The sequence below is a fragment of the Dermochelys coriacea genome, chromosome 6 (genome assembly GCF_009764565.3).
Source record: "Dermochelys coriacea isolate rDerCor1 chromosome 6, rDerCor1.pri.v4, whole genome shotgun sequence".
NCBI lineage: Eukaryota > Metazoa > Chordata > Testudines > Dermochelyidae > Dermochelys > Dermochelys coriacea.
In genome coordinates, this window is record NC_050073.1 from 111,092,900 (window position 1) to 111,237,078 (window position 144,179).

The window sequence follows — 144,179 nt, forward strand, 5'->3', positions numbered from 1 at the left end:
TTCTTTTTGTAGTGTTGGCAGGAAGGTCTCTGTGGGTTAATATGTTGGTCAGAGGTGTGTTGGAAATATTCCTTGAGTCTGAGACATCGAAAATAGGATTCTAGGTCACCACAGAACTGTATCATGTTCGTGGGGGTGGAGGGGCAAAAGGAGAGATGCAAATCCTCTTCCCCCCCCCCGCTTCCCTCTACAGAAGGCTGAATTGAATAGGGAACTATTAACTGAAATTCACAGGCCTAAATTCTCTCCAGCAAGGAGACAAGGAGCATGAGGGGTCGGGTGGATGGGGCAGAGTAGCTGGAAATGGAATTTGGTGGGGGTGAGAGAGGAAAACTGCGATTGAGAGCTAGGGGAACACTGGAGCTGTCTGGGCAAGGGGGCTGAAAACCAGTGGGCTGGGGGGCAGAGGTGGTGAGGAGCCAGGTTATCTGATGAGGAGCCAGTCTTTAATTATATGATCCCATACCATTTTTGCTACAGAGCCCCTGCCTCATTCAGTGCACAGGATGGTCCTGCTCTGGGGATGAATCAGGTTTGTGTACTAAAGGGAGGTCTTATCTGTAGCTCCCTCCCTTGTTTGCAGCATTAGGTGGAAGGTGTGTAGTCACCGAAGGAACTATAGGAAGAGACGGATTGTCTCTTTCAATGAACACTGCCCTGCAGAACTGGATTCTGTCCCTGCCTCTGGCACAGAGTTCCATCCTATGTGATGCTGGGCAACTCACTTTCTCTTAAACCAGACTTTTCAGAAGTGGTCCCCAGTTGTGTGTTTCTCATTTTCTGGGTGCCCAACTTGAGACTGTGGAATCTGCTGTACAGAAGTGCTGAACACTCATTGCTGCAACTGAAATCAGCGGGAGCTCTGCTAGGAACATAGAAAGTGCAATATAATGTTAAATACTCTAAAAAATCAAGACCTAGGTATCATAAACTGGACATCCAAAATTAGTGGATACTTTTGTCCTTAATCTCTCTGTGCCCTGGTTCGCCATTTATCAAACAGGAAAAAATATCACCCCCTTCACCTCACATGGTTGTTATGAAAATAAACTCATTAGTGTTTGTGAAGCACTCAGATACTATAATGATGAGCTTCATAGAAAAGCCCATGAGGAAATCAATAATTCTGTCTTCAGAGTAGGGTCTGAATAGTATGCAGTGAGTAAGGTCTGTAACCACACACTGAACAATGAAGAGAAAACATAAAATTGAATGGCTGATCACTTAATACACACTAAATGAGGCAGGAGTCCTGTGGTAAAAATGGTATGGGATAATGTAATTAAAGCCTTTCTCATAATGTGTACCCACACAAGGGAGGCCCATACAATCTTACTAATTTTCTTTTGAAATTATTTTGTGTGTGTTTATCACACACATACATATTATTAGGTAATAATAGCATTGTATTAACATGCTTCAACTTGGTTTTCTCTTTATATAAATACATACACTGTGGGCTCAACCAAACTGGTCTCACTTTATTACTTCAGTGGGACTTTTGTGTGAGTAAAGACTGCAGGACACATAAGGTCATATAAACTTGTGACACGAGAGAATATTTTCAGTTATGTCCTAGTAATTGCTTCAGAGCCATATAAAGAGAGTTTTTGTTTATTTGTTTTAAATAAACTATGAAAATAAATGCAATCATTGATAAGTCTAAATGGTAGGGAAAGAAATTCTGGTGTAAGTTTAATTTTTAATGGAATTCCTTCCCTCCTCACCCCACGCTATTTACTTTTTTTCTATTTTCTACATGACAGTTTAGTCCTTAAAGAGGCAGGAAAGCGTAAGAAACTACTAAAATTTGTAACATAAATACAGATTGAAAGCTCTGGCACATCAAATCAGTTCTGTTGTTAATAAAAAATGGAAATAGAATGTGACAGGGAAGAATCCTACCTCCTACATAAAGGACCATTTTAATGCAGTCACTTGCAAAACAGAAAGTCCCAAATACTGTAGTCACACTCACAAATTGCCAGGTTTCAGAGTAGCAGCCGTGTTAGTCTGTATTCGCAAAAAGAAAAGGAGTACTTGTGGCACCTTAGAGACTAACAAATGTATTAGAGCATAAGCTTTCGTGAGCTACAGCTCACTTCATCGGCTGCATTACAAATTGCTCCATCATCAGGTGATAATATGATACAATTAATATAGATTCATAGATTCATAGATACTAAGGTCAGAAGGGACCATTCTGATCATCTAGTCCGACCTCCTGCACAGCGCAGGCCACAGAATGTCACCCACCAACTCCTATGAAAAACCACACCCATGTCTGAGCTATTGAAGTCCTTAAATCATGGTTCAAAACTTCAAGGAGCAGAGAAGCCTCCCTCCAGTCAACCATGCCCTATGCTACAGAGGAAGGCAAAAAAAAACCTCCAGGGCCTCTCCAATCTGCCCTGGAGGAAAATTCCTTCCCGACCCCAAATATGGCAATCAGCTAAACCCTGAGCACATGGGCAAGATTCACCAGCCAGATACCCAGGAAAGAATTTTCTATAGTAAATCAGATCCCATCCATCTAATATCCCATCTCAGGGGATTTGGCCTATTTACCCTGAATATTTAAAGATCAATTACTTACCAAAATCCCATTATCCCATTATCCCATCATACCATCTCCTCCATAAACTTATCGAGTAGAATCTTAAAACCAGATAGATCTTTTGCCCCCACTGCTTCCCTTGGAAGGTTATTCCAAAACTTCACTCCTCTGATGGTTAAAAACCTTCATCTGATTTCAAGTCTAAACTTCCTGGTGAAGTCTATACTTCAGCTTGGTTACAGAAGACATTTTTTACCAAGGCATGGACCTCTCACAATATTTTAAGATGGGAATTTACTAAACTCTTGTCAACGCTGTGTAGCTTTATTTGCCGACAGTCAAAACAAGTTCACTGCATGATCATTATTAACTCTGTGTTACAATATGTTCCCCCTAGTATTAGGATATACATTCATATCTTGGCTACAGTTAACAGCATTACAACCACATTCATTATCACTATGTCTGAGTCCCAAGACTGGTGTTGTAGTGCCTGACCCAAAGCCCACTGGGAAGGTTCATCTTGATGTCAATGGGTGTTGCATAAGGTCCATAATGAGGATGGAGGAGACTGAAGAGCACAGTCCTCTTTAGAACTGAGATTCAGCTTCTGAAAGGTATTTAGGCACCTAACTCTTATTGATTTCAATGGAAGAATAATTTATTAATGAATATGGGGCCACAGCATGGTCAAGCAGCCACATTCCACAAACATTTTTAGGCAAAAACTCAATTTTCTGTCAAAAACTAGTTCGGACAGAAAAATTTTGACCAGCCCTAGTTAATAAATACTGTTTTTAAGAAAACTCTTCCAGTCTACTCTAGAGTCCTAGGAAGAAAAACCGGTTGATTTTGTTAAAATACTTCTAATTTGTCAGCTCAGTTCCTTTTATACAAGATATGAAAATATCATCATTTTAAGCTCAGAAACCTGTGTCACTGAGGGTTTCTTTCAACGGGAAGATGTCAGCATCTGTACTAGCTCTGTGTCCTAGGTTTAAAAGTTTATGGAGAAGGAACCATAGGCCACATAGTTAGAAAAGGTTTCAGAGTAGCAGCCGTGTTAGTCTGTATTCGCAAAAAGAAAAGGAGTACTTGTGGCACCTTAGAGACTAACAAATTTATTAGAGCATAAGCTTTCGTGAGCTACAGCTCACTTCATCGGATGCATTTGGTGGAAAAAACAGAGGAGAGATTTATATACACACACACAGAGAACATGAAACAATGGGTTTATCATACACACTGTAAGGAGAGTGATCACTTAAGATAAGCCATCACCAACAGCAGGGGAGGGAAGGAGGAAAACCTTTCATGGTGACAAGCAGGTAGGCTAATTCCAGCAGTTAAGAAGAATATCAGAGGAACAGTGGGGGGTGGGGTGGGAGGGAGAAATACCATGGGGAAATAGTTTTACTTTGTGTAATGACTCATCCATTCCCAGTCTCTATTCAAGCCTAAGTTAATTGTATCCAGTTTGCAAATTAATTCCAATTCAGCAGTCTCTCGTTGGAGTCTGTTTTTGAAGCTTTTTTGTTGAAGTATAGCCACTCTTAGGTCTGTGATCGAGTGACCAGAGAGATTGAAGTGTTCTCCAACTGGTTTTTGAATGTTATAATTCTTGACGTCTGATTTGTGTCCATTCATTCTTTTACGTAGAGACTGTCCAGTTTGGCCAATGTACATGGCAGAGGGGCATTGCTGGCACATGATGGCATATATCACATTGGTAGATGCGCAGGTGAACGAGCCTCTGATAGTGTGGCTGATGTGATTAGGCCCTATGATGGTATCCCCTGAATAGATATGTGGACAGAGTTGGCAACGGGCTTTGTTGCAAGGATAGGTTCCTGGGTTAGTGGTTCTGTTGTGTGGTGTGTGGTTGCTGGTGAGTATTTGCTTCAGATTGGGGGGCTGTCTGTAAGCAAGGACTGGTCTGTCTCCCAAGATCTGAGAGAGCGATGGCTCGTCCTTCAGGATAGGTTGTAGATCCTTGATGATGCGTTGGAGGGGTTTTAGTTGGGGGCTGAAGGTGATGGCTAGTGGCGTTCTGTTGTTTTCTTTGTTGGGCCTGTCCTGTAGTAGGTGACTTCTGGGTACTCTTCTGGCTCTGTCAATCTGTTTCTTCACTTCAGCAGGTGGGTACTGTAGTTGTAGGAATGCATGATAGAGATCTTGTAGGTGTTTGTCTCTGTCTGAGGGGTTGGAGCAAATGCGGTTATATCGTAGCGCTTGGCTGTAGACAATGGATCGAGTGGTATGATCTGGATGAAAGCTAGAGGCATGTAGGTAGGAATAGCGGTCAGTAGGTTTCCGATATAGGGTGGTGTTTATGTGACCATCGCTTATTAGCACCGTAGTGTCCAGGAAGTGGATCTCTTGTGTGGACTGGTCCAGGCTGAGGTTGATGGTGGGATGGACTGTGTCTCCAGAGCCAGCCTGGAGGTTTGTGGCCATTCTGAAGCTCTAGATGGAGATATATCCTGGTTCAGAGGGAAGGTGTTATAAGATAATGCTTTTGGAGAATGTGGGAATGACTGCCTGAGGAAGAAACCAGAAACTTCTCCGCCATGCACAAAATGGCATCGGGTGATATCGGGTGATAATGGGTATTTTGCAGTATGACACTATGCTTGTGGCTTTCAGGCATAAAATACCAGGTTCACTTTCTTGTTACGCACTCTTAATATAATAGCAAAACCATGCGATTTCCACTGAAAGTGTGCTCTCTGGGTCTGATCCAGCACCAACAGAAGTGAATGGAAGTCCTTCCATAAACCAGAGTGGACATTGGATCATATTGTAAGGACCCAACCCTGCATGGCGCTGAGTGCCTTCAACTCTTGTTCACGTCAGTAGGTGCTGAGGAAACTCAATACCTCCCAGGACATAAGCCAAGCATGCAGTTACTTGCTGGCTCTTTCGCATCTTCATGAGCCCAGATAGCACAGACATTATTTTTATTTATAGCTAGAGCTAGAAATACATTTCAGTTTGATTTGCTGATTTAGGGTGTTTATTTTGCAGAGTGGAGAGACATTTTCATTTGTGTAACTATCATAAAGTGGGTGTGTGAGAGAGAAATGAAAATGCCGTTGTTTCTATCCTGCTGATTTTTCAGTATGAATGTTTCTTTGACTGGTAAATGGCCCTCTACTGTGAATTGCGATGCATGTGTTTATCCTTCCCTTTTACTTATACATCAGATAACTAAATACCCTTTCAGGGATTAAATCAGTGTCAGATCATACCATTTCTCAGTACAAGTATGCAAACAGGTGGTTATTTCTCAGGGAAAGTGATGTATGTTCTCAGGATATTAGGGAAATACCAACAGCAAAAGCTATAATGGTATAAGAAATATAGGCAGTGGGTTTACAAGCCAATGTTCAATCACCGTAGCCTTGAACAGCAGGTTAAAGTAAAACATGGCAGTAAATCTCTAGCCATGGCTCTTTAACCACTAGAGCCAGAAGCATGGATCTAATGCCAAGAAATAATTTATTGGCAAAGACGTTAGTTTCCAAAGATTATTAACAGATAAATGGTGGGGTTAGGGGGTGACATGCACAGCTTTCAAAGTTTATTCACAGATCTAGATAGATAGAACTGTGAATGAGCTTTGGAACCTCTGTACATCCATTATCTCAACAACGCAGAAAGGTGCTGAGCACTCTGGCCCTGATCCAGCATAGCACTTAAGCATGTGCTTAACTTTACATGCCTTTATTCCCTGCCTGAACGTCCCATACTACTGCAGGGAAAGCAACTTTGGGGGGACATTAGATCCTCACAACATGCATATGGTCTGGAGCGTGCGGGAACGGGCAAAGTCTTTGCTCCTCTCCAAATGCATAAGCTAGAACAGCTAGCAGTATGGGGGATGTACAATGTGCCAAGAATAGACCCGGTGTAGAAGAGTTCCCTTCAGAGTAACCATCCAAAGGTGTTTTTTTAGGGTAGCACAACGCCATCTGCCCCTTGTTTGGGGCAAAGCCATGAGTTAGTTCGTACTTGGCACATCTTTAAGGGGCAGGAGACTTTCACTGAAAGAACAATGCCACTGAGCTTTATGGAAAATCTATTTCTAAGGCTGTGTGTACTCTAGAGACCTTACAGCTGTACCGATGCAGCTGCACCACTGTCAGATCTCTTGTGTAGTTGTTCTATGCGAGGGGAGAGAGCTGTCCTGTTGACATAATTAAACCACCTCCAACAAGAAGCTCTCCCATCGACATAGCACTGTGCACACGACCACTTATGCCAGTGAAACTTATGTAGCTCAGGGGGGTGTTTTGCCAACATTAGCGGTAGTGTAGACATGGCCTTAGTCACCTTCATTTTAGGTTATGCAGAAGTAGATGTCAGGTTAAAATTGTGGTATCAAGAAAATGGTGTGTTAGAAAGAAACAGATTGACATTGTCAAATGCAGCACAGTTAACAGTAAATTATGCCAAGGCAAGATACCCACTTAGAGGTGCTTTGTTGCTGTTGTTGTTATTTATTGCACCTTAACTGCCCCAACTAAGATTCGAGCCCCACTGTGGTAGGCACTATACAAACACACACTTAAAATCCATGCTCCCAAGAGTTTACGATCCAAATAGACAAGACTGACAAGGGAAGGATTATTATTCCTGTTTTAACAATGGAGGCACAGACAGATTAAGTGATATGTCCAAGATCACAAAGGAAATCAGTGGCAGAGCTGGGAATTGAACCCAGGTTTCCTGAGTCCTAATTCAGAGACATAACTACAAGATCAACCTTCCTCTCCATATACAAGATATAATCTACATGATATAGTACATTGTTTTCCTTGTGCCCAAATAGGAAACAGAAAAATAGTTCAACACAAAGCGAAAGGTGTGTTGTGCCCATTAGCACCAGGAAATAATTGCAATAAGGAGCCAAAGTGTTTAGTAAATAACAGGGCCAGATCCCCAGCAGATGTAAATGAGTGTGGTTCTGTGGAAGCCAATGGTGTGATGCCCATTTACACCAGCTGAAGATCTGGTGCATAATCTTTATGATGATAGAGAAGAGTTGCAGTGATTGCCTTTTATCAGCTAGTTTAGTACAGGAACCAGACTGCACTCAAATACTGGATGAAAATGTAGTTGTAACAATTATCCAATTCATTACCAAGATTTACAGGAACTGTAGTGAGATGTTCACAAGTCCCATGGGCCATCAATCCTCTCCAGCCTATCTGCTCTCTACCTATTAGGTTCACTTCTTTGCATATGTTCTGCTGCTAAGGTAGATAGGTCTTTGATCCCTTCCTCTCAATGTTATGCTGTGGTTTCTCTGCCTTCACATATTTTATTCCTTGCATCGGTGGTGAACAGCAAGATAGTCTCCTGGATTCTTCAGGCCTTGTTTTCTGTATCGGGCGCTAAAATGTTTAAAATAAGATCTTTCAAATGAAGCATCTTTTTTCATGTTTGTGTTAACTTAGCCCCTGATTCAGGGAATAGGGGGATATTCAGGGAATATTCAGGATAGCACTTACGCACATGCTCAAAGTTATGTGCTTGCTAACGCACTGCCCTGAATAGAGACAGACCTCCTGAGGTCCCTTCCAACCCTGATATTCTATGATTCTGTGAAACATATGCTTTCCTAAATTTGATCTTAATTATAGGGTAGGGTAATGGACTGATAAACTTGGAGGCTGAAGTCCTATGTTAATTTCCAGAGCAAGTACAGGAAAGGCACCAATATTGCAAGATTTCCCAAATTATGTCACTAATGTAGATCGCTCTTGTCCTGGGGACAAGCCTGCACAAATGTAGTCTGTGGGAGCAGATTTAGGCCATTAGAAAGACACCAAATACATATTACACTTAATTAACGTCATAATTTCATTTCTTCTCTGACATTAATTTAGCATCAGGCTTACATGTTGTTTTCTTTAAAGGGAACGTGCCTTCCTGGTAGATATTTTCCTAAACCCCCGTAGCATAATTTATTATTCACTAAATTATCCATCAAATTAATGATAGCTAAAAGGCAAGTGATAGTCTAATAGAGTTATTGCTGAGTCTAACCTACACATTTTGGGCCTGATTATCTGCTTTAATGTGGCCATTTTGCTCCCAGCACTGGTGGATTCTGGGTAAAAAGCTGTTTTAGCCAGCCACAGGAGCATTCCCCAATGTAGGGAACTCCTCAATGGAGTAAGTGTGAGCTAGGGGGAAAGGGGCATGGCCAGGGCTTCCTTGTGCTTTGGCTATTCCCAGCTGTGATATCAGCCTCACACAGGCTGGCAGCTGGAGCAAGTTAAAGTGACCTTCAGGTTGCTCTAAAGGTTCTGGGGACCAGCCTGATACCCCATCAGCCTCAGATCAAGGGGGACACAAAAGCATGCTTTGTACCTACACTTCTGAGCTATGCCTTAGATAAAGTTTGGGGCCTTCATGTATAATTACATTAGCAATTTATTAGGGTTGGCAAGTGATTAAAAAAATTAATCGTGATTAATCACACTGTTAAACAATAATAGAATACCATTTATTTAACTATTTTGGATGTTTTCTACATTTTCAAATTTATTGATTTCTATTACAATACAGAATACAAAATGTACAGTGTTCACTTTATATTTATTTTTATTACAAATATTTGCACTGTAAAAAACAAAAGAATTAGTATTTTTCAATTCACCTAATACAACTCCTGTAGTGCAATCTCTTTATCATGAAAGTTGAACTTACAAATGTAGAATTATGTACAAAAAATAACTGCATTCAAAAATAAAACAATATAAAATTTTAAAGCCTACAAGTCCACTCTGGCCTACCTCAGCCAATCGCTCAGACAAAAAAATTCGGTTACAATTTGCAAGAGATAATATTTCCTGCTTCTTGTTTACAATGTCATCTGAAAGTGAGAACAGGCATTCACATGGCACTGTTGTAGCTGGCATTGCAAGATATTTACATGCCAGATGCAATAAAGATTCATATGTCCCTTCATGCTTCAACCACCATGCCAGAGGACATGCGTCAATGCTGATGACAGGTTCTGCTCAATAGCGAACCAAAGCAGAGCAGACTGACGCATGTTCATTTTCATCACCTGATGTTGCTGCTAGCAGGCTGGCTTACAGGACAACTGAAACAGTTGCTGGTAAAAAGCACTTTATTTCCCTTCCCACAGAAATATATATACAGCACTTGTTTATTCCTTTTCTGTTGTTTATCACCCAATGTTCTCATCATTCTTATCTTTGGGTTCAATTATCTTGTGGTAGTAAAGACTCTCAGGTGCTGCTTATATCATTAGTCCTTAGTTCAGCCAAAGTTTAGTCCTCAGTCCAGCCAAAATCTTCTGGCCTTGTCCTTTATCTCTTGTTACCCACAGCCCCGCCTCTTGTACTGTTCTTTTCCATTACTTGGCACACATTTCTAAAATATCTGATACTCAGCATTTCCCACAACCTGAGTCAGATGCTACCAGCAGAAGGTTGATTTTCTTTTTTGGTGGTTCGGGTTCTATAGTTTTCGCCTTGGAGTGTTGCTCTTTCAAGACTTCTGAAAGCATGCTCCACACCTCGTCCCACTTCAGATTCTTAAAACTTGGGTTGAGTGCTGTAGCTATTTTTAGAAATCTCACATGGGTACTTTCTTTGCATTTTGTCAAATCTGCTGTGAAAGTGTTCTTAAAACAAACATGTGCTGGGTCATCATCTGAGACTGTTATACCGTGAAATATATGGCAGAATGTAGGTAAAACAGAACAGGAGACATACAATTCTCCCCCAAGCAGTTCAGTCACAAATTTAATTAAAGCATTATTTTTTTAACTAGCATCATCAGCATGGAAGCATGTCCTCTGGAATGGTGGCTGAAGCATGAAGGTGCATATGAATGTTTAGCATATCTGGCACGTAAATACTTTGGACCACCAGCTACAAAAGTGCCATGTGAACGCCTTTTCTCACTTTCTGGTGACATTGTAAATAAGAAGCAGGCAGCAGTATCTCCCATAAATGTAAATAAACTTATTTGTCTTAGCAACTAGCTGAACAAGAAATAGGACTGAGTGGGCTTGTAGGCTGTAAAGTTTTACATTGTTTTGTTTTTGAATGCAGTTATGTAACAAAAAAAATCTACATGTGTAAGTTACACTTTCACAACAAAGAGATTGCACTACAGTACTTGTATATTTTTACAGTGCAAAATTTGTAATCAAAAATAATAATATAAAGTGAGCACTATACAATTTGTATTCTGTGTTGTAATAGAAATCAATATATTTGAAAATGTAGAAAAACATCCAAAAATATTTAATACATTTCAATTGGTAGTCTATTGTTTAACAGTGCAATTAATCACGATTAATTTTTTTGAGTTAATTGCGTGAGTTAACTGAGATTAATCAATAGCCCAAAAATGTATTGATTATGCTATAGCAAGGTTAATTTTTCATTTCATTTTTTCTGCTAGTTTTTATTAAACTTCCTTAAATAACAGTTCTTTTTTGCATGCGGCTACTGTTTTCTGCATTGGAAGCAATGCAGATACTTCTTTCATTGTGGAAGGGCTAGCTTTGAATAGAGATCAGAAATGCATCATTATGTTTAGCTAAACCTCATTCACCACAAGAAGCACAAGAAGTAGCTTTATTTTTAGTTTTATACATGTGCACACAAAAGAGTCCAGTATTTTTTCCAGGAATATCCTGCTGAAAATAATGTAGACCTGTAACTCAGCTACAGCCCCAAATCCTGACCATGGAAATAACAGGTTTCAGAGTAGCAGCCGTGTTAGTCTGTATTCGCAAAAAGAAAAGGAGTACTTGTGGCACCTTAGAGACTAACAAATTTATTAGAGCATAAGCTTTCGTGAGCTACAGCTCACTTCATCGGATGCATTTGGTGGAAAAACAGAGGAGAGATTTATATACACACACACAGAGAACATGAAACAATGGGTTTATCATACACACTGTAAGGAGAGTGATCACTTAAGATAAGCCATCACCAGCAGCAGGGGGCGGAAAGGAGGAAAACCTTTCATGGTGACAAGCAAGGTAGGCTAATTCCAGCAGTTAACAAGAATATCAGAGGAACAGTGGGGGGTGGGGTGGGAGGGAGAAATACCATGGGGAAATAGTTTTACTTTGTGTAATGACTCATCCATTCCCAGTCTCTATTCAAGCCTAAGTTAATTGTATCCAGTTTGCAAATTAATTCCAATTCAGCAGTCTCTCGTTGGAGTCTGTTTTTGAAGCTTTTTTGTTGAAGTATAGCCACTCTTAGGTCTGTGATCGAGTGACCAGAGAGATTGAAGTGTTCTCCAACTGGTTTTTGAATGTTATAATTCTTGACGTCTGATTTGTGTCCATTCATTCTTTTACGTAGAGACTGTCCAGTTTACAGTAGCAGCCAATCACCAGGGAGGGGAGTTGAGGCCATTCTGACTTACTTTCTTGCAGGTGTCCAACCACTTTCTGACAAGGTCAGGTTTTTCTGTTTGCTTGTCTGGTTTCCTTTAAAAGAACAAAAACCTGGTACAAACACAAAGTCACCCTCTTGCACACACATTCAAGTAGCATCTTAATCATAGCTACTGAGCAGTGGGAAAAGTTTCTCTTCCATGGTCACGGTTCTTTTTTCTGAGCACAGCAAATGTACTAAGTGAAGAGTTCTCACACACTTTCCATAGCATGCATGACTTTTTAATAGAGACACTGTGTCATGGCCGTTTCCTTTCCCATCGTTGAGTAACATCCCTGTGGCAGCTACAACAACTTCCTCCAGGGGAAAGCAACATTAGGAAAGCATTTGATGTACTTTTAGCTTTTAATTCAAGTTGGCAGCTGGAAACTAGGAGGAACCAGCACCAAGTGACCAGGAAGTGCTCCATGAATTACTAGTGACTCTAAGACTACAGCTAGATGAACACAAAAATGTAAACTTAAACCTAGATCCTCCCACTTGTAACAGTGATATATGTGATCCCAAAGCCTTACAAGTCTGAACATAGAATATACATGGAACGTAGAAGCTGAAGTCAGACAGATTCAAATTGGAAATAACACAAACATTTTTAATAATGAGGGTAATTAACCAGTGAAACAACCAACCAAGGGAAGTGGTAGTCTCCATCTCTCTCAGTCTTCAAATGAAGACTGGTTGCCTTTCTGGGAGATATGCTTTAGTCAAACACAAATTATTGGGCTCAGTATAGTGGGTGAAATTTAAGGGTCTGTGTTATACAGGGAGTTGGACTAGAATCTAATGGCCTGTTCTGGCCTTAAACTCTATGAACCTATGAATGTCTTAAAAAAAAACCCTTGCAACAAGTCAGCGGTTTCTACTGTGCTGGTAAGTACTACAGATTTTATACATCCATGAGAGAGCTTAAGCCCCAGCACATTGGGTCAGAGGCCCATGTCACCTGCAGATAATAGCAAATCCTCTCTTTAGTGCTGAAGGAAATTGATAAAAAGAGCATAGATTAACATTTCTAATGGGCAGCTATTGCTTATGCACTAAGACTGGTCATAACTCATATTCTTTGCACTGTATAATCCAGACATCATTGTGCTAGAAGTAACAACCCAGCTTTTGATGTGCTCTCTCTCTAAGATACGTATATGGCTTCCATTTCCATAGCATCCTCATGAGCACCACAATGTATTTACTCTCACAACACCCCTGTGAGGCAGGGAAATGCTCGTATCCCCATTTCACGGATGGGACTGAGGCAGACAGAGGCTAAGTGAGTTGCCCCAGGTCACACAGAAAGTTATGTGTCAGACTTGGCAATTGACCTCCCCATGTCATGTAGCACCATATCTATATATCTGTGCACTTGTATAGCCTTCATCACTGTAATATCAGAACAGCTCACAATCTTTAATGGATGTATTCTCACAACACCCCTGTGAAGTAGGGAAATGCTACTATTTCCCCAGAGAACAGAGAGGCTAAGTAACTGGCCCAAGGTCACACATGAAGTCTGTGTCAGAGTTGGCAATTGACCGCTCCCCGCCCCCCATCCCCATTTTCAGGCCATTGCCTTAACCACTAAACCATCCTCCCTACATTAAGTAGAAATCAAGGTAGCAGAATCTGGCCCTCTGTGATTCCAATTACAATGTCTCTTAACCCCCAGCAACTGTTCCAAGCTGAAATGGACAAGTCTTCTGGGAACATAATACCCATGGGGATTATTACCAATTTTCACCATTATTTTACCAGGCCTGTTCTTGCTTTTTGTAGAATCGTTCTCTCCAGTGTCAAGCTCTACTTGGGAATATGTGAACCTGAGGAAATATAAACGTACTCAGATGAGGCCCTTTTTAAATGGCAGGCACAAAGGTTGAGCTAGTGAGAGGTCAGAAGAAAAGTGAGATGATACTGTGTAAACAAGAGTGATAGTGATGTGTGGTAGGGGCCTCCTGGGTGTCCCTGGCTATAATTCTGCCATGATCAGAGTGATTTCCCTGCCCCTGGTAGAGTTCACCACCCTCTCTGGATGCTGCTACATCATCCCCGTGAAAGATGATTATCTTTGGAGCTCATAAAGGGTCCAATCCGATGAGGCACTCGGCTCCCACAGCCCCTCACAGGCTCAAGCCCAAGAACATCATCAGAAGTGCAAATTCTTTTGTCTTAGCAATGGACCAGATTGCACCAACACAGCTAGTGTTTTCAAACAATTTCCCAGAGAGGGTCCTCCGGGAATTCCCTTCAAAGTCCTCACCCCACCTCCCTACCTCATACTGTACTAGGTGAACTCTGTGCTAGATCAGTGCCCTACAATATACTATCAAAATGCACAGTGTGATATAAAGGAACCTCATGTATAAACATGCCTACTGTAAGTGCATTTAATATGAGTTTGTTCCTCAAGTAGTGTTGCCTCATTCCTATGTGACACTTATGAGAACATTTGGCTTCAGAGGTAAAACAATTGATCCAGAGCAAATAACAAATATCTTCTGCAAAATGGAACTGATGGTAAGTCTGGGTGGCCAGATCCTCAGACCTGCAAAGTAAAACAGCCATAATTGCTGCCTAGAGGAATCCTGGAATGATGCAGAGCTCATAGCCCCTTTTTTAGCCACTGAACTCAAGGGGCGTCACTACCTCTATCTTTAGGTACTTATGTGAACTCTATTACAGTAGTATCTGAGCACCTCATAATCATTAATGTGTTTAGCCTCATAAGACCTCTGTGAGGTAGGACTATACTCTTATGCCCATTTGACAGATGGGTACTGGGGCACAGACAGACAAGTGACATGCCCAATGTCATACAGAAAGTCTCTGGCACAGCAGGGAACTGACTCTGACTCTTCCAACACCAGACTAGCACCATAATCATGGGAAAATCCTTCCTTTCTTTATTCTAGCAATCTTCAGATGCAGAATAGTTTCTTGCAGTCATGAGCACCCAGGATAAATTATGCCAAGGATTTTCCCAAGGCCTGGTCCAACCCCGGGGGCAGGACATGCCTCCACCTTTTTCTCTGACTCTTCTTTGAAGACTTTTGCTGAGTGCAGCTCAGCAGGAGCAGAGAAACTAGCCCGTAATGTACATTCCTGATGGAAAGTCTAAAATCTGATAAAATGCATGAATTAATGGTAGGTGCTTTATTTTATCTTGATATTCGGGGCCAGATTCTCAGCTGGGGAAAATTCACACCAGTTGAGAGTCTGTCCCAAGCATTTTATTTTAATATAGTCTTGAATATCATAATAAGATTTGGGTTCCTTGATTGATCTATATTGTTTAAGATGAGGAAATGTGCAGAACAGATATAATTAATGGGCCGATTTGTTATATGAATATTCTTCCCTTAAGTAGTGGGATGACATTTTCCTCTTAATGCTTGAGTGACTTCGTTAGACTAGATAATATGACTTATGGCTTTTGTCTTTGCATTAATTTATTATACTAGCTTGAAAAATATGATTTGAAAAAATTGAATCAATTCCCAAATCAATTCCCAAGTACTCTCTGCATGCACATGCACCCATACTGTGAAGGGTTTATAACAAGAAAATATTTTGTGGGAGGCCCTTGTGAAAATACAAGCAGCACCTCACTGACAAGAGAGCTTTAAAGAGGCATATCAAACATAAAGCTTTTCCACAGCATGAGTATACAGACAGCAAAGTTCTGGCTAAATATTCTGGGCCTCTAGATGATCAGTATTTGCATAAGACATCAGAAACTCCACCAGTTGTTGAATTTATGGCCACCAACTCCAATTAACTATGTGTATGAATTTTTGGATTATTACAAAACCCTGTGCTGTTAATTCAATAAATCTTCATTAATGTTGCAGGTAGCAGCGACCACTGGTAGAATCATTACTAATTGACCCTCTTTTCAAATCCTCATAATCCTGCACTGGAGAGATATACATAATTAGGCTCATTAAAAGTGAACATTGATTGAAAGGCCCATCGGGATCCATAAAAGGCCTGCACAGAACAGAAGATTCACTGCGTTCCTGCTCTCTAGAACATCTGCCAGGTGTTTGCTGTTGCAACTGTGGCCCTCAGAAGGGATCACATACTGGATACAGCAGGCTCCTGGCACTGCAGGTTGGGGGGAATTGTCAGAGAATCATAGAATCATAGAATATCAGGGTTGGAAGGGACCACTGAGAACAGTCTAGATCCATCCTCTTTGGAACCCCCTTTCAGGTAGTTGAAAGCAGCTATCAAATCCCCCCTCATTCTTCTTTTCCGCAGACTAAACAATCTCATTTCCCTCAGCCTCTCCTCATAAGTCATGTGTTCCAGTCCCCTAATCATTTTTGTTGCCCTTATGAAGATATTGAACAAAACCAGCCCGAGGACCGACCCTTGGGGCACTCCATTTGATACCAGCTGCCAACTAGACATGGGGCCATTGATCACTACCAATTGAGCCCGACAATTTGCCAACTTTCTATCCACCTTATATATCCACCATACTTCTTTAACTTGCTGGCAAGAATACTGTGTGAGACCGTGTCAAAAGCTTTGCTAAAGTCAAGGAACAACACATCCACTGCTTTCCCCTCATCCACAGAGCCAGGGAACAGCCAGCAGTAAACTATGGACAAAGCAGCAATACTGTTGGGTCTAGTTATTCCTCAGTGAAAACTAAGTGATGGGTAACTATGTTCTATTTCTGGGTATTCATTCTACTTTATGGCTAAAGTTGCAAATGACATGAGTCTGGTGGTCTCCTGAGAGACACCGTTTGTCCAGCTCAGAAAAAACACCTCACAACACCTCCACAAATTCCCCAGTCTCTGCTCAAGGAAGGTCAAGGACTGAAAGAGCCAGGTGCAGCTGGTCAAAAATGAGGTGAACTGGCAGTGCATTGTGGGTAACAGCTAACACAGTAACAGCTATCACTGAGCCCGGCACTAGTAACAGCATACAGTTAGCTGTATGGAGTATATTGGGAGCTTACTTTGTAAATGAACATTATGCTGGAGGTGAGATAAATGGCTTGAGAATAAATGGGCTGTGGGACTGTGATTGACCCTTGTGGACTTTGGGCCTTTTTCTCCACTGTGTTACGTTTTGTGTAGTCAGTAGCACCTGTGCAAAGCTTGACCAAGCCAGTTGTGCATTACACGGGGGTCAATGACTGCAAGGCAGCCACGAATCAGACTCTCAGACTTTTCAATTATCCTCTGTTGTGAATGAGGTTCAGATGTCTTTCTGGAAACTATGTTTTAATCAAACACAGTAACTCAGTGCAAGGGTAACTGGGTGAAATTCTATGGCCTGTGTTACCCAAGAGTTCAGACTGGCTGATATAATGATCCTGTCTGGCCTTAAAATCGATGAATCCATAAAACTATGAATGTTTCCCACCCCCAAAAGCAAATCATTTGTATTGGTTTAGTCCACAATTTGATTGTCTTTTAGTTAGTTCCTTGACCTAATCTGAGTTGCCAGAAACACAGAGACACTTTTCTGTATAAATAAGCTCATGCAACTATATATCCGATGAAGTGGGCTGTAGCTCACGAAAGCTTATGCTCACATAAATTTGTTAGTCTCTAAGGTGCCACAAGTACTCCTTTTCTTTTTGTGGATACAGACTAACATGGCTGCTACTCTGAAACTTTTCACTATATAGTTTCCCTTCCTTCCAGATCAGTAATCATGTTAGTATCTTTGCAATTGTCTTGCGTAGATCATGTATCCTTAGCTTATCCTTCTTCAATCCAAAACTACATGAAGAACTGTATTGGTCTTGTCTAATGCCTGTTTTTACTTATCTTGCAGCAAAACTTCTCAGGTGAGAGAGTGAACTACAATGATCCTCCCCACTGCATGCTGCACACCAATCTGTGCCTGGTTATCATTATGCCTGGCTGCACTAGGTAAAGGAACAGAGGTGGTCCCCATTCAAGTTTATATCCCTTTCTGTTCCAGTTTATAAAATGATCATTTCCAAATCAGTACAACAGAGCTCTAGAAGCTCCCTTCAAGTTTCATTGCCGTTTGAATTCCCGGAGGAAAGCGAAGTGTCAGGAAGAATTAGTGTGTGGAGCTATTGAACTGTCTGCAGAACAGCATTAGAGGACCAAGTTTGTCAAAATCAAGCTAACAAGTAAGTATTTCTCAAAGCACTTCTGATGCTCAGCTTGGGCAACAGTACAGCTCAGCATTAACATGTTACAAAGAGAATGTTTGCTCACATTGCCACCTCACTAGCCTCGGCTTGCATGGTTTGGAACGTGCCGCTGGTGGGCAGCATTGTGAAAGGTCCGTGAAATCATAGGCAGCCTGTCACAGATCTAAAAGCTGCATACGTACTCCTGGTCAAGGGCTGGGCACCACATCTACGGATGGCTGGGAATTTTTCAAAGAAACCGTTTTTGGTTGGAAAATGTCGAATTGTCAAGACTTTTTTTCGGGAAAAAGTCTGTTTCCACAAACCTTCCTCAGGTCAAGGATGGAATTTCTGGTCAAAACTAGAGAGAGTGAATTGTCAGGGCACTCACCTCAAATGTGGGAGAGCTATATTCCAGTTCCTGCTCTATCTGATTTGGAACAGAGACTTTTACCCACATTTCCCATGTCAGTGTCCTAACCACTGGGCTATTGGCGGTTCTGAGGCATGTGGGCTCTTGCTCTCTGTTTTTTGCAAAAAAAAGCTTTGAAAGGTCTCACAATAGTCCCAAAGTGGAACTGGAAATGTAACCCATACACCTTCTGGGTGTCATGGTCTGTCCCATCTAGTGGCACCGAGACCACTTAGAGAGAGAGATAAAATGAATCCGTTCTACAGCCTTAGCTAGCAGCCAGTTGACTTTTAGCTCATATACTAAGCTCCAGAGGTCCCCGGTTCAATCCTGCCCACCGTCAACCAGGGTCTATCAGTGTTACAAGTGGGGGCTTGTCCGCGATTTCAACTGGGAAGTCTCTGAAGCTCAGGACGAACTTCTTCAGCTAGGGGAAGTATGTATCCCACACACCTTCTGGGTGTGGTGTTCTGTCTCATCTAGTGGCACCGAGACCACCTAGAGAGAGAGAGATTAATGAGTTTGCACTACAGCCTTAGCTAACAGCCAGTTGGCTTTTAGCTCATGTGGGAGAGGCTCATGCACTGAGGCCCCAGGTTCAATCCCACCTGCCGATGACCGTGGGTCTGTTGGCGTTACAAAAACATTTCCAAAATCTAAAAAAGTGTTGTCGGAGGGGAAAACCATTTCCCACTTTGCACATGAGTGAGGGGGTTCACATAACTAGTGACACAGACCCCAGCCACCCCCCATCTAGAGTGCTATTTGCATTGGTTATGCCACACTGTGATCTAAGAGCTCACTATGCCAGCATTATACCTTCTGGGAGTTTTCCCAATGCTGAAGAAATACCCAGAAAGGAAGATATGTAAAAGGATAAGACCATAAGAACAGCCATCCTGGGTTAGACCAAAGATCCATCTAGCCCAGTATCCTGTCTTCCAACAGTGGCCAATGTCAGGTGCTTCAGAGGGGATGAACAGAACAGGTAATCAACAAGTGATCCATCCCCTATCTATCCTCCATTAACTTATCTAGTTCTTTTTTGAACCCTGTTATAGTCTTGGGCTTCACAACATCCTCTGGCAAGGAATTCCATAGGTTGACTGTGTGTTGTGTGAAAAAATACTTCCTTTTGTTTGTTTTAAACCTGCTGCCTATTAATTTCATTTGGTGACCCCTAGTTTTTGTGTTATGAGAAGGAGTAAGTAACACTTCCTTATTTACTTTCTCCACACTAGTCATGATTTTATACACCTCTATCATATCTCCCCTTAGTCATCTCTTTTCCAAGCTGAAAAGTCCCAGTTTATTAATCTCTCCTCGAATGGAAGCTGTTCCATACTCCTAATCATTTTTGTTGCCCTTTTCTGTACCTTTTCTAATTACAAGATGTGGGCGTACCGTGGATTTATATAGAGGCAATGTGATATTTTCTGTCTTATTATCTACCCCTTTCCTAATGATTTACTACCACTGCACATTGAGTAGATCAGATTATTGGACCAGGATCTGGCTCTTGGGATTTTAGGCAATTTCCTAAATTTGACATTTGTGCCTCAGTTTTCATTGCACATCTATAATGATACATGGTTTAAACCTCTATCCTGTTTATTGTCAGGGCCCGTACGGGGACAGCCTGACCTAATGGTCAAAGCCCAGATTAGAGTTAGGGTTGGGAGTCACACCCAGGGTCACAGCTTGATTCAGAGGTACCCATGCCAAAGGTCAAAATGGAGTAATAGTTAGAAGCCAAGGCAGGGGTTAAGCCATAGTGGTGCCAGAAGTCATACCACAAATCAAAGCTGGAGTCAATAACTAGGGTCAGGATGAGGGAGTAGAAACAAGGAGTGTTAAGGAGGCAGGAACTTGGTCTTATGGGTGTAGTCAGCAGCCCCTAGCAACTAGCTGCTCACACAAGGGGTGTGGCAGGAACAGGAGGCTTTATGCTAGGAGGTGACCAATCAACAGTTGGCTGCTAGTCACCTGATCCTGCTGAGTCAGTTAATGTAACCCTTGTTTGCAGGGTATCAGCTACCCTGACCCCATAGTGTGGTGGTGCAAAGAGTAAGCCTCCTACTCAACAGTCCCCCAGGCCTAGGTTTGAGACCTGTAGTGCCTGATGCTCATGTACCACCCAACCTTTCTACCAGATGGGTTCCAGATTGCTCTTCAAGAATTCTGTTGTGATGGGTTTGGTGTAATTCACACAGCATGCAAAAGCATTTCATGGGAATTTTGAAATAAAAGGCATGAAAATCAACCACAAATCAGGGACATTTCTTTCGTAGCATAGCCATTTGCATTTAGGTATGATTTATTTGTGTGTAGGTTTACAGACATAAGTATAGTGACAGCTACCATGTTATATGTGCAGTATCACTAGTCATGTTGTGCTGATTGCCTGCTGTTTCACATTTATTAATTGAGAAAACCTTGGGCTAATTGCCAGCAGAGCTGCAACATGCTGACAAAGCCAGCAGCTGCCACTGTACCAATGGCACTCAAAGAAACTGAAATATAGTTTACTCCTTGACTGACAAAGGTTGATTATGTTTCCTAATTAAACTTTTAAACATTTGTTTACAGAGTAAAACAGAATGGAGGGATCTTTAGTTGCAGTTGCCTGATGTGTAATAAAAGGGTTGATGAGAGAATTTCTGGGTCACAGAGAAATTTTATGCCAAGCCCCCCAAACAGCCAATCACAACTCACATAAATAATTGACAGAGTGAACATATCCTGAGCCTTGTTGTGTTTTTATGTATTCAGAGGTCAAATGCAAAACACCATATCAAACAAGCAATAAACTCAACTTGTATCTGAGCCTCTGGAAAGGACAAAGTATCGATGATCATCAGCATGAGACATCCCATGAGCGTTGTCTGTGGCATCAAGCTATCTATGCCACAGGAAATTATGAAACGTCAGAAATTCCAAGTTTCGACCAGCTCTAACCCTGAAAGCTAGGAAAGAAAGGAATTCTGAACCTGTGACAACCAACATCCAGTCCCCAAATGCATGTTAACCAATGTACATTTTAACCAGGCATTATTTGGATTAATCGAGACAGACTGGTCAATACTGCCAAGATCTCTCAGGCTGGAGATGCATTCAGGGGGAGAACATAAATACATTACCCAGGATCTCTTCCAGCTCATAGTAAGGTTCAATGACCAAATGGAGTTCAACATTTCAGAATGATTTCTAAAACGTGCAGGATTTATAGATCAATAGTGACCCACTCTTGATATCTCTGACTGAGGCTCATCTGAGGCTGTCTGTCTAGAGCATGCATGGAATAAACCAGCTACAGAATATGCTCTCTGATGATTCCCACAAGGCCAGCAATTTGTGAATAAATATGTCTGTTGAGTGTGGGAATAAAATAAAACAATGGGCTGGCAATGGATGGCAATTTTAAATACAACAGGCTGTTGGTTACAATTATAACACCAGAGGCTCATCACTCAAACAGCACGATCAACCCAAGCCAGGGGTTTAGGATTACTGAACCAGCCTTTACCTTGCTTTCTGGGAAACTCATTCACTGTATCGGTTTTCATTATTTAAATAAACTTGATAACTTCAGGTGTGTCTGGTTTCCTCTAATCAATGTGTTTTCCATCCTCATGAAAAAAATATGCAGGCTACACTTCATCTTATGTACTTCGCAATTGGGGCAGGTACATTATAAGGTAGGGATGTCCAACCGCTCAATTCCCTTGGATGGAGTGTAGTTTATTTCATTATTTTGCCCTTTTGTTTTCAGTTGTGGTGTTTGCTGAGTCTTTTCACCATTGAGTTTGGAATTAAAATATGTTTATTCTCTATAAATAGGGCTCTACCAAATTCACGGCGATGAAAAACGCATCACGGACCATGAAATCTGGTCTCCCACACTGTGAAATATGGTCTTTTTTATGCTTTTACCCTCTACTATACAGATGTCATGGGGGAGACTAGCGTTTCGCAGTTTGGGGGTCCTGACCCAAAAGAGAGTTGCAGAGGGGGTCGCAAGGTTACTTCTGTGCTGCCTTCAGAGCGGGGGGGCTGGAGACCGGCGACTGTTGGCCAGGCACCCAGCTCTGAAGGCAGCGCCCTGCCACAGCAACGCAGAAGTAAGGGTGGCAATACCAGACCATGCCTTCCTTACTTCCGTGCTGCTGCCTTCAGAGCTGGGCAGCCGGACAGTGGTGGCTGCTGACTGAGAGCCCAGCTCTGCAGGCAGCAGTTCTGCCTTCCGAGTTGGGGTTCCAACCAGCAGCCGCTGCTCTCCAGCTGCCCAGCTCCAAAGGCAGTGCCGCTTCCAGCAGCAGCACAAGTAAGGGTAGCAGTACTGCACCCCTCCTACAATAACCTTGCGCCCCCCCCTCTCCAGTTCCTTTTTGGGTCAGGACCCCTACAATTACAACACTGTGAAATTTCAGATTTAAGTAGCTGAAATAATGAAATGTATGATTTTTAAAATCCTATGACTGTGAAATTGACCAAAATGGACCCTGAATTTGGTAGGACCCTACCTATAAATGTATCATGTTTCCTATTTGTTTGATGACTTGCCCCTCCCCCCCCTTAATTTTGTAAATGCCATTTGGTCTGTATGAAGGATCCTGCAATGAGTGTTTTGTGTGTGTGTGTCAGTCTTTTTTCCACAAAAGGTAACAGGCGAAAATGGAGAGAGGTAATCGTTCTGATGGAAGAATGGAGGATTCTATTTCATCCCTATTTTGAAACAAAAGATTTATTGTAGTGCTGATGCAGAACATATACAGTAGGCTGAAAACTTCAATTGTCCTTCTTTGTACAGTAATGGCACGTATGACATTGTTATTTATTGCTGTCATTGTTATCATCATGCCTAGAAGCTCCAGTCATGGACCAGGACCCCATTGTGTAGGGTACTGTACAAGTACAGAACACAGGGATAGTCACCTCAAAGAGCTTGCAGTCTAAATATAAAACAAGACAAGAGATGGATTCAGACAGACTGATGGGGAGTACAAGGAAACAATATTGGTCAGTGTGGTAGGCAGTGGTGTCAGCACACCGGCAACTAACAGTTGTCAAGTTTTTTGCAGGTCTCACAGAAAAGAAGAGATCTGAAGGGGGACAAGGTGCTAGCTTTGAAGATGATGATGGGGAGCTCCTCCCAAGCATGAGGGGCGGCATGGGAGAAAGTGCTTGTTTGAATATTTAACAAATGGATGATGGAAGCTAAGTTCAGAAATGGGAGTCAGCCTTTTTGATACTGAATGAGAGATGATAGGTCAGGTGGGGGGTGGGTCATGAAGGTGCTTCAAATTGAAGATAAGTATCTTATGTTTGCTATGATAGAGAAGGGGGAGCCAGTGGAGCGATGCAAAGAGAGGGGTGATATGGTCAGAGTGACTGGCTAGGAAAATGGTCTTTGTAGCAGCCTTGTGAATGGATATGAGTGGGACAAGATTGCATTAATCAAGGCTGGAGAAAAGAATGGTGCAGTAATCAATATGTAAGTCCATTGTCCTTTAAGTTTGTATGTGAGATAGCATAGTCTGGAAGGTTGGAATTTTGAGAGGCAATGATAACATTCAGTAAAAAGGGCCAAATTCTCAGCAGGTGTAAATTAATGTCACCAGTGAAGCTATGCTGATGTATAGCATCTTAACATCAAGCCCAGAACACTAATGTAGTAGAAGTGTCATGCAGCAAACAGTAATCACACAATTTAACCAGTAAATGCTGGTGAAAAGCTGATTCTCATTCTCCATAGCCACATACTACATCATGTATTATAGGACATAACCTATTCATAAGGCGTTGGTACTATATACAGGCCTTTTAATGGCAGCCCAGATTCCAAGCCTGTATATGAATAACTGAGGTCTCAGAAAGAGTCATAGGAAGGCTCTTATCTGCCATTTGCATATGCAAGTGTAACCCACACTAGAAGAATATGGGTTCCCTTCCAGGGGCTGTTAGTTCCCCCTAATGTCTGTTCCCCATAAGAGGATAACAGTCTTCTACAGCTACCAGATAAGGGAGATACTCCTGTATCTCAAGTGGCAGAGGCTCATAGCCACAAACCCTACTGTCAACCCAAGTGGGCTTGGTTACACAAAAGTATGTGAATTTGCAAGGTGGGCTGTGGATCACCTTTACTTTAAAAATGATTCAGGATTTTTCCATTACATTTAGCAATCCCTGCAATCCAGCATCAGGGAAGCACAAATGGGCACTTTCTCAGTTGACATCAACCTCCATAACTCTGATGACATCCATGGAGCTCTGCTGATTTATCCCAGTTGAGGATCTGGTACAAAAACCTTATTTTAACAGTTACTGCAGTCTTCAATGCTATGATGCTATCATCCTTACTTCCAGCTGCTAGAGCAAAACGTGAGTATACAGGCTGGAGGAGAGCATTCAGGCATAGAAGAGGAATGTCTGGCCATAAGTTCTCACCTACCTTCATCACCCACCTCAAACCCAACCTTATCATTGCCATAACAGACACAGCTCCCTTCCCTCCCATCCCCAGAATCACTCACACGTAGCTTGATTCTTGAACCCCTTCCCAACTCAACCATCCCCCCATTATCTAATCTAATCCTTTCCCCCTTCTTAGCTTCAGTATCTCATTACCTAGTCGTGCTCCTCAAAGTCACCCCACAATGACCTCCAGCAAAGTATGGTCAGATTTTCCTCCCACCGTCATTATCCTGCTGTTTGTCCTTCACCTCATGCACCAGCAGATGTGGAAGGGTCAGGTCTCTGCATGGGGAGGGATACTGTCAGGGTACACACACAGCCACCTTCTTCTTACAAACACTTCTGCACAAGGCAGAAATTATGACAGGGCCAGGGAGAAGAATGTGATCAGATGCCTTACCTCATGCAGATTGCTGCTGCCAGAATGAGCCTGAGAAGGAGCCAGAATTTACCAATGTACATTGCCAAAGAGCCACAGCAATACGTCAGCAGCCCCTCATCAGCTCCACTCCCCCTCCCCCCACTCCTAGCACCTCCCGATCAGCTGCTTCGTGGCATGCAGGAGGCTCGGGGCGGGGGGGGGGGGGCAAGGGAGGAAAGGGAGGAGCGAGGGCATTGCAGGAGAGGGTGAGGGGTCAGGAAGGGGTAGAGTGGGGGCAGGGCCTGTGGCAGAGCCAGGGGTTGAGCAGTGAACAGCCCCTGGCCCATTGGAAAGTTGGCATCTGTAGCTCCGGTCCCGGAGTCGATGCCTATACAAGGAACCACATATTAACTTCTGAAGAGCTGCATGTGGCTCCAGAGCCACAGGTTGGCCACCCCTGTCATTGGGAGAACACCCTCCAATGAGACCTCAATGGGAATAACTCATAGTCTGTGACAGAACGGGGACCCCAGTTGACAAGTAGGGACAAAGATTTAACTCAAAATCTCTCTCTCTGTTGCATGCTGAGTTTGGAACATGAGCTGAAAGCATTTCGAGATGAAGACTTTAGCATTCAGGGAATTTCTGAACTGAGTTATTACCTCAAGTGCCTGGAGCAAAAGCACCCCTTGGAATGTTTGACAGGACATAATAGCTGACTTGATGATGGAAACAAAAGAAGTCCTCTCCATGGCAGATTTAGTCTCTTGAATTTACCGATAATGCACTCTCCCCGCATAAATCAGAAATCCGCTTTACCCACTTGGCAACCTATTCTTAACCAGGGCTAAATACAAGACACTGCTGGAAAATGTGAAAGCTTTGACACACATAGAAGAAAACCTATAGTAGATTTTGGTAAATAAAGAGAAAACCTGGAAAGGGGTGAAACAGATTCTTTTATATTCAAAACAAACTCTTTGAGATAACAGCAAAAAATATAAAGATGTGAGTCTATGTCCAGCCCTGAAAGAGCAGGCTCAACTCACTTTGAAGTTACTGAGGCTGGGTCTGATCTCATTTACACTGGTGTAAATCCAGAATAATTCCAGTGGCTTCAATGGATTTATGTAAATGCATATCTGAGTTCAAAAATCTGGCATCATCCCCATCGTCGTCATTACTACTACATCAGATGTCTCCATCGAGGCTGAGGACTGTATAGACAAAGACGAGCATCTGTGCCCCAGAAAACTTACCTTCTAGATGTCAGACAGACTGTGACAGGTGGACAAAGGGGAGAGGAGTAGATTAGGAGGACAAGCTCCAAGTAACACAGAGCTGAGCAGCAAAACAGCATGCTGACCTCTCTGCATGCCTAACTATTGGGGGTTCCTTGTGCTTGTTTCACCAGCAATGAGTTTTACCCACAGATCCTTCCATCTTAAGAGAATACTATAAAATCACACCTTTTGCAAGTACTCTTCTAAAAACACTCTTCACTTTTCCTGCTTGCCCCAAATGGTTTGATTGATCTGACCTTTCTTGAAGAAATAATAACAAAACTAATCTTACAAAATTTCTGTGGAATGAACTGTATTATTAATAGTAACAATCAGTCTCACACAGGGCAAAATCGCTGCATATTTTACTTACTTTCATCAAGCTGCTTTTTATTTATTTTTTTAAGTAGTATTTTAGGTGTATTCATTTCAGCTGGCAGTGGATCCATTGCTAATCTGATTTTTGCCAATTAATGGAAATTAACATCATTTGATTTTCCAGCCTTCCAACTAGCTAATCCCTTTACAAAGAACAAAACCTGGCTTAAGCAACAACCAGTAAAATCTGTTTGTTCAGGTGATTTTCTAACAATGGTGGGGATCATTTCTTCCCTCTAGGCCTCAGTCTACTCTTGCCTACAACCAGTGTAAGTCAGGAGTTATGCCATTGAAGCCAAGGCTGGTTTTGGATTTGTCCATAAGAAATAAATGATGGATCTAGCAACAACAACAACAAAATCCAAAACAAATACAATTTCATGAATATTTTGGTGAAAATCTTGTTTTGGTTTATATTTGTTGAAATTTCACAGTTCAAAATTTGTCAGCCAGCTATATGATATAACCGTTGGGCCAGGTTTTGAGTGAAATCTATGGTTTGGCTGAAACTGTGTGAAAAATGCTTTGGTGAAAGCTTGGTGTTTTGGCTGAGATTTACTTTGTGGTTTTGATTTCTCTAAATTAAACTCATGGAGTCCCATTCTCCACTACATTTGGGACAGCTTTGAACTATTCCACCAGCTCAAAGTTGCCTAAAAAGTAGTTTAGCCAGCCACTCCAGGAATCCCCCAGCATGTGGGAATCTTTGGTTGGTAGACAAGCACTGTAGCAGCTCTTATGGCTCTATGCTGACAGCATAGAGTCTGGGTTGGGGTACAGAGGGGTGGGGACAATGGGATGTGGCCAGGGCTTTCTTATGCACAGTGATTCCTGGCTGCTGAAATGGCCCCTTGGGTCCATAGACAATCAGCATAAATTAGAGCAACCTTCCTGGCTGCTCTAATTGATGCTGAGGTCTTGACTCTTCCCTGATAACCAAGCTGTGCCATAGTTCATGATCTGGCTAGAAATTCATCTTAATCAAAACTGAATAAAACATTGACACAAGAGACAAGTTTCACACATCCCCCCCACCCCAACCCACCCCACATGCTATACAGTTCATATTGTATAGCTATTCTCCCAGTCGAGCATGGAACCATGTCAAGGCTGAGCCTTGCTAGTTCCAGGATGATGGAATGTCAGAATAAATGAAAGTGCTCTTTTCCCCCTCCACCTCTTTGGCAGCTGAATTCAAACACTGCCAGCACCGTACAGAAGAAGGCAAGATGTGTGGTAACCAAAAGGGCTACAGAAGAGCGGTGTATACATCAGACACTACCTATAGACCAGGGGTGCACAGTCAGCATGCAAAATGTCAGCTTCAGTCTCTCCCCACTGCGTGGTTGTTTTGTTTCTGTGAAGAGCTGGTGTGCATGACAGATTAGGAGAGTTGCAAAGCAGGCAGGTCAGTACTGTGGTGAAGGTCATTGCTATTTCTATTACTGCGAGATGCTATAATTATAGCATTGGAAATGTTGGATGCTGCCAAATTCAATTCAGGAATAAATAAATCCCCCTGTGGCACAGGGGCTGTTGAACTAGAGAATGAAGATATTTTTATCAGCTGAAGCCTGAAGCCTGGGAGGAAGGAAAAAAGCAACTTTAAGGTTTTAGCAGTGTGGCCATTTTGAATGTATATAATTAGACACCTGAAAAAGTCAAGAGAGCCCTGTGTTTATTGCATTGGCTCTGCCTTTTTTAGTTTTCTGGCACTGCAGTTTTCCACTTGATCTTCAGGCAAGTGACAGGACTGTTAAACATCCTTCACCAGTATAAACAGATGAGAAAGCTCGGCGGCTCATTTGCGTGTGGTGCCTCTGACGGGTGTTGCTGTGCAGGAGGGCTCAGGCAAGTACATGACTTTATATATGTTCAGATTCACCCCTCTGTTATCGCCTCTGCACTTTGCTATCCTTGACCGCAAAGGGGTCCACATACCATCTCTGTGTGCTTGAGGATTTATGGCAACATGGTCCTCAGTTTTAAGCTTAGATCAGACATAATATTCTCTCCCCAGATATCATTGAGCTACACAGTATGTAAAACTATCATTTGCCTTGTGCTCATATTAGGAGTGGTAGATATAACCAACATCTGCAGCGAGAGCTGGGTGTATTTGTAAGAGGTGAGGACAAGTAGTCAGGAATCATGGGTTCCTTTCCCTGCTCAGCCGCTGATTTGCTATGTGGCCTTGGGAAGTCACTTAACCAGCCCAATGCCTCTGTCTTTCTTCTGTAAAATAGAAGGAAAAGCTTGTATGCAGCGTGGTAAAGCACACAAGAGCTTCAGATGAAGGCGGCCAGATAAGTGGAAATTATTAATTGTTATTGTTAACGCTACTGGCAATCTTCTCATGAGTCATCCTCTGCGAGCATTCTTTTGCCTCCTGTTACCTCATAATACCTGCCAGCACCCACAGTCCCCTGGTCATTCTTCACTGGAATCTCTCTAATTGCTTCAGGCATTCCATAGCCACCCTGGGACACATGGCTCCACTTGTGTATCTGCCTTGGCAGCCTCTCCTCATGCCTATCCTCTTTAGAAATTCATGTTGGATATTTTACCTTATCATTCCTTTTTTCCCAAGCCCTCTGCACCTCCCAGTGTTTCAATACTTGCAGTTGTGTTATTCTTAGGCAGGCTGCAGCACCACTGCCTAATGCCCAGCGGAGAAGCCTAGCGCCTTCAGAATCGTTTCCCTCAAAGTCATTACGGTGTAATCAGCATCTGTCCTTTTAGAATGTCCATTTTCCGATGGCTGGGGAGCTGTGTGGTTTGCCCTACCTAGCTGTAAACTCAGCTACACAAGACACAAGCCTGAAAGTTAGGGCATTATGTGGCAATGAAACTAGACAAGGATTTTGCCAGCTGTGCCTGTGTTGTACTTCATTTTTCTATCACAAACCAAGGATCTGAGACCCAAAATTGGATGGTTTGTTTTTAAAACTCTACAGAGCAGAAATAGGTTGAAATCAAACACTGCTGTATCTCCATCTATAACAATGGAATTGCAACAAGAATGCATTTTGGCCCATGCTCTAAACCACCATTACTCAACTGAGATTCATTCCTGTCACCAAAACTCAGATACTTTGGGCAAGATTCTCAGTTGATATAAATTGGCACTGGTCCTTTAATTTTATCCAAGAATGGCTTTATTCACACCAGATCACTTTCATCCCAGGTGTAGTTCCTGACTCCTAGGAAGTTGATAAACATTACCCCAGGGAGAAACTTGGCCCATTTTCTCTTTATTTATACCAAATGGTTTACTCAAACTGCAAAAGTGCTAGCACAGGGCCTATACACAAATGTAGCACTAAAATCATAATTTCACTTCCCAGTGGCAAATAAGCAAATTATATTGCTTTATTTCCAATCTATTCTACAAATTATTAAACACATTGACTTCAGTTTCAGGCTTTTAGACTGAGAAGAAAAATAATCAATTTTATTACCTTATTACCCTTTTATTTAATCAAGTAATAAAACTACTCAACTGTATGGTGAAATCTAGATTACAATTTGCCTTTACTTCCTGAAATCACACAGATAAATGCTCCAGTAGTTAACTACGTTGGATTTGCAGTAAGAGTTTTGGTCTGCTATCAGATTCTGCCAGGTGGCACATAGATTCCTGCCTTGCACCTAGCATCATTTCAGGAGGTATTTTGAAAGATTTCGGGCTCTTCCAATTATGGCTTCACTTTTCTCTCACAGCAATTAAAGTCCCTTCCTTTAATTTCAGCGGAAACTGTAGTGTTTTAGACCTGGCCCATGCAGCTGAATGCTCATCTCTGGATCTTATTTCCAGTCCTCATAAGGCCTGGGTTTGATGACCTAGTCTGATTACAGGATCTCTGACAGCTTTAAAGGAATTTACACAAAGGAAGGAGACAGCTGCTGTTCTGATGAAGGATTTTTCTGAGCAGGCCTCCCAAGATAAACGTGCCACTATGAGATGTTGCCTACACTTTACATCATGAGCAACAGGTATGTCTAAACAGATTTTGTGTTCTTGCCTGCATAGGTCATTGCAATGATTACCTTGCTCTTAAAGCTGCTTCACCTGCATCTGTAAAATGCTGTAGCTTCTTAGTTTATTATTCAGTATTATTCCATCTTCTATTAACACTGAAGGCCACATCCTCAGCTGGTGTCAATCAGCATAGCTCCTTTAGTTTATAGATTCTCCAGGGAAGGAACTGTCTTTATCTGTGTTTATACGGCACCCAGTGCTATTGGGTCTCAGTCTTTATCAGGGCTTATGGACACTAACATATTATTGTTTTCCTTGTCAAAAACTGTTTTGAGGGTTTATTAATCTGTCTGAAATAATGTGTAAAATCCATCCTTTAAATCACAGTTTGCAAAGGGTTGCTGTTAGCAATAGGGTTAATAATATTTCAGACCCACAGTGTCACATTTTGTACAGAAAAAAAGTCTGAGCAGTTTAGCAACATGTGTTGTTGGAAAGTTGCCTGTCATGATCCCGGTGCCATTTCCAGATAAAATAAGTATCCTCCATTTGCCTGTAATCAGAGTGCCCCACCGTCCAATTGCTATTCTTACGCAAATACTAATATTTTGGAATAAAAGGGTTTGTGAGGGCTCATAAATACAGGAATATTATTTAAAAGTGTATCTCAGATGATTTATTTGCTATATTTTTGGCGTAACTAAAGCAAAGATTTCAATGGTGGGGGGTTTGTTTACATGTGGGTTTTTCTCTAGTTTGTCTTCTAATACGTTGTTACTTATTACCAAAACACTCGGGCAGTAGGATATCCTCCTAGGGCCATAAGCTTAACTAGAGAAATCTTGTGCTGGGTGCAGCTGACTAGTGGAAGGCAGCTTGGTCCTCAAATACCTTTACACTCCACTGATCCTGGGGCCACCAGAGGTCAACATGAACTCTTGCATAACTAAGAGTAACCAAAGGGCTGCTTTATAGTATCCCAGTTGGAGCAGTTCCTTTTGGTGGCTGAGGACTGGCCAAAATGCCATGCACTCTGGCTCCACCCCTTTCTGGTCTTGCCATGCCCTCTCCTCCTTCTGCTACAATGCTTTCCTACCCCAACTCCTGGCAAACAGAAGCATGTGGGATAAAGCCAGATGTGCCCCTTATACTGGGAGAACCCTCATCAGTCTTTTTGGTCTCATTTAAGGTCCCTTTGCACCACTCCATGATGCAAAGGAATATCAGAGCCAACGAGTTGGCCCCTAGTGCTCTCTTGAGAGCATGGGCTTAGCCAACAGGGTGTGGTCATCCGTTTGGAGGGCAGTCTGTGCATAGGATCCAGTCAGAAACAAGTGTTGTGAGAAATGAATGCTGCTCCTTTTTGATGCAACAGTAAGGAGCACTGGGGCCCCACAGTCCTTTGAGCATCTTGCCTTTCACTGGCCTGGCAATTGCTAAGTTCTCCAGTCAACCATTGCTGCTGCCCCATACTAGTCACTGCCTTCCCAGTGTCTGAAGAGCTGATACAGTATTGGATCTGGGAGTCCTGTTCCTCCTACTCACTAGTTTCACTGCCCCACCAGCCTGCTGAGAGCTCTTCCCCCAACCCAGCTAATGGAGACATCTAGCAGTCAAGGGAGACTTGCCCACCTCAAGAACCAAAAGCGGGGTCATTCCCCAATTGACCACCTAGCCCACAGCCAGCGCAGACCCACGCCCCACATAACCCAACATGCCACAGCCAGAGACAGCCGGACAACTTGCCTGCCTTTACCACTGCCAGCAGAGTCTGCAGACAAGTCATCTGCCACCATTATTGCTGCTGTGAGAAACAGCTGTCGAGCTGTCTAGAAGAGACTCAGTCATGCTGGGGACGGGGAAATAGGATGAGTGAAGAGGTACTGGGCTTGAACGTGGGGGTATATGTCCAGCTAGAGGGACAGGTAGAGTTGGGAGGGAAAGAGTGTAGAATTCATAGATTTAGAAAGGAAAGAGGAGAGTGTGGAACTGATGGATATTTTGAGTGTTGGGGGGAAGGGGTATCTCATCCAGGGAATGTTACGTTGTATTGCTAAAATAAAAAGCTTTTGAGATAGCCCATTCTTAAAATGCTGGCAGTTCATCGGTGATAATAACCATGTGAGAGCAGAGGCTCAAGGACAACTACTTTTGGGAAGCTCCATAGTATAGCAAATGAAACAGTAGAGACGTCCTTAAGCCACTTGGCATAAGAGTGCACCCCAAGCAGGGTTTCAGCATTGCAATCAGTCAGTTTCCATCATATTGCAGAAGATTTTAAAGCAAAGAAAATGAGGGATCGTGCCCCTTGTCTGGAAAGTAACTTTCCACCTCACTTTTGGAATTGATCATAGTTTGTCCATGAAAATGTGTTGCATGAACCTTCAGGAGTTCACTTCAATGTAGAGAGTCAAATTCTGCTCTCACGCCCTCACAAATTTCCATTGACTGCGGGAGAATTGCCTGAGTGTAACTAAGAACAGCATTTGGCCCAACTCATGTGTGCAAATCGGTTTATTGCCAAATTAAGCAGATTGAATCAATTATATCAACTAACCTATCAGGCACCTGATCCTGCCAGTGTTACACATACACACAATTCCTTGCTTGTGGAGCACTCACAGAATCGGACCCTCAGTGCATACCGTTAATTTGATGTCTTGAAAACATAGCCCAAAAGGGTTTCTTGGTCGAAATTATCTCAGTCAAACATGAGGTAACTCTCCTGGAAATCATTCACGCAGGATCCGCAGGAACTGCTCTTTGCTTTGGAACAGCAGGTGTCCATCAGGAAAGCTAACATGACTTCTTATCACTGAAAAGCTATGTCTTATTTCCCAGCATTAACATTAGCCATATGGCAGATGATAAAGTAGCAGAAGAAAAAAAAATACACTTTTCACTTTCCAATGCTAATGACTGTCTAGGTGGGAACAGAACAACACAGATGTTAGAGAGGCCCAGATTCACAGTTCTGGCAAAGCTGTGCTTGGCACATGAGCAGGGTTTGGTGGGAAAAGTGGTTTACACCACCTCTCCAGCTCCCTGATTTGGGAAGCTCTCTTGGGTTTCTTTGGTCCTCAGCGTAAGTTAGAGAGACACAAACAGTACTCCGTTTTTTTCCTGGCTGCCCACTGCCCCAAGGGACCATTCTAACAGCTCACTGTGCGTAGATGGAACACAACAGTGCTCCAGCCTCACCTCATTTCTCTCAGAAATGCCCCCTGCATGATGGGGTGTAACTGAGGGTGATAGACTGCAACGACACCACCTATAGATTTCCCCTTGCCAAGGAATTCTGAGTTAGCCAGAATGGTGCAATGGGGTCAGAGAACGTCTAAGATTCTGTTCCCTGCCCACTCAGTCATATTAGCTCATACTCTCGATCACACACCCAATGCAGTGTATTGCTGATGTTTAGTCCAGTCTAGTTTTAAAGGCCCATTAGCAGCCTGGCTTCCACCATTCCCTAGAGGAGACTGCTCAAGAGTTTTATATATCTCACTGCAGAAAGTGTTCCCTAATGTGGCTCCTAACATTTCCCTTTCTTAATTTATTCTCTTTGGGTAAAATGAAAAGTGAATGGGACCCATGCTCCTAAACCACATGGGCAATTTTGAAAATGTTACTCATTACTCCTAGTTATACCCCTCTGTGCCACTCTGGTCATCTCTCTCCATCATGGGGGGTAAAATTCTGATCTCAGTTACCACAGTGTAAATGCAGAAAATGACTTTAATGGACTCACAGTAGTGTAAATCGTCCGTGAGTGAGGACAGAACTTGGCTCATGGTCTGTACAGCATTCAGATACCTTTAGGTTGTTAACATGCACCTCAATCTTATGCAGGTTACATGTATTTCACTCATTTCATCTTTTCTCAGACATCAATCCCTCCATTGCCCTAATCATTGTCTTACTCTTCTCTAATCTCTCTTCCATGAGGTGCTCAAACCTGAATGCCACATTTCAGCATCAGTGCCACATAGAGAGTTATAGCATCAACTCAGTCCATGCTGTGATGTCTTTGAGTGTACAGCTGAAAACACCATTGGCCTTTTTTATTTCCATATCACTTTGCAAATCTCATGTCCAATTGGTTGTTCTCTATCATCTGTAGAATCAATTTGGGCATTAATGGTTTCCAGGTTTCTCAAATCCATTAGGGCCTGATCCAAAGCCCTTGGAAGTCAATAGGAGTCCTTTGATTTCCACAGGATTTAGCTCAAGACCTTAATCCCTTTGTTTCAGATTATTTCCTGCAGATATATTAGTGTGCATTTTAATTAAACTGAATTTTATGTGAGGAAATTAGTTTTATAAAACAAAGAATAAAAAGCAATTGCCACTCAACTTGAACTCCTTTAAAATAATAGGTTTCAGAGTAGCAGCCGTGTTAGTCTGTATTCGCAAAAAGAAAAGGAGTACTTGTGGCACCTTAGAGACTAACAAATTTATTAGAGCATAAGCTTTCGTGAGCTACAGCTCACTTCATCGGATGCATTTGGTGGAAAAAACAGAGGAGAGATTTATATACACACACACAGAGAACATGAAACAATGGGTTTATCATACACACTGTAAGGAGAGTGATCACTTAAGATAAGCCATCACCAGCAGCGGGGGGGGGAAGGAGGAAAACCTTTCATGGTGACAAGCAGGTAGGCTAATTCCAGCAGTTAACAAGAATATCAGAGGAACAGCGGGGGGTGGGGTGGGAGGGAGAAATACCATGGGGAAATAGTTTTACTTTGTGTAATGACTCATCCATTCCCAGTCTCTATTCAAGCCTAAGTTAATTAAATTTGCAAACTGGATACAATTAACTTAGGCTTGAATAGAGACTGGGAATGGATGAGTCATTACACAAAGTAAAACTATTTCCCCATGGTATTTCTCCCTCCCACCCCACCCCCCGCTGTTCCTCTGATATTCTTGTTAACTGCTGGAATTAGCCTACCTGCTTGTCACCATGAAAGGTTTTCCTCCTTCCCCCCCCCCCCCCCCCCCCCCGCTGTTGGTGATGGCTTATCTTAAGTGATCACTCTCCTTACAGTGTGTATGATAAACCCATTGTTTCATGTTCTCTGTGTGTGTGTATATAAATCTCTCCTCTGTTTTTTCCACCAAATGCATCCGATGAAGTGAGCTGTAGCTCACGAAAGCTTATGCTCTAATAAATTTGTTAGTCTCTAAGGTGCCACAAGTACTCCTTTTCTTTTTTTAAAATAATACACTCCATCCATTCTAGTTTGTATTTACAGGAGTGTTATATTTAAGGCACAGGAGGTAATTGTCCCACTCGGTGCTGGTGAGACCTCAGCTAGAGAGCTGTGTCCAGTTGTGGGTGCCAAACTTTAGGAGAGATGTGGACAAATTGGCGAGAGTCCAGAGGAGAGCAACAAAACCAGACCTTTGTGGAAAGGTTAAAAAACGGGTCATGTTTAGTCTTGAGAAAAAAAGACTAAGGGGGGGACCTGATAATAATCTTCATATATGGTAAGGGCTGTTTATAAAGAGGACAGTGAAGGTAGGACAAGAAGTAATGGGCTTAATCTGCAGCAAGGGAGATTTAGATTAGATATTACAGAAAAAATAAGGGTAGTTAAACTGTGGAATAGGCTTCCAAGGGAGGTTGTGGAATCCCCATCATTGGAGGTTTTTAAGAACAGATTAGACAGTTACCTGTCAGGGATGGTCTAGGTTTACTTGGTCCTGCCTCAGGGCAGGAGATTGGATTCAGTAACCTTTCAAGTCCCTTCCAGCCCTACATTTCTATGACAAGTATATTTGCTATTTCCAAGGTTTTTCTTTTCATGCTCTTTGTCTCCTCTTATTTTATCTCAAGTCAGCCAATCCACCTGCTGGCCGCTAGATCATTCTGTTTAATAGGATTGCTGATTGTACTGCTGCATTTAACAAAATTCCAGGATTCTTTAAAGAGAGATTACTTTAGCACTAAAATAACCCCTAATGTATGCCAGTTGAAAGATGAAAGGTCACTCTGAATGCCCTCTCCAGCCAGGTTTAAGCTCTGTTCAGCTGCAACATTCAGACCGATGTGGAAGCAATGAGCAGAGAGCAAATATTAGCATTTGGTTACTTGGTAACTCTTATTTAATCAATACATACTTTACATTTTAGATCCCAGTGGCAGGATAAACAGAATGGAGGGGGAAATATCAAGTGAAATAAATCTAATGGTTTATGGGACATTTTTATCTCAAAATGCACTGTGAGTCACAAATGAGAGCTTGATTGTGATTCCAAGAGTTTAATTATCAAATAGATGTGCAAAACATTTGGTGGCTAAGCAAGTTTGTTTCAGTGTCACAGATATTCTAATATATATGGACTATCTATCATCCTGAATACTAAGTTTTACTATCTACCCAGAAAGAAGCATGAGAAGGGGTAGTGTGAAGAAATGGAGTCAGATCAGACCCCCTTTATATGTCAATTGAGTTACACCATGGATGAATTTGGCCTAGGCTCTTCTAAAAAAAGTAAAATTATTTTCTACCAGACCCTAAAGAGACATGTCAGGGCTTGACTGTGCTCCAGGTGGCAGTACCACCTAATGATGGTAATCCAAGGTGTGATGCCTAATGGCAAGAGTCCAAGGGTCGATTGCTCTGACCATTACAGCTCAAGGAAGCACTGCCTATTGCGAGAATCCAGAGGCTGCTCCACCTAACGGCTACAGTTCAGGTGTAGCGTCATCTATGTGTGAGAGTAGGGGTGGACAGGGGAACCTGAACCTACGTACTCCACCAGGTTCTGACCCAGGGCCCTTCGAAACAATAGCCATCATCCAGGACTTAGGGCCTGATACTGCAAAGCACTCTCCCTGAGTCACTGCCTACCCTTGCTCCAGTGCCTCGGGCGTCATCATGGAACAGACATCGGATCCTCGTATACTCCCCTCTGATTTGTCCCCGACATCTCTCCTGCTGGCCCTGGGGAGTCATCACCCTTGACTCTCAGGGTTGGCCAGCTCCCAGTGGCTTCGCTATGAGATTTGGTCCTGGTGGCATGGAGCCTTGGCGGCTTCCTGGCAGGAGGCTGCTGCACCCAACTGCGGTCAGCCCAGACTGATCTGAGTCACACTCTTTTTTAAATGCTCCCTTCACTGGGACCGTACCCAGCAGAGGCGAGGGGCATGGCCCCTTGGGCCCAGAACAGCTGTTTAACCCTTGCCTCCCCAATGTGGAGTTGGTAATACCCTGTTATGGGGCAAATTCTCCATTCTGATCTGCAGTGTAGGTGGCCTACCCACAATGCATGATCCTGTTGCATATTCTTCCCAGAATTTGCTCATAGGAGAATTCCATTCAGAACGTGCTGTACATGATTGTAAATTAGCACTGTGGATCAAGGCAGTGAATTTTGCTTTAGAACTGTCCGGTGTATAGAGAGCCAGAGTCAGTGTTCTGTCTTCATCAAGCAACTTCTATTGTATTGTATCAGATCTATAACTATGTTTGATATTATGAAGTTTACTCTAACATTTGCAAAAAGCAGTTGATATACGCCCTCAGTGCATAGGTGAATTCCTACTGACATTGAAGGGAGTTGCAGATACGATCAAAGAACAGTACATAGCTCTGTGTCATTAATGAAAACTTTCACAGCAGATTAGTAATATGGAGCGTGAAAAGTGCATGGCTCCCAAGCATGAGTAGGAGTGACCCTCATGGATAGCAATAGGAATATTGTAGGTTCCTGCATGTTTCTTTGCATTCTATTTTCCTTTACTATGGACGATTGGCCTCATGATACAATGTGTCTGGAGATATCAACAGAATTAAGAACTACATGCTCTGAAATAAATGAAAGCTGAGCTCTTTCTGTGTTGTTTGATTCATACTAACACAGTTTTAAATATTATCAGACCATTGGTAATTGCATGGCTTCCGTTACATTTTTTTTTTAAAACACTCCATGAAAATGCCTACACACTGAAGCAACTATCAAAAGGAAAACTAAACTTCATCCTTCTTTTTAGAGGAGACACACAAAAATTCCCCTTATGAATGATTTTCACAAGAACATGATTTTTGCAGGACTTCCCTTTTGATAGATATTACAAGTAAGAGCTAGGCTGTATTCCATTCTGTGGGTGTCCTGCTGTGTGGATATCTTTCAGGGGTGAATTTGTTTCTCCAGAGGCAAAAAAGTGCTAGTACACCTTTTAGTGTTAATTATGTGGTGAGGGCAATTAATATTTTTTCTGATGTATTCCGTGACGGTGGAAAAATCACACTTTACCATCACGAAAACTCATCTTGCTGCCTACAGGTGCATGGCTAAATTATTAATGGAGAGTACACAGAACCACTAACGGTGGAATACTGAATGAAGGATCAGTTGACACTCAGGAAGTTAGAGGAGATATGGAAGACTCCCTTCTAATTAATCACCTTTCTGTTTTGTCATACTGATCTGCAGCTTCCAGTTACAACTGCCCCCCTTGCTGTATGCTATTACGTGATTTTGTTTTCAGATTTCAGAGTAGCAGCCGTGTTAGTCTGTATTCGCAAAAAGAAAAGGAGTACTTGTGGCACCTTAGAGACTAACAAATTTATTAGAGCATAAGCTTTCGAGAGCTACAGCTCACTTCATCGGATGCATTTGGTGGAAAAAACAGAGGAGAGATTTATATACACACACACAGAGAACATGAAACAATGGGTTTATCATACACACTGTAAGGAGAGTGATCACTTAAGATAAGCCATCAAATAAGTAATAAATAAGATAAGCCATGTTGTTTTCTTTGTTGATAGGCCCAACAAAGAAAACAACAGAACGCCACTAGCCATCACCTTCAGCCCCCAACTAAAACCTCTCCAACGCATCATCAAGGATCTACAACCTATCCTGAAGGACAACCCATCACTCTCACAGATCTTGGGAGACAGACCAGTCCTTGCTTACAGACAGCCCCCCAATCTGAAGCAAATACTCACCAGCAACCACACACCACACAACAGAACCACTAACCCAGGAACCTATCCTTGCAACAAAGCCCATTGCCAACTCTGTCCACATATCTATTCAGGGGACACCATCATAGGGTCTAATCACATCAGCCACACTATCAGAGGCTCGTTCACCCGTGCATCTACCAATGTGATATATGCCATCATGTGCCAGCAATGCCCCTCTGCCATGTACATTGGCCAAACTGGACAGTCTCTACGTAAAAGAATGAATGGACACAAATCAGACGTCAAGAATTATAACATTCAAAAACCAGTTGGAGAACACTTCAATCTCTCTGGTCACTCGATCACAGACCTAAAAGTGGCTATCCTTCAACAAAAAAGCTTCAAAAACAGACTCCAACGAGAGACTGCTGAATTGGAATTAATTTGCAAACTGGATACAATTAACTTAGGCTTGAATAGAGACTGGGAATGGATGAGTCATTACACAAAGTAAAACTATTTCCCCATGAAGAAAAGGAGTACTTGTGGCACCTTAGAGACTAACAAATTTATTAGAGCATAAGCTTTCGTGAGCTACAGCTCACTTCATCGGATGCATTTGGTGGAAAAAACAGAGGAGAGATTTATATACACACACACAGAGAACATGAAACAATGGGTTTATCATACACACTGTAAGGAGAGTGATCACTTAAGATAAGCCATCACCAACAGCAGGGGGGGGAAGGAGGAAAACCTTTCATGGTGACAAGCAGGTAGGCTAATTCCAGCAGTTAACAAGAATATCAGAGGAACAGTGGGGGGTGGGGTGGGAGGGAGAAATACCATGGGGAAATAGTTTTACTTTGTGTAATGACTCATGCATCCGATGAAGTGAGCTGTAGCTCACGAAAGCTTATGCTCTAATAAATTTGTTAGTCTCTAAGGTGCCACAAGTACTCCTTTTCTTTTTGCGAATACAGACTAACACGGCTGCTACTCTGAAACCTGTATTTCCCCATGGTATTTCTCCCTCCCCCCCCACCCCCCACTGTTCCTCTGATATTCTTGTTAACTGCTGGAATTAGCCTACCTTGCTTGTCACCATGAAAGGTTTTCCTCCTTCCCCCCCATGCTGCTGGTGATGGCTTATCTTAAGTGATCACTCTCCTTACAGTGTGTATGATAAACCCATTGTTTCATGTTCTCTGTGTGTGTGTATATAAATCTCTCCTCTGTTTTTTCCACCAAATGCATCCGATGAAGTGAGCTGTAGCTCACGAAAGCTTATGCTCTAATAAATTTGTTAGTCTCTAAGGTGCCACAAGTACTCCTTTTCTTTTTGTTTTCAGATTGTTCAAGATAAAGTTACTTCATTATTAATATATATGCACTGTGCATGAACATAAATATTGTATATGTACTTGTGTGTAAACCTATTGGAAGTGTTAATAGTTAAGATAAACTAAGTCCATTATCGCAATGTGTGACTATTTCTATGACCCTATTTGCAATAAAACCAGATTCAATGATATGAGAAAATTGCTAGGTTTCGAAATAATTGAACAGGCCAGAGGAATCCCTGCAAAGGCATCATTTACAAAGTGCTTTGCTTGTCTAAAATATTTATTCCTGCTGGAGGAAATGGAAAAAGAGTTCATACAGTTACACTGCTACCTCTGAGCATAAAATTGTTTTATCGTGTTATGTTTATTTCCTAGGCATCTTCCATTGGAGTATTGCAGGAAAGTACTGTATGTGCAGTCAGTCCTTTTGTATAGGCTGTTCATGTTTATGCACTGGGAAGTCAATCATGTGGGCTTGGGGGGTTTGTTTGTTTTTTCATTTTTTTCTGCTGAGCAGACACTTAAACTCCTTTTTCTTGTAAAGACATATATTTGCATACACAATGCAAGCCATTGAAATCTGCATTTGCCAACACAGTGCGCTCTGTGATGCCATAGTTTCCCCCTCTGTTTAAGATAGGAAATAGCCACGGTAAGTTGTGGAGGATGTGTTGGCTTTAATGATTAAAACTTCACTATAGAAATTAGCCTAAGTCCTCAACCACTGGCTAACAATATTTTTGTTTGTTTTAAAAACATGGTTAGTTGTTGACTCTTGAATACTTACTAACAAACAGCTTGCAGCAATTTACAGACCTAGAATTTAGTCCCAGAAATTATCCACTGTTTACATCAGAATAATGAGTATGTTTACAAAAATCACACTCTGTTCATGGACAATTAGCAAAGCAAAAAAGAAGTGAAATTCATCAGACAAACTCTTAGTTCGGAATTAGTTGTCCAGCTGTACTTCTGACATACCTTGAGTGAAATGAAATCAACGCTTTGATAGGAAATAACTTAAAATAGGATGATGAGGTTTGGAGAGGACACTCCAGACCTTTGCAAAGTAACCTATCCCGATATAGTAACACTGACTTTTTCTCTCAGCATCACCTTAAAAAGCTCACTGCAGTTATTTGCATGAAATCCTTCGTATCATACATTAAACTCTGTTTGATTCTTAATGTATATGCAATTTTAGGTGACTAATCTGCAATCAAAAACATTTAGCAGGAATGGATCAGTCGCTGTTCTGAAGTTTGAGCTTATAGCATTTTTTCATGCTGGAATGTGAGGGCTCAGGTAACCACTGCTTATTCAAACATTTACCATGATTGCTGTCAATGTTCTAAGCATCAAAAGGTGAATAGTTAGAGTGGCAATTTTAAATGATTCTTTCTTAGAGCTGATTGGCAATTTTGCAACCATGCTATTTTTTTGATTGACAACAGCTTTTCAAGTGAACTGTTGTTTTATTGTTGTCAAAATGTATTTTTGTTAAAATTGGAGGGGGAGGGTGTCAAACTGGTAAGTAGAAAAGGAGTACCTGTGGCACCTTAGAGACTAGCAAATTTATTTGAGCATCCAATGAAGTATGTACCTCATGAAAGCTTATGCTCAATTACATTTGTTAGTCTCTAAGGTGCCACAAGTACTCCTTTTCTTTTTGCTAATACAGACTAAGACAGCTGCTACTCTGAAACTGGTAAGTGTTTTTTCATTTTTTGAGAACAGTAAAACCTTTTTTTTCCAACCTAAAACTGTCAGTTTTCGTTTACTGAAAACCAAAAAATGTTTAGTTTTAACTTTTTTGAAGAACCCTCCCCCCCTCAAAAAAACCTCAAAAACAAACTTTGTAAATAATGAAAAGAGTTTTGTTTTCACTGAATTTTTTGGGGGGGAAAGAAATCATTACCCAAAGTTCTAATGTCTAGGGCTAGATTGCAGCTTGACCTATGCATCTGTGCACGAGAATAAGCTGGAATAAAAGATATCCCCCCATACACTTCTACATGGGCTACATTAGTATAGGGGTATAGAGGTAAGAGAGGATATTCCCCTGCTTGTTACCATCCTGGGGTAGGTGGATAGGGAATGGGTGGATATTTGGCTCCATCCCCGTACTTGCTGGCCAGAGTAGCTTAGTCAGCATATGCATGCTGGTATAGACCAGCAGCAAAATTATGACCCCTTTGGGGCAAGGAGGAACCGAGGGAGGAATTGTGACTTAATACTTCTGGGACAATGCAGCTTATACACCCTTCCTTGCTCAGGGCTGTGCCTCAAGTCAGAGCCTAGCCATATGGCTTCATACTGATTTAGGCATCTGTTAAAATGTCATGTAAAAATCCTACAAACTAGAACCTCAGATGTGCTGAGGGCCTCTGGGGAACTCCTGGGTAACTTCATCTCTCAAGGAAGTCCCTGGTAATTGAGGCCCCTTGAACCAGGAAGCCCTCAGCAACCTGCCTGCATAGGGTCTTATATGAACAGTTTTAAGAAAGACATTTCCCCCCTAAAGAATGTGTTGACACAGCGCAATTCAGGACTTCCAGACACAGTGAAATCCTTGCAAGAGGCATCAGAGAGTGGATTGCCAGAGTTTTAGAAGCCCGGCAGCTGTTAGCTGCAGCATGAGGAAGAGTCTTCGGTCTCTCCAATGTACAGGAAAGAGAAGGTAAGGCGAATATCTGAGTTACTTCAAACAGCTCTATTTACAAGCAGCTTTCAGTGGAGAATCCCAGCTCATCAAAAACTAGCTGCCATCCTAATCTGAATGCTGCTTTCCTGTCTGCAAGTGAAAAGCACACTTCATTATACTGTCATGCTTTTAGCCCATGGTTTATATTTATATAAATGGTGCAGACATTTGGCAGGTCCTTAGCTGGTGTATGTCAACAGAGCTTTATCTTCAGTGGAAAACGTGAACACCAGCCCCATCCCCAGCACAGATTTCTTCCCCTGGTGTGTCAGCCCACTCATGCTGGCCAGTGCACTGGATGGAGAGGGCCAAGGCTCTGTCCATTTCCCACCCTTGCCTGCTATAATGTGCAGGAAGGAAAGTAGCAGCTCCACAGAGGCTGCTCTTCCTCTCCCAGTTGGTGAGGTGGGTAACAAAAGGACAACACACACCCCATTCTCCCCTGCTGAGATTCATTATCACACCAGTGTAACTGAGTGCAGAACTAAGCCCACTCATCCCACTCAGTAATAAATTTGCCCCATGTCTAAGGAGCATTTACCAGGCACTGCTTTGTGGGGATTTCACCAAGCCCTGTGGAAGAGCCGAATAGCAGAGTAGGTAGGCATGCCATCATGGATAAATAGCCCCGGGAAAACAAAACACTAAGCTCTGCTTGTGCTATTTATGCAGTAAAACAATAAAATATCATATTTCAGTGATCAGCACTGGGGTTTTTGATGGAAAAATGTATATTTAATGATGACTGGCCTTCACTGTTTGACAAGGGGCTGTTAAAGCCCCTTTGAGAGTGAATCACATCTCTCTTCCCAACTAAAATTCTATCAATGATTTTATTATAATATCTGTAGAAAATTCTAATGTTAAAATCCCACTTTATTACTATAATAATGAATCTAATTTGTGAAATGTGTAAAGTGAGGCCATAACTGTATTGGCGAGAGAGATATGTGATCCCACTACAGCTAAATCATTTCCTGATGACTTGCGCCCACATGTTATCAACAGAAGCAAGATTAAGAGCTGAGCTATTTGTAAGAGTTTGAGATTGGGAATGGTTTCTAAAAAGAAAGCCCAAAATGATCATAGAAATGCAACAATCATTGTGAAAAACACAGCCTCATTTACATGCATGGATGTAGAGACATTTGTCTGTGATCTACTCCATCTAACTCCTTTTCCTTAGCAGAAAAGCCTCATTTTTCAGTTGCCTATCCAATAATATCAAAATGGAATTGTTGGATATGTCCATATATATCTTAAATTCACTTATTACCTATTCCAGCTACTTTTCCTGCATGTCTATTCACTTGCTGGTGGTTCTTTTGGAGAACATGCAATGAAACAGAAAGGCAACAAGTTTAAAACTGATAAAAGGAAATATTTTTTTCATATGCATATCTAGGCAGTGGAACTTATTGCTGTGATATATCTCTGAGGACATTTGTTCAGCAAGATTCCAGAGAAAGGACTGGACATTTATATGGTCAACAAGAACATGCACAGTTATAATAGAAAAGATTGTAGGGGAAAAAACCTCAAGAATTTTGAAAAATACATATGAATCTTCATGCTTCAGGTCTTAAGCTAGTCTGACAAATGAAGGGTGGGAAGAAAGCTATTGGAACAACTTACCTAGAGATTATGTGGATTCTCAATCATTTGAAGTCTTTAAAATCGGGTCTTGATACTTTTCTGAAAGAAAGGTTGTAGCTCAAACAGAAGTTAAGGGCTTTATACAGGAATTGCTCAGTGAGGCTCTATGGCCTGTGTTATGCAGGAGGGAGACCATTATGATCATCCAGTCTGACATCATGCTTGTTCCTTCTGGACTTAACATTTATGAATCTGTGAGATTTTCCCCTATGTGAAAATTATTCCTATTGCTGGATTTCTTGCATCTTCCTCAGAAGCATCCAGTAGTGGCCACAGTCAGGCTATTGAACTAGATAGACCACTCGTCTGATCTGATATGGTGATTCCTATGAGCCTATGAGAAGAATCTTCTCTAGGTAACAATTCTACATAGCCCTTTCAGATCATGACCCCTCGTTTTATTATTTCCTCCCCATAATGTAAAGAGGACTTTTCCTTAGATCCTGGTATGATCCAAGGATAGATTCATGTCCAGAATTATAAATGAGCACCCTGGTGTCCAATCCTGAGATCCTATCATAGACCTTACTCAAGTATTAATCCCCTAGACTGAAGCCCTTCTGCACAAGTCCTCCTGCCATTATAGGGAATTAAACATGCATTTAAGTGCTTTGCTGAATCAAGACCTGAGTTTGGCCTGATTAAAGACTTCAAGATTTAGTGGCAAATTTATAACCCTTCTTTGCATCCTTTCTAACCCCAAAATCATTCCACATGAACATCGTTCCCCTGCACTTGTGCAGTTTGGACAGGGATGCTGAACTCTACCCATATGTGTTCACACATACAGCGTTTGTCTTTTTTCCATTTATTGATTCAGGATTTTGATTGAAGTGAAAGCCAATGATGCATGGTGTGATACGTGGGGCAACTCATATGTCCTCTCTACTTTGGGAGAGGGAGTTAGCTGGGAGGGCAGTTGACACAGCTCTGCCCATGATGTAGTATGTCTTAATCCAGTGTCTCCAACCTGATATGTGGGGGGAGAGTTGGGGGGGGTGAGAGACATTTGACCTATGTGAATGGGTGGAAGGAACAGGCAGTGAGGGGTAGAAAGATTAAACTAGGTAAAGAAGAGGGCATAGAACAAAGTTGGGTGATGGGGATGAAAGGAACATAAGATGGAGGGGCCAAAGAGATGAAAAAGGAAAGGGAAGCTACAGCAGTGGAAACAGCATCAACCAATATTATTTTTATTTTATTTGTGTTACCATAGACCCTAAGAGCTCTAGTCATAGAGCAGAACCCTATTGTGCTAGACGCTACCTTCACAGTGCCCAGCAGGTTGTCAGGGGAGGTAGGATGGACACCTGTGAGCAAATATATTTATCCCCATCACTGGATTTTGATCACAAAGTAATAATGTAGCAGGGAAAACACCTATCACCACAGTTAGGCCTTGTCAAAATATAGAATGGTACGTCTGCTTTGCCCACTTTCTCTGGGTGCGTGTGTGCAATGTACGGTTCTTAACTCAGCTGCCTGGGACCCACTTATCGACTTTGACCACATCATGATAAAGTGCATTTTTTCAGAGGAAACTGGGATCTTTATTTTATTTTGTTTGTCATTTGCTCACAGGATCCACAGTAATGTGATTCTGTGATCTAAGACTGAATGTTGTTTTCAAGCAAAAGTGAGAAAGACAATACAAGTATATCTAAGTTTTAAGAAGCATATGAGTTACCATAACATACACATCAGGATGATACACAAACATGAGACTAGTGTGTCATATCAGTCGCTACAATGATATATGCTCATCCACTATAGAGCTGCTTAACTTGGAAGAATAGTTTGAAAGACACACCTATAATAAAATGCATATATTTGATATCCTGTTTGTGTTTTTCTATCCTATTAGGACTATGTGGCTTTTTTAAACACCTTGTACTTTCAGATTAAGAAAAATCCCTTTTTGAATTAAATCAGTTTGTTCCAAAAAGAGTAATTCTTGCCTTTCTATGTTTTAACCGAGTTCTGTTCTGTCATTCCTTCTGGTGATGACAAGTTATAGTGAACCCTAGCTCTATGACTCTGAAAGGAAGCGCAGCATTACTTCGCCGTAAATACTGCAGCGATCTGAATGTAAACAATGTCGCAACAAGTGTTTCGGATTATGTCTTTTTAAGGACACCATACAAATACTGTATAGCCATAGAAAGTTCAAAACTTCATTCAAAAGGCATTATTTCAGTTTGAACCATGGCATTTTGTGCTTTGATCAATTATCTAGACGAGTTGTAGTAAATGTCCGCCTTCGATACTGAGAAAAAGGCCACCCGTGAACCAAGCTGTGAGTGAAAAGCGAAAAGCAGAGAGAAGGGTTCGATTTCGTGAGCCAGAAATCACTGGATATGGTATGTTTAAGATATTAAAACTATTTATACTCTCCCAAGAGTGGCATTCTTTCCAGTGTTTCCACACCTTTCCAAATCCCTCTCCTCACCAGTGTCCGTTATCATTACTCATTGTATCTGTGTAAATCAGGCCAGTTTCTTGAGGCACAGTCCTTCAGCACAGGTGGTTGTGATCCACCTTTCTGCCTTCCCTAGGGGCAAAATAGGCCCTGGCACAAGTTAGAACAGCCACGGAGCTATTTTCACTGACCTCCTGGAACAGTCCCCTAAAGGAGCATTCTAACAGCTCACAATTGACAGAGCAGTAGGTTCTGGTCACATCCCTTTTTACCCCATCTCATCTCATCCCATCCCATCCCAGAACATTTCCTCGGTGGCCCAGGGATGGAGGTGGTGCCCCTTTAGGACAGATTTATGTGCTGTTTATGTCACTCTGAAGCAAAAGGGATTAGCCTGGGACTTCAATGGGCGTTGGTCAGGTTCATGTTATCTGTGGGGCTTTGTAGCCATTCAGAATTTGGAACATGAAAGGATCCAGTAAGTTGCCCCTAAATTCTGTAGATGTCGACTTAAGTGCTTAACACCAGGTCTGAGAAGAAATTATTCTTCCCCATCTCACTCCCAGCATTTATGTCCATATCCACAGTGACAATTGCAATAATCTCTCTCTAGTGCAAGTTGGGCAGTGTGGAATGGAATTCTAAGGGATCTGATTCTCCTCTCATTTAGAACCATAGGACCACAGGGTTAGAAGGGACCAGAAAGGTCACCCAGTCTAACCCCCTGCCAAAATGCAGGGTTTGTTGTGTCTAAAGGCAAATGGCTATCCAGCCTTCTTTTGAAAACCTCCAGTGAAGGAGCTTCCACAACTCCCTAGGCAGTCTATTCCATTGCCCTGCTATTCTTACAGTTAGGAAGTTTTTCCTGAGATTTAATCTAATTCTGATATGCTGTAGTTTGAATCCATTGCCTCTTGTTCTGCCATCTGTGGCAAGAGAGAACTTTTCTCCATTTTTATGGCAGCATTTCAAGTATTTGAAGACCGCTATCATGTTCCCCCTTAATCTCCTTTTTTCCAAAGTAAACATATCCAGTTCCTTCAGCCTTTGCTTGTATGGTTTGAATTCCCTCCTTTTGATCATCTTTGTCGCTTGCCTCTGGATTGTTTCTAGTTTCTCTACATCCTTTCTATACATTAGTGACCAAAATTGAACTCATTACTCCAGCTGAAGCCTAACCCATTCTAAGTAGAATGGTATTGCTACCTCCTATGCCTCTGTTAATACAACCTGAGATTGCATTTGCTTTTTTCTTTTCTTTTCTTTTTTTTTTTTGCAACATCCTCTCATTGCAGACTCATGTTGAGGTTGTGATCCACTACAGCTCCCAGATGTGCTGCTGCTAATCCAGTTTTCCCTCACTCTGTATTTGCGCATTTGTTTTTTCTTCCCTAAGTGTAGCACCTTACATTTGACTTTGTTGAACTTCATTTTGTTGTCCGTAGCCCAGTTCTCCAATTTATCAAGATTCCTCTGAATTTTAGCTCTATCCTCCAAACTGTTGGCAAGCCCCCCTTCCCCCAACTGTGTGTCATCTGCAAATTTGATCAGTCTGCTCTCTATACCTACATTCAAGTCCTTAATAAAGATTAATAAAGAATAAACAACAACAGACTCAAAACATATCCCTGTGGAGCCCCACTTGAGACCTCCCTCCAATCTGACATCATTCCATTAATAGATACTCTTTGTTTGCAATTGCTTAATCAATTCTGTGTCCACTTAATGGAAGTTCTGATGAGCCCGCATTTCTCCAGCTTACTTATCAGCATGACATGTGGAACTGTGTCAAAAGCCTTGCTGAAGTCCAGGTATATTATGTCCACCGCTTCCCCCTGTCCACCAAACCAGTTGTCCTATCAAAGAAGGAAATCATAGAATCATAGAATATCAGGGTTGGAAGGGATCTCAGGAGGTCATCTAGTCTAACCCCCTGCTCAAAGCAGGACCAATCCCCAACTAAATCATCTCACACAGGGCATTGTCAAGCCTGACCTTAAAAACTTCTAAGGAAGGAGATTCCACCACCTCCCTACGTAATGCATTCCAGTATTTTACCACCCTCCTAGTGAAAAAGTTTTTCCTAATATCCAACCTAAACCTCCCCCACTGCAACTTGAGACCATTACTCCTTGTTCTGTCATATGCTACCACTGAGAACATTCTAGATTCATCCTCTTTGGAACCCCCTTTCAGGTAGTTGAAAGCAGCTATCAAATCCCCCCTCATTCTTCTCTTCCAAAGACTAAACAATCCCAGTTCCCTCAGTCTCTCCTCATAAGTCATGTATTCCAGTCCCCTAATCATTTTTGTTGCCCTCCGCTGGACTCTTTCCAATTTTTCCACATCCTTCTTGTAGTGTGGGGCCCAAAATTGGACACAGTACTCCAGATGAGGCCTCACCAATGTTGAATAGAGGGGAATGATCACATCCCTCGATCTGCTGGCAATGCCCCTACTTATACATCCCAAAATGCCATAGGCCTTCTTGGCAACAAGGGCACACTATTGACTCACATCCAGCTTCTCGTCCACTGTAACCCCTAGGTCCTTTTCTGCAGAACTGCTGCTGAGCCATTCGGACCCTAGTCTGTAGTGGTGCATGGGTTTCTTCTGTCCGATTTAGCATGATTTGTGTTGGTAAATCAATGCCAGCTGTTAGCGATCACTCTTTCATCCTCCAGGTATTCGCAAACTGAATATTTTATACATGTTCTAGTAGCTTCCCAGGTATCAAAATTAGGCTGACTGGTCTATAATTCCCCGCCTCCTCCTTCCCCCCCTTTTAAAGATGGACACTACATTCGCCCTTCTCCAGTCTTCCAGGACCTCTCCTGTCATCCAAGAATTTGTAAATATTATTACTTGCACTGGTTTCCACTGAATCCTAGAAATGTAGGACTAGAAGGACCCTCCAGAGTTTATCTAGTCTATCCCCCCTACTCTGAGGCAGGAGTCTACCTAGTATTATATAGTAGTATAAGTTTAAGTATACCTAGCGCATCCCTTATAGGTGTTTGTTTATTCTGTTCTTAAAAACCTCCTATGTCAAAGATTCCACAACCTCCCAGGTAACCTGGTCCAGGGCTTAACTATCCCTATTGTTAGAAAATTTTCCCTGATGTCTAACCTAAATCTCCCTTGCTGCAAACTAACCCATCGAATTACTCCTGATTCATAATGAAGTGTAATTGAGAGAAGAATTGTCCCCAGGTTTTTTTAAGACTTGAAAAATTCACTTCAAGCCTTTCACTTCAAGAGCCATAACGAATTTTCTTTATTGCGAACAGCCTGTGATGAAGCCTCCCTTGCTGTTTGTCCACACAGTGCTATTAATACAATAAAGTTAGAGGCTGGTAGGAGAAAGCTTGTTGGCGCCACTGACATTTTTCCATTCTCTGTATGTTCATGCTGAGTTGTGCTCGAGCTGCCCTTGCCAAATAGGCACCGTTCTGGGATATTGTTAGATGAGGAATCCATGTTACAATAGTGTTTGTTTTAAACTTAACTTCCTACCTCAGCCTGCTGGTCTGTCTCATTTTCATGCTGGAAATGATTCAGATGAGGCGTTCCTTCTTGGCAACGGCTACAAAACCTCTCATCCCAGTCACAACAGCAGCAGTCTCAGGATCTTACATTCCTGCTCCATTGCTCTCTGTTTTCCATTTCTTCCTGAAATGCTTCTACCTTTTCACCCTTGCTATTTTTAGGTAGCAACTTTCACTTATTGGCCCAGATGCTCATCAGGCCTCCTGTCTCCTATTTCACTCTGCTACCCTGAGGCGACATTTGTTAGCGTGTAAGAACATTTTCATTCTCTTTTCTAGACATTTCCTGCTGGGACTACAGAGTTGGTAAGTTGAAGTTTTACGTTATAACTGTGGGCCATCCCTGACATGAACCTGAGATTGCCTACCTGCTGCTGCGATTAATTGTGCAGCGATACTTCATGAATAGGAATTGTTCATGCTGTCAGTGTGTTTGTGTGTGCATGAAGCACAATATGTGATCAGTTCTGCTTCAGTATTTTAAATCAACAGAAGGTAAGACAAGTAGAGGAAACAAGAATTCAGTCTCTGGAGCAATGTTTAATTTAAACATAATTAATACATTGTATGGCAATAAAAAGGGTCCAGGTTTTTCACTGAGATAGGGAAGTGAAACCCACCCACAAGCTAAGTTTTAGTTCTCTCAGCTGACTTCTACCCGTGGTGAATATGCAGTTCATTAACGCACTAGTGATGTGGAGGAAATAATTAAAATAATCTCTTTTCTCTTCTTGTGTGTGCAAGAATATTCAAGGCAAACAAAAGTGTGCAAGTGTTATTGACTATATTTCAGGAAAATCTGGAGCCCCCCCCCCAACCAAGACTGGTACTAGGGTTGCCAGGTGTCTGGTTTTGAATCAGAACGCCCGGTCGAAAAGGGACCTTGGTGACTCCGGTCACTACCACAGACCCGGCTGTTAAAAGACTGTTGGCGGGGCTGGCAGGCTTCCTACCCAGCTCCACGTAGCTCCCTGGAAGCAGCAACATGTCCCTCGGCTCCTAGGCAGAGGGATGGCCAGGGGGGCTCCACGCACCACCCCCACCCTGAGTGCCAACTCCGCAGCCCCCATTAGCCAGGAACCCCAGCCAATGGGAGCTGTGGGAGTTGCACCTGTGGGAGGAAGCAGTGAGCACATACCGCACAGAGCTGCCTGGAGCCAGAGGGACATGTTGCCGCTTTCTGGGAGCCCCCCGAGGTAAGCACCGCCTGGAGCCTATATTCCACACACCCTCCTGCACCCCAACCCCATTGTCCAGGCCTGAGCCCCCTCCTACACCCCAAACTCCTCATCTCTGGTCCCACCTCAGAGCTCACACCCCCAGCCAGAGCCCAGACTCCCTCACACACCGCAACTCCCTGCCCCAAGTCTGAGCCCCCTCCTGCACCCCTGCCCCAGTGCTGAGCTCCCTCCCGTACCCAAACTCCCTTTCAGAGCCCGCACCCACATCCTCTCATCCCTGGTTCCACCCCAGAGCCCGCACCCCCAACCAAAGCCCTCATCCCCTTGCACATTCCACCCCCCTGCTCCAGGCCTGAGCCCCCCCCCTCAACCCCCTGCCTCAGGCCAAAACCCCTTCCCACATTCTGAACCCCTCATTTCTGGCCCCATCCCTGGAGCCCACACCCCCAGCCAGAGCCCTTACCCCCTCGCTCCCTTCTGCACCCAAGCCCCTGCCCCAGCCTGCTGAAAATAAGCGATCGAGGTGGGGGAGAGCCAGCAACAGAGGGAGGTGAGATGGAGTGAGTGGGGGCAGGGCCTCGGAGAAGGGCAGGGGCAGGGGCAGGGGCGGGGCAACAATGTTCAGTTTTGTGCAATTAGAAAGTTGGCAACCCTAACTGGGATCCATTGTGCCAGGTGCTGTACACATACATAGTTAGATATCTTCCGGTTCTGAAGAGCCCACAGTCTAAATAGACCAGTTAGAAAAAAGGGAGAAGAAAGAAAGTATTATTATCTCCATTTTACAGATGAGGACCTGAGACTCACAGACATGTTGCATCAGATCCTCAACTGGTCTCAATCAGCTGAGCTGATTACAAGTGATTTGTCCCCAGTCAAACAAAACATCTGTGTCAAAGCCAGGAATTGAACCCTGAGCTCTTGAGAGCCAGTCTTGTACCTTTATCACAGACCAGCTGCCTCTTTAGTATTCAAGGCCCTTAGTTGGAGCTGAGTATGCTATTTGTAACAAACCGTTTAGCTAATGTGTTTAATGGACCTGGGGAGGGGGGGTGGAAGTTCCATTTCACAAAGGATTTTTCAATCTGGCTTGGTTACAAATTGCAGTGAAAACTGAAAATTACATAATTCTCTGTGAAGGAAAATACCAGAAAAAAAATTCATTTTGAGTTGTTCAAAATGTGTTTTAACAAATGTCTCGTTGTCAAATTCCACTTTAAAATTCTTTTTCTGTTGTATTACACTAGATGATGATACAAAATAAAATGTTTTGAAATGAGAATTAATTTCAAAACAAAAAATTGAAACATTTCATTCCAAAAAGAACTTTCTTTTTTCATTTTTAACAACAAAATTCTGGAAAAATGTACCCATTTTCACCAAGCCTTTTGATTTAAACTGAACTACATATTCTGATGGAAAACAATTCCTTTGAAGTTTCACCACACAGTTCAAGAATGTAGCCCTTTTTTCTGTTTCCAAATTAGACATGAGCAGACTGATTTTTAAAGAATTTATTTGCAATTGTACAACAAACATAATTAACCCTGAAGATTGTTTTCAATGATCAGAATTCACTTCCACTATACCTGTGCACTGTTCATTATTCATAGCATCTGATTGTTGATCTCAGGGTCTGGCTATACTTCAAGCTGATGGTGTTTATTCCCAGCTGCAGGAGACATACCAGCACTAGCTGAAATCGAGCTAGCATGCTACAGAGTGAACAGCAGAAAGAACTAGCTGACCTGAGTACATGCCTAGCATCTTGGATGGGGCCGTAGCCCTTCAGACTACACATGTTCCTGCAGCTATGCTTTATTTTTAGCATACTAGTTCAATCACATGGGTATGCCTCCTTGAGCTGGGAATTACTCCCCCAGCTCAAAGTACAGACATATCCTCACATGTAATTTTTTCTGCTCCCTTACTGAAACTTTATAAGCAGGAAGTGAGCATTTCCAACATGAATAGGGACTAACGAATACCTACATTTTTATATGAAGTGTGAATCCCTTGTAAACCATACAGAGAACAATATTTGTGTGATTTATAAACCCTCTGCAATAACTTTAGAGGAGAGGGAATAAAAAGGCCTGAATCAAAATGGGATTCTCAATTCAGACAATCAGTTCCCAAATAATTTTCACTACTATGAGACTAACTATAAGATCTTTTTATTGAAGTCTGTCACCCAGTTAAGAACAAAGAACTATATCAGGTGATTCGAGAGACAAATCACACATTGGAAATGTGAACAGCACATAGTTTCACTGGAAAGAGCTGGTGAGCAATCCGCAGGCTAAAATACATTCACATAAACCTTCTGTAGAATAATTCCAAATAACAGACAAATTAATAAAAATCGAAGCCTATTCACAGATAATCTGCAAGCAGAAAGAAGGTCTACGTTCAAATGAAGAAATTATTTGCTGCAACTAATTCACCCAACTCTATTATAGAGCATCGATTTGGCTTCTGGTGAGCTTTCAAATGATTGGCTATTAACATTCTACCTTCTCCCCACACACTTTTTGATACATTATTATGTGCTTGTTGCTTGATTTTATGACTTTTACCTTCCTTTATGTACATCTGTATGACAGCTTAATTGACTGCTATGTATTCCAGGGTTGATAATAAGAGCTAATTTAAATATGCTACAGCTAATGTCGGTCCTTTACCCATAACAATACACACCACATTTTTACCTTCTTATTGATCATGTGAATATGCCAGGCAAATAGTTGCACACTCTCATTTTTTATTCAGGCATGAATTTGGTTTTCGAGAGCACATTTAATACTCAGAGTGCTTTATAAAGTAACACTGAGTGTGCAATGACCATGCAGACCAACAGAGCAGCCATTACTCTCTCAGAAATAGCTCACACATGCTGTTTAGAGTTAAAGAAGGATGGTTTGTGGCTAAACACAAGCTTGGGAATTAAGAGAGTGGAGATCTATCCCAGGCTTCCTGTGTGACTAGATTGCACAGCCCTTACCCAGCTGGGCAAGGAAAGGAGAGGGAGTCTGGTGCAGCAGTTGTTGTGGTAGGATATGGGGTGCAGCTGCAGAGGTGAAGTGACTGATAGTGAAGGATGGGGCTCTGGGCTGCAGGGATACAACCAGGTGAGCAGGCTGCAGTGGACACCAGGCCCTGATTTCTGTCATTAGAGTGCTGTAATCTTTAAATAAACCTAATTTAGTTGCTATATATAAGTTTTTGTTACTTCAGTGCAGAGAACAAGACAGGACTAACATGCCCTCTGGCTTACTCCCTTGCTTAGACTACAACTCCAGCTGCGATGAGGAGAGCGCCGTACTCCCTGTCGTTGGCAAATGATAAGGGGAGTCAGGGAAAGGGATGGGAAGTGGAAAGACAGCCCCACAACCTGCCATCCATAGTAGATGACCAGGCACACAGGGGGTAATGAGCTGTTCCAGGAGAAGGTGTAAAGTAACTTACTCCCACCCCAGAGCAGTGGGGAGGAGCCGGGAAGTACACTACGCACTGCTTCTTACTCAAAGGAGATTGTATGGTTAGAGTCTAGCTATAAGCCTGGTGTGCCTGTTTCTTTGCCTGTACCATGAGGCTGACCCTTCTCTGATCCACTGGGGTGTTGCAAGTCTCAGCTTGTCAGGCAGATAGAGTTGACACAGATGCCCACCACAGAAATGCAGACATGTAGAATAGTAACAATCCTGCATTCAAGGTAACTGCACCAAATTACGCCAGCTGAGGATCTGGCACTTAATGTCAACGCCTGTGACACCACCCAACAGAACTGGCCCAGTTCCCCCTTGTTTCGATCTACTTTAATCACTGCCCGTGTCTTTGTTCCCAGCTTCCTTTTACTGCTGATAACCTTCCCCCATACACACCATGACCTGCACACACTGCACTGACCCAGGCTGCAGCAGGGAGAATGTACAATTCCTATCCACATTGTTGGACTGCTCTCTAGAATCATAGAATCCATATGGTTAGAAAGGACTGCAAGGATCGTAATGCCAAAATGCAGGATTCGTTGTGTCTAAACCAGCCCAGACAGATGGTTATCCAGCCTCTTTTTGAAAGCCTCCAGTGAAGGAGCGTCTTGTCCTCTAGCTAGTTTGCTCCATTGTCTTATTCTTTCTACAGTTAGGCAGTTTTTTCCTGAGTTTTAACCTAAATCTGCTATGCCATAGTTTGAACCCGTTGCCTCTTGTCCTGCCCTCTGTGACAAGAACAACTTTTCTCCATCTTTTTTACGGCAGCCTATTCCTTCAGTTGGGATAAGGCACAGGAGCACAGTGCAAACCTATTGCACAGGTCTCTTATGCAATGAGAAGCATTGTACACCTCCAGCTATCCTGAGAAGTCAGGGTACTCTAGATGCTTGATGCCAGATCCTAGCCCTTAGACTAGAGGCGCAAAGTTACTGTAGTGCCAGCTTAACTGGCCAGTGGAGAATTCCTCCTAGCTGGGTGTATCTTCTAGTGGATAGGGATGTTGTAATGCCACCTCTCCCTTATTAGGCCCCAGTTGTTTGGAAGGAGATTATGCCCAATGGCCCGCACCTGGTTGGACAGAGGGGGTTATGCCCCCATTAGTCCCTGGCCTGTCATCGTGGTAGTGATAGGATACACCATGGAAAAGTTATGGGTGGGGTTAAACTTCATTGAAACTGGTGGGTGTACCAGGCGCTTGTCACTCAGGATACATGTACAAAACAAATGAGCTCCTTTATGGAACCAGAAAGTGGAAACAACAGGAGAACCACCCAGAACACAGGCACATGGCAAGGCTTGAGCAGAAGTTGAACTATGTGACCCAAGGAATTTGCCTAGGGACTGATATAGCAAATGCAGGTGCTGGGGCAGTGATTGGTGGATTGTGTGCCTGTGTAAGAGAGAAACACCACATACTAGACACAGAGAAGGAGAAGAAAGCCAAGGGACAGCAGAACAAGCACTAGGGATGTGGCCCTGAAAAAGGGGTGAGAGAGCTTTTTGGGCAGAGTGCTGTAGAAAAGAGGTTTAGAATTATGAGCAAAGAAATTATCTCCTGCTGTGTTCAGGGAAACTGGACTTTGTATATTCTTAAATAAACAGGATTGCCCCCAAAGAAATATCTGGCTCCATCATCAATTTCTCCTCTTAGTGGAAATAAGCGGCAGGACCCTGAAAATTGGCTCACTTCTCGCATCACGAAGGGGTAACAGAAAGATTCACTAAAGATGCATTCTCCTATCTAAATCTCTATTTGCCCGTTATTCCTGACCAGCCCCTTTGAGAACGTTGCAATGGCATAGCCCAACTTATAATAGACAGCAGAATGGCACCCAAGCTGTAAAATGTAGCCCAATGATTTCCACACGGGTACTACGCCTGACCCACAGTGATCTGAAATTCCTCAGATTATTTTTACAAGCAAGAAGAAATGTTTACAATATATTCCTTTTTATGATTAAGCACAGTGGACACTCCATTGTGATTAGCAAGTTTGACATTGAGAGCAGACTGGCCCTGCAAAAGCATTGTAAACGTGCCGCTCAGTCGATAGATCCTCATCTCCTTCTTATTTTAATTAGCAGGCCCTGTAACAAGTTAATGTTACAGGGGAAAGGCAAGTAATCTACTTCTTCTCTCTTTATGGAACATTTGTGAGCATTAAATAATTAGTCATGGTTACTTAATATTCTCTAGTATTTAACCTGGTGTTTTACTTAAATGTATAAAAAATAATTGCTGTGAAGAAATTTGAGAACATGCATTAACGATGGTAATCCTGTTCTTATTGTATATAATTAAACCCTTCTAATGCTCCATTAGATTACATCTTTTATATTCAGTAGCCTCTGTAGGGAGGCATGACTCGCTGCCATTTAACTGATGCATAGAGAAGCACTCATAACCAGAGCACTGCTTAACCTGCTGTTTCCAGAAAACCAGGACAAAGGCAGCAGTGGGGGTCAAATTTGGGAGCTGTTTCACACAACACTAAAATAATGCCTGTTCTTTTCTCTCCCCAACCTCTCCCAGCACATGACAGGCCATCAGCTGGATTGCCTTTGCTCCTGTGGTTTTCGCTTTGTTTAGTGCTGATCCTGGCTGTGAGTCTGTACTACAGCAGTGTGAAGCAGAATTTCAAAGTCTTGGAAGAATTTCAATCCCAGCTCGTTATCTTCTTTCTTCAGATAAGACACGTTGCTTTGAAATGCTGGACTTGGTTTATGAGGCAATAACAGTGTCACAGGTGTGGAACCATGCATGGCCTAAGACAAAGATCTTAGCAGATAACATCTAAATGCATATTGCAGCACAAGGCTCAAAGCCCACTCAAACCAAGCACCAGAGAATGCGCCAGCCTTCCCTTTGAAGACTAATATAGAGCTGACCCTATTGTACACTTACCTTTTCCTGTAGCCACTTGTTTTCCATTTCTTTTATTATTATTGTATATATTACACTAACACCTAGAAGTTGCAACCAAAATCAGAGCTCCATTGTCCTAGGCAATACATAAATACCTGGTAAGAGATAGTCCATGCCTCAGAGAGCTTATAAACTGAAGAAACAAGAAAAAGCAAAGAAACAGAAACAGAGATTAATTGATTCAATCAAGGTCATATAGGTAGAAAATATCAGGAACTAAACTCAGGTCAATCAAGTCTCAGGTCAGTAGCTTAACCACGAGACCATCATTCCGCTCTGGTTTTGCTACTGCAATATGTGCAAGCCTTACTGCTTGTGTTCAAAGGCTCTGCAATGCTGTATTTTACACATATGTGAAATGGTTGTGAGTAAAACCTTGGCAGATGGTGTTCTCATGTCCCCTCAAGCTTTCTCCTATGTGGGCAAAAGATAGCTCTTGGAAATGTTTCACCGGGTTCCCAGGCATGGAAGAGAGCATGGAAACTCGTTTAAACAGGCTACGGGTATTTGACTAATATCACACATAACAGAATTGAATCCCAGGTTAATTATCAAGTCAGTAGTTTAATCCTCTGAGTTCAATTCAGTCCGTAAACCTCATGAGCCAAGTTTACATGGTTTGTGACATCAACAAACTTCTTCAATTTACTTATAGCTCACATTCAGTCAGGGGACCATGTATTCATCCCATGCATGCTCAACTATAGTTTAAGGCTTTGCATAATGCTACAACTGACTGCTTATGAAGGTGGCAAGGACAAAGCTCCATTGTCTTGGGAGGCCCCCCATTAATATCTTACAGTAAAGATATTTATGAAGGGGATCATTTTAGTAATGATAGTGCAATAAATGCTGAATGCCTCTTGTGTGTGTCAAAGTGGATCCCAATTTGTCTATCCAAGTGTGTCTCAGAGAGGGCCAACAAATTCATCTGGCCTGTGAGCAATAGCTTTCTGGACTTTATTTTCTCCATAGGAATAAATAGCAACATCCTTTTTTTTCCTGGTCTTCTTTTCAAGTAAAATTAAAAAAAATATTTGGACAAGTGCCCTACTGTATTCAGAAAGATAAAGACCACCTGAGAGTCTGCAACAGCAGAAAAAACCCTGCGAAGAAGATAGAAGACAATGCTTGCAAGATGACAGCCCAAAGTCCCCTGTCGTGACAACCAACAAATTGTTAGTCTCTAAGGTGCCACAAGTACTCCTTTTAACAAAACACTATGCATATTATTGTTAATTGATAAAGAATATTCCATATGGCATTGAGGGGCAGCAGCACAACATTTTCCAGGCATCTTAAAGTAGGCAAACAATTAAATCGGAACAGGGAGAAGTAACCTTTTCTCATAAAGAATGTATGCCTCTTCTCAATTGAAAATGGATGAAACAAACTACAGTATTGAGCCTCAAAAGCAGAAAGAGGTGACTTCAGAGGCTAAGCTGATGCTCACCAGAGGCTGTCACAAGCCCACAGGCAATTGCATCAGACAAGCTGCCAGTTTGGGAGTCAAAGGATGCTCACATAGGTGTATTCATCCCTGTGACTTTTTACACAAACCGATTGTGTGGTTCAGTCCAATGAAGGCAAGCTGTACCATCGCCTTGCTCGCCCATTTCCTTTTTTTAAGTAATAAGGTGAGAGATTTATAACTTTTATGTGAGTAGCAGCCGTGTTAGTCTGTATTCGCAAAAAGAAAAGGAGTACTTGTGGCACCTTAGAGACTAACTTATTTGAGCATAAGCTTTCGTGAGCTACAGCTCACTTCATTGGATGCATTCAGTGGAAAATACAGTGGGCTTTTATGTGAGTAACTCATTAAAACATTTCTTGAGAAAGGTTAGGAAATGGTATATTAGTGAGATGAGCAGGTAATTAAATAAGCTTCAATCCCTCCCTCTGTCTACATAGAAGTGCCCGACCCCTGTTTAGCTCACCTTTTCTGAACTGTAATTTCTGGAAGAGGCACATTGAAAACAGGGAGCTCGTTTTGAAAGAGCAGTTTGTTCAGCAAGAGCCATGGTGTGGTACTGCAGGTAATATATACAGCAACTTCCTGGGAGAGGATGTGCTAGTTTGTACCACCCTGATATGCTAATGGAATGCTTTACACTTCTCAGAAAACAAATCAGAGTTAAGAAGATAAAATGACAACTCCAGAATAAGGATTGGAAAGGACAAGAAACAGGGATGAAATCCACATTTAATAGCATGCTATTTATTCACAAGACAGTAACCACCTTTAAAACAGGTCTAAAAAATTTTTGAGGTCAGTTATACACAATAGATTATATCAGTCTCAAAACAAATTGTATTCAGCATGCATTTTAGGCCTTTGAAATTATTTAAGACTAACCCCCTTTCTGTGAGGGAAGTGGGATTATCCTCATTTTACAGCAGAAGTCTCAGATAAATCTAATGACCTGCCCAAGTTAAAACAGCAAGTCAATAACAGAGCCAGGAATCTCTGATCCCACAACTCCTGGCTCCCAAATCTCCTGGAATCTCTGAACCTCTGAAAGTTGGACAGGTCATTAACCTGGGCACCCAAATCTCTTGGTTAACCACTAGATCATACTTCCCCTCTGCTGTTATCCATTCTATTTTCTCCTCACACATAAGCAGATGCCCAATCCATCCATTCAGATGTTCTCTCACACACACAGTCTGACTCACTTGTTTATTCTCTTACTATTCTTTATTCATCACCAGATGTACTTGCACCATTGTTAACTGGACTGGAATCTTCATTACTGATGTTGTATGGATTGGTGTCAAAAGGTGAAGAGTAATGCCTTGATAGGACATAAAATCAGAAAAGCTAAAATGGTGCCAGGCAGTCACAGGACAGCCATGACTGGAGTTGGAACTAAAAGGACCCACGGTTCATGGACTGAATCCTGGATGCTACTGTTTTTTTTAAATTATAGCCTCCCCCCCATTGGACATTGCATTTCTACCTCAGCTATATGACTGAGATGCAAGTTTTTTCTCAGCTGAAATAAGTCCCGGTGGAAGATCAGGTAATGCAGTTTGCAAAGGCTTCCAACAGTTTGCAGGGGGAATGAAAATACCCTCATAGGTCAGGAAGGCTAACAGGAGTCACCAGCCTGTTCATAATATTGAAGCTTCCCAATGAGGAGGACAGGGAGACAGACAGTGGAAATGTCATATACAGAATGAGTACATTATTAGCAATAGGGATCTAAAACATGTACTGCTAGCGAGGATCATTTTGTCCTTATGAGACAGACAGATTACACAGACAGGCTGCAAACACTGCAGGCCAGAATCTCAGCTACTGTAAACTAGGATCTCTCTTTTGACTCTTGGAGCTCACTAGCTGAGAATAAGGCCCTACACTAAAATTATTCCAGTAGAAGTTCAAATGATAGGCATGAAAACACTGAATTTTCAAATAATTTATTTGTGTATAGCTCTAAATCATAAAAGTGCAATGCACTGTCCAGCAAAAAGCATTCAATATAAAAACACATTTATTCAATATCAATAACACTAGGGTACATTAGTTACACTGACCCCAATCCTGCTCCCCTCAAAGCCAGTGCAAATTTGGCCAGTGGTTTCGCTGGCAGAAGGATCAGGCTCATTATTTCCATTTTGCCAAATGTTTACAAAGTATTATATTAAAATGCTAGTAACTGATTTTCCACATGGAAATAAACTGCATTCCTTTCACTATTATATAAAAACAACAAGAGTAAACTTTATTCAGACTCTGTGGTTCTATGAAATTGCATGCAGTTTATCCCCCAAATCAGCAGTTAATAATCACAGCAATAGACAGCACAACACATGAGTGCTAATATTTAAAATATACTGAGCCATATCCTCAGTAGGTGTAAACAGGCATGGCTCCAATGATGTCAATGGATCTACGCCACATACCCCAGTTAAGGATCTGGCCCACTCTTGGTTTTAGAGATTAAAAGAATTATGAAAACTGTTAAAATTTTGTCCTAAATAATCTATTGCACAGACCTCTTTAGCAGGAAAAAATAATGTTCATCTAGGCTCTCATAAAGCTTTTTCCAAGTGGATACAAGAAAAGAAGAGACAGCAGTTCACAAATATGTAAATCACAGGACATCTATCTTGAAGAGGTTCAGATGCATTCAGGCTCTGCATTAAACAAGTAGTAAAGGTACACTTTAAATCTCTGCAGGCAGTAACATACTAAAGACACACCCTTTAAATCTACAATGACCTTGTTAATGTTCTCCTTTTAATAATGGAAATTTACAGTGATTTTGGAACACTCACTCTGTTTTACCTCACAAATCACCAGCTACACAGGGGAAAGGCCCAGTTGTATATTATTTCTTATACTTTGAAATGCCAAAGTTAAAGGCACAGCTTTCAGAGTCAATCAGAGAGATATTTCAGTTTGCTCACTCAGAAAAAAATTGGATGTTATACCGATCTAAGCACTTTTACACCAGTATAACTGTGTCTATACTAGGGCGTCATACTGATATAGTTAAAGCCCTACAAAAGCTGAGAATAGACCAGCACATTTCTCAAAAAGACTTGTTCCACATGCAGTATGTAAAGCTATAACACTTGAATCAACACTGACCACATGGGCAATGCTAAGACTAAAGTGACTGGCAGTTTTGCCTACTTAGGGACTGAAGAACTGGGACCTTCATGCTTTGAACATGAATGTTTAAATTCCTCATGTGAAATACATTAACAAAGTTCTTTGCTATCCATTTGCATTCTGATTTATGTGGATTCTGCATTCTCCAGTTCCCATGAGCGGTTCCTGTCTCAAATAGAGACACAAGGAATAAGGATCTAGTGGTTCTACAATGTTAGTAAAACTTTTTATAATCTGTTGTGTACTCTAAAGTTTGCAGGGATGATTTGAGGATGAAATGAGCCAGGGAGAAGAGATGTCAGTGGTATTGTGGTTTTTGTTTTGTTTTGTTTTATAAACCAGCAGAAACCTTTTAGCCCTGTGCTGTAGATCACACTATTGATTTCTAAATTGCACAGTTTGAGTTGGTAAATAGAGTGCAAGTTTGGTTCACTGATTAGAGTAACATCAATTAGATGGCAGTAGAGCCAAACCTTCTTTGCAAACTAACACCCACGAGGTATCCTCAGGATCAACAGCAAAACCCTTTTTGTTTTCCTGCCCTATTTAAATGGATTTTCTTTGCAATACCATCATTCTGCAGTGGTTATGAGCGCCAATTCAGTCTTTTCTCCCCTAGGGATACTATTCAGCAGAAGCTGTTCAAAGTCATTTACAAAAGGATTTTGATGACCATAACAAGAAGAGTATACTCAGCTCTGGAGGGCTTGATCATGCACCAGGGAAGTCAATGTTTAACAGTGAGAGTTAAAACCACTTGGAACATTTTACCAAGGGAAGTGGCTAATTCATCATCACTTGGAGTCTTTAAATCAAGTCCAGATATCTTCCTAAAAAATATGCTCTAGTTCATGCACAAGTTATTGGACTTGATAGGGTTCATGTACAGCAGGGAAGAATGATGATTCTCCTGCAGGAATTACAGGGTGAAATTCTATGGACTTTGTGATGAAGGAGGTCATGCTAAAGGAACCTTTAAGGCTAGGTTTACACTACAAGCTAGGGGCGTGGCTCCCCTGCTCATTGAGCTAGTGAGCATATTAATAGCAGTGTAGCCGTGGTAGTACAGGTAGCAGTAATGGCAGCGTAGGCATGGCTTAGCTATGCCGAGTACATACCCAGCTTCCGCTGTTGTTACCCCATGGTACTGCAGCAACACTAAACACTCATGCTAGCTCAATGAGGGCTAGTGCGAGTATGTGTACACAGGCAGGGGAATCAGACCCCTAGCTCATAGTATAGACACAGGCAAAATAGATGGGTCAAATATTTCAGTAGCCTAACTCCTTGACTTCATTGGCGGTATACCAGCAGAGAATTTGGCCCCATGAACCTATGAATGTGCTTTTTACAATTACCTTCAACAGGAACAGGTTTGGGGCTTGTATGAAAGAACTGGGGAAATTTTCAAAAGAGCCCAAGTAAATTAGGAGCCTATGCCTCATTTTCAAAAGTGACTGTGGCTTAGGAGCCAAGGTTTCTCTGGAAGTCAATGAGATTTTACTTCTAAGTACTTAAATCATCTTTGAAAATAAACTTAGTCAGATGTTTTTGAAAATTGGAATCATGATGCTTTAAACAGCTACAGTAGCTATTAGAGGTAGAAATATTTGAGTTGGGGTATTCACATTAACGCAATATCACTTTAAACACAATCTTTTGTCCAGACATAAGATACTCAAGAATTCCATGAGAAAACACTATTGTACAAATACTTCTCCCAATATTAGAATAAAGAGCTGCAGTGCAAGTAGGGCTGTCTGGCCCGGTCCGCTACGCTGTACTAGCAAGATATTTATAGCTGGCCAGCGTACTGGAAAGAGGAGCAGAATGTGCAGCAGCCCCACGCCCGCAGCACCTCCAGTGCAGCTGTACTGCCCCCTGACCTTCCACACAGGGTCTCCTGTCTGTAGAGCAGCCCCGACAGAGGACGGGGCAGGAGGTGGACCTGGGGGTTGCACAGCTGCACCAGAGGAGCTGCTGGCATGGGGCCGCCCAGTGGCCTCACGTTCTGCTCCTTTCCCTGCTGCGGTTCCCAGGAGAGCCCTGCAGTTCAGGGCTCTCCTGGGAACTGCAGCAGGGAAAGGAGCAGAACCCCCACCCCCATCCTTCCATGGAACTTCGCGTCCTCCGGCTCCCAGCAGCAGCCATGCAGGAGGACAGGGCTTGGGGGGCGAGGCTGGGGGCGGTACAGCCACAGAAGGAGCTGCCAGCATTCTCCTACTTTCCCTGCTGTGGTTCCTGGGAGAGCCCTGAATCACCTGACTCTCCTGGGAACCACAGTGGGGAAAGGAGCAGAATGAGGGGCCACCAGGCAGCCCCACACCAGCATCTCCTCCGGAGCGGCTGCTGTACTGCCCCCAACCCCACCCCGTACTGTCCTCCAGCGGGCCTGGCTGCTGTACAGACGGAGGACACCCTGCATGGAAGGGCTGGGGCAATACAGCCACACCGGAGGAGCTGTGGGCGTGGGGCTGCTGGGCGGTCCCACATTCTGCTTCTCCTGCACAGCGGGAGGAGGACAACACCCTCCCCAGGTAATGGGGGTGGATCATGGGGAGGGGATGGGGAGAGCGTGGGGACCCCGGGATGGGGGCAGGTTGGGGAGGAGTCACATGAGGAGGTCATGTGCCCCCCGTGGCGCCTCCCCCCTGTACCAGTAAGAAATGGATTCCACTTGCACCACTAATAAAGAGGCATTATCAATCAGCCAGCTTTATGGCTACATTGCAATACATACATTGTGCAGTAAATTAGGTGAATGTACATTTCAGTTATGCATCTCAGACACCATCTGAGAGACTGAAATGACTGCCTGATCCTTTTGTGCCTGGAATAAATCAGAGGGTTGTCCTTCTCCATAAAGCATTAGGATCAAAATAATTTATCAGGATTTGATCGCTTTAAAAAAAATACAAATGTTTATGAGCTGTGTGTCTGTCTGTGAAGGCTGAAATATAATGCAGAAAAAGTTTACTCTTTCTAAAGGAGGAAAAGAATGGGAATGCAGTGCATTTTGGCCTTAAGGAAATCGGGAATAAAATCATTTTAAAAGTAGATTTCCAACACTGTTAAGTACATGTGCCTTTTCTCATTGTGTGCAAAGTAGAAACTGAATGTGCATGGACTGGTATTCCTCTTAGGACAAACTTTGAAAAGGGCACTGCAGTCTCCAGGGTTTTTGCCTACAGAACAAACATCCTAATTAGACAAAATAGAACATTTCCATCAGCAAAGATTAGTGATTGGGCAGCCCTAGCTACAGATTTCAGATCTGTATTCAAATACAAACTTTCCTCAGAGTTCACAGGTGTTCACTCCCAGGACTCTGATTTTGAAGTAGAGACAAAAGTTTAATCAAACCCCAAACTAAATCTTCATAAGAGAATGTAATTCTGACCCATTTGTATGATCAACCAAATTGTCTCTTGTTATACATAAAGGAGAACCAATTTAAGCAGCTGTGAGTGATTTACATAGAATGTTTGGGATGGAAACACTGGAGGACAGGAATTATAAACAAGGTGTTTGTATACAGAGTAACACCACATACACCAAAATGCACGTGATTTGTATTAAATAGTCTGCAGATCATTCTGGTTTGGAAGTTTCTCATTTTAAACTGTACTTTACAAAACTGTTATGTAGATTGATGTGTTTAAAGACAATGCAGAGAATCAATTTTTCGCACAATGTCAGTCTGTCATTGATTTTTTGCATCTCAAAAATCAGTAGAGGCTAACTGCTAGCAGCAGCACTGGGAAATGAATATACTAAATCTGTATAAAGAAGCAAGAACTTCTGTGACTAGAATTTCAATAGAGGCTCAGTGTAACTGAGAGTCCAATCCTGCCCTCCTTGTGCACTCAATTATCTTTCTCCTATCAATGAGAGTTTTGAGCGCACAGAGATTGTAGGATCAGGCCCTGATCCAAAGCCCAAAGAAGTCAGTAGAAACACTCCAGTGGACTTCTGTGAGTTTTGGATCAGGCCCTAAATGAGTAATCTCTATAAGAAAAACAAATACATTCAGAAAGGTCTTGATATACCAGATACCATATAATTGGCCACCAGAGACTGACCAGCTTTGTCATCCATTTCAATGACTTAGTATCAAAGCCCTTATCAATTTAACCAGATATTTGCATATATGGCTCTGAAGGGGGAAACAAGTGTTCAAATGCTTTTAAATATAAATTGCCTGATTTTCAGCTGGTGTAAATCAACATAGCTCTATTGACTTCAATGGAGCAACACTAATTTACACCAGCTGGGGATCTGACTTCTGCTTATCTCATCTAATTGAATAAAACCAATGGGGTTTAAAATGAATTTCCCTCTCTACAGTCCTACCAGTGTATAATCACAATTCATATTCATCTTTCTTCCCTTCCTTGCATTTACTTTTCTTCTCCAATTGATCGATCATTGTTTAAAAAAAAACATGCTAATTGTTTTGGGTCCTACATCATTTGCTAGGCTGTTGCAGAAGAAGAATTAGTTTTGACAATTGAAGGATTAAGGCTTTTTAAGAAAATATACTTTAAGGTATTTGTCACCTATTTTGAATAAGCATTAATTACTATGACCTAATTAACAGTAATACTTCCATCAAAGGGTTAATGTGCATCAAGGAGTCAATGCACATTCATGTTACATTAGGAACTTTGTTCAAAGGGAATGTCATCCTCAAGTCATGTAGGATTCCAATGTATTTCAAATCTACAAAATGTTACACTTCTCCTACCCTCATCTATAACTATGCTGTCTTGTTCAAGATTATACAAAAGTACAAACAGTAATCCCTATTACTCTGCGTAAGTGAGGATAAACCTTGAGGGATAGGAACTAGTAATCAGTCACACTAACAGTGAAATTGTTTGATAACACATAGAGGTATCCATATCCTAAGTGGCATCATGCAGATAAGAAAGAAAGAAAGAAAAAAAGGTAGTGTAGAAATTTAAGCTATTCTGACACATTCTCTGTCTACAGGGGATTTTACATCAATATAATGGGGATTATCCTAACAACCCCTTTAACATGGCATATGTGTGCATGTACCCACACACACACCCCTCTCCAATACTGAACACCTTCATCTACAAATCATGCTTATCTGAGTTTTCATTTGTTATAGTGCATATTTCTCTCAGCAGCATCATAAACAAGCACAATCCCCTAAATTCCCAAAGCAAAGCTGCAGAGTTATATCTATGTGACGCCCGTGAGAGATTCAGGGATGAAACACTGCATGATGCTTTGAATATTTAAGGGACAGGACTTTACAAGATTTCTGCCCTTTTAAAAACACTTTGCTCCAAACTATTGTTTTACTTGAGTTCTCTTAAAAGAAGTTTTGGTTTTAAAAAACAAAACCACATTTTACAGTTTCTCAGCTAGATCAGGTTTTTCTAGCACTATGTCCTCTGTCAGCAATGAACATAACTCCTTAACCCAAGTGGTTTTGCTAACAGGAAAAGGGCTCTGGTGGAAGCCAGGGCATCTGGAATGTATCTAACATAGCAGGTTACTATTGTGTCAATATCTTGTTAGTGTGTAGCAATTCAACAGAACAGTGTCTATTTGCATTTTAATAAATAAGGCTCTATGTAAACTCTATCTTCGTTACTATTTTACTACTACATACTACTATTTTATGTAGGCCAAAAAGGTAGTCTTTTGAGTCTGATTTAAACATCAGTATGTCCATTAGCAAAATAAATGCAGGCCACATTCTTAACTAGGGTATCGGGGTATTTGCTATGGGCAGCAGCAATAGAAATATAGGGGGAAGAAATGGCAAAAACCACTGAAACACTTCCCCCTTACAATCCTTCCCAAAAAAAAAAATGCTGAGTTTTGTTGCATTAAATGCACAACCTTGTTAAACTACTAAGGTCTCAGGCATGGTTTTGGACGATGCAAATTAAAGAAGAATCTGAAAGGTCAAAGAATGGTGATGCATTAATAATGGTGCTTAACTCAACAATACCTTGGTAATTTTCAGCTAGAAAGAGTAACTTGGATGCTGCAAAATATAAAAGAAAAAGTTCACATTCTCATCCCTGGCTGTATTTTCTGCCCTAGCCCTCAGTTTGGCACAAGTTTGGCCTGGGTGTTTCAGCTTTAGAATATGAGCTGGCAGAGTACTTTCTCACAGACTGAAAACTAGAGAAAAACTGTTCTCAAACAAAAAGGCCCAGTTAGGTTAAAACTAAACTACTTCTGACAACCTAGCTCAGAAGTTCGCCTTCTTCTAAACTAGCTTCATAGCTGCTAATCTCTATCCGCTTCCTTTGAGCTACTAGGAAACTTTCTTTGAAAAGCTTCTTGCTTTTAAGCCCCTAATGAACCATCCTAACTAGCTACTTCAACTCATTCCACCTGATTCAGATGAATAGAGACATTCTCACCTGTCTGTATTATATTAATTTGGGCTGGGGTTTTTAAAGGAATTTAAGGGAGTTAGGTGCCCAACTCCTATTGGGTTCCTGACTCCCTTAGCCTCTTTTGAAAATCCCAGATTTAGTCTATTGAGCTGAAGAACAACCAGGATAATGAAAGGGCTTTAATTCCTAGAATAAAAGTTATCTGCAAAACCAAACAGACTAGAAACTTTGAGCCAAATATTCCCTTCTTTTTTGGGGGGACAGTGGATTGGAGAAAGACAACCAGGCACCTGCGGGGAGGCAGGCAGTGTGAAAGTGGAAGGAAGGACAGCCTCATCTTCACAGCACCATACTCTTCTCCAGAACCAGTGGAAGCATTCCCAAGAGGACAGCCTCTGTTGTCTAGGATAGGAAGTGATGGGGAGACATCCAATTTCTACATCAACAACAAGTAACTTATGTCCCACCCAGAAAATTACTTAAGTTAATTTTGAGCATGTGAATAGCACCATGGAAGTCAGTGATATTATCACATGCTCAAAATTAGGCAGATGCTTAAGTAACTTGCTGGATGGGGGCCTTAACGCTGAACCTTAAACTGGTATTAACTTACTTGGTCTCCATCTCCATCTTCGTAAAATCCTCCCCTGATGTGAATTCACAGCTGGAGAATGCTGTGGCAGTATGGCTCCTGCAGGAATTTTGTTCCTTTGTGGGTAGGAACCAGTACATGGAAACAGGGCCTCTGTGTAGATGGACCTTGTTTCTAGAAACGCTGTTCAGACAGACCTAGTCTCTGGAAATCGTCTGGAACTCTATGATGTGCAGATTTCAAGAGCCAGCTCTCCCGATTGAACAATTCACAGAGTTTCACATCCCCTACATAGGTTTTTCCTACATATGGGAACAGTTTGGCCGTTAGTCCATACACAAAATCTTAGATTCTCAAAAACACAGCAGAGTCTGTGCAACAGAAATATTGTAAGTCTGAGTAATTTTTGTGTCTTCAGATTGTGATTCAGCAGTTTACAGAAGTCAGTGGTATTAGTCACATGCTTAAAATTAAGCACTTGCTTAAGCTAAACTAGGGCCTCAGATTCCTTTTGTACCTGATGACTATAGCCTATATACTAGCAATTATTGTTTATAGTGTTATTGTAGCCATGTTGGTCTCAGGATAATAGAGAGACAAGGTGAGTAAGGTAATAACTTTTATTGGACCAACTTCTGTTGGTGAGAGAGACAAGCTTTCAAGCTTACACAGAGCTCTTCTTCAGGCTTTTTCAGACCTGAAGAAGAGCTCTGTGTAAGCTCAAAAGCTTATCTCTTCACCCAGAGAAGTTGGTCCAATAAAAGATATTACCTCGTCCATCTTGTCTCTCTATATACTAATAAGGCATTCATTCTTGAGCGTAATAATTCCACTGCCCTCTAACTTATCTGTGTTCCTAATCGTTAGATATATTTAGTGTTTTATAATCTCACCCATTATCCTAGCATCTGAGCACTTTCTGTGTAAAATCAAGAGCAATAGCAAAGTCCCTAGTGGACTACATAAAGTAAATGGCTCTTCTCCCTTTTCAGGGTGGCAATACTGAATCCTGGAGCAGCCCCTGGCCAATGCGGGGGAAAATAGCCCAGTTCATAAAAGAACCAGCTATATGATTACTGAGCAGTTTTTACAGTTTACTATACTGATAGAGACATTCATAGATCTACTATGCAGCTATTTATAATAATTTCACATATCCTGTTTGAGATAAATAGCACAAGTAAACTCTAATACTTGAAGCTGAATAGTATATAGTACTAGGGATCAAATTACATATATGAATGAGCAAGCATTAATATAATATATTAAGATTAATCTCTTGCTATGCAAGCTGCAGTTACTGCCCGTTAGACTACATTTTACAAAGCAGTAATAAATGCTGGCCATGCCAAAGTCTAAGATGAAACATAAACATAAATAGGCTCTACTATCCCTCCAAAAATATACAGTATGTTTAAGATGCTGTAATATCTTATGTCATTGTATGAATTTTACTCTATCTAACATTAAGTATATAGTCAGGTACACAGCTCCATATGTTCTAAAGTGATCAAATGAAATGGGAGCAGGGGTTATAAAATTGTTGTCAATATTTCATATGTATACAGCAAATTTGGGGGTATCAAAGGCCCTTTCCATAAGTAAGTCAGAGCAGAGCTAGCTAGAACAACGTTAAAACCATGCAGCAAACTACATTAAAGGGGTGGTCTTTAGCGAGGTTTTGCTAGCACAGTTCTCAGAAAACATCCTTCCCTCAATAATCAGGAAAAGCATGCTAGAACCCTGATAGGCACTGCCATCTTCATACACAGACATAGTTAGTTCTGCTTCCAGTATGTACAGGAAAGGAAGCCTATTGTACCATACAGTTCATTGTCTATATCCTAACAGAAATATGGCTTCTAACAATTTCTCATTAAAGGACTGTATAATTCTAAATTAAATTTCAGTTCAGGAAAGCAGTGATTTCACACACTCACCAATTCTCTTCATTTCAGCTTGTGCTAATGAATTATAAAATTTACAACCTGCACCATCGAGTGGCTTACATATTAGATCATGCCACTTTTCTCATCCTGCAAAAAGGTTCGTGAAGAGGATCGTCCTAGCAGCAGCTCTTTCTCATGGATCAGGCTGTCTAGCAGGTCTTCCTGCCTGTAGTTGTGATAAACCTTCAGGAAGGCCAAAATGGTAATTCCCAGCCAAGTCAGCCAGGCAGCCCAGAGACCAAACTAGGCAGGAAAAGAGATGGCAGAGAGATTAATGTTCTGTTGTCAAGATACAGCCAAGCCTCATTTTAAAGACAGATCCTCATCTGGATGGACTTCAACGGAATTGTGCCAGTTTACACCAACAGATAATCTAGCCCATTGTTTCTCAGTCTTTTCAGGTTGGTAACCCCCTTTACATTTACTATAAAAGTAAGAGTAAAAAGATAACGATAACAATGATAAGCCTATATAATATTATTACTACTATATCTTGTGAAATACACTAAACCTTTTGGCATTTGTGCTGTATTTGGCTGCTATCAACCCTCTATGTCTAGTAAAGTATGTATGGAGCCAGATAAGCGAAAGTCTATAAGGTCTACAGTGTTAGCCAATATCAAATACAATATTACTATATATATCACATATGTTTGTGTATGAATTGCATTTACGTTAAGCTTCTTTCAAAATGCTCTTTACTTATGTTAAATTAAGGGGAGGTGTGAAGTGTTCCAATTTCAGTCTTAGGTACAGACACATTCCAGAGAGATAGGGCAAGACAAACAATTTTCTTGATACTTAGCTAACATGCCCTCTGTACCAAGCTAGAGGTGGTGCAGAATGTCTTTAAATTCTTGCTGACTTTTGGAATGCTATGGTCAAAACAAAATGAAGAAACTGTTGCAATGTCTGTCCTGTTTTCGTGGAGGGGTTGTGTAAAACCTGTCAGAATTTAAAATGTATTCTACATTAAAACTTACAAATGTGTCCCATCTACCAGGTACAGTCAATTCTTGGCCTCTTGGTATCTTCAAAAAAATGTGTCAGAGAAGACAGACAAGAAATGAGTGGTAGGTTAAAAGTAATATAGAGAAAATTGTGAAGCTTCTCCGAGTCAGGTATAAATACAAGCAGGGTAAGCACAAAATCTTTAAGAGTCTCACCAGCTGCACTTCTGTCTTCCAGATTCGTTGGCAATGTATTAACCTTCCTTTCTGTATTATGCTGTATTAATCCCTAACTAATAATCTTTAGAATAATAATAAACATCTCATGTTATCAATTACATTAGACCCTTAACACACTTTTGAAAATTTCCCACGTTTTTGTCCTTATTTACATCTCAGTCCACCAATATAAAATATGTCTTTAAAAATAGCAATGAAATAAGTTAGATAAAAAAATATGGAATGAGAAGGTGTTAAAATCACACTCATTTGGGCTAATATGTAATATCGCATATCTCCATTCGTGTCATTAGTGCAATATCAAAATAGTAGCACTCTCTTAAACGGTCTCAACACAGATTCAAGTCTGCATTAAGTGGCTTTTGTATGACTTTTGAGACTTACTCGGCATGAAAGATACTAGATAAATCTAGCATAATTCAGTTAATGAGTGAAGATCAAAGAAAAGTTCTGGACAAGCTAGAACCAGCTGAATGGTATTTAAATGCCAGCGATCATCAAACTGGTTAGTTTCTCCTTCCAAAGTTTACCTGGGCCCAGCTCTGTAATTCTTACTCAGGAAACCTTCCCATTGTATTCCCTGAGAGTGGTGCTTAGGTATGAACAGCTATATTGAGCCATCAGTGTGCTACACAAGAACCTATTTTCCAGGACCATTAAGGATGGCCATTCTTGCTCTACTTGCCTTGAAGAATCATTATCACAGTGCCAAAGAAAAACCCACCAACTGGTTCTGCTTAATGTACCTTATGATATTAACAGATAGCACTGCAGAAATTTAATCCCCACTGGGATCTTTTTTCATATGATCAACTTCTGGGTTTTCCTTACAAACTAGCAGGTCTGTGCCCTGAAACTGCATTTCCTTTTGTCAGCATAAAAGAATCTGGCAGATGCACCTTCACTCCTCACTCATGAATGTACAGGAGTTAAAGCAGCATAGGCTGCCCCTGGTAGGTCAGTAGTGGGAATTAGGACCAGATTGTTTGGGACTAGTTCTCCTATGTACTTCAACAAAGTAAACTTTCCTCCTGCAGGATCTCTCTATATGTTGGCATACACTGTATGAAGAATAATTTTTTCTTGCACCATTCTCTATTATAGTCAAAAGAAGGTATCCCCCTGCACAAAATTTGTCCATAATGACCCTGGTGTCAGCAGCTGGATATATAATTGCAGTTTACTCAGTCATATCCTACCATATACTTCTACACTCCCCTTCCACTGACAGTGAGGGGAACATCACACACACACGCACACACACACTTATGGCTGGACATGACCCCTGGTGAAGACAACAATATATAGCAAAGGAAACACAATGAAATTACATCTACATAAGGAAAATGCGGACGAAGCAGAATTGGTATTTACAGGACCAAAATTTGTACTATATTAACATAGGTTTCAGAGTAGCAGCCATGTTAGTCTATATCCGCAAAAAGAAAAGGAGGACTTGTGGCACCTTAGAGACTAACAAATTTATTTGAGCATAAGCTTTCATAAGCTACAGCTCACTTCATCGGATGCATTCAGTGGAAACTACAGTGGGGAGATTTATATGCCCAGAGAAAATTAAACAATGGGTTTTACCATAAACACTGTAATGAGAGTGATCAGGTAAGGTGAGCTATTACCAGCAGGAGAGCGGGGGGGGGGGGGGGGGGGGGGAGAAAAACCCTTTGCCAACTGTGTCCACATATCTATTCAGGGGACACCATCATAGGGCCTAATCACATCAGCCACACTATCAGAGGCTCGTTCACCTGCGCATCTACCAATTTGATATATGCCATCATGTGCCAGCAATACCCCTCTGCCACGTACATTGGCCAAACTGGACAGTCTCTACGTAAAAAAATAAATGGACACAAATCAGACATCAAGAATTATAACATTCAAAAACCAGTTGGAGAACACTTCAATCTCTTTGCTCACTCGATTACAGACCTAAAAGTGGCAATTCTTCAACAAAAAAACTTCAAAAACAGACTCCGATGAGAGACTGCTGAATTGGAATTAATTAACTTAGGCTTGAATAAAGACTGGGAGTGGATGGGTCATTACACAAAGTAAAACTATTTCCCCATGTTTATTTCCCCCCCCGCTGTTCCTCAGACATTCTTGTCAACTGCTGGAAATGGCCCACCTTGATTATCACTACAAAAGGGTCCCCCCCCCACCTCCTGCTGGTAATAGCTCACCTTACCTGATCTCTCTCCTTACAGTGTGTATGGTAACACCCATTGTTTCATGTTCTCTGTGTATATAAATCTCCCCACTGTATTTTCCACTGAATGCATCCGATGAAGTAAGCTGTAGCTCACAAAAGCTTATGCTCAAATAAATTTGTTAATCTCTAAGGTGCCACAAGTCCTCCTATTTTATATTAACATAGTAGCAGTTTGAGAGGAATAAACCACCCAGATGATTTTTAATCTTTGACTGAAAAATTAATAACAAACACTGTTCCCAGAGCTGTGCTCACCTTAAAGTGAATGTCAGAGCCCACACTGACTTTCCTGGGAGCAGGATTTATGACATTTTGCCTGAGTGGCTGGTCATATACTATGGTGATAAGCACAGAATAGATAAATAGATGTGACACAATGGCAGCTAGTTTGCGCTTGTTTTTCCTGCACTGGAACCATGGCAAAACAAAATATTGGCCAAAGAGGAATGCAAGTTGGTAGGGGGAGAAAACATTTTACAAGCTTCTAATAGGTTATTACAATGAAAAGAAAATTATAAAAATGTAAGGCCTGATTCACCATTGTATTATTCCTATTTTAAGCCCATGTAACTCCATTGATTTCAACAGGGTTACACCACATAAAATTGGAGATGAGAATGGTCAAGGGTACGAAAAAACTCAGTGAATGAGATTGAAAAGATTGTGATTGTTTCCTTACAAAACAGCCAGACAGAGAAGATATGATAAATAATGAACAGTCTACGGAAGGTAAATCAGGAACTTCTGTTTCTCTGTCTCGTGACACAATAACAAGGTTACAATCAGTGAAATTAAAAGGTGGGAAATTCAAAACCAATAAAAGGAAATAGTTTCTCACACAACACATGATCTGAACAAACTGGAGAAATGATCTGAAGTGAATAGGATGAAATTCAGTAAGGACAAATGCAAAATTACTCCACTTAGGAAGGAACAATCAGCTGAACACATACAAAATGGGAAATGACTGACTAGCAAGGAGTACTGCGGAAAGGGATCTGGGGATCATAGTGGATCACAAGTTAAAGATGAGTCAACAGTGTGATATTGTTGCAAAGAAAGCGAACATTATTCTGGGATGTATTAGCGGGCATGTTGTAAGAAAGACATGAGAAGTAATTTTTCCCCTCTAATCCACCTGGTTAGGTCTGAACTGGCGTATTGTGTCCAGTTCTCAACATCACATTTCAGGAAAGATGTGGACAAACTGAAGAAAGTCCAGAGGAGAGCAACAAAAATGATTAAAAGTCTAGAAAACATGACCTATAAGGGAAGACTGAAAAAAATGGATTTGTTTAGTCTGGAGGAGAAGACTGAGAGGGGACATGATATCAATTTTCAAATACTTCTAAAAGGTTGCTACAAGGAGGCGGGAGAAAAATTGTTCTTGAGGATAGGACAAGAAGCAATGGGCTTAAATTGTAGCATGGGAGGTTTAGGTTGGACATTAGGAAAAACTTCCTAACCATCAGGGTGGCTAAGCACTGGAACAAACTGCCTAGGGAGTCAATCTCTATTAGAGACCAGGAGGAGATTTATGTAGGGGTCAGTTTACCCCACATTGGTTACTGTGGAGTTCTTACACCTTCCTCTGAAGCATCTAGTATTGGCCACTGTCAGAGGCAGGATCCTGGGCAAGATGGACCTTGAGTTGACTTCAGTCTGGCAATACCTATGTTGGAGTAATGCAACGGTGAATCAGGCCCAAAACTGGCAGAATGTTGTTAAGGTTCCTTAACAACTTTTCTTAAATAGATTGTAATCTCTGTCAAAGACAGACTTGGCATCTGTAAGAGAGTGGTGGAAGGCAGGTATATCAACTCTAGTGAAGACCGCTTTCCCTATGAACTGAAAAAGGATTATCTCCAATTAATGAGAGACACCCGAGTCTGCCGGTGACCTTGAAAAAACCCCTCTTCTGGTGAGAGAGAGGAAGGAGGGATGAAAAACAAACTGCAGCAGGGTTAAGGGCAGCACGGAAAAAGGCTTCTCCTAGGTGGAAGGTTGTTCTCCTCCCTATAGGGTGTGGAAGAAACAACCAAGTTAACTTCTGCTTGGGGAAGGGGTAGCAACTAGAAGTCTGCATAATAAGGCAACACCCAAGGGAGAGAGCAAGAAAATGTATTTTGTTGGTGTTGTTTGTTTTTTGTTTAAGAGGCCTACCCTAATGCCCGCCTTGTAAATACTGAAAAAATAAACCAAAGTGAAGAATTAATAATCTCTGGAGCAGGTATGATTTACTCTAGGCCCCCATCACCAGAGGGAGAAATTCTGAGGCTGACAAGGCAAGGGGGGTGTCTTGCCACACATGATGTCAGGAGTGGGAATTGATGCAGTGGACTAACCCAAGGTCAAGACAGATAATTCCCAAGAACGGATGACAGGACGAGGGTACTGGTGCAGGCCACTGTGGTAAAACCAATTGCTAGCAGAGCCCAGATGGCCATTCAGCAGGCATCTGTATGAATACAACAAGAGACAAATCAACTACTGATGATCCAGGAGGCACAGGACCGAGCAACGCTACAAGAGATAGTAAGACAAATGAAAGCCCTGGCCACTCTGGGAGGTGGCCATGATGGAACATGATCCGTAAAGGCCAGCAGTTATCTACAAAAGATTATGACAGAGGATGACATTGAGGCATATCTCCTCATGTTTGAAAGAACAGCCCTAAGTGAGGTCTGGCCCCGAGACCAGTGAGCCAGTATCCTCGTTCCTTTCCTGTGTGGAAAGGCCCAGAAGGCCTATAATGACACTGCAGTGGAAGCTGCTAAAGACTACTCCCAGGTGAAAACTGAAATAAATACTTGCAAGATCCTGAGTGACTACAGCTGTAAGAGCCCAGAGATTCCATGAGTGGAGGTACTGGGAGTAAAGCACCAAGATCACAACTGTTCAACCTTATCCACCTAATGCAGAAGTGGCTGTGTCACAAGACCCACAGTACAGAAAAGTACTCTTAGTTTTGGACAGATTCATGAGACGACTATCACCAAAACCTATGAGGGTGGATTGGCCAAAATGATCCTTCCTCTTATGATTTGGTCGCCCTCATAGCGAGGCATTTAATGGCCAGAGAGCTTTCTTGGACTACTGAATAAGGTATGTGCTGGACCAAGACTTCAATCCCAGTCTCAAAGGCCCAGATCTCCAGAAGTTCAGATACAATTATGTTGGAGAGGAGGGATGCCAAAGAGTGGCCTGAGGGCACAAAGGAACTTGGGGAACTGGCAAGAGAAGGCCACGGGATAAGACCTAATGGAATAGGTCTTAGAATAGGAGGATATCCCAGGATGTTATGCTTGTGGGGAACTAGGGCATATAGCAGCTCAATGTCCTAACATTGAGAGGTCCATGCAGTGTAGTCTGGGTGACGGTGAAAAAGAGTCACTAGAAACGTTTACACTATACACTATTTACATGGCCAGTTGGAATGAATGGTATGGAGGCCATTGCGTTAGAAGACTTAGGAAGTGCAGTTACGCTGGTCTCTGGGAAACTGGTGGGGTGGAACCAGCTGACTCCAGCCAAATGCATGGGAATAATCTGTGTACATGGGACAGATAATTACTACCCAGCCATTCCCATACAAATAGAGGTTCAGAGAAACACAACAAGGGTGACAGCGGGAGTAATCCCAAATCTTCTATATCCTGCCCTCAAAGGACAAAACTTCCCAGACATCTACTCCCAGTGGAAGGGTTGGAGGAAAGCAGTAACCACGGAGCTGATATCATGACCCCAGAAAGTAGCCCATCTCTCATTTTCTATTATTTAGCCCTTTAGCCCGGCAACTGGGAAATCCTGGAAGGTTAAACAAGAAAGGAGGGCAGACAAAAGAATGGGGACAAAAATCTTGGCCCAGAATCAAAAGGTGGTGTTCGTGGGTAAGTAGTCTCATCTAGCAGGCAGGGAGGCAATTTAGATAGTTAATGAACTTCAGGCTGGGCCCAATTCAACTGACACTAATCCTGGGGGTGAAACAGAAATAGCCCCCCTTTAGTTTAGACATATCGGTCTCTCATACAAGTATTTTGGGCAGGACCAAGCCAATGATGCTCTGTACCACAGTATTAGAAAGGAAGTAGTCAAAATGATTGGGGTCCCACTATAGGGGAAAACCAAAGGCCCAGGGCCACATTTTGTGATGAAGAGGACTTATTATATAGAACAGTCTGACTATAGGAGCAAGAACTGGAGCAGCTGCTAGTACCTCGAGGATACCAACGGGCAATATTAGACCTATCCCACAGTCATTTGTTTGGGGGACATTTAGGGGTCGATAAAACCCTAGACAGAATCCTATGAAGGTTCTCTTGGTCAAGAGTCCACCTGGAGGTCTGACGCTATTGCACCTCCTGCCCTGAATGCCAATTGCAAGGCCCACGACCTCAATACCCCTACAGATTATTAAAGATTATCCATTTGAGGGGATAGTAATGGACCTGATAGTCCAGTGGAGAAGTTGGCCCAAGGACATCAATGTGTGCTCATGATCCTAGACCACATTACCCATCACTCGGAAGCCATACCCCCAAGAACATGATGTCCAAGATGACAGCAAAGGAGTTCATCCAAATTTTATTTGAAGTAGAAAAACCCAAGGGACTCCCTTGAAATTAAACTGCAACGGGATCTTTCAATTACATTGTTTTAAAATTCAGTTTGAAAAGTGAAAAGTAATGCATATTGGAAAATATAATCCCACCTATACATACAAAAATATGGGGTCTAAATTAGCTGTTACTACTCAAGAAAGAAATCTTGAGGTCATCGTGGATAGTTCTCTGAAAAAATTCACCCTATGTGCAGTGTCAAAAAAGCTAACCAATTGTCAGTATCCATTAGGAAAGATTTCAGAGCAGCAGCCGTGTTAGTCTGTATCCACAAAAAGAAAAGGAGTACTTGTGGCACCTTAGAGACTAACAAATTTATTTGAGCATAAGCTTTCGTGAGCTACAGCTCACTTCATCGGATGACCACTGAATGCATCCAAGGAAGTGAGCTGTAGCTCACAAAAGCTTATGCTCAGATAAATTTGTTAGTCTCTGAGGTGCCACAAGTACTCCTTTTCATTAGGAAAGAGAGATATAATCAGACAGAAAATATCATAATGTCACTGTATAAATCTATGGTAAATCCACACCTTAAAAACTGTGAGAGTTCAGGACACCCCATCTCATAAAAGATACATTAGAATTGGAAAAAGTACAGAGAAGGGAAACAAAAATAATTAGGGGTATGGAACAGCTTTCACAGAAAGAGAAATTAAAAGGACTGGGACTGCTAAACTTAGAAAAGAGACAACTAAGGGGGTTTTGATATAAGTCTATAAAATCATGAATGGTACGGAGAAAGTGAATAGGAAAGTATTATTTACCCCTACACATAAGACAACAACTAGTGGTCACCAGATTAAATTAATAGGCAGCAGGTTTAAAACTAACAAAAAAAAGTACTTCTTCACACAATGCGCAGTCAACCTGTGCAAGTCATTGCCCGTGGATGTTGTGAAGGCGAAAAGTATAACTGAGTTCAAAAAAGAATTAGATAAGTTCATAGAGGACAGGTCCATCAGGGGCTATTAGTCAAGATGGTCAGGGATGCAATTTCATGCTCCGGGTGTCCCAGAAGCTGAGACTGGATGACCAGGAGTGAAAGACTTGAAATTGCCCTATGCTAGTCATTACCTCTGAAGAATTTGGCACTGGCCACCATCCGAGACAGGACACTGGGATAGCTGGACCATTAGTGTGACACATTATGGCCGTTCATATGCTCTTATCAAAAATGTATTGAGGGTTTGACTTTGCAAGGTGCTGAGTACTCTGGTCCAATCCACCACAACACTTGAGCACATGCTTAACTTTAAGCACCAAAGAAGTCCCACTCAAGTCAATGGACTGTTCACATTCTTTAAATTAAGCACTTTAAGTCTGATATATTTAAGGGGGGGGAAGGAGGGATAACGGAGGTAAGCATCCAAATCCCAACACAAGTCAGTGGGAGTTGGGTGCTTAATTCTCATAGGCTCCTTGGGAAAATCCCAGACTAAATATTTTGCTGGATAGGGGCCAAAGTGCTCAGAATTTTTCAGGATTGAGCCTTGCTGAGACAGTTACATTTCAGTAATGAGCAATAAAAGCAGTAGGTACAAGTCAACATCTGAAGCTATCTATTTTTAATTTTTACTAAAAAAACATGCCCATCATTATGGCTCCACCCAGCACCTACTGAAGTCAATGGAAACACTTCTACTGGCTCAGCACCAGTAGCATCAGGCCCATGTCCAAATGGCTAATGAACTGAAACATTCTTGTATCTTGTTCTGACCTACCTGTGCAATGGCAAACTGATCATAGAAGGCAGAGGTTTCTAAATTCAGTTCAAGATCTATATCCTGTAGTTCTTCACAGCTACAAGAAGAAGGCATTTGAGGGGGGGGAAGAAAATTATTTCAGAGATTCCAAATAAACAGACCAAGCATAAGATGAAGTAGCCACTTAAAAACTGCCCTTGCTAGAATGGTTTTCTAAATAATAACAAAAGAGCATAGCTATAAACAACATAGGTATGACAATGTTGCCATTAGAAAGATTATTCTGCTCTCTTTGAAATAAGTATAGGTTTCTTTTGTTATGTCCACTCCCAGAACAAACTGTTAAATAGTCCTCATCAGTTTCCGTTATTCTAAACGGAATTACCAGAATAAAGGCTTCAAAGAGTAAGCAGGTGAATAGTCTATCAAATAAGCTTTCAATTATTGCCATAACTGGGCTGCTTGCCAATTTCCTCTCACATTAATGTTATTATTTCATTATTTTTAAATCTATATTTAATTATGTAAATGAACAACACTGATTTTCTGAAATGTGTAACATAACCTTCATTATGCAAATAATATGCTTAAAACCCTCCTTTTCTACCGCCCACCCCAACACCTCCTGCACAAGCACACACATTTGGATCACCACAGATGTTTGTTTCACCCCTAAATGCAACAAAGTGGATGAGCCTCCATTACCTTTTGACATCATCAGGCAAGGCTTCAGGAGAAGGGATTGTGTGGGTGTTTTTGTTTCAGAAGCTCGAGCAAGGAGGAGATATAGAGATGATAAAAGAGAGGTTGCCTACTGATTTTACAAATAACTTGGACTTTTATTGGTGGTATGAAAAAAATCCCAGGATTTTTAGGATGTCTTTCTATCTCTTGGTTGATTTCTGAAGGCTCTTCTCTGTCCTTTTCAGTGATGTCAGCCATCTTGGATTCTTATCCAAATATTCGATTAGGCTTTTTTTTTTGGACAACTGAGATAGAATTTTTAACCGAATATTCGAATAATTTGATTAATCGTTGCAGCCCTAAACAGAACATTTACTATGGCATTTTGCAACATATGACAATGTGAAACATAAATGTATGCTCTAGTAATAGTGTTACTCAATATCATATGACATAAAACGTCACTTTTTCCTATTTCTTCATTGATATTTGTTTGATTTGAAAAATTCATCTCAAGCTATCATCTGCCTCCTACACTGAACCCAAATATTATTTCATTAACTATACATTCTATAACTCTTAAGATAATGTTGGTCATCAGTACTCTGCACTTATACAGTGCTTTTCATCTGAGAATCTTGGTGTAAACAACATCACTATGAGGCCAATATTTTATACCGATTTTGTAGATGGTAGACTGAGGCACATAGAGGCTAAATAACTCGCTTAGGTTCTTATAGTGAGTCAGTGTCCGAACTAGGATTTGGAACTCAGGAGCCCTGACTCTCAGTTTCCTGCTCTGATCACTAGACCACATTCCCTCCCTCACTAGAGTTATCACAACTAGGTTTTCTTTTCACAGCAGACTATAAAGATTTTGTGTTAATTTCTTTCTATCCTTCTTTTGCTTTTCCATATAACTATGGCTCTCTAATAGGCAATGAAACATCAATGAAATAACTATACAATGTTCTTCTTTCATGTGGACTACCAGCAGGTTTATTTGTTGTTTTGATCCCAATCTCAAAATCATATCTTTATAAAAAGACTTTCAGGTTTTAAATACCTTTCCTTGTCTGCTTTCCATGCATTTAATAACTATATTTGGTAATACCTTCATTTATTTGTGCATATGTGAAACAGTAAATTTTTCCTTCAATACTAACCTATTTGGCATGCTTCCTTTTTCGGTAACAGCATCACACCACATGTTAAATCCTACACTCACTATAGTGCTAGCAATAAAGATGACAAAAACCACAAAGACGCAGATCAGCAGATTCAGGAAGGCATAAAAGAAAGAGCTGCAATAAAAGGGAAGAAAAATGTAACACATAAACAACTGAAACACAGCATCAGCAGTCTTGTAAGCAGCATACACTGGGCATATATGAAAAATACCAGTCTCCATTTGAAACACATCTGCTTTAATTAAGAACGCCTAATACTATTGACAGACTAAGGATTATGATGTTGGTTCTTATTATGCCCATCACTTAAGCTCTTTCGCTTTTTTCTTTTTTTAAACATAGGAGGCCCATTCTGAATCATAAACAGAAAGTTGTGTGATTGCTCACACGCAGCACGGCTTTCATTAGCTCTAATGATTAAAATAACCATTGTTAAAATAAATGTTATTAACTTAAATTATATAGTAACTGGAGCTAAAATTATTTCATGACTATAGTGATAATTGGGACAAAAATTGCCTACCAAAAGAAAACTAAAAATAAAACAAAATACTACTGATAACTATAATTATTTTAATCTAGCAGCATGGGACAGGGCTCAGTTGTGTGTGTGTAGTGTGCATAGCAGGCCAGATTCTCATCTGGTATAAACTAGCATAGGTCCATTGAAGTCAACAGAGCTATGTCAATTTACACCAGTTGAGGATCTGGGTTTGCACTGCAGCTTAGAATACAACCAGCTATGACGTGCAGTTTAGAATTCACGGCCAGCTCAAGGCACATGATATGTGTCTTATTTCTCACTGTGTTTGCAGAAACTAGGACTGTCCTTGCCAGAACCTACCCAGCCTGTTAGAATTTGATCACTGACTTGAAAAGCATTTCAGTATTTAGTTTAATGGAACACTTGAGAAAAATGATGATAGATTCTTCATCCTTATGAGCTATTTGCTGCTGTTACAGGAGATGAACCTTAACAATCAGTATAGGAAATTCTGGGCCCTTTATAATACCAGGGATAAAATCCTGCCCCCAATGACAATTTTATTAAATATAAATGATATTTTTCATCTTTAAAGGGCAAGTCAATTAATTCCCAGGACCTTCCTTTTAAGCACATAAACAAATTTATTCCCATCTTACAGACAGGGAAACTGCAGGGGAGGAGGGGCAGGATAAGGGAAAGAATTTAAGTGACTTGACCAAGCCACAAAAGGAGCCTGTGACAAAACTAGATTTAAAAATAAGGTGTCCCTGGCTCTTTGGCCTGTGCTTAGATCACTAAATCATGCCCCTTACTAAAATTAAGCATTGGCAGTTCTTACAGTTCTTGCTTTGCATGGAGCAAGGAAATGGCAATACACAAATCTATTTGTCAACTATAAAATTAAATGATTGACTTATCAAATATACACCGAAAGCTTATACAGGGGGCTGATCAAAAACCAATGGGAGTCTTTCCAGTCAGTTCAGTGGACTCTGATTTAGATCAAGCCCCTACTGCAGAAAGCAGTGGCTCACCCACTTAGTAGACAGTTAGCATGACCACGGAACATCTGTACTGGGTGTTCGGCACTGACTTTCCATCTACTTTCTGGTGTAATTCAAGATGCTGATAGTCTTTAAATGTGCAATCTTGGGGTTAGGACTGAAGGTGTTCTCAGAGGAATGACCCAACTCTAAAACTTGCTCCTTCCGGTTAGTCTACCAGAGCTTAACTCTGTAAGCTTCACATCTTACAAATGCGCCATCAAGCACATCATTTGCACTTGACAAATAAACAGTGATGACAGTGTGATGTAAGACTCATCTTTCCAGGCAACCCTTTCTTTAATCTACAGTGCTGTTGTGTTGTCTTTCTTCTTAATCTTCAACTAGTTTTCTGTTTATAGTAGTTTGTAGATATATGCCACGCATCTGACTGACTATCAATGGGTGCTCTGTAAACTATTTAATAAGGTGAATATCCTCATATTTTAACTAGGAGTCACTTCTTATTCATCATTGGCCCAATCCTCCTTCAAGTGAAGTCAATTGCAATACTCTCATCAACCTCAGTAAGTGCAAGGATGTGCAGCAGCATTGCTGCAGAACTTCCTCCTGAACAACCTTCAATCAGTATAGCAAAGATGTGCATAGTTTATGATGCCCAAAGAGCACAAATTCCTCTACCTCTCCAGAAATAAAGGGCCATTTTCAGGGTCAGTCGCTCATGCATGTTTGAAATGTTAATGGACCTTTGCTCAGTGTTAACACAGCATAACTCACTTAGGATGCTACATTTGCTTTTCAGATTTGCCATGACAAATCTGGGTGTGGGGTGGAATTTCCCTTTCCCGGTGTTTTATTAGACAGGCTACATGTTGTCCTGTTTTAATCCATATTTTGATCTTATGTGGTACTAGACTTGCATATTTTATTATAACAATACACCTAATTTTGGCTTTCAAACACACAGCAGCCTTCCAAATCCTTTCTTACCCAGATCAACATTTTATTAACGATGAATAGTGTTACCCAAAGGATAATACACAGCTGAAATAGAAGAATCTCAAAAGCTACTCATAAAGAACAAATCTCAACAAAAGAATTGCACAACACAACTAAATAAAATAAATACTCAAAATTGGAAATAGATCAAAAATCGTGAAATTCTTGTCCAAAATACACCATTAAAAATCTTATTAGTTCTTTTTCTTCCAAATAAGCTGTTTTTAAACTATAGGAAATAAAATGCATCTGGATTCAACCAAACGTCTAAAGCTAATTGAGGTTTATGATATTTGTTTAAAAATACACTTTTTTTCAAAGTGTATTAAAAAGTTTCCTCTTATATTTAGATCTTATAGGATAAGCATCAATCCTGAGAAAGGTAGCTATTGTTTTATTAAAAATCTGTTAGGGCATATTTTAACAGTGGATAGTCTAAGGGTGGCCACAGAATATTAGAGAATAATAGCCAATCCTATTATTATTTGCATTACAGTAGCACCTTCAGGTCTCTACCAAGATTCATAGATTCCAAGGCCAGAAAGGACCATTGCGACCATCCAATCTGACCCACCTGTATAACATAGGCCGTAGAACTCCTCCCAGATATTTCCTAGAGCAGATCTTTTAGAAAAATATCCAGTTGTGATTTAAAAATTGTCAGTGATGGAGATCCACCTTGGTAAACTGTTCCAAGACTAGGGCCTCGTGCTAGGCACTAAACAAATACATAACAAGACAGTCCCTGCCCCAGAGAGCTTATAATCTAAGTAAAGACAAGACAAAGGGTGGAAGGGAAAACAGAAGCACAAAAGATATTTATCCAAGGTCATACAACAGGTTGCCAGAAAGCTGGGAACAGCACCCCACTCTCCTGACTCCCAATCCAGTGCCCTAGCCACTAAAACATACAGCCTCCCACTCATTCTGTACATCTTAGTTTACTCCATAACTAAATATTGCTTCCAGTACCCTTTGTGTATTTCTTATTCCACATAATCAGGTGCCAATTTGATCACTTCATTGTTGCAGGTAACGCTAAGCTTGGAACTGAAATGATAGTGAGATAAAAATTTTCATAAATAACTACCACCATAACCACTAGTACCATGTCAAAAAAATGGGAAAAATGATAAAATTTTTCATCAGTTAAACCAATTCCCCTTTTTTTCCCGCCAACAAAAAGTTTCAAACTTCTGAATTTTTGACCAGCTGTACTGACCACACAATGTACATTATTTAGTGACTAGAGGAATGAGGAGGAGGGTATGTGTTCCTAAACTGAGTTCTTCTAGTGCCTGGAATTCCTGGTGGTAACTCACAAATGGCCAGATTCACTGGAATGTCCCAGCTGCTTTGCACTGCCCTGATGGCACAAAGCATCCATATACCCATTTTAACTGGCTGGTTTCAGAGTGGCACAAGGCAGCAGGAGCGTACCAGTAAAACTAGAGCAATGCTTATAAATGCCTGCAAGGATTCACAAGTGCGGTATAAAGAGGCTTGGCAGAATTTATTTTTATTTCTTTAGAGTTTGATAGATAATATTGATGTTTATTTTTAAGTGTTTTTTCAGTTATCATCAATTTAAATTTTCACAGTTGTGCAAGACTATGGGTTTTAAGCATTTATTTCTATTTTTATCTATTGAGCAGATGTTTTTTTCAGAGAACTATCCATAATGACTCCAAGATCTCTTTCTTGAGTGGTAACAGCTACTTTAGACCTCATCATTTTGTATGTATAGTTGGGACTAGGTTCTCCAATCTGCATTACTTTGCATTTATCAACATTGGATTTCACCTATCATTTTGTGGCCTTGACATCCAGTTTTGTGAGATCCCTCTATATCTCTTTGCAGTCTGCTTTGGATTTAACTATCTTGAGTAATTTTCAATCATCTGCAAACTTTGCCACTTCACTGTTTACCCTTTTTCCAGATCATTTATGAATATGTTGAATAGGACTGGTCCCAGTAGAGATCCCAGGGGGCCACGGTCCCATTACTTTTAAAAGTGGGAGAGCCCTCCCACTTTTTACCAGCCATAAGGGCAAGTGACTGGTGGCAGAGGAATGAGCGGGGTCTTGGAGGGGGAAGAGGTGGTGTGGGAGCAGGGCTTCGGCGGAAGAAGCAGGGGCCTTAGGGGAAGGAGCAGTGCAAGGGCAGGGGCTTAGGGAGAAAGGGCAGCACGAGGGTGGGGGCTTGAGGAGAAGGGGGGACACAGGGGCGTAGCCTTTTGAGGAAGTGTTGGGGCGGGGTCACAGTTTGGGTGCCCGTGGCCCCCCCACTTTTACAGAGCTTCCATCGCTTCTGGACCCTGCTATTTATCTTCCTTCATTGTGAAAACTGACCATTTATTCCTACCCTTTGTTTCCTATCTTTTAACCAGCTACTGATCCATGAGAGGACCTTCCCTGTTATCCCATGACAGCTTACTTTGCTTAAGAGCCTTTACTAAGAAACTCTGTCAAAGGCTTTCTGAAAGTCCAAGTACACTGTATCCACCGGATCACACTTGTCCACATGTTTGTTGACCCCTCAAAAAATTGTAATAGACGGATGAGGCATAATTTCCCTTTACAAAAGCCGCATTGACGCTTCCCTAACATACCGTGATCATCTATGTGTCTGAGAATTCTGCTCTTTACTATAGTTTCAACCAATTTTCCTGGTACTGAAATTAGGCTTACTTGCCTGTAATTGCTAGGTTCACCTCTGGAGCCTTTTTTAAAAGTCAGCATTACATTTGCTATCTGCCAGTCACATGGTACAAAGACTGATTTAAGCAATAGATCAAATACCACAGTTAATAGTTCTGCAATTTCATATTTGAGTTCCTTCAGAACTCTAGGGTGAATATCATCTCGTCCTGGTGACTTATTACTGTTTAATGTATCAATTTGAGCTGTCAAGAGAGGAGGTTTGGGAACAATCTGGGACAGTTCCCTCAGATTTGTCACCTAAAAAGAATGGTTCAGATGTGGGAATCTCCCTCACTTTTTTTTTTGGTCCTCTGGTTTTTGTTTTTTTGTTGTTGTTTTTTTAATTTGGGTATACTTATAGTTTGAGCCTCTATTATGGTGTTTTTAAAAAGTTTCCATGCAGCTTGCAGACATTTCACTCGTGTCTATTCGTTTTAATTTCTGTTTAACTAGCCTCCTCAGTTTTGTGTAGTTCCCCTTTTTGAACCTAAATGTTAATGTGGTGGGTTTCTCTGGCATTTTCCTCTCTACAAGTATGTTAAATTTAATTACATTATGGGCACTGTTACTGAGTGGTTCAGCTATATTCGCCTCTTGGAACAGATTCTGTGCATCACTTTGGACTAAATCAAGAATTGTCTCTCCCCTTGTGAATTCCAAGAAACAGTCATTATTGATATCTAGAAATTTTATCTCTGCATCCTGTCATGAGGCAACATGTTCCTAGTCAATAAGGGGATAGCTGAAATCCCCCATTATTACTGAATTTTCTGTTTTTGTAGCTTCTCTAATGTCCCTGAGCATTTCACAATAACCATCACCATCCTGGTCAGGTGGTTGATAGTATATTCCTAGTGCTATATTCTTGTTCAAGCATGGAATTTCTATCCATAGAGATTCATTTACGATTTTTACTATATGCTTTCTTTCACATATAGTGCCACTCCCCCACCGATGCAACCTGCTCTGTAATTGTATATATTTTATACCCTGACATTACTATGTCCCATGATTATCATTCTTCCACCAAGTTTCTGATATGCCTATTTAACAATATCCTCATTTAACACCAGGTACTCAAGTTTACCCATCTTACTATGTAGACTTCTTGCATTTGTATACAAGAACTTATAAAATTTGTCAATATTTAGTTGTCTGCCTTCATGTGATATAATTGAATGGGACTCTTTTTTGTTTGACTGTTTCTCTTCAGTTCCTACCTGTACTTTATCAACTTCTATCCTCTCCTCTTTACTGGGATATAGAGTATCCCTTTAATAGATCCTGCCCTACAGGATGTGTCTATCCCAGCTGTGTACTTCTCTGCACCTGTCAGCCTTCCCCCTTCCCTCTGTTTAAAAAGTCCTCTACGATCTTTTTAATTTTACATGCCAGCAATCTGGTTCCTTTCTGTATAGGCTCCTCCTTTCCCAAAAGGTCTCCCAATTCCTAATAAACCTAAATCCTTCTTCCAAATACCATTCTCTCATCCTTGCATTGAGACCCGGTCGTTCTGCCTGTCTAACTGGCCCTGGGCATGGTACTGGAAGCATTTCGGAGAATGCTGCCATGGAGGTCCTGGACTTTAATCTCTTACCTACCAGCCTACATTTTCTACCTTTCCCTATGTCATTGTCACCTACATGAATCATGACCACCGGCTCCTCCCCAGCACTGCACGCAAGTCTGTCTAGATGTCTCAAGAGGTCTGCAACCTTCGCATCCAGCAGAAAATTCACCATGAAGTTCTCCTGGCATCACAAACCCAACTATCTATATTTCTAATAATCAAATCCCACATTAATATTACCTGCCTCTTCCTAATAACAGTGGTCCCCTCCCCTGGAGAGGTATTCTCAGTGTGAGAGGATACCATGAATCATCTAGACGGAGGGTCCCAGCTCTGAGATCACTTCCCTCTGCTCCAGCTTGATGTTCTCCTTCCCCAAGATGTTCATCCTCCTCAGCAGCACAGAGCCTGTCAAACTGGGGGTGGGATCACTGTGCTGTGTCCCTGGAAGTCTCGTCTCTGTACCTCTCTATCTCCCTTAGCTCCACTAGTTCAGTCACTCCGGTTTCAAGAGCCCGTGCTTGGTCTCTGAAGGCCATGATCTCTTTGAACCGAATGCACACGTCACCTGCCCACAAGACAGATAATCGTTCCTGTTGCATTCAATACAACAAATTGGGTAGCCCCCACTCTACCGCTGAACTTCTGCCTGCATTCTTTTTACTCTTGCAGCATGTTGTTTGTTCTCGGGGGTGGGAGGGAGCACTATTGGCCTAAATTTAGAGAATGTTTATCAGGTGTATCTGGCTCTCACGGACTCTCCAAACTCCCTCATGAAACTCAGTTTGCTGCTCCTCTGGTGGCTTAGCTGGCTTTTTAAACCCCCAGTTCTCCCTGAATTAGTCCCACCCCCTTGCCAACCGACCCTAAAGAATGGCAGGCTAGAGCCTCCCTAGGAAGCTCTTAGCCTTGCCTAGCAGCATCAAGTATAAAGCAAAACTTCTCTAAGGACTGGCCCTGCTCCAGTGAAGTTGGTGATGCCAAAAATAAAGGGGTCCCACCTCACACCCAAAGTCATGCCCTTAATTGGGAAGGCGAAAGTCCAGATGAAAGTCTCCAGAGGGAAGTGTCAGATCCCAGCTAACACCTTGTTTCCTGGTGCCCCCTGTTCACCACCACCCCTGGCAGGACAATGTAGGTGGGGATGGCACTGCTGGGCGCTGGATGTCCCAGCACCGAGGCAGAGCATAGCCCCCCTCTCTCTGTGCCCCCTTCCCTGCCTTGGCCCTGCAGCTGCAGGGCTGCCTCAGCCAGCTGGGGATGAGTACTGGCAGATGGGGGGGCTGGCTCTGGCGGGGGGAAAGGTTCGAGGGAACAAGTTGGGGGGCAGGTTGGGGGGTGCAGGTTCAGGCAGGGAGCAGGTTTGGGGGGCTAGATCTGAGGGGACAAGTTGGGTTTGCGGGGCGCAGGTTCTGGTAGGGGGCAAGTTCTGAGGGGGCAAAGGTTCTGGCAGGGGGAAGGTTCTGGGGGGCTCGTTCTGAGGGGGCAAGTTGGGAGGTGCTGGTTCTGGCAGGGGGAAGCTTCGGGGGGCTCAGATTCTGGCAGGGTTCTGGTTCTGGGGGGGTGCAGGTTTGGAGGACTGGTTCTGAGGGGGCAACTTGGGCAGGGGCAGGTTCCGGCAGGGGGGCAGGATTGGGGGGCTAGTTCTGAGGGGACAAGTTGGGTTTGGGGGGCACAGGTTCTGGTAGGGGGCATGTTGGGGGGATCAGATTCTGGAAGGGGCAGGTTCTGGGGGGGTGGTTCTGAGGGGGCAAGTTGGGGAGGTGCAGGTTCTGTCAGGGGGCAAGTTGGGGGGGGTGCAGGTTCTGTCAGGGGGCAGGTTCCGGGGGGCTGGTTCCGAGGGGACAAGTTGGAGGGGGTTGCAGGTTCTGGCAGGGGGCAGGTTTGGGGGGCTGGTTCCGAGGGGACAAGTTGGGGGGGTGCAGGTTCTGGCAGGGGGCAGGTTCGGGGGGCTGGTTCCGAGGGGACAAGATGGGGGGGTGCAGTTCTGGCAGGGGGCAGGATCTGGGGGGGCTCAGGTTCTGGCAGGGGGCAGGATTTGGGGGGGCTCAGGCTCTGGCAGGGGGCAGGCTCTGGCAGGGGGGCAGGCTCTGGGGGGTGCAGTTCTGGCGGGGGCAGGTTCTGGGGGGGGCAGGTTCTGGCAGGGGGCAGGCTCTGGGGGACGCAGGCTCTGGCAGGGGGCAGGCTCTGGGGGGGCTCAGGTTCTGGCAGGGGGCAGGATCTGGGGGGTGCAGTTCTGGCGGGGGCAGGCTCTGGGGGGCGCAGGCTCTGGCAGGGGGCAGGCTCTGGGGGGCGCAGGCTCTGGCAGGGGGTCTGACAGGGGGCAGGCTCTGGCAGGGGGCAGGTTCTGGGGGGCTCTGGCAGGAGGCAGGCTCTGGCAGGGGGCTCAGGCTCTGGGGGGGGCAGGCTCTGGCGGGGGGCAGGCTCTGGCGGGGGGCAGGCTCGGGGGGGCGCGGGCTCTGGCAGGGGTTCAGGCTCTGGCGGGGGTTCAGGCTCTGGGGGCTCTGGTGGGGTTCAGGCTCAGGGGGGCGCAGGCTCGGGGGGGCGCAGGCTCTGGCAGGGGGCAGGCTCGGGGGGGCGCAGGCTCTGGCAGGGGGCGCAGGCTCGGGGGGGGTTCAGGCTCTGGAGGGCTCTGGTGGGGTTCAGGCTCGGGGGGCGCAGGCTCGGGGGGGCGCAGGCTCTGGCAGGGGGCTCAGGCTCTGGCAGGGGGCTCAGGCTCTGGCGGAGGGGCAGGCTCTGGGGGGCTCGGGGGGGGTTCAGGCTCTGGGGGGGCGGCAGGCTCTGGCAGGGGGCGCAGGCTCTGGCAGGGGGCGCAGGCTCTGGGGGGGCTCAGGCTCTGGGGGGGGGCAGGCTCTGGGGGGCTCAGGTTCTGGCAGGGAGCAGGCTCTGGGGGGCGCAGGCTCTGGCGGGGGGCGCAGGCTCTGGGGGGGCTCAAGTTCTGGCAGGGGGCAGGCTCTGGGGGGGGCAGGCTCTGGCAGAGGGGCAGGCTCTGGGGGGGGCAGTTCTGGCAGGGGCAGGCTCTGGGGGGCTCAGGTTCTGGCAGGGAGCAGGCTCTGGGGGGGGCAGGCTCTGGCGGGGGGGCAGGCTCTGGGGGGCTCTGGTTCTGGCAGGGGGCAGGCTCTGGGGGGCGCAGGCTCTGGGGGGGGCGCAGGCTCTGGGGGGCTCTGGTGGGGCGCAGGCTCTGGGGGGGCGCAGGCTCTGGGGGGGGCTCAAGTTCTGGCAGGGGGCAGGCTGTGGGGGGGGCAGGCTGTGGGGGGCGCAGGCTCTGGGGGGGGGCGCAGGCTCTGGAAGGGGGCTCAAGTTCTGGCAGGGGGCAGGCTGTGGGGGGCGCAGGCTCTGGGGGGCGCAGGCTCTGGCAGGGGGCAGGCTCTGGCAGGGGGCTCAGGCTCGGGGGGGCTCAGGCTTGGGGGGGCTCTGGTGGGGCGCAGGCTCGGGGGGGCGCAGGCTCGGGGGGGCGCAGGCTCTGGCGGGGGCGCAGGCTCGGGGGGGCTCTGGGGGGGTTCAGGCTGTGGGGGGCTCTGGGGGGGTTCAGGCTCGGGGGGGTTCAGGCTCAGGGGGGCGCAGGCTCGGGGGGGGCGCAGGCTCTGGCGGGGGGCTCAGGCTCTGGCGGGGGGCTCAGGCTCTGGCGGGGCTCTGGCAGGGGGCTCAGGCTCTGGCAGGGGGCTCAGGCTCTGGCAGGGGGCAGGCTCGGGGGGGGTTCAGGCTCTGGGGGGCTCTGGTGGGGTTCAGGCTCGGGGGGGCGCAGGCTCTGGCAGGGGGCAGGTTCTGGCAGGGGGCGCAGGCTCTGGCGGGGGGCTCAAGTTCTGGCGGGGGGCAGGCTCTGGCAGGGGGCAGGCTCTGGGGGGCTCAGGTTCTGGCAGGGAGCAGGCTCTGGGGGGGGCAGGCTCTGGCGGGGGGGCAGGATCTGGGGGGGCGCAGGCTCTGGCAGGGGGCAGGCTCTGGCAGGGGGCAGGCTCGGGGGGGCTCTGGTTCTGGCAGGGGGCAGGCTCTGGGGGGGCTCTGGTTCTGGGGGGGCTCTGGTTCTGGGGGGGCGCAGGCTCTGGGGGGGCGCAGGCTCTGGCAGGGGGGGCAGGCTCTGGGGGGGCTCTGGTTCTGGCAGGGGGCAGGCTCTGGCAGGGGGCGCAGGCTCTGGGGGGGCTCTGGTTCTGGCAGGGGGCAGGCGCTGGGGGGCTCAGGCTCTGGGGGGCGCAGGCTCTGGGGGGGCTCAGGTTCTGGCAGGGGGCAGGCTCTGGCAGGGGGCGCAGGCTCTGGCGGGGGGCAGGCGCTGGGGGGCTCAGGCTCTGGGGGGGCTGAGGTTCTGGCAGGGGGCAGGCTCTGGGGGGCGCAGGCTCTGGCAGGGGGCTCTGGCAGGGGGCGCAGGCTCTGGGGGGGGCAGGCTCTGGCAGGGGGGGCAGGCTCTGGGGGGCTCAGGTTCTGGCAGGGGGCAGGCTCTGGGGGGCTCAGGCTCTGGGGGGGCTCAGGCTCTGGCGGGGGGCGCAGGCTCTGGCGGGGGGCGCAGGCTCTGGCGGGGGGCAGGCGCTGGGGGGGCTGAGGTTCTGGCAGGGGGCAGGCTCTGGGGGGCGCAGGCTCTGGGGGGCGCAGGCTCTGGCAGGGGGCTCTGGCAGGGGGGGCAGGCTCTGGCGGGGGGCGCAGGCTCTGGCGGGGGGCGCAGGCTCTGGCGGGGGGCAGGCTCTGGCAGGGGGCAGGCTCTGGGGGGGCTCTGGTTCTGGCAGGGGGCAGGCTCTGGGGGGGCTCTGGTTCTGGGGGGGCTCAGGTTCTGGCGGGGCGCAGGCTCTGGGGGGCGCAGGCTCTGGCAGGGGGGGGCAGGCTCTGGGGGGGCTCTGGTTCTGGCAGGGGGCAGGCTCTGGGGGGCGCAGGCTCTGGCAGGGGGCAGGCTCTGGCAGGGGGCGCAGGCTCTGGCAGGGGGCGCAGGCTCTGGCAGGGGGCGCAGGCTCGGGGGGGGCAGGCTCTGGGGGGCGCAGGCTCTGGGGGGCGCAGGCTCTGGCAGGGGGCAGGCTCTGGCAGGGGGCAGGCTCGGGGGGGCTCTGGTTCTGGCAGGGGGCAGGCTCTGGGGGGGCTCTGGTTCTGGGGGGGCGCAGGCTCTGGCAGGGGGGGCAGGCTCTGGCAGGGGGCGCAGGCTCTGGCAGGGGGCGCAGGCTCTGGCAGGGGGCAGGCGCTGGGGGGCGCAGGCTCTGGGGGGCGCAGGCTCTGGGGGGGCTCAGGTTCTGGCAGGGGGCAGGCTCTGGGGGGCGCAGGCTCTGGCAGGGGGCTCTGGCAGGGGGCGCAGGCTCTGGGGGGGGCAGGCTCTGGCAGGGGGGGCAGGCTCTGGGGGGCTCAGGTTCTGGCAGGGGGCAGGCTCTGGGGGGCTCAGGCTCTGGGGGGGCTCAGGTTCTGGCGGGGCGCAGGCTCTGGGGGGCGCAGGCGCTGGCGGGGGGGGCAGGCGCTGGCGGGGGGCAGGCGCTGGGGGGGCTGAGGTTCTGGCAGGGGGCGCAGGCTCTGGGGGGCGCAGGCTCTGGCAGGGGGCTCTGGCAGGGGGGGCAGGCTCTGGCGGGGGGCGCAGGCTCTGGCGGGGGCTCTGGTTCTGGCAGGGGGCAGGCTCTGGGGGGGCGCAGGCTCGGGGGGGCTCTGGTTCTGGCAGGGGGCAGGCTCTGGGGGGGCTCTGGTTCTGGGGGGGCTCAGGTTCTGGCAGGGCGCAGGCTCTGGGGGGCGCAGGCTCTGGCAGGGGGGGGCAGGCTCTGGGGGGGCTCTGGTTCTGGCAGGGGGCAGGCTCTGGGGGGCGCAGGCTCTGGGGGGGGCAGGCTCTGGCAGGGGGCAGGCTCTGGCAGGGGGCGCAGGCTCTGGGGCGCAGGTTCTGGCAGGGGGCGCAGGCTCGGGGGGGGCAGGCTCTGGGGGGCGCAGGCTCTGGGGGGCGCAGGCTCTGGCAGGGGGCAGGCTCTGGCAGGGGGCAGGCTCGGGGGGGCTCTGGTTCTGGCAGGGGGCAGGCTCGGGGGGGGCTCTGGGTCTGGGGGGGCTCTGGGTCTGGGGGGGCGCAGGCTCTGGGGGGGCGCAGGCTCTGGCAGGGGGGGCAGGCTCTGGCAGGGGGGGCAGGCTCTGGCAGGGGGGGCTCTGGTTCTGGCAGGGCACAGGCTCTGGCAGGGGGCGCAGGCTCTGGCAGGGGGCGCAGGCTCTGGCAGGGGGCGCAGGCTCTGGGGGGGCGCAGGCTCTGGCAGGGGGCTCTGGCAGGGGGCGCAGGCTCTGGGGGGGGCAGGCTCTGGCAGGGGGGGCAGGCTCTGGGGGGCGCAGGCTCTGGCAGGGGGCAGGCTCTGGGGGGGGCTCAGGTTCTGGCAGGGGGCAGGCTCTGGGGGGCTCAGGCTCTGGGGGGGCTCAGGTTCTGGCGGGGCGCAGGCTCTGGCGGGGCGCAGGCTCTGGCGGGGGGCGCAGGCTCTGGCGGGGGGCTCTGGCAGGGGGCGCAGGCTCTGGGGGGGCAGGCTCTGGCAGGGGGGGGCAGGCTCTGGGGGGGCTCAGGTTCTGGAAGGGGGGGGCAGGCTCTGGGGGGCTCAGGCTCTGGGGGGCACAGGTTCTGGCAGGGGGCGCAGGCTCTGGGGGGGGGCAGGCTCTGGGGGGCTCAGGTTCTGGCAGAGGGCAGGCTCTGGGGGGCTCAGGCTCTGGCAGGGGGCGCAGGCTCTGGCAGGGGGCAGGCTCTGGCAGGGGGCAGGCTCTGGCAGGGCGCAGGCTCTGGGGGGGGCGCAGGCTCTGGCAGGGGGCAGGCTCTGGGGGGGGCGCAGGCTCTGGGGGGGCTCAGGTTCTGGCAGGGCGCAGGCTCTGGCAGGGGGCGCAGGCTCTGGCAGGGGGCGCAGGCTCTGGGGGGCTCTGGTTCTGGCAGGGGGCAGGCTCTGGGGGGGGCTCAGGTTCTGGCAGGGGGCTCTGGCAGGGGGCTCAGGCTCTGGGGGGGGCAGGCTCTGGCGGGGGGCGCAGGCTCTGGGGGGGGCTCAGGTTCTGGCAGGGGGCAGGCTCTGGGGGGCTCAGGCTCTGGGGGGGCTCAGGTTCTGGCAGGGCGCAGGCTCTGGGGGGGGGCGCAGGCTCTGGGGGGGGGCGCAGGCTCTGGGGGGGGGCGCAGGCTCTGGGGGGGGCTCAGGTTCTGGCAGGGGGCAGGCTCTGGGGGGGCTCAGGCTCTGGGGGGGCTCAGGTTCTGGCAGGGCGCAGGCTCTGGGGGGCGCAGGCTCTGGGGGGGGCAGGCTCTGGGGGGGGCTCAGGTTCTGGCAGGGGGCAGGCTCTGGGGGGCGCAGGCTCTGGGGGGGGCGCAGGCTCTGGCGGGGGGGGCAGGCTCTGGCGGGGGGGGCAGGCTCTGGCAGGGGGCAGGCTCTGGCAGGGGGCAGGCTCTGGGGGGGGCTCAGGTTCTGGCAGGGCGCAGGCTCTGGGGGGCGCAGGCTCTGGGGGGGGCGCAGGCTCTGGGGGGGGCGCAGGCTCTGGGGGTGGGTCCCCCTCACTTACTCCTCGTGGCCCCTGCAGAGGGAGAAGAGGGCCCGCCCGGCCTGCGCGGCGGCCAGCAGCAGCGAGAGCAGCGCGGCGGAGACGCTGAAGCGGCAGGCGGCCGGGGGCCCCCAGTCCTGCACCGTGAAGCGCTGCCGCTCCGCCGTCAGGTTGGCGCTGAGCCACAGGCCCTCGGTGAAGAGCAGGCAGCGGCCGCGGCAGTCGCGGCCGTTCTCGGACAGCGGCACCAGCGCCACGGCGCTGCAGAGGGAGGCCAGGAAGCAGCCGACGCACTGGGCGAAGAGCAGGTCGCTCAGCGCCATGGCGGGAGCCGGCCGGGGGCGGGGAGGCTGCGCGCTGGGGGCCCCTCCCCCGGGCTGAGCGCGGGAGGCCGGGAGCCGCGGCCCGGCGGCGCCACCCAGCTCCAGAGCGAGCCCAGCCTCCCCTCTGGGGCCTCACGGCGCAGCCGCCCTCCGGCCCGCAGCGGCTGCCCGCCCCCGAAGATCCAGGCCTGGAGGGTGGGTGTCGCCGCCCCCCGGCGCCGCGGGCAGCCGGAGCCGGCCTCGGCCCAGGACAACAGGGCTGCAAACGCCCCCCCCCGGTCTGCAGCCAGCCCGCCTGGGGCGCTGAGCCCCGCAGAGCCCGCTGGCTGAACGGAGCCGCTGTCCAGCCCCAGCCCTGTGCGCCTCCAGTACCCGGTCCCTGCTGGTCCCAGCCCAGCTGAGCCACCTACACCCAGCACCTGCCGCCTACCAAGACTTGGCCTTGCCCCGACTAGCGTGACCGGACAGCAAGTGTGAAAAATCGGGACAGCGGGTCGGGGGTAATAGGAGCCTATATAAGAAAAAAGACCCAAACAATCGGGACTGTCCCTATAAAATCGGGACATCTGGTCACCCTAGCCCCGACCCAATCCTGTGTGGAGAGCGTGTCTCGCCTCTCCTTGCCTGCCTACCGGGCCTGCGCCCCAGCACAAAGATTTGGGTCCCAGCCGCTGACCTGCTCTATTTTCAATCCCTAACCCCATGGGTCTGGCCGTTAAATTAAGGGAAATTGCATCGGCTCCACTTCCACAGCAAAAATCCAGCTCCCTATTCAGTAACAGTCCAAATCGCACGTTCAGCACCTACCGCCTGCTGGGGATTAGCAGGTTCGGGCCTTTAGTAACCAGACCGTATCGCCAAAACAGGCAACACATGTTGCCACTTGTCCTGGACGAGAAACAAGCCGGACTCCAACACATCCCACTGCAAGAGCAACATCAATGCAAATACCTCGAGCTGACACCTGGGCCATGATGGATAGACCAGATATTTTGGCCATAAGCCACTACATTTTACTGCATAAATACACACTCCTCGTCCACTATAAAAGTTAGTCCCTGATACATCCTGGCACGGAAGCACTTGAAAACTCCAGCAAGATCCAACCCACTTTTGTTGTTTTGTAAGGGGACATGCAATAGGGAGCAGCTGCCATTTTTCCTCTATTTAGCTGGCAGAATTTAGGGGTGTGAGCTAGAAAAACATACTAGACCAAGCAGGAGCCAGGTACCACAATGAAGTTGTAGTAGCATCACCAGGTTGCATCAGGGTCCAGACATTTTTAGCCCAGAAGGAGCAGCTACACTTGTTTTCTGGCTAGACAGTGAAATCGGGGAGATTAGGACCAAAAATTGGCAGGATCCAGCTGCTGGACTCAGCCGTTCTGGCAGGACGGGCTGGGGTTTGAAGTGCCGGAGGAGCTGCCCCAGTGGAAAAAAGATAAAAACTGCCTCTGCTACAGAGCAAGCTCGCATCAGCACCACAGACAGCTCTGCTGCTCTGCATACAAGTCACTGCAGAACTGCATCCAGCCCTGGGCCTCACATACAGACATGGGCCAGTTTCGTGCCTGGATAAACCCCAGGAGCCCCTCACAGGGAGAGAGGCCACAGACCTGATTCTGCAATTCCTTATACTGGGTGTGTCAGCTCGAAATCACTTTGGTGGAGTTACTGCTGAATGACACTGTAAGAAGGGTACAGGATCTGGCCCTGTGGGGATGAAGCTGGTCTCATTTACATCCATTCTGCATTGGCCTCGCTTCATCAGCGCCCGTGGAGTTATGCCAGATCAACACTGGTGTGAGATCTAGCTCTGTGCATTTCAACTGCACTTCCATTATATTGTGTGCATTATTACTTACTGATTTCCAAATAAATCTTGGTCACCTGCACAGGAGGAGAATAATAGCTTAGCAGCAGCTGCTCTCTCTCCTTCCCCTAGTCTCCCTATGCAGATTATGGCAATGTAGTAAATCACATGCAGGAGGAAGGGACTTCCTTACGCCTTTGTGTGGGCATGCAACCACTGATCACAAGTGAGCCCATAGGGACCATCCAAAACCCATTTGCAAAGATTCTCATTGACTTCAGGGAACATCAGATGAGAACCTGATCTGCACAAATCTGTGCCAGCATAAGGGGGAGGGTAAGGACAGTGCACAGCACAGCAGGGCTGCAAGGAGACACCACAGGTAGTGAGATTTAATTCATCTTCAGCAAATTGTTGTCCTGTGCACACATGCTACTCCCCTTCTCACACCAACTCATCCCCCATCTGAGCTCACTTCCTACTTCCCAGAACACAGATCACTCCAATCCCAGCTCATCCCAAATCACGTCACACCTAATCCCAACTCATTCCCCATTTCAACTCACCTCCTAATCTCCACTCATCCCCACAACATTAGATCACCCCTAATCCCAACTCCTCCCAAATCACAGATCACCCCAATCCCAGTTTATCCCTGCAACACACATGATTTCTAATCCCTTCCTATCTCATTCCAAATCTCAACATCAATCATGCATCATGTCATTTGCGTTTGGTGGAGGAAGAGACTGAGAGTGGGCCTTCTTATACTAGATGAAAGATCTGGGACCTCAAATTTAGGTATGCAGGAGCCCTTTTGCTAAAATACAATTATTTCTCTACTCTTATGTAAGCAGCTTTCGATACAGACCTGAAACAGCACTGGTGAATCTGTTAGAAAATATAGCTGCTACTTTTCCAAGTGTCTGTGACCGTATTAGCTTTAGGTAGAGGTGCATGCTGATTGGGTTTCCATTGAATAAATGAATTCATTCATATTGTAAATCATATCCAGGCAGTATTACCTTAAAGTCTTTCTCTGCACTAGTAGGGAAAGAATATTTCTTGTATAGGCCCCTGTGATAAACAAAGGTGGGGTAGCTCTCTTTTATGGACACCCTGCCAGACAGTTAGCTGTAAAATTCCTCTTAGTAGCTGTTCTCTACTTGCTTTACCTGTAAAGGGTAACAAGCCCACAGGTAAAAGGAAAGGAGTGGTCACTTGACCAAAAGAGCCAATGGGATGGCTAGAACTTTTTAAAATTGGGAAAAAAATTTCCCTTTGTGTCTGTTGTTGTTTTCCGGAGAGCGGAAACACAGAGCAGCAATGCTGTAAGCAGCTTTAAAACCAGGTATGAAAAAGCATCAATTCAGACCTCGAATCTACTTATCTGAAACCCCAGATATGTAAGTAGATGAGGAATGTCTAGAAAGACGCAATAAGGTTTATTTCTTTTATTTTGTAAGGCTTGTGGACTCCTCTGTGCTAACCTCAAATGCTTTTGTTTTGCTGTAACCTTTAAGGTGGACCTCAAGAAAGTTATTCTTGATGTTTAATTTTTGTAAGTGGCTTTTTTAAATCTAACAAAAGCCTAAGTTCCTGGTGTATTTTCTTTCTTTTGTTTTTAAAATAATTTACCTTTTTAAGAACAGGATTGGATTTTTGGTGTCCTAAGAGGTTTGTGCATGTTGTTTAATTAGCTGATGGCAACAGCTAATTTCCTTTGTTTTCTTTCTCAGCTCTTCTCTGGGGGATGAAAGGGCTTGAGGGTACCCACAGGAAGGAATTCCCAAGTGTGCCTTCCTGGGTTCCAAAAAAAGGGGGGTTGCATTTGGTTGGTGGCAGCGTTTACCAAGCCAAGGTCAGAGAAAAGCTGTAGCCTTGACAGTTTAATACGAGCCTGGAATGGCCAGTATTAATTTTTAAAATCCTTGCAGGCCTCCACCTTGTGCACTCAAAGTGCCAGAGTGGGGAATCAGCCTTGACAGCCCCAAATACCCTTGTTGTAGAATAGAAACTTTGTTCAAAAAGTCTCTATTTGATTAGAGGTGTTAGGGCATTTTTTCTGACCCTTAACAGTCTCTGACCCTCAAATATTTTATTTCAATTTTGTATGATGAATTATGGAGCTCTGGCCTGGCCATTTGGGAACAGAGAAGTCACCAAAGCAGTCTCTTAGTAGATCAGAATTGGTTGATATTTCAGTGTAGGGATGAGACAGAAAGTTTATGGCTGCTAAACTCTATTTCAAGCAGAGCTAGGTTCACAGAGAATTTTTTCATCACTCTGTCTGGAAGAAAATAAGCCCTGGATTCATAGATTTTAAGGCCAGAAGGGACCATTGTGGTCATCTAGTCTGACCTCCTGTATAACACAGGTCATACGAGTTCTCTGAATTAATTTTCTATTCAGACTAGAGTATATCTTTTAGAAAAACGTGATCTTGATTTAAAAATTGCCAGTGATGGAGAATCCACCACACCCATTGGTAAGGTGTTCCAGTGTTTAATTATCCTCACTGTTAGAAATGTGCACTTTCTTTCCAGATTGGATTTGTCTAGCTTCAGCCATTGGATCTTTATCTGCTAGACTGAAGAGCCCCATGTTTCTGTTCCTCATGTAGGTATTTATAGATTGTGATCAAGTCATAACCTTCTCTTTAATAAGCTAAATAGCTTGAACTCCTTGAGTCTATCACTATAAGGTATTAAGTATCAGAGGGGTAGCCGTGTTAGTCTGAATCTGTAAAAGTGGCAAAGAGTCCTGTGGCACCTTATAGACTAACAGACGTATTGGAGCATAAGCTTTGGTGGGTGAATACCCACTTCGTCAGATGCATGATGAAGTGGGTATTCACCCACGAAAGCTTATGCTCCAATACGTCTATTAGTCTATAAAGTGCCACAGGACTCTTTGCCGCTATAAGGCATGTTTTCCAATCTTTTAATCATTCTCATGGCTCTGTTTGAACCCCCTCCAATTTATCAACATGGACAGAACTGGAAAATTCCTTCTTTGAAACCTGATATTGCACATCTATCCAGCATTTTCTGAAATTAACTTGGCTATCAATGCCAACATCAAGCTCAATTGTTGCTTAGAGTGACACCCAGGATAGGGGTTAGTTTCAGGTGTATACCCAGCAGGAGCTTCGGGGGTATTATGCCTTATGCTGGTAGAATGTCTGGATCATACCAACTGTCATAAATATAAAGGGTATTTTATATTTATAAAGGGTATAAATTTTATATTTATAAAGGGTATAAATGAAGGGTAACCACTTTTCTGTATACAGTGCTATAACATCCCTCCTGGCCAGAGGCAAAACCCTTTCACCTGTAAAGGGTTAAGAAGCTAAGGTAACCTCGCTGGCACCTGACCCAAAATGACCAATGAGGGGAAATCTGGAACCGGGGGGGGAACAAAGGGTCTGTCTGTCTGTGTGATGCTTTCGCCGGGAACATATCAGGAATGCAGCCTTACAACTCATGTAAAGTTAGTAAGTAATCTAGCTAGAAAATGCGTTAGATTTCCTTTTGTTTAATGGCTTGTAAAATAAGCTGTGCTGGAGGGAATGTATATTCCTGTTTTGGTGTCTTTTTGTAACTTAAGGTTTTGCCTAAAGGGATTCTCTGTGTTTGAATCCGATTACCCTGTAAAGTATTTACCCATCCTGATTTTACAGAGATGATTTTTTTACCTTTTCTTTAAATAAAATTCTTCTTTTAAGAACCTGATTGATTTTTCATTGTTCTTAAGATCCAAGGGTTTGGGTCTGTGTTCACCTATACCAATTGGCGAGGATTATTATTAAGCCTTCCCCAGGAAAGGGGATGTAGGGCTTGGGGGGGATACTTTGGGGGAAGACGTCTCCAAGTGGTCTCTTTCCCTGTTCTTTGTTTAAAACGCTTGGTGGTGGCAGCATACTGTTCAAGAACAAGGCAAAGTTTGTACCTTGGGGAAGTTTTTAACCTAAGCTGGTAAGAATAAGCTTAGGGGGTCTTTCATGCAGGTCCCCACATCTGTAGCCTAGAGTTCAGAGTGGGGAAGGAACCTTGACACCACCAATTGCATATTTCATAAGAAAGCTAATGAAGAGGTTGAAAGCGATAATCACTATTAGAGTTTGCATCCCAAAATTACATTTGCTAATAAACTAGGTCTTGCTAACATGTAAATTGCAAAGGACATGTTAAGGTGTTCATAAATGAAGAATAACACTGTTAGTGAAGGAGCATGTCACACATTTAGGCACAGAACCTGGTCCAATGGAAGGCATACATAATACAGTGCAGAAAAATAAAACATGATTTTCAGCTCTCACTCATTTGGCAGGATGTCTGTATTTCTTATACACCTCTCCCACATAATTCTTAATGAGCATCTAAATTTAATTAATATACATTATTTCCTTCTAGGAAAGAGCGAAGTCTGTTTGAAACTTTGCCACATGAAGGTGAGATAATAAAAAAAAATGCTAAAAATAAAAGGAGTACTTGTGGCACCTTAGAGACTAACAAATGTAAGTGAGCTGTAGCTCACGAAAGCTTATGCTCAAATAAATTTGTTAGTCTCTAAGGTGCCACAAGTCCTCCTTTTTCTTTTTTGCGAATACAGACTAACATGGCTGCTACTCTGAAACCTAAAAAAAATGCTGTTTCATTGGAATAAAGTCACCTACACCATTGTAAACCTCGTAAACTAGTAGTTTTCTTGAGCGCCATATTTCAGCTTTGGTGGGTTGATGGACCACTTCTGCCTGAGCTTCCCTTTGCACTGCTCCCTTATGTGTGTTAGCAAGAGGCTTGTGATACTTTAACAGGCATCTGGGGCTCCATGAGGGAGCTACCATTGAAGCAGGTATGCAGAATGCCTCCACCCTGCCTGTGCACTATGCGGGAAGACCCTGCAATAGCTCACATACACGGTCAACATGGAGGGAAGCAATGGGAACCAGCCTGAGAAGCGGGCATTGAATGCATGTTTGTCCAGCTCCAGTGGCAGAAACAGTGGCCCATACAAGTAGCCCAGAAAGGTTGTGGCTTCTTTTGTAGCCCACACACTGAGTAGTAGCCACTGGGATTCAGCACTCCAGCTCTGAGCTCAGAGGCTTTTTTCTACACAGCAGTTGGTTAGACATACACATAGTAGCTCAGCTCAAGCCAGCACCTTAAAATAGTGGTGTGGCCATCATGGCATGGGCAGTGGCTCAGGCTAGCTGCCCAAGGACATAGCCAGGGAGCTGGACAGGATTGTACTCAGGTGGCTAACCCAAACCACCATCCATGCTACCACAGCCAGTGTGCTATTTTTGTGCACTAGCTCAAGAAGAGCTGGAATGCGTACATGCACCCATACTGGGAATTACACCTCCCAGCTGCTGTGTAGCCAAACCCAGAGAGTAGCTGTCCCTTGCCAGCTCCTCTCTACTATAACCACATAAAGAAAGAATACTTAGGCTTTAGGTAGATGAAATGAATTTTGCCTATTGAAGAGAATAAGCTCCAGAGGGACTTTAGCTGGGGAATGGAGAGGGTGTGTTCAGCATCATGCAGAAGTAAGTCCAAAGCTTGTAAATTCCCTTTTATTTACCTGAAAGAAAATTCACATGAACAAAAGATGCTGTGAGATCACTTGCTGCTGCAGCTTTTTTGATAAACAGAAAACAAAAAGGATAAATCAAGATCAGATATGCCAGGTCTGGATGTATTCCCCTTTCCCCCATATCTCTCCTGTCTAAATTCCTAGGGGGCAAGTAACTGTATGAACTGGATTGACAGTGTGACTGATGGGTGAGTACATTTTTGACTGTGCACCTCCATGCTCCCTCTAAAGTCATTAATTATTCTATCTGACATAAGCAGTGCTCTCAAGTTGGTATTTCTAAGATAAGTGATTAATTTCCTCTCCTCCAGATAGCTCATTAAGACATGTTTTATTACAGTAAAAAGTTGCTGATGAATTAACTAATCAGGCAAAAACATTTTTGAGAGCATTTTTTTTTATCTTCCATACATGGTTGCTGTTGTCCAAAAAACTAATTACTGTTTATTTAAAAGATGAGCACCACCTCAGTGTCAGAAATGTTTTGTTTATATCTTGAATCAGACACAGACACAGGTCTGGAAAGGGTCTGCCAGGGGATCAACATTGCCACATTCCAGACAAATAGAACAAGCTAGAACTGCCACTGTCACAACAGCTCATAACATCTGCAGCCACAAGGGCTACAGATTTCACAAGCATACTTCACAAAGGCTCAATCTTCTCATTAGATGCTACAAACGAGATAAAGATTATATTCTATTTTTATATTATATTAAATTAATTATTAATATTAATACTAATTAATAATAATAGTTTGACAAGCATTGCCCCAGGAAGGCTGCCCTCTGATAACTATGGCAAGTGTCCCAGCATCAAGCATTCAGTACTGACACTGGCATAATTACCATAAGTACCACATTTTGGAAAAGGGTTCTTATGATAATCACTATATTTAAGAAGGTGACAGCCACTAGTTCAGAGGGTCTATAGACAAAATACCCTAACTGTCAGCAGCCTGTCAAATATGCCTTTCTTTGCAACTACCTGCAGCAGGATGAATCTCTCAGCACATCTCATCTAGGAGTATCTTGACATTTTTCACTTTTTGTGGGGGGGAAAAAAACATTTTAAGTGCCTCCATTCTGGAACCAAATCTGTCTTGTCTTCCAGAGATTACAGGCTGAGAAGGTGCAGTGGTGATTGACGTTAACGAAGCAGTTATCACAAGACAACTGAATGTCATTAACATGTCCAAACGCATTGACCACTGTGTTTTGATAGCCCAAGAAAAACAAACATTTTCCATTCCACTCACAGCTGAATTGAAGTCAAGACTCAGCTGAGAGAAAACATCTTTTTAAAAAATGCTGTCATTTCTTTTGCTTTTCAAAACAGCAGAAGCTATCAGTGACTGGCAGACTTCAAACATCACACACTAGGCTTAGGATGAAACTGAAGCTTCTGGTTGCAACAAAGGAAAACAACATTTTTAGTACCCTAAAAATAACAGGGGAGGGAATGATGGTGAACCTAGGACATGCATGGCCAAAATGGCATATGTTGATGCTGCTGTAATGTGGCTTCGAGGGAGACTGGGCGAGTGGCAAGGATGGTCAATACACTTTTGAGTATCCAATGCCAAATTCTTCCAATTCTTGTGTGGACAGAACTAAAATCCAAGCACTGTATTTGATGTACCCCAGAGGTTGTCCTGGCATCAGGAAAGATGATAGGCCAGCATCACAGAGTTGAAGAGAATCTGAAAGTAATGTGGAAGACTGGGATAAAATAAAGGAGAGGAGAATTGAAGAGAGAGCAGTAGAATGGGAAATCATTGAGTCTGACTGAGCAAAACTGGAGCTAGAGTGAAGTTCTAATGCTGCATCTCTTTTGATAAAAGAAGCCATTGTGGATGAAAACAGAACATTATCCAACCATTCTCTTGCCCCTGGAGCTTAACTTGTTGCTGCTCAAACTAAAGCATCATGCCACATGATAGGCTGAGGTCATGCAGCCAATGAAATCTCATTCAATTCCATAAACAATACAACACTAGATCTGGTCAGTACTTGTGTGGGAGATGGATAAGGCAAACACAGATGCTGCAAAAAATAGTGATGATTCCCTAGGTTTTGTTCTGACTGTGAACTAATCAATGCTCCAACATTTCTGTAAAGGCTACTGGGCAGCTGAAGGTGCTGTCAGATGAGACTTAAATGCAAAGTCTTAGCTCCTTATGGTCATTAAATATCTAATGGCCCTTTGCATAAGTGTCAGCCTTCCAGTCAAATTCCAAGTCTTCGGAAATTAATTATTTTCTGGCTACCTAAATTTCCTCTGCACTTTCAAATAGATAAACTATTTGCCATGTCCCTCCTGAAAGCAACTTGTATTATACTCCTGAGGGATTTCTGCATCAAAATATTAAAAATTCTGTGCACATTTTGAAATTCTGCATATTTTATTTGTCAATAAATAAATCTGGAGGCTCCAGCACAGCAGTGGAGAATGCAGGCCAGTGGCTGCATAGAGGTGGGAGATCACCCTGCAGCCCATCCCACCCCCTGCTAAGACATGGACTCGACAGTAAGGCTGCACCCAACCATGACATGACACATGCAACACAAGCCCCAGGCCTGTCCCAGAAACACCCTGGGTCCCTGCCCCTCTGCACCAGGCACACCAAGATAGCAAGTGAGAGGGAGAGTTTTGCACACACAGTCAGCCCTGGCACCCAATCCAGTCATGGGGAAGGCAGGCTCACCTCAGAAGGATCCAAGTGTGAAGGGGTTTAGTGTGTGGGTATCCAAGTGTGGGGCAAGAGAGTTCTGTGTGGGGCAATCTGGGTATGGTGGGCTTCTGGGGGGCTCTGGGTGAAGGGGATCTGGATGCACAGGGGGTCCTTGGGGGGTTCCCAGTGCAGGGGAGTGGGACTTAGTGGGGGAGTATGGGTGCAGAGGGTAAGGTTCATCAGCAGGGTCTGGGTGCAGGGAGCTCAGGATACAAGGGGTGAGGCTCAGCAAGGCAGGGGTTCAATGCAGGGTGGTGAGCCTTGGCAGGGGAGTGTGGGTATGGGGGGACATTAGATGCACAGGGATGGGCAGATGAGGGAGCAGCTACCCCTACAGTGACCCCTGGGGGCAGGCAGCAAAGGGGAGAGGTGTGGAGCTTCTGCAGCTGGGGGAGTGTAACTGGGTTGGCACCCACCTCCCTTGAGTGCCCCCTTCTGGTTGGGTGTATCTGCATTCTTTAGTTCTGGTGATCCCTTTTGGTGTTTCCCAGGTGGGTTTCTCAGTGACACAATGCTCCGGCTGAGTGACCCTGTCTGCCTCTTAATCAGCACAAACCCCTTCTGAGATATACCTCTTTGGTGGTGTCTCTTTCTAGCTCTCCCTGAGCTTTGGTTTTTAAGTAGTCCAGCCCTGGTATGGGGCTATATCCCCAGGGCTTCCTCCCTGTAGACACTATCTTCCTACAGCCCTCCCCAGGCTCAGTCCGTACGCAATCCTAGCAACCAGACAGGAGTTCCCTCAATAGTCTCCAGTCCCTGCTAGCAAACCATCTATAGCCCAGCTGCTTTTCCAGGCAGCCAGGGCTGCAGACCTTTCTTCTCCTGCTCCAAGCAGTAACTGACTAATAGCTTGCTCTGCAGCACCTTTTATATGGCCCTCCTGGGCCATGATTGGCTGCTTCCCTGGCAGGCACTCTAGCCTGCTTGGAGGACCTCTCCACTGCTCCTTCCCTGGGATGGATGTGGCAAAACCCAAGGCCTCCAGCAGGGAGCCTTTGGGCCTAGACCATCCCATCACAGGGAGGTTTCTGAGGGGTGAGTCTGACCTGGCCCCAGCCCCAGCTACTCCTTGCAGGGGAAGAGAAATTCCCATGTTCCCCCACCCCCAGCCCCAGCTGAGACTAGCAGCTGAGTCTGGTGCAGGGTAGGAGCCACTGGCCAGGTGTCCCTAGCCCTGCCCCATCCATGGTGATTTACCTCTCTGCCAGCTGCTCCAGGTGCCTGAAATGACACACCCATGCTGCTGCAGAGGGCACATGACCACTCTTGTGGCTTCCTTTTGCTTCCCCATCAGAAACCATTTTTCTGCAGGCAAGCAAAGAAATCTGGGGGGGACATGAATTCTGCATGTGTTGAAGTAGCACAGAATTCCCCCAAAAGTAAAGTTACAGTAGTAGTGTCTAGACAGTGTAGCACAGTGTTGTTGTGTCTCAATAAATACCGTGGCTGAAATTCTGACCCTATTCAAGTCAAACTTTGCAGCTAGCTTCATTTCTATAGTGGATGTTGCCTGTGACACACAAATGTTATCAAGCACTTTGGGATGGAAGCTTTTCTATAGCTACAAGATGTTTGCACCATATGGAAGAATAATCCAAAAAGAGCCAGATTTGCAATTTACCCTTGGTAAAAATACTGCACTTTTCACATGTTGAAATGTGTTGATTGCAGGCATACGGGACCAGCATCACAGCCAATGTAAAATTAGCATGGCTTCATTGACTTAAGTTGAGTGCCAGTGATTTATAGCAGCTGAGGATCTGGCTCACAGGCCTGCTTTTCAGAGGTGTTGAGCAACCACAACACTCATTGGCTGACTTGAACAATCAGGCCAGTGATTTTCAGAAGATTAGTAGGATGCTTTCTGATCCCAATATGACTTTGAAAAAGAATTTCAGCCTTTACTCCCTTTGGCTTTCTTCTTTAATCCACATCATGCACAACCACTGACTAATTTGTATCTTAAGGTCAAATAATTTCCCCCAGGAGATACTCAAGGTCAGTAATCAAAGGCCCATCACCAAGTGAGCTGAAAAACAGCAAAGACAATCTCTCTTAAGTAAATTGTGTAATATTTTCAAATGAGTGCTGAAATATTAATCAACTCTATTAAAAATGTTTGAGGCTGCAAGGGTTGGGGGGATATCAAAAGATGCCTGCTCTCTTCATTATAATTATATGAAGTCTGAATGATATTTTAAACAAAGTTGCATCAAAATCCTGGGCCAGATCCTCTGCTGGTGTAAATCAGCATATTTCCATGTACTTCAGTGGAGCTTTGCTCATTTATACCACCTGGGGATCTGACTTGCCTGTCTTTAGTAGTTTCTGTTCCACTTACAGAGACACATTCACTAACAGTAGCTAATGGATAGTGTGCCAATTACTGTGCCATGTACTTGCGCTATGTGACATATTGTACCATGCATTGATTTTTAATCTGCTCAAAATAGCATTTGTCATGCAGGGTGAAAGTCTGATGTGAGAAATAGCCTCTTCATTTTCCCTGACAATTATTAACACTGAGCAGTCTTCATTGCTCATGCCGTAGGCAACATTTCCTGCCAAAAATAAATGCAAAGAACAAGAAGAGAGCTAGTTTGCAAAATTAAACTCTGACTTAAAAGTGCATAAATTAGGATGGGGGGGAGAGTATCCGCAGCTCTTATAGAGTGGAGTTGCTCCATTATGCTAATTTACCCCAGCTGAGGATCTGGCCTATGGAGTGGATGTAGGCAAGAAGGAACCCATAATAGAACAGCGGATCCAGCTCACTCTTGTTCTGTGCATGGGGGGTAGGTTGCAGCTACAATAGGAAGGGGAGGATTTTGCCCTTAATGTGGAGAGTGAGAAAAGAGTAAGGAGGGGAGCACATAAGAGCTGTGAGAAATTCTGGTACTTGCAATGGAGGGCTTTAAAAGTGCATGTCTAGAGCACTGTGGGATCAATATTCCAGATGCAGACTCCTGCACTGACATCTTCTGATTTCCCAGAGAGAGCCTACAAGATGGGCTTTACTGGGACAGTCCATCAACAGCCCATGGCAGGGGATTATGGAGATGAATAACCCCCCATGGAAGCTTCCATTGGATCTGAAGCAGACAGGTTGCCTCTGGGGGCTCTTGTGGAAGACACAGCAGCAGCAACCATGGATACAACCTATTGCAGGGTGCACTTCCCCCTCTGCTGGCCCAGCTCAGCTCACCAGGGCACCATGGGAACAGGGCCACAGCACCACCCCACTCCACTCTCGTGGCCTTGCACACAAGGAGCACAAGGGCTAGGACTGACAGGCCTGTGTGCTGGGGCTCAACGGAAAGAAGATTCCTGTGTCCTCTCCCATTCCTTCCACACCCATTCAGGCCTATGCCACAATCTACCCCTAAATGTTCAGCATCCCATTTCCTATCACAGGGCTTCCAATGTGCCTTGCTGGCTGATCAGTCACATTGCTGTATGCAATCTGAGGAACAATACAGAAGATGTAGCCAAATCCACAGCTGAAGTCAATAGAGCTAAGCTGATTTAAATCAGCCAAGGACCTGGTCTGGTATATCATCTCTTTAGGCCATTATAAAAGCAAAAAAAAAAAAAAACAAAACGCTGATAATAGTTTACTGACCATCCTTTGAAATGTGGCTGATAGTTTTCATCCCAATGGCAAAGTCCAGGAAATTATAAAGCCATCTGCATCACAAAACCTGATTTCTGCATCCTTTGCTAAATGTACCTACCAGTATTCTTTGGTGAGTTTGATAGCTGACACATGTTGGCTGGCACCAAATTATTCAATAGCTCATCAGCTATGGGCATTGGATATGCATCAGCCATTGTCACTGAATTCAGTTATTGGTAATCAACAGAAAATTGCCTGGACCTATTTGGCTTTGAAATCAATAAGCCCATGGGCTTTCTGAAGGTCAGATAACTCCCAAATGTCTCATGTCATTATTGTTTTCTTATCATTAGCCTCGCTTGCAGTGTTATGGGATGTTTGCCAAATGCTATCTCATTGCATTTCTGAAAAAGAAGCGTTTTATAACGTATTCCCCATCTTGTCTGAGAATTATTAATTTGCAATGTAGGGAAGGTCAATTAATACGTTATATTCAGGATTACAGATTTAAAGCTCTGTACAATGTAAGGTAATGCAGATAGGTAAGGTAATACTGATTATTGCTGTAATGCAAGTAGAAGACCACCAGGCCAAAGGCCTGTAAAGTAGTAGCTTAGCATGACTAATCAAGTACTAGGTTGGAGGTTGACATAAGCAAATGACAAACAAGTGGGTTTTATGGCAAAAGATGAAGTATAGTGATCAACAAGTGCAGTAAATCAGTTGACTGGTATGAAGTAAGAAACTGCAAATGCTAGTTATTGATATTTTAGGGTATTTTAAGGAACACCAAAACTCACAAATATTGACTGCAACAATGCTATAGCAATAATTGATGGAATTTCTAATGCACATGAAGTAAATGGATAAGTAACCTATAAGAAGTGGGGTCCCTAAAAGAAGTGAAGTGTAGAAGTGCAGACAAGGAAAAGTGGGTTGAAACCATTATGAATATACATAAGATAAGATGGGCGTTACCGTAACACATTATAAAAGATAGGTTTCAGAATAGCAGCCGTATTAGTCTGTATTCGCAAAAAGAAAAGGAGTACTTGTGGCACCTTAGAGACTAACAATTTGTTAATCTCTAAGGTGCCACAAGTACTCCTTTTCTTATTATAAAAGATGTTACCTGACATAAGTGCTGGGGGAGACAGCAGGAAGACAACCACATTCCAACACTCAGGTATCCCCATGGAGGGTGGTGTGAGTAATGCAAATGCTGGATGTTCTGTATCACTTCTCTCTCCTTTGCAAGGCTGGAGTTTGTGTATTTTTAGGGCTGTCAAGTGATTAAAAAATTAATTGCAATTAATCGCATGATTAATCGCACTGTTAAACAATAATAGAAACCATTTATTTAAATTTTTTTGCATGTTTTCTACATTTTCAAATATATTGATTTCAATTACAATACAGAATACAAAGTGTACAGTGCTCACTTCATATTTATTTTTGATTTGCACTGTAAAAAAAAACAAAAAAAATTGCATTTCTCAGTTCACCCGATACAAGTACTGTAGTGCAATTTCTTTATCATAAAAGTTGAACTTACAAATGTAAAATTATGTACCAAAAAACTGCATTAAAAATAAAACAATGTAAAATTTTAGACCCTGCAATTCCACTCAGTCCTACTTCTTGTTCAGCCAATTGCTCAGACAAACAAGTTTGGTTACAATTTGCAAGAGATAATGCTTTTTTGGTGGTTCGGGTTCTGTAGTTTCTGCATTGCAGTGTTGCTCTTTTAAGACTTCTGAAAGCATGCTGCACACCTCGTCCCTCTCAGATTTTGGAAGGCATTACAGATTTTTGAACCTTGGGTCGAGTACTGTAGCTATTTTTAGAAATCTCACATTGGTACCTTCTTTGCGTTTTGTCAAACCTGTAGTGACAGTATTCTTAAAACTTAAAACTTTTACTGACAGCCTCTCTACTGGAGGCTGCTGAACTCTGACAGTCCACAGCATGCTAAAATATATTTAACATTGGGAGACCAAATGGACACAATACCAGTTACAGATTAGGCTACATGCACAGGCTAATTAGGTAACCCTGGTGCTCAGCTACTGTAAGAGACTGTTGTTATTGTTAGTCTAACTACTGTCAGGGAGCTTAGAAGTTTTGTGAGGAGTTTTTAAAAAAATGTTGCATATGATAAATAAAATAATAATAATAATAATAGTACACCAGCAAATCAGTAATTCATACCGGAGGGGGGAGAGAACTGCGCATTTTATGGGGAAGACAAAAAAATGCCTTTTCACATGCTTGTATGCAGTGTTGTTGTAGCTGTGTTGATCCCAAGATATGAGAGATGAGAAGGACAAGACAATATCTTTAATTAGATCAGCTTCTGTTGGTGAAAGAGAGAGAGGCTTTCAACTCCACAGAGTCTGGGAAAGGTAATCAGAGTGTCACAAAAAGAAAAGGAGTACTTGTGGCACCTTAGAGACTAACAAATTTATTTGAGCATAAGCTTTCGTGAGCTACAGCTCACTTCATTGGATGCCATCTGATGAAGTGAGCTGTAGCTCATGAAAGCTTATGCTCAAATAAATTTGTTAGTCTCTAAGGTGCCACAAGTACTCCTTTTCTTTTTGCGAATACAGACTAACATGGTTGCTACTCTGAAGAGTGTCACAGTTAAATATAAGGTGGAACAGCTTAAACATAAGGAGTTAACACATATTGCAAGAAACCATTCAGAATGAAGTGGGCAATTAATACAAGAGCAAGTTAGTGTATTACAGATTGTTGTAACGAGAGAGAAAACCAGCGTTTCTATGGAGTCCATGATTTTTCGTGTCAAGCAGAGTTATTAGTTTAAACTCCCAGGCTCGTCTCTTAAAGGCGTTGAGGACAAGGACTGAGAATTCAGATATGGAGTGATCATTCTGTGACAGTGTTTGACATAGGTGATAGGGTGTTTTTGTCTGTTATCATTTTCTGTCTGAGGGCATTCAAGAGCATTGTGATGGTCTCATTTCATAGTTTCATTTGTGTTTCCTAACCATGAACTTCGTGTTGTGTCACTGTTCTCTGACGCTGGGTTATATTCTGAAGAAAACTTTCAACATATAAAACCTTGGGGCCTGCAGAGCTCAGGGGAATTGGTAATGGGAGACAAAGGCTCTCCTCCCTGAATAACTGATTCATGTCTAACTCTACATTTGATGTCTTACTTTAATCACTGATGATGAAACAGAAAGAAAGAGATATTTATCTAAAATGTCCATGAGTAAGAGAGAATGCAGAAGGTGATGTGGAAACTACCTTGAAATCAATTTATTTTTAAACTTGTATGGTTTTCAATAGGTGTGGTTAAATTAGTGAAATCCTGGGCCCTCTGAAATCAATGGCAAAAATCACATTGGCTTCCATAAGGTCAGGATTTACCCAATTTGCCTATCTTCATTCTCTGAGTTGTCTCAAGTGGATGCAGTATGTTTCCTGAGTTCCACTCTTGGGCACTGATTAAAATGTTCATGTTCCATACCAGAGTAGCTGTATGTAGGTGATGAATTAAGTGCTTCTTTTATATATATATACAATTTTTTTCCATTGAAAGGTCTATGTAAGGCTCATATTGATTTAAGTGGGAACTCTGGATCCAACCAACATAGAATTTGGCTCTCAGAAAGCTTTCTGGACAAAAAAATGCTACATAAATGAATGCTATTCTTTTTATTAACCTTTTACTGTGAATTTAGTGCCAGATTAAAATAAAAAAGGGACTATTTCTGTTTACACTGCCATGTGCCGATATACTTATATTTACTGAAGATCAGAAGACTGGATTTATTAATGGTATTTAGTAATGGTGATTATATTTATCTGATTAAAAAATGCCCATTAAAACACCACTTTAAGAGCATGCAAACAGCATACATCTGAAATGAATTCTGGTGTTTAAAAAAACAAGGACCCTGTTTAAAAAATTCAAATCCGTAGTTTTTTGTTTTTACAAATAGCACACCAAAATCAATATTTCAGCACACTGTGATATAAACTAAAAGCATTGGTCTATTAACATCTTTTTATTAGCGTGTCAATTGCAATGCACCAAATTTACACATATGGGCAAAGAAATTGTTTCCTAAGAATGTGCAAATTGCTACTTCACTGCATGTAAATGAAGTGCTAATTGCTCTTTGCAATCAATATTTATGCAAATTATCCCCCTACTATTTGCATAGCTGTGTGGATTATACATTTACATTTGTCACACTTTTTTTCTCCAAACAATCAGAGAGTGCCTGGACAACAGGACCTGGGCTATTCCTCATTTGCTCTTCAAAACATTTTGTGTAGACACTGAATGGGTGAAGAATGGAAAGGCATCTGAAGCTAGTAATATTTCTTGACCCAGAAGAGCAGAAGATTTTAACCAGCTCTGTTATTCTGGTTTATTATTCACAGAGCAAGATATTTGCATGGGACAATTTATGTCAAATTTTGCCTTTTTTTTTTTTTTTTTTTGCTGTTTGTCCACAAATATGTCATGACATTCTCCAATGTAGCCATTGCTTGAAATTTTTTGCAAAGTTTTCCTGTGAGTCTTCAAATTTTTCCACAGTATGTGGGGTATATTTACAGTTTGTGCAGTGTTGGTTAGTTATCCCTAGGGTATGCTTTCTATTCCCTGATTGGATGGCTTCATGCAACTAACCAACACCGTGAATATTGCACATTGTGAATTTTTACAGACAGATAAACTATTTGAAATTCACTTTGGACAAGCATTCAAGAGTGTGGACAAGAGTCATTTTGCATTCTATTTTGAATAAATATTTGCAGATTTTTTTCTACAATTCACTGAGTTTTAAAATTTGGTCCCACTTTTTTTGCCAGCTAACTTCTCTAAAGTCAAAAGATTTAGTCTAGCATTACACTCGCATAAGTGAGAACAGAAAGGTCAGTTAAGGTACATCTCTTTTGCCGCTTTCATGAACATTGACTGGAAATTTAAGCCTCAGTCCTTGTAAATCTCTCATCTACGCCCAAACATTATGCTCCTCAAATCTAAGGATGAAATCATGACTCATTGAAGTCAACAGGAGCTTTGCCATCAACTTCAATAGAGCCAGCATTACACCCTAGCAGTCTAAAAGCTTTACACTTCTACTCTGATGTAGTATGCTATTTGTTTTGCAAAAATGTTTTTTTCATTGCCTATGGGAGCTTCAAGATCTCTGCCAGTAGACCCTCTTAAGCTTATGTTCAAGGGACTGCAGTTAAACTATAGGGCTGCAAATTCTGTAGGCTGGGATTTTCAATGTAGCATAGGTAATTAGCCATTCAGCTCCCATTAAAAGTCAAAGCAAGTCAGGCACCTAACAGTTAGACTCCTTTAAAATCCTAGCCACCACAAATATATACAGGAGTAGCTGCACAGAAATCAGTGACATTAGACAAGTGTCAAACCAACGTTAGGGAAAGACAACTCTGTCCTATATAGATAGATATATAAAATCAGAAAAAAGGGTTTCCTTAGTATTTCTTCTGTACTTTCTGCACTTTCATAATTATGTTAACACATGGGATGATGCCTTGGCTGAGGTTTCCTCAACTATGGAGCATATGTCACAAAGATATATATACACATGCATGCAACTTCTTAAATGGAGAGCTGACAACATCATGAAAATGCTTTCATATCTGTAGCCAAACTTCTCAAAGTATAGTAATTTGTCATTATTTTTTAAGGGGCCTGATCCAGCAAACACTTACATGCTTACTTTGACATACAGAAATTGCCCCATTAAAATTATAGGGACCACTCACATGAGTAAAGTTAAGAACATTTGTAAGCGTTTGAAGGTTTAGGCCCCTTAGAAAAATGCTTTTACCAGGCTATGGAAAGTAAAAGGGATTCTTCAAGATTTAGTTGGTGTTGGTCCTGCTTTGAGCAGGGGATTGGACTAGATGATCTCCTGAAATCTCTTCCAACCCTAATCTTCTATGATTCTAAGTGGGCTTCAATTGCAACAAGTTGTCTCCCTAGTTAAGAAAGGAAGGTAATTCTTTCATTTCTTATGGGGGTTGCTTGGTTCTCTTTCCTTATTATTTAAAGCAATAAGATACCTCTATCTAGTGCTTAAGAGGCAAGTACAATACAAGTGTAATATACACACTTGGGGTGTTTGGGCCACATGTCCAGCGAAGATGTCAGATTTGTTTGTATTGCTCTCTAGAGGCAGACAGGCCGAGTACTGCTGGAAATGCCATAGGGCCTGCATTATCCTTTTGAGTTTCATGTCTGTTTTTGGCAGATAATGGGCGTGCTGTCTATGCCCGTAGGATAAAATGTCAAATCCTTTCTCCATTAGGGATATTGATAGCTCTGCTCTCTCCTACAGCTATACAATTCGTCCACAGGCTGGTCAGCAGTCAAGGGCTCCTTCTTTAAGTTGGCCGAATTGTGCTTTCAATGAGATAACTTGTTGCCAAGCATTGCTTTTCTGTGTTATTGCCAGGGTATAAAACTCATATCCCATGAGACGCCTGCATTGTAGCATGTGTTGAAAAAAGAAAATGAACAGTATGAAAATTACTTTTAAGGTATCTCTCTGCAGCGTATGCTTTGTGAGACAGGATGCATTCAAGTGTAAATAATTTTTGCTGAGTTAGCAGGCTGCCTCCTGGATAGAAGTACACACTGTCTGCAGTACATCTCATTACATGCTAGGAGGATCATTGCACATGTCAGCATCCTACTAACTCTAGTGAAGTGTTCTGCAGCCTCACAACTTGCTCAGTGTCAGTGGGAATATGTGCAAGCTAGGACTGGGAGGAAAATTTCCTGTTGAAACATTTTTTTTTCAATGAAAAGTTGGATTTTTGACTCAATGAAAGGCTTTCCTCAAGAAAAAAAAATCTTCTTTGGAAAACTGAAAACATTTTCAGCAGAAAATTGAAAAATGTCAGGGGGCTGGCCAAAATTTTTTCCGTTTTTAGCAGTTGACAGATTAAATGTTTTGGGTTTTGGTTGCTGAAAACAGAAAAATTATAGAGGGTTTTTTGTTTTGTTTTGCAGGGAAGTAAGAAAACAACAGTTTTTCAACAAAAAGTCAAAATTTTCCATAACAACCTTTTGACAAACACAAAAATGTTTTCATTTTTGTCAAAACTTCCCATGGAGAAAAAAAAAACACATTCTGATCAGCTCTAACACAAACAAAACACAATGGCAAACCTCACACACACAAACAAAGGTCATTTCTTCACAGCTTTCATTTTAACCAAGTCTTTGTTACATGGGATCTGAACACAGGTTTGAGAAAAATAGAAAATCAGATATAAAAAAGAAGAGAAAAATCACTCTGGTAGCCTCTACTAGTTCACTGAAGAAGATGGCCCTGAGCTGTGAAGACCAGAGTTTATGATTGAAATGGTGCTTTTTTCCCCTGCTTTTCAGTCCAAATTCCCATTGTTCTACACAGAGTTTAAAAAAGAATTTGCTTATTAGGATCCCCACCAGGAAGAAAGGGAAGCTTGCAAAAACATGATACCAACATTACGCAGGTTATAAAATAATATTAACATGGACTTGAAAAAATATTAACCAACAAATAAATTACGTTCATATATGTATATCTATATCCAGGATTGGATTTAGGGGCAGGTGACCCAGGCAAAAAGAAGCCAGCCCTGCAGCACTGACTGAAGAGGTGTATTCATGGGTGATAATGTCTAACTGCAACATAAACTGTGTTTATTATCACATCTTTAATTAATCCAGAGAACATATGTTAATGTTAAGTCATCTTCAGATCTAGGAGTGTTGTGAAAGTCTAGAGCCATATGGCCGTCATTGAAAAATCCTCTAGAAAAAAAAAAAAGCACATTGCCTCATTCAGCCCCTCCCACCGAGGTTAGGTGCACATCACAAAGTTGTATGCAATCTTAGAGCTACCAGGGTAAAATTCAGCTCTGTGCTGAGGGCCAACAAAAGCCCAAAGCACCACTTAAATACCATTTAAGCTCTTCGGTAAGAGTCCATGTGGCACATCTAAGAGACCTTGCAGACCTAGGGGAACTGGGGTATGGTGGCTTTTTCCCTTCCCAATTCTGGGCTGCTCTGTAACACTTGGAATAATACAGATAGCCATGTCTAAGTTACAGCAGCCTGCCCCAACAGTCTATAGGCCGCAGCGCTGCTCAGAACCTCCAAAGGGCTTTGTGCTGTGGGCCCACCCCTTAAGCCAGGACATGAGGAGATGACAATTGATGGAAGACAAAATACACTTCTCTCCAGTTTGCCCTCACAAAGAAAAGAACAGGAAGGAAGAATAGAGGACATGAGAGGTCATCTTTAGGAGGCAGCCTTTTGGCTGTCATCACTGGTGTCTGCACCAGCTCGATCCTCCTCTGGGTGGGCCCGGAGCTTGTAGAGCCCCTTTACACCACATTGAGCCTTTTTCTGCGCATGCTCCAGGGCGGCTGGGAATTGTAGTTTCCAGGGGGGGGATGAGGAGGCCGCGGGCACTGCCAGGTTCTGTGCATGTGTTGGGAACCAAGCCCGTGCCCATGGGCCGTGCAGCCACGTTGGATCGTGGGGAGTCCAAGCGCTTGGTGGATGCTGCTGTAGAGTTCTTTTGCCCGCAACTGAAACAAAAGCACTCTCGGGGAGCGGGGGTCACTTTCCCAGGAAGCAGGCACCAAGGGCTGGGACAGGGTGGAGGATCTCACCCCTTCAGTTTTAAATAGCAGACATGGACCTGTACTTTAACCCTGTTGCTTTCTACTACAACAGTCCCCACCCTGTAGCACTTGATTTATCACACTCTTGTTCATAATAAGATCATTTCCACATTTTCAATATACTAAGATAAACAAATGTTACAGTTACACTGAAACACACTGAGAATTGATCGGAACCTGGAATGCAGCCGTATTGTTCTGGTACAGGTGGCATGTCAGGGTCAGGCAGGGAGCGGGGAGTGGTCATGATGAAGCTCCACTCTGCTATACCTGTGGTGGGTCCAGTATCACTGGTGCAAATCAAAGCTTCCTGGCAGCAGCTCTAGCTGTTACTGGGCCAGGGCTGATCCTGACACATTCCTCCCCTCTCCTGCACCAAGTGGAGCTCAGGCTCAGGAGACAATCAAGCTCATAGAGATTAGTTTTAATCATAAAGAGAAACCAACACGATTGTGTAAGACAGAGGTAGTCAATATGCAGACCGCAGACCAAATCTGGACTGTCAAATGCTTTTGAACGGACCCTGAAATCTTTTTATTTACTTATTTTTATCATTATTGTTATTATTTTCTCTGGATTCTGGACCTTGACTATACCTAGGCCAAGAAATTTGGACCTTGACAAAAAAGAATTGGCTATCCCTGGTGTTGTAAGATAACCTCCCCTTTCACCCTGCTCTTCCTCCCATTCTACCCACCAGCTGCTAAATTACACCTATTTATGCCCACTCATCAATGTACAATTTACACTGCCATTTGGATTATCAGTGAGGGCCAGAGTCTGCCATGTTTACATTGAGAAGCAGACTATGACAGTCCTACTGAGATCAGTGGGACTTGGACCCAATCTTAGGAAATGTGGCTCTCTGTCCCCCTCTAGTGGCTGGCCCACATAGAGTTTTATGAAACTGCTATTGGCTTCAAGCTAGGGTTTTTAGCTCACACTGTAGAGTCTCATGGTTTTCAATCCAGAGGATGAGGATTCAGTTCTCACTGCTGACAACCCAGCCAGTGGCACTGTGTTACAGGACTACTTGTGATGTAAGGTACTACTCTGTGTGAGTAAAAGTGGCAGAACCTGAATTTGGTGATCAGATGCTTTAAAATATTGTTCTCCTCTTTAAATGTGTCCGTGTAAAAATGGAACCTTCTTAACAGCTGATAGAAATAATACTCCCTATGTGCATTCAGTCTCCTATCTATATTACCGATTAAAATAATTGTTTCCTGTTACTGTTTTGTCTTGTTTTCCCTAATGCAACAATACAGGTCTGGGAGAGTGATCTGGGTTCTAGCCTACCTGCTAAATTTTGGTGAAAGGGCCAATCAGCTCCAAAAAATGTGGCTGTAGAGGTGTCACCAAGGGCTTCAGACTTTTATTACTAGCAAGAACATCTGAGAAGGCAAGGATGCAGGTCACTTTCACATCTGACACTGAGCTTCTAAGGCTGACAGTCAGAAAAAAATTTTTTTTATCCTTATAAAGTGGGAGCATGTGATACAGCAGTCGCTGGAATGCAATGGTGCACAGCTATTTTTAGAGTCACGTTTCAGAGGAGAACTGCACTTTAAAAATATATTTATAAATATCTATTCCCTTGAGCTTGTTAATGTTAGCCTCCTCCTAACCCAACAGCCTCTGGCTGTAAGGGGTCAGATTCCCCACTATCATTTACACATAAGAATGGCCATACTGGGTCAGACCAAAGGTCCATCTAGCCCAATATCCTGTCTTACAACAGTGGCCAATGTCAGGTGCCCCAGAGGGAATGAACAGAACAGGTAATCATCAAGTGATCCATCTCATTGCCCATCCCAGCTTCTGGCAAACAGAGGCTAGGGACACCATCCCTGTCCATCCTGGCTAATAGCAATTGATTTATCCTCCATGAATTTATCAAGTTCTTTTTTGAACCCTGTTACAGTCTTGGGCTTCACAACATCCTCTGGCAAGGAGTTCCACAGGTTGACTGTGCGTTGTGTGAAAAAATACTTCCTTTTGTTTGTTTTAAACCTGCTGCCTATTAATTTCATTTGGTAACTCCTAGTTCTTGTGTTATGCAAAGGAGTAAATAACAATTCCTTATTTACTTTCTCCACACCAGTCATGATTTTATAGACATCTATCCTATGCCCCCCCCTTAGTAGTCTCTTTTCCAAGCTGAAAAGTCCCAGTTTTATTACTGTCACCTCATACGGCAGCCATTCCATACGCCTAATCATTTTTCTTGCCCTTTTCTGAACCTTTTCCATGTCCAATATATCTTTTTTGAGATGGGGCGACCACATCTGCACACAGTATTCAAGATGTGGGCATACCATGGATTTATATACAGGCAATATGATATTTTCTGTCCTATTATCTATCCCTTTCTTAATGATTCCCAACTTTGTTTGCTTTTTTGACTGCTGCAGCACATTGAGTGGATGTTTTCAGAGAACTATCCACAATGACTCCAAAATCTCTTTCTTGAGTGGTAACAGCTAATTTAGACCCCATCATTTTATATGTATAGTTTGGATTATGTTTTCCAGTGTGCATTACTTTGCATTTATCAACATTGAATTTCATCTGCCATTTTGTTGCCCAGTCACCCAGTTTTGAGAGATCCTTTTGTAGCTCTTCACAGTCTGCCTAGGACTTAACTATCTTGAGTAGCTTTGTATCATCTGAAAATTTTGCCACCTCACTTGTTACCCCTTTTTCCAGATCATTTATGTAAATCTGTGTAGATCTGGTCATTCCACTGATGTTCATGGAGTGACACGGGATCTACACTGCTGTAACTGAGCACACAGCCTGACCCCAGGTAAGTGCCTAGGGAAATACACATTTCTAAAACACATCAATATTTTATCCTCAGGCAGCAGTGCCCACGCTCTCCTCACCCAGGCGCACAGAACCCAGCTGCCAGCTCTGCTTTCCAGAGCTGGCTGTCAGTCTCACAGTATAGGCCAGAGCCCAGTGAGAGAATATAAACAGTTGTTCTAAACCTCAGGCGTTGTTTGGAACAGAAAAGGTCTCTGAGGCAGGGGAATCTTGAAATTCACCTCCCAGAGGATATTTCATTGTGCTTTACATTTAAGAGTATCAGGGTCTATTCTTCCTTCCCTTTCTCTTCTTTGTGAGGGCAAACTGGAGAGAGGTGCATTTTGTCTTCCATCAATTGTCATCTCCACCCCCCACTCCCTACCCCATTCTTATTTCCCCAATCTACAAGGAAAGCAAATTTTGGCTTAAAGCCCTCTGGGCCAGATTCTTAGTTACATCAATGTCACTCCATTTATTTCAAGGGAGTTACTCTGGACTTAAGCCTAGGGTAAAAAATGTGGAGTGTCTTAAGGGCCTATGTCTTATTTTCAAAAGTGACTTAGGCTCTTAGTCCCAGATCCTCAAAGGTACAGAGGTATTGCTCCGCTCATCATAGCAATGCCTCACAGCTAGGCACCCTGCCACCCAGTGGAATTTTCAGCCCTGAGAGAGGCACTCGGCTTCCCCATGGGGAAAGCTAGGTGCCGAGGGAATTGATCTTCTGAAGGCAGCAAACTGAAGGGGGAGTCATCTCCAGTAATCCGGAGTGAAATGCAGAGGAAAGGAGTGGGCAGAGAAGAGGTGTTAGGCATCTAAGTGACTGACCTGGTGCACCCGGCTGATGGGCCATAGATAGGCACCTCCCTCCACTGGGGATCCTCAGCAATAAGCCCTTTCTGGCAGTTAGGCACCTAGGCCAGGTCAGTCATTTAGGTAACCCAGCCCCTAGCAGCTGAAACCATCTTTCTCTCGCTCCTGCATCTTACCTCTCTCACGCTCCTGTGTTCCCTCGGCTGGCTTTTCTGTGGGTGTCTCCCATCTTTCAGTGGCATGCATCTGACCCTCCTGCTGCAGGTTCTAACAGGTAGCAGGCATTAGTGGGGCTCAGAGCACACCTACATGAGCAGGCCCTGCTGGTGAGATAGGTGTTCCCTCACCCCATTTAAAAATCTCAGTTCAGGGCCTCTGGGCTTTGTCCTGAGCTGGGCCTATAAGCAGCTTGGTAGCTGTGAGCAGCAGCTCTGAGGCTGCTTTGAAAATGCTGATTGGTGGAAATGTAGGTACCTATGGGACTTAGACACCTGTAGGGTTAGCTGGCAGCTGAGCAACAGCTTTTCAAAATGCCAGTGGTGCTTAAATAGTAGAGTTAGGCACCTAAAGCAGCAACTAAGTGTCTAAATACCTTTGAGGGTCTAGCCTTTAGGAGCATACGTCTCTTTCGAAAATGGGACTTTTGAAACTTTTACCCCAAAGCAAATGGGATTAGAATTTGTCCTTCTTCCTCTCAGTCTTCCATTCCTCCTTTGGAAGAGTTAGTGAGGAAGGAATTCTAACCCTCTTGAATGACACTAGTTTCTCTCAGTCATGAACTAGGTCAGGTTGGAGGAAATGGTCTCCAAATAAAGTGGAGAATATTGTAAATAGACTAAACCCTTCTAGTAAGAGCAGTTAGCAGTATTACCAATCCCAAGCATTCCAAAATCATGACTCGGACCTCAAGATTGGCTTAAAAATCCTGAGATTTGTATTTGCTTGCTGATTTTTAGAGCCTTTAAAGGTCATGCTTTCAAACTTTTCCCCATGTCCCTGAGTACTAGAAACTTACAATACTGTGAACTGTAAATCCCAGAGGTAGATGGCCTAGAGGGAAAAGGGGGTCCTGTGAAAAATAGCATGTGATCACGTAATTTAAGATTGTTTCATAATGTATATGCACAATGGGGCTAAATTTCAGAGGCAATCTCAGTTCTGACATTTCCTAACTTTTAAGTGCTTTGCAACCTTAATAGTGTTCTTTAAATGGACTTTTGTGAGTGCAGTTTCCTAGGTTGTTAGAAAACACAACTAAAAAAACCCCAAATTCATCGTATTGGCACCCACAGGGGTCAACAACAGGGTTAGCTCCATTGCACGGACCTCTGCCTCCCAAGCTAAGGATGAGACACATACTTTGACCGTCAGTCAAGCTTTAAGGATGGAGATTCCTCCACCTCCCTAGGTAACCCATTCTAGTGCTTCACAACTCTCCTAGTGAAATAGTGTTTCCTAATATCCAACATAGACCTCCCCCACTGCAACTTGAGACCATTGCTTCTTGTTCTGTCATCTGCCACCACTGAGAACAGCCAAGCTCTATCCTCTTTGGAACTCCCCTTCAGGTAGTTGAAGGCTGCTATCAAATCCCCCCCTCACTCTTCTCTTCTGCAGACTAAATAAGACCAGTTCCCTCAGCCTCTCCTCATAAGTCATGTACCCCAGCCCTCTAATAATTTTTGTTGCCTTCTGCTGGAATCTCTCCAATTTGTCCACATCTCTTCTGTAGTGGGGGGGGGGGACCAAAACTGGATGCAATACTCCAGATGTGGCCTCACCAGTGCTGAATAGAGGGGAGTAACCACTTCGCTCGATCTGCTGGCAATGCTCCTACTAATAGAGCCCAATATGCCATTGACCTTCTTAGCAATGAGGGCACACTGCTGACTCATATCCAGCTTCTCATCCACTGTAATCCCCAGGTCCTTTTCTGCAGAACTACTGCTTAGCCAGTCAGTCTCCAGCCTGTAGTGGTGCATGGGATTCTTCCTTCCTAAGTGCAGGATTCGGCACTTATCCTTGTTGAACCTCATCAGATTTCTTTTGGCCCAATCCTCCAACTTGTCTAGGTCATTCTGGATTCTATCCCTACCCTCCAGCGTATCTACCTCTCCCCAAAACTTAGTGTCATCTGTGAACTTGCTGAGGGGCAATTAATCCCATCATTCAGATCATTAATAAAGATGTTGAACAAAACCGGCTGCAGGACCGACACCTGGGGCACTCCATTTGATACTGGCTGCCAACTAGACATTGAGCCATTGATCACTACCGTTTGAGCCCGACAATCTAGCCAACTTTCTATCCATGTTATAGTCCATTCATCCAATCCATACTTCTTTAACTTGCTAGCAAGAATACTGTGGGAGACTGTATAAAAAGCTTTGCTAAAGTCAGGATATATAACATCCACTGCTTTCCCCATATCCACAGAGCCAGTTATCTCATCATAGAAGGCAATCAGGTTGGTCAGGCATGAATCCATGTTGAATTGGTGAATCCATGTTGCCCTTGGTGAATCCATGTTGACTATTCCTGATCACCTTCCTCTCCTCCAAGTGCTTCAAAATGGATTCCTTGAGGACCTGCTCCATGATTTTGCCGGGGACTGAAATGAGGCTGACCAGTCTGTAGTTCTCTGGGTTATCTTTCTTCCCTTTTTTAAATATGGGCACTATATTTGCCTTTTTCCAATCATCTCAGACCTCCTCCGATCACCACGAATTTTCAGAGATAATGGCCAATGACTCTGCAATCACATCGGCCAACTCCCTCAGCACCCTTGGATGCATTAGATCTGTACCCATGGACTTGTGCATATCCAGCTTTTCTAAATAGTCCTTCATTTGTTCTTTCACCACTGAGGGCTGCTCATTTCCTCTCCATACCATGTTGTCCAGTGCAGCAGTCTGGGAGCTGACCTTGTCTGTGAAGACCGAGGCAAAAAAAGCATTGATTACTTCAGCTTTTTCCACATCATCTGTCACTATTCAGTAAGGGTCCCACACTTTCCCTGACCTTCTTCTTATTACTAACATATCTGTAGAAACCCTTCTTGTTACCCTTCACATCCCTTACTAGCTGCAACTCCAATTGTGCCTTGGCCTTCCTGATTACACCCCTGCATGATCTATCAATATTTTTATACTCCTCCCTATTCAGCTGTCCAAATTTCCACTTCTTGTAATTTTCCTTTTTGAGTTTAAGCTCACTGAAGATTTCACTGTTATGCCAAGCTGGTCACCTGCCATATTTGCTATTCTTTCTGCACATCAGGATGGTTTGTTCCTGTACCCTCAATAAGTCTTCTTTAAAATATAGCCAGCTATCCTGGACTCCTTTCCCCCTCATATTAGCCTCTCAGGGGTCCTGCCCATCAGTTCCCTAAGGGAGTCTAAGTCTGCTTTTCTGAAGTCCAGGGTCCATATTTTGCTACTCTCCTTTCTTCCTTTTATCAGGATCCTGAACTTAACCATCTCATGGTCACTGTTTCCTAGGTTGCCACCCACCTCTACTTCCCCTACCAATTCTTCCCTGTTTGTAAGCAGCAGGTCAAGAGGAGCATGGCCCCTAGTTGGTTCCTCCAGCATTTGTACCAGGAAGTTGTCCCCAACACTCTTCAAAAACTTCCTGAATTATCTGTGCATTGCTGTATTGCTCTCCCAGCAGATGTCAGGGTGATTGAAGTCCCCCCTTAGAACCAAGGCCTGTGATCTGGAAACTTCAGTTAGTTGTCTGAAGAAAGCCTCATATACCTCATCCTTCTGATCCGGTGATCTATAGCTCATGCCCACCCTTGGCATCACCCTTGTTGCTCTCGCCTCTAAACTTAACCCAAAGACTCTCAACAGGCTTTTCTCCAGTTTCATACTGGAGCTTTGAGCAATCATACCACTCTCCTGCATACAATTCAACTCCTCCACCTTTCCTCCCGTACCTGTCCTTTCTGGACAGTTTTACCCATCCATGACAGTGCTCCAGTGAGTGCCCCACTCATCCAGGGTGAGTGCCCCTAGCCACCTGGCCATTTCGGACTCCCTCTCCCTTCCCCCCAGGCCAGAAAAACCTCCCTGACAAACACTGAACCCGATACATTTCTACCCAACGCTGCAGTCAGCAGAGGCACTCTGGATGAATCCCTGTCATTATCAGAGAGGCCATGACTGGCAGGATGCTCTCTGTGAGCCTCCAGAGAACTGTATTTTCTATGTTTCCTGGGACTAAGTTATGTGGGGGCTCACTTTGTCATTGCTCCCCAGCTGGTGTGCAGGGGCAGGTCGAGATAGCAGCAGAAGTAGGGCTAGTGGATCTGCCATTCGTTGAAAACATCAGACTTTCACCCTGCAGAGCAAGCCAGAGAGGCTACTGCAGCCCAGAAGACAGAATTCTGCTCCATGACTGCTACTCTTTCACCTAAAGCCCTCACCACATACAGCCCTGATGCAGGCTGTGCACCGGGCTAAGGAATTTACCATCAATTAATTACAGAAGAGTCAAATCAAGCATAACTATTAAAGTTACGGATAAGAGTGAAATGGGGAAAGGCAGAATCGTCTGAGGTCAGGGATGTGCAATGAGCAATTCCTTAATGATTTTTTTTTAAGAGAATTCCTAGGCTGTGCCAAAAAAACAATTATGTGATATACTTGCACATCTTAATATTTTAAGTTTGCATTAATAGTCCCTTACATCATAATGATCAGTGCTGTGAGTGCATAAATATCTCCATCTCCTCAACATTTTCTTCCTGACAGGTTAGTTTTCAAGCAACAGAGTTATTAAGGAGATCCTTTTGTGCTCCAGCTATGTGCATTTTTCTGCATTTTCAAATAGGAATCACCATTATCTTTTTGCAAGCTGAATATTTTTTATACATCATTTACTGGTGACTAATATGTGCTTCAACCATGGACTCCAAGGACCATCATTTATCTTCCATAATGACCACATGTTCTTAAACAAGCAGCAACATCCCAGCTGCAAAAGATGATCACAGATGACTTGGTTACAAAGACCAGAAATGTATATTGAATCTTTTCCTGTTGGAAATATACAAAACTCCACTCTCTAGTGAAACACAATAGAAGTAAAACTAAGTTTTAAATCATCATTAAAATCTACTGATTTATTTATGTTTGTGGAGCCAGAGCCTCAGCTGGAATAAATCAGTGTAGTTCCATTGAAGTCAATGGAACTACGACAATTTACACTAGTTCTGGCCCATAATTTTTTTTTCTGGTGACAATAGAGAGAGAAAGATAATATCTATCTCTATATATATTTTATTTTCTGTGTTACAATCAAGTCCAGACACCCCAGGGGGAGAACAAGGGATCTGAACCCCAAAGAATAAACAATTGAATCAAGTGATTGTAGAGATGCAGACTTTAAGGCCAGAAGGCACCATTATGATAATCTATTCTGACCTCCTGCACATTGCAAGCCACAGAACCTCACCCACCCACTCCTGTAATGACCCCTAACCTCAGATGAGTTACTGAAGTTCTCAAATTATTCTGTAAAGACTTAAAGTTACAGAGAATCTACCATTTACACTAGTTTAAAACCACAAGTGACCCGAGCCCAATGCTGCAGAGGAAGGCAAAAAACCCCACAGGGTCTCGCCAATCTGACCCAAGGGAAAATTCCATCCTGACCCATTCCTCTGATCATCCTAGCAGCCATTCTCTGCCCCGTTCCACTTCAAATTCATTTTTCTTAAACCTGGGAGACCAGAGTTGCACGTGGTATACAATATTACTGTACTATAAAAGTGTATTGAGTAAGGTCTTTTATGAAACCCTGTCTTTTACAAAAGCTGGTGACACATTCATGATTAATCTCATGTGAAATATATTTAACAACACTATGAGGAATTATGGATACTCAATGATATTATGCTTTAAAACCTGTGACCAAACACAGGGAGAAACAGGTTTTCTCCCAGACAGGAGGGAAGGCAGATATATAAATTAAGCATTATAGAATCAAAACAATGGAAGCTTCATTTACATATGGATCAAAAGAGGGGTGAGAAATCCACAGGAAGGGTAGATCAGCAAAAGGTCATTCTGACCCTGGGATCAAAACAATAAGTTTTGGGAAATATAAGCAGAAGCAAAAAGTCAATGTGGCATCCCTCACATAGGGAACAATGGGAACAGTACTCTTCAATTGTATGACTGTTGGACCCCTAGTCTAGAAGATGCTAGTAAGTTGATGTAAGAAAGAAAACTGCTTTGATAAAGTTTGTAACTTGCTGTAATTAAGTTTTAGTCAGTAGAAAGCGTGTTTTGTTTTACTTATAACAAGACCTGTCTCTTCTATTCTTACCTGTTATCACTTACATATCTGCTCTTTGTTAATCAACTCATCCTTGCTTTGTTACAAAACCATCTTGGTGCAGTGTATCAAACTGAAGGGGTAAAATCCTCAGCCACACTAACAGGTTGGTGGCAGCGACCTTGATGACTTCTGGGAGAGTCCAGTGCAAGGGACTGAACACTGCCGGGGAGATGATTTGGGGAAGACTTGGGACTGGAAGGGCTGTTGGGGTCACCCTGCAAGGTGTAACCAGGCTGGTGGAAGCCAGGGTGAAACCATTGAACAGTGAGCAGACTGCTGGTGTCAGAGCTCTGAGCCAAACTGGCACAGCACAGAAGCACCCAGGGGGACAGGGCAGGTGTCACATGCTCTCTTACTGGTCTGGGTGACCCCCAAAGGGGCACAAGGTGCAGCTATAGCAATAGCACACAAAGAAAATCAATTTAAGCCAGTATGTCTAACTAAAAGCAAATTTGCCACAAGTTGCCATGGACATGCCAGAAGATGCATCATTTTAAGGAAAGAGGTAAAATTAGCACTTGTATATTACAGCCACAGCTAAACATTAAGGACTCAATTCACAAAAGCCTTCCTGTTCAGCAAAGCACTTAAGCACTTGCCTAACTTTGGAACACAATGAGACTTAAGCACATACTTAAAGTTAAGCATATATGTAGGTGCTGTCCTGAGCTGAGGCCTCAGTGAGGTACTGAAGTGCATACCTAATTCTGAGGTCAGTGGGCTACAAATATGCTTAAACAAGTGCAGAAGAGTATTTAGGATCACAGTCGATAATATTAACAGCCGTGACTCTCAACTAATGCCATGTGACTGGAATTTGTCACTCTGAGTGCACTGTGGACAGCCTTCTATACTGACTGCTCATCCCCACTTCACTGACTTGGTGATGCGAGGCCAGAGGGTCTCCATAAAGATCACTTTGTACTTTCCGCCCTTTACTTGATCCACCCCAAAACTAGAGGCCAAAGTTTTCAGAAATGACTAGTGGTTTTGGGTGCCCAACCCGGAACCCCTCAAAGGGGTCTGATTTTTTTTTAATAGGGCAGGTGCTCAGAACTTAGATTCAGGCCTTTTTAAAGGTGTCTCAGGTTGGGCACCAAAAACAGATATTTGAAAAAGCATCCATGGAAAATTTTAATCAATTTTTTACTGCTGTACATGGACATTTTTCTCTAAAAAAACAAACAAACAAACAAACAAAACCACCACAATTCCTCATGGGAGTTGTAGTTCAGTTTTCTCATGTCCCCATTCTCCTCTATGGGCTGGACTCCCCAGCTAGACTGCATCATATTCAGAGACTCCCATGATGCAACCACATTTCTGTACCAAGAGGGGGACACCATGCTGCATTATGGAAGATATAGTCCACCAAGGGAGCACAGGCTATAGAGGAAAATGAGAGCATGAGACAACCTAACTTCAGTTCCCATGAGGCACTGTGGCAGTATTTCTGAATCAAACCACTTTCTGATTTTAGCTGAAATATTTTGGGTTGGTTTGTTTATACTTAAAAGTCAAACTTTACCATGGAAAATGTCAATGAAAAATTGCATTTTTAATGTTTGTAATTGTTTTCCACAAAAAAAAGCCTATTTTCTGACCCACTCTCAGCCAAATAACTACTCACTTTTGAAAAATTTAACCAGAGTGTTCAATTCCTTGCTCCTTCACAGCATTAGCAACAAAAAAAAAACAACTTTCCTCTTAGACTGTAAGTCCAATCAGCAACAGGAAATGGCGTAAATAGAGATAATTAGACAGCGCTTTTTTTTGTTTTGGCTTGGTTTCTTTTTGTAAATATTTCCTCTACAACGGAAAATACATTTTTGTTGGCAACTCAGCACATAATTCCCCCAATGCCAAATAAGATCCAGCTATCCAACAATTCCCCAACATTTTCATATGCTATAAAACAGTTTATCTCCATTCGGGGGGGCGGGAGGGGGCAGGGAAGGGGCAGAGAGTCCTTTCATTTATCCCATTAATAAAAAAAATGGATGGATTGATAAAAGTATGGCCAGTGTGTATTGTACACTACACACATTCTTGTATGCACTAAGACGTCAGGGCCAACATTTTCTATAGCAAATAGTAATTTTGGGTGCTTCGCTTTTGGGTGACTAACCTGAAACATCTTAAAAACACCATCTGCTTTTCAGAGGATGAGTGATCAGAAAAGCCACCACAGCAGTTAATTCCACCTCCCCTCCCCCTTACAGCTTGTGGATCTATTTGCCCAGCATTCAAAATATGCAGGTATTTTTTCCTCTCGGTACATACAGTCATTGATAAAGATGGATGGGGTTTGACAAAGAACATTGGTCATTTTTGGGAATCTGCAGCCGTGTGCTGCATCAGTTTTGCATGTGCCCAACTAATGCTGAGGCTGGAGAAAAATATCCTTGTCTGCAAGTATGTTTTGTAGCATCAGTAATAGGTATCTAGGGAGCATTCAATCTACAGTATCAACAGTATTTATGGTGTCTGGAGTTTTACATGGTCACAGTAATTACTTTGATAAATGCCAGCAATATTTTAAAATTAATATTGAAGTTTACGTTGGTTCAGAAGCAGAAGACACTTAATAGGCAAAGATGGGATTGCAGTAAATTTCTTCACTAGCTGGGGCCTGATCCTGCAATGGGTTCTGCACAGACAAAACCCTATTCTAGTGTGGAGCCCCACTGAAATCAGCTGGGTTCCATGTGAGCAATAGAACCTGCATGGAACTCATTGCAGGATCAGAGCCTTGCCATATAAAGTGGGGGTTTATTAACGATGCTTGGACCAGCTCTGAAGTTGGTCAGAAAATGTTGCCAAAGATAATGTTCATACATAAGTTTTTCTTTCCAGGTTTGACCAGCTGTAGGCTCTGCTTTGGGCTATACCAACGCTACCCAATACTGCAGTTGTTCCACATGCAAATACCCTATTGTAATCTCTAAAATGGGGATGATACTTATCGCCCTTTGTAAAGTGTTTTGAGATCTACTGAAAAAGGAACCATATAAGAGTTAGGTGTTATTATTTATTATTATTATTTTGCCTGTGAAAGGATTGCAGAATCAAGGTGGAACCTGTGTTAGACACTCTACTTGATGGTAATACTTCACTTAACTAATATGCATTTTTGGTCAAATTCTGCTCTCTGAAGTTGATGGGATTGCATTAGTGTAACTGAGAGCACAATCTGACCACTCCACTACTAAAAGTGATTTGAAAAATTACACTTCCTGCTATGAGCTGTGGATATGTATTAGGGAACTGGATGCCTCCGAAGTTTGTTAAACAGATGCCAAGTCTATCACATCTCGCTCAACAACTGAAATCCATTCCAGGACCATAATGATTTAAAGTCAACAACATCTAATGGCCCACATGAAAAGAAGTGATTTTCTCAGTCAAGAACCAGTTGAATGATGCCCATCACATTGGCAATAATATTTCAACCACAACAGAGTGGCCATGCACTTCAAAGGGCATTGTTAATGTTTAATATTTGCACTGATGCCCATTGTACTAGGCATGGTACTACATTATCGTCTCAGATTAGTGGAAGTTATTCCAGGAATATTGACTTATACTGTAGGACAGCATGTGAAAGCTTGCATTGAAGTTGCCATGCTGTACTGGCTCTGTGAAAGGTGATGAATTAACTACTGAGATGGCAAAAACACAACACTGATTTATTTCTTTACAGGACACCAAATCTTGCTTGCTGTAGTGCAGCTCCATCATGCTCTTCACCAACACAGTTTGAAGCCTATGAATGTCCTTCGGATCAAGGGGTCCCCATAAACATGTAAGCCTTGTGTTAAACTAAATTCTAAATGATGTACAGGGCGGATTGCCCCTTCCTGCTTTTTAGTGCCAGCAAGTAGAATAAGCTGCCATCTTTATAGCCACATCCAAAGGCTATATTTCAAGCCTGTCAGAAAAACCCAGGGCAGCTTTTATAGCCATCCGACCAATATATTCCACTATGCAAATCTAATAAAGCGCACGGATGCACTAATAACATAGCTCAATATTTTACGAAAAGGACAGCGTTTGGATGGTTCTAATGGGTTCTTCAGATCACACAGAGCCAGATTATGCCTTTGAGATCTACATGGGGGTTGCCTGAGTCCCATGAGGAAGGTGGGATTCAGAGAGGAAGGGGTGGGCCAGACTATCACCTTTTTCCACCTCCCCTATCTGGGATGAGGCTTTAGGGGCAATACAGAGAGGAACAGATGGGGACAAGCCCCCGTGGGAGGGTTCTTCCTTGGTAGGGTTCTGCCAATGGAACCATGCTGCCATAGAGCAGGAGGGGAGGACTGTTGGAGCCCAGTGCCTGCTTGAAGGGATAAGGCCTGGCACCAGATATCTCTGGCTTCCCACAGATCCTACAGAATCCCCTAAGGTTAGGAGATGGGTCCTATGGATTTTTCTGCAGGGAGACCCCAGCTCCACGGTATGTAAATGAGAGTGACTGTGGCAGTGAGAGTGAGAGGGGAAGTGTTAGGGATGTTGCCACATGGGAATCCTCCCTAAGACTTCCTCCCCCAGATCCTCCCACCCTTCATCCCCCAGATCCCATCCCTTACTACAGGGAGGGGTGATCTGGGCCAGTGGAATGGCAAATTCCTGCTGTTAAATATAGTTTGACCAGATTTTTAGATTGTAAGCTGTTTGAAGCAGGGACTGTGCCTTCCACTATGTTTGTGCAATATGCCTAGCATATTCTGGACAATGTGGAGCACTAGCCATAGAGAATGATTAATAAGCAGTGGGCTGTTTGGTTTTACATACAATACAAGTTTCTTGCACTGAGCAGAGCCAGCCCGTGTCATGCTATAATCACACATTCAGCTACAAGATTTTCATTTAAATAGCAGGGCCTTTCCCTTTCCAACTCAGGAATTATCACTGTTTTTCATTCTGGAACATTTGTTGCCCTTGTGAATATTAATTAAAAGTTGTAATTAATTAAGATGTCAATTAATTCCTTCATTTTATTCTTCAGGGTAATCTTGTATTCTCTGCCAGAAGGGGCAGCAAGTGATCTAACCAGAGTGAAATAAAACAAACCCTGTTTAAGTATTACACGTGTGGATTCTGAAAGAACTAACTCTGGGGCTAGTGTTCCATATGGGAGGGATGGTGTGAGGTGCACAGAGCAAGCACATCAATCCACAGTGTTACAGAAACTAACACTGACACCAATTTCCTTAGTATACAAATTCTTTTGGAAAGAGAGAAAAGCCTAGCGATCTGTGGACGTCTCCATTATCTAAGGACCTCTGTAATGTAGTCTTTATTATACTGACAAAATTTATCACGCTAAGAACCATGTGGTCCATTTAAGAGGCTTGTTAAACCATGTGGTCCATTTAAGAGGCTTGTGCCCACAAAATGGTTTACATGCATGCTGAATACTATTTACATGAGACTTGCTTTCAGTACAGCTAAATACTGGCTTAGACTGAATCATTTTGGCCTGCACAGGTGTTAGTTCCAGTATAGATAATACTAAAACAGTTCACACTGAAAAGATTCATAGTCCTCCCACATCTGTTCCATAGTATATGAGTGACCTTTCTAAATCTCCCAGAATCCACTGCTTGTAGGAACAGTGCCAGAAACTATAGAATAGGTAGCCAGAGGGCATTACAGTTCAAAGGGTTTAGACTAATGCTAGCGTCAGTGTGTGGTAAGACAGCAGTGGTTTAGAACAGAAGTCAGCACTGCTGGCATGGAAGGACTCAGTCATTTGTTCTTAAAGCAGTTCACTTAGGAATGGGAATGGCTCGGTTCCCTAGTACATATGTATCCTAAAGGTATTTAAAAACTAAAAAATGCCAGGATTTATCTTTGTGTGGAAACCAAAAGGATGGAAATTTCTATCTCAAAAGTTACCTCCCTTTGGGAGTTATTTTTTAATGGTGGTAGTCGCATGCCTTCCTTCCACAGGTATGGCAGCTAAACTCTGCTTTGTTTTGGAAGCAGCACGCTTCATTGGAGAGTTAGCAACGAGCGTCTAATAAGTTAAGGATGGAAATTCCCATAAACACCAAGTCAACATGTTATTTACCTGCAATTGTTCGTCTTCTAAACTGTTATTGTTTCATTTCCTTGCAAAGTTCCTCAGAAACCATGATTACTGTGCCTTGCTTCCTCTTTTTCCTCTCCAGGAGTTGTTCTTTCCAGATCTAGGATCTCCCAGGCAAACAGTGAAACATACAGCATCCTTTCCAAATATTATGGAGCATAGCTCTGCCAAGACTCTTCCTCTAAGTGTATACAGATGAGCCTAATGAACGATTTATGATGCTTTATAAAATGCAGATTATCCTCTAATAAAAACTCTTCCAAACAAAATTGTCTTGCGCTATTTTCATTCTTTTGCTGTGTACTTAATATCAGCTTAAATTTTTTTTTTTTTACAATGAATTTTTAAAATCCCATTACTTTGTCACAGTTTTGTGTATTGTGCATTTCTCTCTACTTGGCCTATAAACATCCAGTAGCTCAGTTTCACTTTTTTAAAATTAGTTTCACTTTCAAGACCTTCCTGCTACCTTGTTTGGGTTTCATATACTGCAGTGGAATGTTTATTTGATTAAAAGGAAACATCTTCTGTGGGGGGTTTTTTTAAATTGTGGAAACATTTCTGTTTATAAAAGTTTGGTTTTACAAAACATATATTTGGGGACAATGAAATTGAGAATGTCCAATTACATGAATCCATAGAATACTTGGGGATTAGGGTAACCAGATAGGAAGTGTGAAAAATTGGGAGGGGGTGGGATGGTGGGGGGGGCGGGGGGGTTAATAGATGCCTATATAAGAAAAAGGCCCAAATATCGGGACTGTCTCTATAAAATCAGGACATCTGGTCACCCTATTGGTGATAGTGACTTTTGGACTGGCAACTAAATATTCACATCAGAGTTACACTCATCCAATCAGGGGAAAGAAATAGTTCAGGTGACCTGTGCACCTGGAACTGACAGTAATGGGCATGGTCTCTCTTTACTCTGTTCTATGGGAAAGAGTTTCTTGGTGAGATTGGCTCCTCTCTTCTAGTTGGCAGCTTGCCCCCTTTCAGAACATAAATGGGGAAGAGGCTCTTCATGGTAGGGACTGTCTCTTACTCTGTGGCTGAGGTTCTGATCTAAACCTCCTGGAGGGGCACCACAGAAAGCACGGGCCAGCAGGCAAAGAAGTCAGGTAGCTTTAAGATGCCTTTGGGGCATCCCAATTCTGGGCTGCTGTGGAGGCTGCTGCAATCCTGGAGGCTGCTCTAGTTTACAACAGCTTCCTCAGGGCTGCCTCTGGCTTCTGGTCCATGCCAGAATGGCTATAGCCAGATGTATTATGGTCCTTCCCCCTCTTAACTTATATACACACTGTGACAGAATAAACCCCTGTATTCACACCGTATACACTATGGTAATAATCTTTGAACCAAGTATGCCTTGGAAGGTATCATCTGAAAATTCATAACTTGCTGGTCAGTATTGTCCTGATAAAAGGCATATGGCAACATTGTGATGTGAATTTAGAAGATATCCCTGTACGGTGTTATCAACGTATGGTTCAAACTTCACAGCCCTGCATGAACAGAAGCTGGCAAACAGGTCTGTCTTAAACAAAGGAATGTGTGCTCTGCTTAATTTGCATGTAAGCAGTAAACAGAGTCACGAAGTAGAAAGGGAAGACAAAGGAATTTTAAACAGTTGGGGGTGGGAACAGCAGGGAACATCCTTCCACATAGACTTTGTCTCCTAGCGCCAGCTGGAAATGTTTTTCAGGAGAGGGACTGCAACTATAAAAAGGAGACACAAATACCCCATGGCACCCAGCTCTCTGCCCATTGCATTCACTGATCCGGAAGAAAAAATGAAGCAATCATTGGACTTTGGAGGAGGAGTCCTGACCTATAGAGCTTTGATCAGTAAAACTGCTGAAAGCATCCGGTGAGAAACTTTGCTTGAATTTGATATCATTTGTTGTTAGGTATTAATAAGTGTTTTACCTTTATTTTTCTTGTAAGCACATCTGACTTTTATGCCTCATTACTTTTACTCACTTAAAATCTTTATACAATAAACTTGTTTTACTGTTTTATCTAACCTAGTGTGTTTAAATTTAAATGTCTGAATAACTATTTCAGATAATAAACTGGCATATTATTGCCTTTGAAGAATATCGGTCTTAAAATCTTGTGTACTGTCCAGGAAAGTGCCAGGCAGTTGAGGGCATACGTTTTTGGGGAGGAAATCTAGGCCTGGGGGTGTATTGGAGTCATCCTGCAGTAGAACCAAGACTGGAAAGAGCCAGAGAGTGTAATCCACACATGGCTGGCAGGCTGCAGTTACACACAGATGCTCAGGGTGTGGCATGCATGCAGGAAAGCTGTCTGTGAGAGGTATTTCAGCAAGGCGTTGTAGGGCAAGGGCAACAGCTGCACATTAGTCAGGATTGTACCCTAGCAGTATGTCTCACATACAGCCTGCACTGGGGGAATTCTCCCTTGAACCCTTATGGACTATTTCTAGCCTCTCTTTATTGCCAGAGCAGCGTACATGAGCTGCAGCAGGGCACAGAATCCCACACCATGTACAGCACCTAGCACACTGGGGATGGGCTTCTAGCCACTATTGCAATACAAATAGCATTAGAGGGAAAACTCTGAATCCTGACATATTACTGTCAAACAGCTTAACTAATTGTCAGATTCAGCTTCCATTTTAGAGGTTGTGATGCTGTATGATTGAAATATGATCATGTAGACAATTTTTGTTACCATGGTTATACAATTGCAAGAAATTTTGTACAAAGTATATCATGTAAGGTGTCAATGGAAAAGTATGCTAAGTATGTTGATCCCATTTATATGCATGTACCATTTTTATATCTAAAAAGTTATGAATATTGACTATGTATCTGCATTTCAGATGCGTTTGCTCCTGGGATAATACCCCCAAAGTAATTTACATCCAGTCTGGCCAGCACATTATGAATCAACTATTCAAGCTGATGGCCCATTAAAGAACATTTAACTCTATGGGCCATAGAAGAAACTCATGTTGCCCAGCAAGGCTTCCTGTGGATGACTTAGCCATTGCCCACTTGGAGGCTGTAAGTCAAAGTCATGAAAGGGCCTGTGACTTGCTCATGTGACCCTGGACCCCATCTTGTGCCTGTAATTTTCCACAAACTGAGACTGGGAGCTTTGTTTGGAACAATAGAATTCCACTCATGGGGAGAGGGTATAAAAAGACCCTGGAAACATCTCAATTTTTTTCTTCATTTCCTGCTTCAGTTCTCTGGACTGGATTTCTAACAAGGATGCTCTAAACAAGGACTGATAACCCCCAAGCTAGCTGGGTAAGTTCCAGAGAGACTTTTGCAAACTAGCAGTTTATTCCATCACGGCTACAAATCTGATAAGAACTTTGCAATGATTGTATGTGTATGATCTATTAACCATTTTAACTCTCCTCTTTATAAATAAACCTTTAGATTTTAGCTATTGAAGGATTGGCAACAGTGTGATTATTGAGTAAGATCTGTGATATATATTGACCTGGCTGTGTGGCTGGTCTCTTGAGATCAGAAGAACCTTTTGTTTGATTAAATTGTTTTCATTAACCACTCATCATAAAGTCTAGTGTCTGGGTGGTGAAATAAGGGCTGGGATGCCAAAGGAGGCTGCATTTTTTACTTCTTGTTCGCCAGTGTGCTATTTCTCAGGTGTTTATCCTGAATCTGACATCCTCAGCTGTGACCCACTGAGGCACGGTAACAGAGGTGACTGATTGCTTTTTTTATGGAATGTTTTCAATATTCACTGTTGTGAATTTCAAATAATAAAAGCAACCAGTCTTAATGCTCACTGATTTCCACACCAGGGAAGATGTTCCTGGAAACAGAATGAGGTGAATGAAAAACTGAACAGAAGAGAGATGAGGAAGGACAGGGCCAAACAGAGAGCCAGAGTTGGTCCTTGTAGCTGTCTGATGAGTTGATTTTATGGGCACACAATCAATCTATGCTGTTAGGCGAGTCTTCCAAACCATAGAGATTAGCCTGGACCGTGGAAGGGTTCAAAATCCAAACACAGATCTCACTTTATTTTCCAAACATCCCTTGTCTTTATAATGGGGCCAAACAAAATTATGTCTACCCAGGCTGGAAAATATGCCTCCAGTTCTAGTGTAGACATTGACGTGGTGGCTTGGACCCTTCTCTAGAAAGTATTGCTTCCAAAGCCACAAGCTAAATAACACTGGATATTAAACAGCATAAAAACCAGATGTGGCTTCCACTTGGTGCTAGTCCTGTGCATTTGTTGATTGATCCGGTCTCATATACACAGGCTGTATATAGCTGTATCTCTCACACAGAGAAGCTGATATTTACAAGTTATGTTGTAACTTACACCTATTTGCCTGAGAGCTGGATCGAGCCCTTTGTGTAGCAATAGAAATTATCCTAACACAACCTAGGATGGGCTGTTCTTTGCTTTTTCATCCTAGGAATATGTAAACCCTTCAGGTTTTTATCCTGCTGTTTTCAGACAATCCCATGATGCACAATAGCAGCAGGGGGGGAAAGCTAAAGCAAGAAATTATTGTCTCGACAGAACTCTTTAAATAAGGTCAATTGACTGGAAAAGTGGGCAGTCTGCCTAGGGCGCCTTAGTCCAGAATGACCCAGAGTAGTTTACTGCACATTGTTCTGAGAATATTTGTCCGAGCTTCATCCTTGAGAAAAATGTCTAATTGTGCAGGGCAGAGCAAGAGATTAGTGCACAGAACACTGAACATCCCAACATCTGTTGTCACAGATTTACTGACAGCTGTTTCTGCGGAGTAGGTTGAAACCCTGGAAATCCTGAACATGAAATGTCTTGTTATCTGTGCAGAGGCAAATATAAGCCTTTAACATGCCCTTTAAGGATGAGCTGAAGCCTAAATGTTACCAGTAACACCTGGGCATGTCCTTCAGTATCGTCCACTCAGCTAAAGTACTGCTACCTGTACGTAGGGTGACCAGATGTCCCGATTTTATAGGGACAGTCCCAATATTCTGGGCTTTGTCTTATTTAGGTGTCTATTACCCGCCCCACACACACACACACTTCCATCCCAATGACAGGTTTCAGAGTAGCAGCCGTGTTAGTCTGTATTCGCAAAAAGAAAAGGAGTACTTGTGGCACCTTAGAGACTAACAAATTTATTAGAGCATAAGCTTTCGTGAGCTACAGCTCTCTTCATCGGATGCATCTGATGAAGTGAGCTATAGCTCACGAAAGCTTATGCTCTAATAAATTTGTTAGTCTCTAAGGTGCCACAAGTACTCCTTTTCTTTTTTCCATCCCAATGTTTTTACACTTGCTATCTGGTCACCCTACCTGTGGGCTGCCTTCCACATGTGATGTCCGGGAGATGTGGCTCAGCTCCACGGAAGCCAGAGAGTGTTCCCAAAGCTCTGAATGTGCTCTGCATTACTTACAGCTTCTGGAGGAACTGAACAAGACTGAACTGCAGGAGACAAGCCAGAGCAGATTTGTGAATGGAGCTGGAGACTTAATGGGGACTGGACGGTTCAAGAGATGGACTGAAAGATAATAAATACAGCAGCTTTTATATCTGTGTTATCAGTCTAAGACACCACTCAATAGTGACCAAAAGTCATTACACTCTAATGGCCTATGTGAAATGAGTTGTTGGTGTCAGCCCAGTTCCTAAGTGAAGGTGTCCACACTATAAATATCACCATCACAAATGACACTAGATCTAAGACAAGACAAGAGGCACTGAGGCATGATGATAAACTCTATCTAAGACGCTGCTATTTTGAGGAGAAGGTCACATTTTATGGACCACATGGAAGGAGCAGAGTATGTGCTTGGAGGCTGACCACTTAGAGGGTACAAGGACCTACGTCGAATAGAACAGAAGAGAAGGGACTGAGAGAGGATGGAGAGGCAGAGTGACCAAAGCTGCAATGCAGCTGCCCATGTTCTAGCTTTCGTGTGGGTAAATAGAGGATTTGCCAATGCCGTCAGGCACAGATCAGCCAGAAAACCAGTGGAACTGACCCCCTTAGGATTATCTTGGCATGGACTGCATCCCTAGGTGGCACTGGTCTGCTGTAGTAGCAGGGCAGGGGGGATTCACAGGTTAAAAGTAGCCAGAGAGCCCCTGTGCTCCAGTAATCCTCAACTGCCAGATCATCCCTTGGGGATTGTGGGGAATGGGCACAGGCAAGAGTAGCCTGAAGGCTGCTCCGACTTACACCAGGGCCTGGAAAGACCTAGTTGAGTCCAGGGCCAGGGGAATACCAGGAATGTGTACATATACTTTTGATACTCCCCTCCCTCACATACACGCTCTCTCTCTTTCTTTCTAAGTCCTGTACTAGACACAGTTTGACCAGACCTGACATCATGGACCAGTCTATATCATATTACACACACACACAAATTTGCCGGCTTGAGAATTTCTGATGATCCGAGGCCTATGCTGAGACTACTGAACAACATTCGTAAGTGTAATTTATTTTAATGTAAATGTTAAAGAATGAGAGGAGATGGAAAACAGGAAGCTGTTCCCTTAATTACATTTTAAAGCAGCTCTCATTGTAAATGGCACACAAACACCGATAATAGCGGTAGTCAATCCTCATAACAATTGTGCATTTTTGTAATTTGCAGTTATCTGCATGGCAGCCCACAATCAGCAGTAATGCCAGAAATGGGTGAAACTCGGAGTACATGCATTACTTAAGAGGCCCATTAAG

At 43.5% G+C, this 144,179-nt stretch overlaps 2 protein-coding genes across 10 annotated transcripts; one reads left to right on the plus strand and one right to left on the minus strand.

Annotated features, from left to right (window-relative positions):
• Positions 1-30,656: 30,656 nt before the first annotated feature.
• On the plus strand, positions 30,657-60,353 carry C6H14orf180 (chromosome 6 C14orf180 homolog). 2 transcript variants are annotated; one of them, XM_043517755.1, is made up of 6 exons: positions 30,657-31,055; positions 42,525-42,625; positions 43,845-44,000; positions 47,917-48,040; positions 51,927-51,953; positions 58,855-60,353. In XM_043517755.1, exons 3-6 carry the CDS (start codon positions 43,983-43,985, stop codon positions 59,055-59,057), a joined length of 372 nt encoding a protein of 123 aa, XP_043373690.1. In that variant the 5' UTR covers positions 30,657-31,055; positions 42,525-42,625; positions 43,845-43,982; the 3' UTR covers positions 59,058-60,353. The 2 variants fall into 2 exon arrangements, with proteins under 2 accessions (XP_043373690.1, XP_043373691.1); XM_043517756.1 differs by lacking the exons at positions 30,657-31,055; positions 42,525-42,625 and having other exon boundaries at positions 43,037-44,000.
• Positions 60,354-62,654: 2,301 nt separating this feature from the next.
• On the minus strand, positions 62,655-99,096 carry TMEM179 (transmembrane protein 179). Of its 8 annotated transcripts, XR_006282405.1 has the most exons (7): positions 98,636-99,078; positions 84,400-84,537; positions 82,568-82,646; positions 73,788-73,835; positions 70,877-73,047; positions 69,867-69,902; positions 62,655-63,390 (listed from the first exon to the last, which is right to left on the minus strand). XR_006282405.1 is itself a non-coding variant. In XM_043517753.1 (6 exons), exons 1-5 carry the CDS (start codon positions 98,935-98,937, stop codon positions 72,868-72,870), a joined length of 747 nt encoding a protein of 248 aa, XP_043373688.1. In that variant the 5' UTR covers positions 98,938-99,096; the 3' UTR covers positions 62,655-71,157; positions 72,865-72,867. The 8 variants fall into 8 exon arrangements, 3 of the variants coding, with proteins under 3 accessions (XP_043373688.1, XP_038262754.1, XP_043373689.1); XR_006282403.1 differs by lacking the exon at positions 69,867-69,902; XR_006282402.1 differs by having other exon boundaries at positions 62,655-69,902.
• Positions 99,097-144,179: the final 45,083 nt, after the last annotated feature.

Excerpts from the sequence above, each read along its gene's own strand:
- C6H14orf180 (XM_043517755.1), top strand. Across the intron at positions 48,041-51,926 it reads GCCAGAAATCACTGGATATG|ACATTTCCTGCTGGGACTAC; the intron begins GTATGTTTAAGA and ends TCTCTTTTCTAG. Across the intron at positions 51,954-58,854 it reads CTGCTGGGACTACAGAGTTG|CACATGACAGGCCATCAGCT; the intron begins GTAAGTTGAAGT and ends AACCTCTCCCAG.
- TMEM179 (XM_043517753.1), bottom strand. The coding sequence starts at position 98,937 with ATGGCGCTGAGCGACCTGCTCTTCGCCCAGTGCGTCGGCTGCTTCCTG. Across the intron at positions 84,538-98,635 it reads CTCTGCAGGGGCCACGAGGA|CTCTTTCTTTTATGCCTTCC; the intron begins GTAAGTGAGGGG and ends CTTTTATTGCAG. Across the intron at positions 82,647-84,399 it reads AAAGGAAGCATGCCAAATAG|CTGTGAAGAACTACAGGATA; the intron begins GTTAGTATTGAA and ends TTCTTCTTGTAG.